Below are 122,017 nucleotides of genomic sequence, written 5' to 3'. Positions count from 1 at the left end.
AATAATTATTAAAATAATAATAAATAAATAAATTAGTTAAATTAGCCTCCCTGCATAAGTGGTACCTAAATTTCCTACTTGACAGATTCAACTGTTTTTTGGGCTGCAAATGTCGACAGCAAGCTAAGCAAACGGCTGGAAGCTCACTCTGACCCGGGCTGGCTTCGAACTCATGACCTCTTCGTCAGTAGTGATTTTAATGTCTGGGTTGTTGTAGGTTTTTTCGGGCTATATGGCCATGTTCTAGAGGCATTTTCTCCTGACGTTTCGCTTTCATCTATGGCAAGCATCCTCAGATGTAATAAGATCTGTTGGAACTAGAAAAATGAGTTTATATATCTGTGGAATGACCAGGGTGGGACAAAGACCTCTTGTCTGTTGGAGCTAGGTGTGAATGTTTCAGCTGACCACTTTGATTAGCATTTGATGGCCTGGCAGTGCCTGGGGCAATCTTTTGATGAGAGGTGATTAGATGTCCCTGATTGTTTCCTCTCTGTTGTTTTGTTGTTGTAATTTTAGAGTTTTTTTTAATACTGGTAGCCAGATTTTGTTCATTTTCATGGTTTCCTCCTTTCTGTTGAAATTGTCCACATACTTGTGTATTTCAATGGCTTCTCTGTGTAGTCTGACATGGTGGTTTTTGGAGTGGTCCAGCATTTCTGTGTTCTCAAATAATATGTTGTGTCCAGGCTGGTTCATCAGGTGCTCTGCTACGGCTGACTTCTCTGGTTGGAGTAGTCTGCAGTGCCTTTCATGTTCCTTGATTCGTATTTGGGCAACGCTGAGTTTGGTGGTCCCTATGTAGACTTGTCCACAGCTGCATGGTATACGGTAGACTCCTGCAGAAGTGAGAGGATCCCTCTTGTCCTTTGCTGACTTTAATGTCGACTATTTTAATGTCATTTGGAATCATGGGGGCTGCCGAAGAATGCTGATGCCTCACCAAACTACAAATCCCAGCATTGCCTAACACTGAGCAATGGCAAATTAGAGATGAGGTCCCTCAAATAGGAGCTCCAGGTGCAGATCCTGAAGAAGCTTCCCCTTTTGCTTTGGTTCAGTACCAAGATGAGTGTATTGTGCAAATCGGAAGGTGCACACTAATTGTGCGAAGGAAATTAAGCAAAAAAAGTGAGCATTAGATTCCAGTAAATCATAGAATCATAGAGTTGGAAGAGACCTCCTGGGCCATCCAGTCCAACCCTCTGCCAAGAAGCAGGAATATTGCATTCAAAGCACCCCTGACAGATGGCCATCCAGCCTCTGTGTAAAAGCTTCCAAAGAAGGAGCCTCCACGACACTCCGGGCAGAGAGTTCCACTGCTGAATGGCTCTCACAGTCAGGAAGTTTATTTATTTACGACATTTATATGCCGCCCTTCTCACCCCGAAGGGGACTCAGAGCGGCTTACAAGTTCTTCCTAATGTTCCTTTCTTGTAGTTTGAAGCCATTGTTCCGCGTCCTAGTCTCCAGGGCAGCAGAAAACAAGCTTGCTCCCTCCTCCCTATAACTTCCTCTCACATATTTATACATGGCTGTCATGTCTCCTCTCAGCCTTCTCTTCTTCATGCCCAGCTCCTTAAGCCGCTCCTCATAGGGCTTGTTTTTCAGACCCTTGATCATTTTAGTTGCACTTTCCAGCTTGTCAATATCTCTCTTCAATTGTGGTGCCCAGAATTGGACACAATATTCCAGGTGTGGTCTAACCAAGGCAGGATAGAGGGGTAGCATGGCTTCCCTGGACCTAGACACTAGACTCCTATTGATGCAGGCCAAAATCCCACTGGGAATATCCTGGCCTATAGAGTCAGTCTGAGTTTCAGTTGCTGCTGTTGGGGCCTTACAGTGTTTTACTCTGCCAGCTTCCAAAATGGAGATTGCGGAAAAACGGCTTGGGTGACGTCAGAATCCAAAATGGCCGACTTCCGTTTGGTTCGGGAAGCAGACGGACCCCACACAAGTCTCTCCTTTTGCCAGGGACTAAAATGGACGCCGAGACGTCGGCGGCTCTTTACGTCACGTGACAGTGCAACACTGCGATCAGCTTGGGAAGAGGCTGGTGTTTACTTGTCAGAAAACAGCATTTGAAGTCAGAAAGGTGAGCCTGAGAGGGAAGGAAGGGGAGGGCGGGCTGGGCACAGAGAAAGAGCAGGCCCCAAAAGAAGAACAGAAAGAAAAGAGGTGGGTTCAGGGGCCTTTTGGGTGTGGGCATCAAGGAACCAGGGCCCCCTGGTTTTGTATGGAAATTAAGTCGGAGTGTTAATGTTAGGGAGGCAGAATGAGGCTGGATTTGGGGGAGACATAAGGACAAGTTGGGGTTTGTGGCAAAGTAACATACTAGAAGATGGGAGGAAGGGCTTAGTGTCAAGATTAAATAGTAGTAGTAGTAAGTGCATACAAGAAGATGTGAGGATTTACAGATCGAACTGCAAAGACTCTGACACAAGCCAGTAAAAGTGGTCCCAGTGGTGATCGGCACATTGGGTGCAGTGCCTAAAGGACTTGGCCTGCACTTAAACACAATCGGTGCTGACAAAATTACCATCTGTCAGCTGCAAAAGGTCATCTTACTGGGATCTGTACGCATTATTTGCTGATACATCACACAGTCCTAGACATTTGGGAAGTGTCCAATAATAAGAATAATAACTAGCCAGTAAAAGTGGTCCCAGTGGTGATCGGCACACTGGGTACAGTGCCTAAAGAACTTGGCCTGCACTTAAACACAATCGGCGCTGACAAAATTACCACCTGCCAGCTGCAAAAGGCCATCTTACTGGAATCTGCAGGCATTATTCGCCAATACATCACACAGTCCTAAACATTTGGGAAGTGTCCAGTAATAAGACTAATAAGAAGAAGAATAACAAGCCAGTCAAGGTGGTCCTAGTGGTGTTTGGCACACTGGGTGCAGTGCCTAAAGACCTTGGCCTGCATTTGAAAACAGTCGGTACTGACAAAACTACCATCTGTCAGCTGCAAAAGGCCACCCTACTCGGATCTGCACACATTATTTGCCAAAACATTACATAGTCCTAGACCAGGGGTCCTCAAACTAAGGCCCAGGGGCCGGATACAGCCCTCCAATGTCATTTACCCGGCCCTCGCTCAGGGTCAACCTAAGTCTGAAACTACTTGAAAGCACACAACAACAATCCTATCTCATGAGCCAAAAGCAGGCCCACACTTCCCACTGAAATACTAATAAGTTTATATTTGTTAAAATTATTCTTCATTTTAATTATTGTATTGTTTTTAAGTGTTTTTTGCACTACAAATAAGATATGTGCAGTGTGCATAGGAATTCATTCATGTTTTCTTTTTTCAAATTCTAATCCAGCCCTCCAACAGTTTGAGGGACTGTGACCTGGCCCTCTGTTTAAAAAAATTGAGGACCCCTGTCCTAGACCCTTGGGAAGTGTCCGATGTGTGATCCAATACAAAAGCCAGCATAGTGATCTTGTTTGCTATGTACCAATCTTGTAGTAGTAGTAAGTACATACAAGAAGATGAGAGGAAGGGCTTAAGGGCTCAAGATCCAAAAGTGTCAAGATTAAATAATAATAATCTATATAAATAAAAATGTAATGTTTGTTTATGGGATTAACATAACTCAAAAATTACTGGACAAATTGACACCAAATTTGGACACAATACACCTATCAGCCAACAAGTGACCATCACTCATAAAATACTGAAAAAACAGTAGAAGAGACTTCAAAAGCCAAAAAATAAAAAATACATTAGAACAAATGCGCAAAACCACACACACACACATATGCGAACATACATATATACATATACACAAATATACACACACACATATATACACACACACAAAACACATATACACAGACTGGGCCACAGCAACGCATGGCAGGGGACGGCTAGTAATAACAACAACCCCTGTACCAACAACAACATACAAAAAGATGAGAGAAAAGTCTTAGGGTTTAAGATCCCAAAATGTCAAGATTAAATAATAATAATAATAATAATAATAATAATAAGCATATACAAGAAGATGAGAGGAAGGGCTTAAGGGTTCAAGATCCAGAAGTGTCAAGATTAAACAACAACAACAACAAAAACAATAATAACAAAAAATACAAAAAGATGAGAGACTTTGGGTTTAAGATCCCGAAGTGTCAAGATTAAATAATAATAATAGTCGTAAGCATATACAAGAAGATGAGAGGAAGAGCTTAGGGGTTCAAGATCCAGAAGCGTCAAGAATAAACAACAACAACAATAACAACAACATACAAAAAGATGAGAGGAAGGGCTTAGGGTTTAAGATCCTGAAGTATCAAGATGAAATAGTGATAGTAATAATAATATAATTTGCCTCTCCTCACAGTTCGAGATGGAGCACAAATATGGTTAAAACACACAGATAAACTATAACACTATCAACATACATATATTAGAATGCACAGAACAAAGACTAAACCACCAATATCAATGAAATATACAGTTAAAAAGCACAGCTTAAAATTGACTGGATAAGTTTGCTTGAAGAGATAGGTATTCTGTTGTGTCTTCAATTCAGAGGGCTCATTCAGCTACCAGGTCTCTTCTGGCAGGTCATTCCTCAGTCTAAAGTTAGGGTGGCGCATGCCTTCATATTCCTCATTTCTGTGCAGGATTGTGGGAGCTGGACAGTGAACCCGAGAGAAAGAAACCCAAGCATTTCATAAGTGACCAACAGCAGAGGGAGGGAAAGGATATTAGGCTCTTACTGGGAACAGATGTGGGCATTGATTGAATCTGAATGGATATGCAAAAGGGTTAGGTATAGCAAGACAATACGCCTTTCTCAGAATCTGGAATTGAACTGAAGAGCCAACTAGGCTTGGTTGATTGGTTTTTCATTGTTGTTATTCCTGTCAAGTTTGCTTTTTTGCTTCTTTTCTCCCTGACATGGTAGCCATCATCCCGGGAAACAAAATCAGACAACTCCTGTGCTCCTGCCCCACCTGAGGGTGCCCCACAAGGCTCCATCATGGCTCAGCAGCGTGGGGTAAACAGCCTGCGCTTCAATCAGGATCAGAGTGAGTGATCTGCTTCTATCCAATCCCAAGTATTCCCCACTGCTTTTTTAAATTCAGGACTTAAGCCTCTTCAAGAAGGGAGACGGTCAAGGTTTTTAAGCAGATACTGTGAGTTCAATATTTCATGACATATTGGGCTGAGTTTTGTAGATCCCTTCAACACTGTATAAAATCCAGATTATCTGATTTGAACTAGATTATATGGCAGTGTAGACTCAGATAATTCAGTTCAAAGCAGATAGTGTAGATTATCTTCCTTGATATTCAAGATTGTATGGCTGTGTCATTCACTGTGAAAACTTGGAAATAAAACCTCATGACCATTCTAAGTAGGGAATTTTGAGAGCTGTAGTTCAGACTAAGTTTTGTAGTTCAGACTAAGTTTTGCAAAGTTTTGCATTGCTTTTCGGTAACATAAAGGTGGAGCTTGTTACCAAAAGGAACAAAACCCATCTGAACAGATTTTAGGTAAAGGTAAAGATTTTCCCTGACATTAAGTCTAGTTGTGTCCAACTCTGGGGGGGTGGTGCTCATCTCTATTTTAGGCTGAAGAGCCAGTGTTGTTCATAGACACCTCCTAGGTCATGTGGCCGGCATGACTGCATGGAACGCCGTTACCTTCCTGCAGAAATGGTACCTATTGATATACTCCCATTTGCATGTTTTTGAACTACAAGGTTGGCAGAAGCTGGGGCTAACAGTGGGAGCTCATTCCGCTCCCTAGATTCCCACCACCAACCTTTTGGTCAGCAGGTCCATCAGCTCAGTGGTTTAACCCACTGTGCCAACAGAGGGCCCAGAATAAATTGCTATTTAAAGAAAATTTACAGGTATTCAAAACACAGATTTTGCAGGTATACAAAAAAACACATGTTGAAGATCTGCATTACTTTGACATAAAATTCAATTTTCCAAGCCCTGTACCAAAGTGATTTGATGGTTTTTGATAGGGATGAGAAACAGGGCCTTCTCAGTGGTGGCCAGAGATATTAGATCAGCCCCCTCCCTCTTGACCTTTCGGAAAAAAGGTGAAAACGTGGCTATTTGAACAAGCCTTCGGAATCTAATGAAATGGTCAAACACGGAATTAGACAAAAGTGAACATTGGAATGGCTCAGTCGATGATTTTTGGACACCTTTGGGTTCGAGAAAGGCAGGATAGGAATACCGTAAATAAATAAATAGTTTGATCTTTACATAATACTAGCTGGCCCCTGCCACACATTGCTGTGGCACAGTCTGTGTATATATGTTTTGTGTGTATATATATCTGTATGAATGTATATATTTGTGTATATATGTGTGTTTGTGTATATATATGTGGTTTGTGCATGTGTTGTAATGTAATTTTTTATTTTTTGGCTTTTTAAGTCTCTTCTGCTGTGTTTTTCAGTGTTTTTATGAGTGATGGTCACTCATTGGCCTGATAGGTGTCTTGTGTTCAAATTTGGTGTCAATTCATCCAGTGGTTTTTGAGTTATGCTAATCCCACAAACAAACATTACATTTTTATTTATATATATTCTACTCCTAGACAGCAATGTGCTGCCACTTATAACTCTTTTTTTTAAGTTTAGTTTCATACCTTTTGGAAACAAACGCCACAAATATATTCTGCAGCAATTCAGATACATACTTTATTCTTTCATCTTGTCTAAAACTGGGCCCTTACATTAATACTAAATTGCTGAGCTTCATCCTGTCTCCAACAAAGCTCTGGGATGCTGTTTTTGGTATTTACTACAAAGTGGACCTATTACCTCTCTTCTGTCACAGGTTGCTTCTGCTGTGCTATGGAGACAGGAGTTCGGATCTATAATGTGGAACCTCTGATGGAGAAGGGGCACCTTGGTAAGAAGCAGAAGAACCTGGAAATGGAATTATGAAACATTATTGATTTTTTTCCTTCACTACAATGTACGCCCTAACTGTCTTCCTCTCTCTTTTTGTCAGACCATGAACAGGTGGGCAGTGTAGCGCTGGTTGAAATGCTACATCGGTCCAATCTTCTAGCCATTGTAGGTGGTGGTGGCAACCCCAAATTTTCAGAGATCTCAGGTGAGTATCACTCATAAAGAAAGAGATGGAGGCAAAGGACTTAGAAAAACAAACTTCCAGTGTAATCCCTGCATTTTCTGCATTCAGTGATATGATTGGTGCATAAAGAAGCAGGTATAATTTACAGTCTTTGAAATTTATCTTAATGCTTCCATTGTAGTCTTGATCTGGGATGATGCCCGTGAAGGGAAGGAAGGCAAAGACAAGCTAGTACTGGAGTTCACCTTCACCAAGCCAGCGCTGGCTGTCCGCATGAGACATGACAAGTATGTATAAGATTCATCCTGTTTCAACTAATCCCAAAGACTGGGTAGAAGCAGCTATGATGAAAACATAGTATTCATAATAGTAGATGGTTTGGGGTCTGTATAGCAGGGTTTTCTAATATCTATCTGAATTTGATGTCCCTCAGGCTTATAGGAGAAATGCCTTTCGAATAGAATGCTTCAGATCCAAATATCAAGGCAACTTGTATATTTAGATTGAGATTTTCTTGGACAGCATGAGTAGGAGAGTGTTGGTAGTGGTACTGACACAGCAGTAGTAGTGGCAGATGTAAAACAGCTATGGATGCAGCAGCAACTGGGAGGAAAGCAGAAAAAAACCATCACTATTAGAAGGGAAGCCTCCCCACTAGTCATGGGCCCAAAATTTGTCCCATTGGTTTGATTCGTGTTTCCATTTTGTTCCATCCATTTGGATGGCACAAAACAGGAAGGTACGAAAATGGACTCGAAACGTAAGGCAGGCGAGAGCAGGTACCGTCTCCAAGTCTGCTTTTCGGATTGATTGCCATGCGGATAGGCCCACCCAACGTGCTGGGGCCTGGCAGGGCCTGAAGCTGAGCAGCGAGTAAGGAGTGCTTCTTACTCGGCTGCAGGCACTCAGGCACTTTGGGCCTACGCACCTCACGACCCCTCATGGGTTCCAGCTCCCAGGTTGAGAATTCCTGCTTTATTGTAACATACAGTGGAAGTCATTCATTCAAATATAGTTCAATAATATCCATGGTTTTCTGTTTACACTGTAAATTCAGGACAATATCCACCATGGATATGGGGATTTCATTGTATATCCAATAATGGCCAAGACAGTCCTCCATTACTGAAGGGAAAAAGAAATATAATGTAAAATATATGTCTCCAAAACTAACTATAACCATTCAAGAACACTCAAATAGATATATGTATGAGAGACAGGTAAACATCCACACACAGAGAGAGTGTGTATTAGGGTGAAGAATCCATTTACTCATTGTATACTCTTTTTGTTGTTCTTCTTCCAGGATAATAATCGTTCTACGGAATCGAATTTATGTCTATTCCTTCCCTGACAATCCTACAAAGCTCTTTGAATTTGACACACGGGACAACCCCAAAGGTATGAGTTGTTACATTTCACTGGGGAGCCCTTGTATCTCATCACTGTCCCAAAATAATTACTTACAAGAATGAGCCCAGCTGTAGTTACTCCCTCTCTGGCTTGTTTTCTTCTACCCAACCTCAGGACTCTGTGATCTCTGTCCCAGCTTGGAGAAGCAACTCCTGGTTTTCCCTGGACATAAATGTGGCAGCTTGCAACTAGTGGTGAGTAGTCTTTGGTAAAGGGGCAGTGGGTAGAAGAAGGCATAGGAGACCAAATAGGCGTCCTTTAGTTGGTTAGGGCCGGCTTATTACTGTGTTTTAATATCTAGCACAGGGATAGAGAATATGTGGCCCTCAAGGCCTTGGTGGACTCCTACCTCCATGATCTCATGCCTCCTTCTGTGCTGGCTAATGCTGCTGACAGTTGCAATCTCAGATCTGAAGAACCATGTATTTCCTACCTCTTTGGCAGTAATGAATACCTTTCTACTTACAACTTTACAATAGACCCCACCAGTAATAATAACAGCAAGCCTATGCAGGTATATGTTGGGTGCCATGATAGGAGAGAGATCAAGGACATTGTCATCATTACCGATTTAGATTATGGTGTCTTTGAAGCAGAGGCCTGCCCTCATCTTTTTTTATTATTATTTTGGAGGTTAGTATTTATTTACAGCATTTGTAGCCCACCTTTCTCAGCTTAGATGTACAGTTGGGGTTGCTTCTTCCTGACTCTATTACTGTGAAGTCCCAGAATAACTGATGGCCAAACTGGATGGGGCTTCTGGGAGCTGAAGTTCCTACCTTCTAGAGAACCAAAGGTTGGGAACCACTGTCCTGGAAAATATAGGGCCTGTTTATACATTTTCTGACTCATAATTTGCCCACTTGTACCAGCTTTTCAAGCTTATGTGTTCTTTCTCCATATATATATATATATATATATATATATATATATATATATATATGTAATGTTCATTTTTGGGATTAACATAACTCAAAAACCACTGGATGAGTTGACACCAAATTTGGATATCATACACCTATCAGGCCAACGAGTGACCATCACTCATAAAAACACCGAAAAACACAGTACAAGAAACCACACACACACACACACACACACACACATATACACACACACACACATACATACACACACACACACACACAAAACGCATATACACAGACTGGGCCACAGCATTGCTTAAGGCACATGTTTGTATTGCAGCTGAGCTGAGCAAACCATGGTTTGCTTCATAGCAGAATTACAAATTCCCTTCAAACCCAGTTTTCTTTTTTTTAATTGAATTTTACCATTGCCATTTTTAACAGAAGGGTTGAGTACAAATATGATAAATAAAAAAATAGACTATATTGGGCTTACACTCAAACTATAGCTTGCTTCCACCCAAAAAACACGTGGTATGCACAGGGGATGAATGGATACCCAAATATGTGGCATGTTCTCAGATTTCATGAACCATAGGAGATGAGCACAGTGCGGCTCATCAAATGTTTTTGGACTGTGGCTGCCATAAGCCCTTGCCATCATAATACATGGAAAGGGAACACTGAGAGTTGTCATTCAGTCATGTGCGTAGCACCACACTTTGCTTGCCCCAGTTTCAGAAGAACAAGTTTGGAATTATGTGTTTAATTTTCTTTTCCCGCATCTTAGGACCTCTCCAGCACGAAGCCTGGGACTTCGTCTGCCCCGTTCACCATCAATGCCCATCAGAGTGAGATCGCCTGCATCTCTCTCAACCAGCAGGGCACTGTGGTGGCCTCTGCCTCTAAGAAAGGGACCCTCATCCGCCTCTTCGACACACAGACCAAGGAGAAGCTGGTGGAGCTCAGGAGAGGAACTGACCCAGCAACATTGTACTGGTAAGAATCCCCCACCTAATTCTCACCCACAGACTGCTCCAAGATATACCATTTCATGTACTGGACAAGTACACTGTGCTGCCATCACCACAACTCTGACCCCATCCCTCCATAGTGTTCCTGGTTATCTTTTAACTTGCCTCTTAGTGCTTAAAGCATCTGCAGGTTTAAGCACAGTAAGGAGCCACGAGCGCCACAACAGAGTATTTGCATTTTTTTCTTGGAAGAGCATAATCCTGTGCTGGAGACACTGTTTGGAAGTTCAGACATGTGGCTACTGTTGTGCAGCTCAAGGGCATCGCAGTGGGGGGGGGGGGGGGGTAGTTCATGGCAACACTAAAACATAATTGGTTTTATCACAGATGAGACTAGCACATTTTAATATAATTATTTATTACATTTCTATACCACCTTTCTATACCATCTATACCACCTGATGAAGGCAGGCTTCATCATTCCTTCAGACAACAAAACCGTGAGATAGGTGAGGCTGAGAGCATGAGAAACTGGTCCAAGGTCATCCTGTTAATTTTGTGGCTCTATGAGGATGGGACCTGGATTTCCCAAGTCCCTATCTCATGTTAGATCAGAGCATTCCAAATATTTCATGTTGGTGTTACATTTTTAAGACATATATCATTTCACAACAAAGTAATTCAGTTTTAATAGCAAACCAGAGATTATGCTACTAGGGATCATAGACTTTAAAATAGACAAAAACTCAGAAAGTTTTTTTTTACCTTACAACAGCTGCTAGAATTATTTTAGCCAGAGTGTGGAGGTCTAATGAAATACCCACAGTGGAGCAATTGATCTTAAAAACAATGGACATTATGAACATGGATATACTCACACAAAATATTTCACAAAATAGTGTAAAACCTCATAGAACCGACTGGAAAGGCTTTTTGACATTCATAAAAAAAGAAAATAAAGAAATTTATATCAGAAATTTATGAACGAAACTTAAAGGACCATCAATAAGAAGCTGACGATTAAAGTAACCAAAGACAAGAGAAATACGACATTTTCCAAACCTAGGTGGTCCTGGAAGTATTTTTAACCACCCCTTCCCCGGTTCCCCCCCCTTTTTTTTCTTCCCTCCTGTCTTTTCCTTCTGTTTATTTCTTTTTTCCTACTTTACTATAATTCATTGTTCCCACTCTTTTTATGTAAACATGATGACAATACAGTAATTCTACTTTTCTTTTGCTGCTCTTACCCTTGAGGAGCAAATTTATTCTAAATAAAAATAACTTTAAAAAATAGCAAACCAGAGATTAAACCAGCCCCTTATAAGAGATACAGACACACACATAAATACAAATAACCGAATGTATGGGGACACACTGTAACTCATGAAAACTTTTCAGTTATATTTTTAAAATATATGTTTTATTGCATATTTCACATAGACTCAGAGGTTTCTCATTATTTATGAGGCTGACCTACACACTGCAGCCAACACACTAACATGTTGCGACACACAATTTGGAAAGCTCTGCTCTAGCTACTGCTTTTCAAATTGAGTGTTTTGAATCATGTCTGATACAAGTCTCTTGTAAAAGTCCCCTGAACCTTCTTTTTTGCTATCGTGAAATCAGAATGCTGAACTGAAGAGGACTATGGTACATTCCTGTAGACGAGGGGTCCTAAAACTTTTTAAACAGAGGGCCAGGTCACAGTCCTTCATATTGTTGGAGGGCCGAATTATAATTTGGAAAAAAAAAACATGAATGAATTCCTATGCACACTGCACATTTCTTATTTGTAGTGCAAATAACACTTAAAACAATGCAATAATTAAAATGAAGAACAATTTTAACTAATATAAACTTATTAGTATTTCAATGGGAAATGTGGGCCTGCTTTTAGCTGATAAGATAGGATTGTTGTTGTTGTTGTTGTTGTTATTGTTGTGTGCTTTCAAGTCATTTCAGACTTAGGTTGACCCTGAGTGAGGGCTAGGTAAATGACCTTGGAGGGCCGTATCCGGTCCCTGGGCCTTAGTTTGGGGACCCCTGCTGTACATCTCATGTGTTTGTGCATTTAGGAAAGGCCAACTCAGCTGATGAAATTGCTCCAGAAACACAAGAGTAGATCTACCAACCTGGCAATGTCTTTTGTGTTGTAGGCTCATGGAGCAATTGATTGGATCCTACAGACCATTGTTAGTACTTGGCTATTGTGATTTGTCAAGGGCGGATGGAAGTTTTGATTTTTATTTTATTTTTTACAATCAGAAGAACTGCATTTGTTATAAATTATTATATCAGATATTCACCTGGTGCATCAGAAGGGAGCTCTACGTTGATGGTATTTTTTCCTCCTCTTCTGTCACCTGTCTGCCATTTGCCATTACATTAATACAGTGTTGTATTAATGTTGGAGGAAAACCTTGAACTGCCATGTCCTCTTTCTCTTCTCCCCACAGCATTAACTTCAGCCATGATTCTTCCTTCCTCTGTGCCTCCAGTGACAAAGGAACCGTCCACATCTTTGCCCTGAAAGATACCCGCTTGAATCGCCGTTCAGCGTAGGTCCTGGGGTCGGCATGTTCGGGGGGAAACATCACTGTCTGTTCTGTTCTGACCCCACTTTTCCTTCTCCGGCAGGTTGGCACGCGTAGGAAAGGTTGGGCCCATGATAGGCCAGTATGTAGATTCTCAATGGAGCCTGGCCAGCTTCACTGTGCCAGCTGAGTCCGCCTGCATCTGTGCATTTGGAAGGAATACTTCGAAGAACGTCAACTCAGTCATTGGTGAGTGGCAGGACTTATTTTGCCCAGTGTTGGCTACTCAAAAGATTACTATGATATGGGGGCAACCATACCCTGTACCAGCTCAGGGAATAAATTTGGCGTAATATTAAAGACCAACAAATTGCAAGTTGTTTTTAGTATAAAACTCTTTACTATCTTGGGAGGTGCCCTTTTGATTTTTTGTTTGTTTTATTTGGCAACCTCAGAATCTCAGTGCTGACACTTGAGGCTCAGGTGCCAGTGGTGGCCAGGAGGGCCTCCGCACAGTTAAAACTTGTGCACCAGTTGCAACTGTATCTTGAAAAACCTGACTTGGCCATGGCGGTCTACGCCTTAGTTACATCCAGAATGGACTACTGCAATGCACTCCATGTGGGGCTGTCTTTGAAGACAGTTCGGAAACTGCAGCTAGTGCAAAGGTCGGCTGCCAGACTACCAACTGGAGCTAGCTACAAGGAACATATCACACCCTTGCTGAAGCAGCTCCACTGGCTTCGAGTTTCCAGGCTCAATTCAAGGTGCAGGTTATTACCTATAAAGCCCTATAAGATTCAGGTCCAACCTATCTTTGAGACCGCGTCTCTTTCTAGAACCTGTGCGGGCTCTGAGATCAACAGGGGAGGCCCTCCTCTCGGTCCTACCACCATCTCAAGTACAGTTGGTGAGGACCAGATAGAGGGCCTTTTCTGTGGTGGCACCCCAGCTCTGGAATACCCTCCTAAAAGAAATTAGATTAGCCCTCACCCTTCAATCCTTCCGTTCCAACCTGAAAACGTGGATATTCAGGCAGACTATTGACCTCGAGTAGACTGAATGAGCCCATATGAAGCTGACACCTGTGAATTGACAGCTACTGTTATTTTAAAATCGTATTGTTTTGATTTTATGCTAACGTGTTAATGGAGGTTGTTGTTATAATTCTATGTGGCTTGTTTTATACTTGTGTACCATTTTTACCGGCTGTATATGTGCACTCTGGAGTGCATTGTAAGCTGCCATGAGTCCCTTCGAGAAGATGGTGGCAGAATATAAATAAAGTATTATTATTAGAAACACAACAAGATGAGTCCACAGCAGACACTCTGCTGGCTGTTAAATTGGATCACACATCGGACACTTCCCAAGTGTCTAGGATTGTATGATGTATCAGCGAATAATGTGTGCAGATCCCAGTAAGGTGGCCTTCTGCAGCTGGCAGATGGTAATTTTGTCAGCGCCGATTGTGTTTAAGTGCAGACCAAGGTCTTTAGGCACTGCACCCAGTGTGCCTATCACCACTGGGACCACCTTTACTGGTTTGTGCCAGAGTCTTTGCAGTGCGATCTTTAAATCTTCATATCGTGTCAGCTTTTCCAGTTGTTTCTCTGCAATCCTGCTGTCATCTGGGATTGCAACATCAACAGTCCATACTTTGTTTTTTAACACGATTGTGAGGTTAGGAGTGTTATGCTCCAAAACTCTGTCTGTCTGAATCCGGAAGTCCCAGAGGAGTTTGGCGTGTTCATTCTCTGTAACTTTTTCCGGCTTGTGATTCCAAAGTATTATTATTATTATTATTATTATTATTATTATTATTACATCTCTTGTTTTGAGTGTTGAGTCTATTTTTATTTGCAATGTCTTCTCCTACAGCTATCTGTGTCGATGGCACTTTTCACAAATACGTCTTCACTCCAGACGGCAACTGCAACCGTGAAGCCTTTGACGTCTACCTGGATATATGTGATGATGATGACTTTTGAGTACAACTCAGCCCATACTGGGCAGGCAGAGTGAACTTATGGGCAGTTTGGAAGTATTGTTTTGACATGTTGAAGGCCTAGGTTGAGAAAGACAAAGACACATTGTTTTTGGATTCTTGTGATGGATTGGAATGGAGAGCGGCCTTATTCATCATTTCTTGCCACCAGGCATTGTGTTTTGACTACTTCCTGTGGTCAACCAGTTTCCACGGGAAGAGTGAAAAATCCCAGAGAATTTGGGGGGTGAGTGTGTCAAAACTCTGTTCAACCAAGAATCAGCTCTCCATGTCACCAGCTCCATCTAGAGCTTCCCACAATTGGAGAGGAGAGACGAAAGGGACAGAACTACGTACATTAAAGTTCAATGCAAATACTTCTGATTTATTTTATTGACAGTTAGGTTTGGTAGTTGTTCCTTGTTGTAAGATTTGAAGGCTGGAACGTTTATCTCCTATAGGACTGACAAATTTCCTTGATTACTGTATGAGGGACGTCTTCAATTTGAGGGATGAAAAGCTTTTCCTTTTGTAGAGCCTGAAGATAATAATAATAATAATAATAATAATAATAATAATAATAATTATTATTATTATTATTATTATTATTTATACCCTGCCACCATCTCCCCAAGGGACTCGGAGCGGCTTACATGAGGCCAAGCCTGACAACACATCAATAAAACAAAAAGCAATAAACAAAAAACAATACAATTAATATAACTCACATATCATAGCAAAAGAATTTCCTGCTTTTTTGAGGTGTGGGCTGTTTATAAACACAGAAATGTGTATAACATTTTAATTTATGAATACGAACAATATGTTACTTTTATATTTTAATTTATGAGTATGAACAATTGTTACTTTTACAGAGAAACACTTAACTTGGGGCTCTTCCACACAGCCATATAACCCAGAATATCAAGGCAAATAATCCACAATATCTGCTTTGAACTGGATTATCAGAATCCACACTGCCATATAACCCAGTTCAAAGCAGGTAATGTGGGATTTTATACAACTGTGTGGAAGGGGACTAAGTGAACGGAAATCAATTTATGTAAACTTACATAAAAATATTCTGCATTATGTTCCAAATTATAATCCCATGGTGATTTTTAATGGAAAAATTCAGAGGAACATTTTGGATAAATTGCACATTTTTCTGACTTGTTTTCAATGGATTGATTGCCATGTTAAAATAGTGGAAAGGATGTCATATTGAGGAGGGGGCAGGCCCCTCTACGGACACAATGGAGCAAATTGCAGGAAAACAATTCTACCATCAGAAATTCCTGATGGCAAGAACTGCTCAGCAGTGGGATATGCTTCTGACTCAGAGTGTGGTGAGCAGGGTCACAAACAGCAGTCTCCCTCTCTCGAGGTTTTTAAACAGAGGCTCGAAGGTTATCTGTTGGGGATGCTTCAATTATGTGTTCCTCCATGGACTGGATTGCCTTTGGGATCCCTTCCAACTCTTTAAAATTCTATTACTTTAGATTTTCTGTGTTACTATGCAATGTGTGACAAGTACATATGCACAGGATTACATTTATACAGCAACCCTACTCAACATCCCACACGTGTGTACTCAAAACATCATACTATTGTTCAGGGGGATTATTCCAATGTGCAAGGATGCATAAATTACCCTCTTACGGGTACTTAACTTGCCCTCTTCTAAATTGTAGCAACTTCTCTTTGGCTTTTGGTGTCTAAGTTCCACTTCTGGAACAGAAGCCAAAATCAGCCATGCTGTCCTGCAGGTGGAAGATTTTGCTGTGTTTCTGAGTGATGGTCACTCGTTGGCCTGATCGGTGTAATGTGTCAAATTTGGTGTCAATTCGCCCAGTGGTTTTTGAATTATGTTAATCCCACAAATGAACATTACACTTTTATTTATATAGATGTATATGTGTGTGTGTATGTGTGTGTATAGTTATATTAGCTAAGTGTGTAGGCTACAAAGGATAAATGTAATAAATATATATGCCTTTTGTTATTACATTGGCTACAAAGCTACAAAGGATAAATGAAATAAATTATGTGTATATATACATATATATACACACACACATATATATACACACACACCTTTTATTATCAAATTGCCTAAGAGTAGGCTACAAAGGATAAATGTAATAAATGAATATATATAGAGGGGATGAGAGTGTAGATTACAAAGGATAATGTAACAAATGAATGTGTGTGTGTGTATATGTTTTGTGTATGTATATATTTGCATATATATATGTGTGTGTGTGTTTGTGTATGTATATGTCTGTGTGTATACGTGTGTATATATTTCTGTATTTCTATGTATATTGTGTATATGTGTGTGTGCTTGTGTATATGCAGATATGTGTGTATGTATTTGTTGTTCATTCCTTCAGTCGTTTCCAGCTCTTCGTGACCTCATGGAGCAGCCCACGCCAGAGCTCCCTGTCGGCTGTCACCACCCCCAGCTCCTTCAAAGTCAGTCCAGTCACTTCAAGGATGCCATCCATCCATCTTGCCCTTGGTCGGCCCCTCTTCCTTTTGCCTTCCACTTTCCCCAGCATCATTGTCTTCTCTAGGCTTTGCTGTCTCCTCATGATGTGTGTATGTATACATATATGTATATGTGTGTAGGTGAATATGCGTGTGTTTATGTGTATACCTGTGTGTGCTTGCGTATATATATGTGTGTGTGTATGTATGTATGTGTGCATGTGTATATGTATATGAATGTATGTGTATATGTATATTGTGTATATGTGTGTGCTTGTGTATATGCAGATATGTGTGTATATGAGTATGTATGTGTATATGTAAATGTGTGTATATGTATATTTGTGTATGCTTCGCATATATATATGTTTGTGTCTGTACGTATGTGTGCATGGGTATATGTATATGAATGTGTATATGTATATATGGTTTGTTTTGGGGGGTTTAAAAGTCCATTCTTCTAGTTTGTTTGTTGGTTTGTTTTTTTGCAGTGAAGCAAAGCTTTTTAGTGACCAATAAGGCTTTCAATTTTGCTGAATATAATGTTTGCCTTTTGGTTATTGCAGTGAGAATCATCACCTTCACCTATTTCTAAAATCCCAGTAACCAAAAGTGAGGACAAAATTAAATACCTCACTCATATTGCTTCATATACATTTATAGCAGGCCTGGGCCAACTTCGGCCCTCCCCTCAAGTGTCCCGGACCTCAATTCCTTCTTCTAGTTTTTTTGGTCACTCATTGGGTTGATAGGCATATTCCGTCCAAATTTGGTGTCAATTCGTCCAGTGGTTTTTGAGTTATGTTAATCCCACAAACAAACATAACATTTTTATTTATATAGATGTATGTGTGTGTATATGTATAGAAGCCCCCGGTGGCACAGTGGGTTAAAGCACTGAGCTGCTGAGCTTGTTGATCGAAAGGTCGCAGGTTCGATTCCGGGGAGCGGCGTGAGCTTCCGCTGTCAGCCCTAGCTTCTGCCAACCTAGTTCGAAAACATGCAAATGTGAGTAGATCAATAGGTACCGCTCCGGCGGGAAGGTAAGGGCGCTCCATGCAGTCATGCCGGCCACATGACCTTGGAGGTGTCTACGGACAATGCTGGCTCTTCGGCTGAGAAATGGAGATGAGCACCACACCCCAGAGTCAGACATGACTGGACTTAATATCGGGACTATCTTTACCTTTATATATGTATATGTGTATATATATGTGTGTGTGTGTATATGTGTGTGTGCATATATGTATGTGTGTGTATATCTTTGTTACCACATTGGCTAAGACTGGGCTACCAAGGGTGAATGCCTGGCTTCCTAAGCCATCCTCCTCAAGAGCCCCCTCAGCCTTCTTCGGGAGAAGGGCGGGAAGGCGCTGCCTGTCTTGGGTGGGACTCCATTTCCCGTCGTTCCCCGCGGCATGCCCCGCTGCTGCTCCTGCTGCCGCCGCTCCCGCTGCATGCTGGGAGTGGGAGTCCCGGGTGGGGTGTGGGGAGCCGAGAAAGATGTCCGAGGTGCGTCTGCCCCCGGTGCGGGCGCTGGAGGACTTCCTGCTGGGCTCCAGCCGCCTGGCCTTCCCGGACGTCCGCGACGGGCAGCGCTGGCACAACCGCGTGGTCAACAACCTCCTCTACTACCAGAGCAACTACCTCCTGGCGCTGGGCGCGGGGCTGGCGCTGGGCGGGTGAGTGAACCAGGCCAGGCTTAGTGCCACGCAGGCAGCGGGGGCGCGGCCCGGCTCTGTAGCCCACAGGCACCGAGCCCGCCTCGCCTGGGAAGCTAAGCAGGGTCCGCCCCGGCTGGCCTTTGGGTGGGAGGGAGGATGGGAGGGAGGCCGGCTAACAAGTCCATTTTCCAGTAGCCTTTGGACCTCTAGAGATTGTTTGGACTCATTTCCCAGAAGTCTCACCGATACATCCGTTTCTCAGGGATTCTGGGAACTGAAGTGCAAAACCCTTGCCATGGTGTTTTAATAAGATAGACCTAACTAGGAAGGAATGGAACCCTTGCTACTGGAAAAGGGTTTGGAAACATCCAGGATTTCAGATGGCAAGAAATCTGGGGGAAATCTGAATCCCTTGACTGGGCTTCACACCAAAGAAGGAATGGTATAGAATAATAATAATAATAATAATAATAATAATAAAGATTGAACTGCAAAGGCTCTGGCACAAGACAGTCTAAGTTGGCACACTGGGTGCAGTGCCTAAAGACCTTGGCCTGCACTTAAACACAATTGGCACTGACAAAATTACCATCTGTCAGCTGCAAAAGGCCACGTTACTGGGTTCTGCACGCATTATTCTCCGATACATCACACAGTCCTAGACACTTGGGAAGTGTCTGACGCGGGATCCAATACAACAGCCAACAGAGTGTCTGCTGTGGACTTACCTTGTTGTGTTTCAAATAATAATAATAATAATAATAATAATAATACACTCAGTCCTAGACACTTCGGAAGCGTTTGACTTGTGATTTTGTGATGCGAAATCCAGCATATAAATCTCATTTGCTGTGACACACTGTGTTTTTGTGTCAGTAAAATAATAATAATAATAATAATTCATCACACAGTCCTAGACGCTTGGGAAGTGTTTGACTTGTGATTTTGTGAAATGAAATCCAGCATATATATCTTGTTTGCTGTGACATACTGTGTTTTTGTGTCAGTAAAATAATAATAATAGTAATAATAATAATAAATCACACAGTTCTAGATGCTTGGGAAGTGTTCGACTTGTGATTTTGTGATACAAATTCCAGCATATATATCTCGTTTGCTGTGACATATTGTGCTTTTGTATCAGTAAAGTAATAATAATACTAATAAATCACACAGTCCTAGATGCTGGGAAGTGTTCGACTTGTGATTTTGTGATGCAAAATCCAGCATATAAATCTCATTTGCTGTGACATATTGTGTTTTTGTGTCAGTAAAATAATAATAATAATAATAATAATAATAATAATAATAATAATTCATCACACAGTCCTAGACGCTTGGGAAGTGTTCGACTTGTGATTTTGTGAAATGAAATCCAGCATATATATCTTGTTTACTGTGACATACTGTGTTTTTGTGTCAGTAAAATAATAATAATAATACATCACACAGTCCTAGACGCTTGGGAAGTGTTCGACTTGTGATTTTGTGATACAAATTCCAGCATATATATCTCGTTTGCTGTGACATACCGTGTTTTTGTATCAATAAAGTAATAATAATAATAATAATAATAACAACAACAACTTTATAATAATAACAACTGCCCTATCTCCACTAGCGGTTTCCACATATGCAAAATAATACAAAAACATACAATATAAAACAAAAACATAGGCATAAACTCTTAACACAACATATATATTAAAATCAATTAACAACCAGTTCCGCTCTCTTCTTCATGCAAGGTAAGCTGGCATATTTCAATAAGGGGAACAGGCTGGGCCAAGGCTAGTGCAAGGAGATGGGGAAAAATGGGGCTGGCTGAATGCTACAGTACAAGGATCGGTCTCAGCAATGGCCTTACTAGGGACCAGGGCCACTCAATTCTAGGGCCAAATAAAGGACTATAAAAAAGGTCTAGTCCAGAACAAAAGGTGCCCTCAGATGACAGGGAACTGGGGAATGGATGGGGTACAAGGCCAAGTCCTAACAATTGGACCAAGGGCTTGAGACTTGAGACTAGTCATTATTGAAGACCTGAAGAAACCACCAAGTCTTCAAGTTCTTACGGAAGGAGGTGAGGGATGGGGCCAGCCTTATCTCTTTGGGGAGAGCATTCCAGAGGCAGGGGGTCACCACTGAGATGACCCTCTTCCTCGTCCCCACCAACCGGGCTTGAGACCGTGGTGATGGCGAGAGGAGGGCCTCCCCAGTGGATCTTAGTGTCCTCGCTGGTTCATAGAGGGAGATGTAATTGCGGAGATAGGTGGGGCCCGAACCAGCTTTATAGGTCATCACCTACACCAGGGGTCCTCAAACTTTTTAAACCGGGGGCCAGTTCACTGTCCCTCAGACCGTTGGAGGGCCGGATTATAGTTTTTTTTAAAAAAAAATCAATAAAAAAACTCCTATGCACATTGCACATATCTTATTTTGCTGTGTGGAATGGCCCTTAGAGGGGGTTCTTTCTAGCCCTCTTTAGGCAGTAATTCCAGGAGCAGAGAATGGGAAATCTTCCTATTTCTAGTCTGAACAAAATCTGGCTACCAATATTAAAAAAAACTCTAAAATTATAACTGTAAATAAAGAACAACACTCAAACACAGGGGAACTCCAGACAAGAAACAATCAGGGCCAGCCAATCACCTCCCAACAAAGGATTCTCCCTAAAAACTGTCAGACTATGAAATGGTATTCAAGCTGGCCAATTGAAACATTCATACCTACCTCCAACAGCCAAGAGTTCTTTCTCCCACCCTGGATCTTCCACAATTTTCCTAGTTAAAGGTTTTCCTCTGACATGAAGTCCAATCCTATCTGACTCGGGTCTGGTGCTCATCTGCATTTCTAAGTCGAAGAGCTGGCGTTGTCCGTAGACACCTCCAAGGTCATGTGGCCGGCATGACTGCATGGAGCGCCGGAGCAGCCTCTCTTGGCTGGCTCACGCTGCCCATCGCGCCCATTGGGTAGCGTGAGCCTGCCAAGGGAGGAGCAGCACCGCGCGGCCTACTTGCGCGTAAAGCACCTTGTGAGGTGCTTTACGTGCGAGTAGGCCACGCGGAGCAGCTGTCCTTGGCTGGCTGATTTGGAAGCTTTTAAACAGAGGCTGGATGGCCATCTGTCAGGGGTGCTTTGAATGTGATTTTCCCTGCTTCTTGGCAGGAAGTTGGACTGGATGGCCCATGAAGTCTTTTCCAACTCTATGATTCTATGATTCCATAGAAATTGTCAAGCTGGAATGTCTTCTTCTGCATGACTTGTCTTTTTTAGCAGCCAGCCATCCTAAACCTGGCAGACCACAGATCAGAACATGACATTTTGATCACCGCCTCTTTCCGGATAAAGAAAAGCATCACCCTGTCACATTTCTATGCCAAATGACTCATGCAGATTTAGGAGCAGTCCCACTGAAGGTAGCAATCCAAATGGGCTAGATCCAGCTAGGATTAATCAGGTTTTTCAGGGCTCATTCCTGGAAGTGGTATTATTTTTATTTGGACGCCAGAGTTCAGCCTGAGGTCATTTCTAAGGTTTTCTATTTATTTATTCTCAGGTTGCTGTGAATTCTCAGCAGCATGTCAAGGCAAGCTTCTTAAGTGGGTGCTTGGCACACGATTGCATTTCCCTGTTGAGCGAAAATGTATTTTAGGAGCCTTGTTAAAGATATAGAAAGACCACAGATTTCAGTCCCATTTATCCTGCGACACTTTGCTACCTGAATGTAGTGGTAAATTTTAAAGTGTAGGTTATCACAGGGAGTCCGAAGTATAAATGGATATGTTGCTTCGAAATAATTTATGGTTGTTCTCATTGCTGATGGGAGCTGTTTTCCCCCCTCTAAAGCCCATTCAAGACCAAGACATCTGCAAACAATAATAATAATAATAATAATAATAATAATAATCTTTATTTATACCCCGCCACCATCTCCCCCAACGGGGACTCGGAGTGGCTTACATAGGGCCAAGCCCGAACAACAAATTACAATACAAAAATACAAATTACAGTAAAATAAACAACATAACAATGAAGTATAAAACATCAAAGCATATAAACAATATACACAAAACATAGAAACACTTGGGATTACAAAAGAGAAAGGCCATAGCAGTTATTGCAGTGCTAAGGAAATTATTTCTCTTTCAACTTATTGTGAAGATTTGGTCTTAGCAGAGAGAGTACAAGGAAATCTGGGGCTCAAGGAGGCAGATGATGGTGTAAGCCCCTGGATCTACTATACCAGCGGTGTCAAAATCATTTTAATTGAAAGCCATGCCAGCTTATGGATGCCCTCAAAGGGCCATTGAATCAGTGGATGGAGAATCTCTGGATATAGAGGGCCAACTATAATTATTTTACATAGTAATCAGTGCTCTAGTTTTTACTTTGTTTGGGTCCCCAGATGTTATTAAACAACAACATAACTTTTGATTATCTGCCATGCGGACTGAGGATAACGGGAATTGAACTATACCTCCGTAGCTGAGCCAGAAGGGCAAACTATTCCTCCCTTCCTATTTTCTTTTACTGTAAAGAGTATGACCCTCTACTGAATACACCCAAATTTGAATACTGGTGGGGTGGGGGGTGGGGATTGATTTTGTCATTTGGGAGTTGCTGGGATTTATCGTTAACCTACAGTCAAAGATCATTGTGAACCCCACCAATGGTTGTAGTTACTGGGATTTATAGTTCACCTACAATCAAAAAGCATTCTGAACCCCACAAACAACAGAATTGGGGCAAACTTCCCACACAGAACCCCCATACTTATGGCCATCCAGTCCAACTCCCTTCACCAGGGCAAGAAAACGTAATCAAAGCCCTCTTGACAAAGAGCCATCCAACCATAGATATAGATAGATAGATAGATAGATAGATAGATAGATATGATTCTCTCTCTCTCTCTTTCACACACACACACACAGATATAGTATCATAGATTTGAAAGGGACCCCTAAAGAAGGACAATTATATGTTGCATGTTCCAGGGTAGGCAAACCAGACAATCTCCACGTCAACACTGACAAAGAAACAGCATGAAATACTGTTTACCCACAAGCAGAAAGACATTACATATATTAGAAACCAGCACTTTCTCATTACTTTATTTTCCAGATCACCAGACTGGGCCACAGCAATGCATGGCAGGGGACGGCTAGTATATATATCTGTTCAGCCTCTATTACCCTGACCACAAACCGCACTCACAAAGAACTGAGGGCTTCCAGACCACAATGTGTGGCTACCCTGTGGAAATGCATTAGCAGCGACACTGTGCTTTTTAGAAATCAATAGTGCCATGCTATGCCTCTTTGCTCGGAAGCAAATCCATCAGTGGCGGAGCCTGGTAATTTTAGACTCTGGACATAATGGTAGGCCATTTTAGAAGTCCATTACTTCACTGAGTTCAAATAATATTGTGGATTGGAGGCTTATACTTTACATGGCACACCCTGCAATATGCTACAAATTGAAAAGCAGAGCACCTATACCCAGACAATATCAGATTAAAAATGGCAAAAGTTATTAATGAGGGACAACAAGGAAGATAGGAAAGGCTGCTTCAGTTTGCTTTTGCTTAGTTTACTGGGAAGGGCAAGTCTGCCTCCTTTATACTCTTTCCTTTTTCTAATGGAAAGCAAACAACTTTTTGACTTTGAACTCAGTTTGTGGCAATTGAAGTAAGTTCAGAACAAAGGGAAAAATGGGAGGAGAAAGAAATTGGGATGTTTTTAAAAAAGCTGGATGACAGGCAATGAATCAGAACTATCCCTTCCAAATTAGGTCAGTTGGAGAGTATGAGATAAGAATAAATATTTCGTCACTCACTTTAAAATGGGAGGGAGTCCCTGCCTTGTATGCATGTTTATGGGAGTGAACCCGGTTTAATAGTATACTGGTTTAATAGTATACTGCTGTCTACTTGGTGAAAACACTGGTTCATATAGCCCTGACTGGCAACAACAACAGGGGCCTTTCCTATCCCTCCTTGCAGATAGGAACCTGTGCCTCTGCTGGGTCAATTATTTTGTCTCTTTAGCCCAGGTACATCTACACTGGAGAATTAATGCAGTTTGACACCTCTTTCACTGCTGTGGCTCAATTCTATGGCATCCTGGGAGTTGTAGTTTGATGAGGTACCAGCATTTTTTGACAGAGAAGGCTAAATACTTTGTAAAAACTACAACTCCCACACTTCCATAGCATTCAGTCAATGTCTGACATGGCATTAAGAAGCAGTTCTTACCCTGCTTAGACCCTAAAATCAGATAAGATTGGGTTTGTTCAGGATGTACTCGTAGCTCACATAGGAATGCACCATGAGTAATGCTTCTGATAATTTAAGGATGGTCTTGTAAAGCAGATTTGGAATGATAGGGGTTGTAGTTCGACTCCCAGCTGTCAGCACTGGGTTAAGCTGGAAAGGGAGTTTTGGGTTGTTTGCTGATTCAACCGCCAAATTACAGGTGTGTTGAACTCTTAACTCTCATCAGTCTACGGCAGATAGGTAATAATAATAATAATAATAATAATAATAATAATAATACAGAAAAGGATAATGGGAATTGGGAACCAGGATAATGGAGTGATGATTCATAATTGGTTTTTAGGATGTCCATTGTAATGCTTAGTTATGTTTTAGTTTTTGTGTCTTAATGGATTGTTTTTATTATTTTTTATTCTGATGCTTAATTCCTTGTTGTAAGTTTTCTATCGTTACTCTTCTTTATTCCGTTTTATTTGATGTGTTTGTACCTATTTTGAGGCATTGAATGTTTGCCTTTTTATGTGTAAACCTCCCTGAGGGGAGATAGGGTAGTCTAGAAATTATTATTGTTATTGTTATTATTATTATTATTATTATTATTATGTTACTGACACAAAAACACAGTATGACACAGCAAATGAGATATATATGTTGGATTTCATATCATAAAATCACAATTTGAACACTTCCCAAGTGTTTAGGACTGCGTGATATATTTTCGAATGATGCGCACAGATCCAAGTAAGGTAGCCTTTTGCATCATCATCATTAGAATGCTAATCTGGAAACCAGGGTTCAATTCCTTGCTCAGCCATGGAAACCTACTAGTCAACTTTGGGCAAGTCACACATTCTCAGCCCCAGAAAACTTGGTAATCAATTCAGTATAGGTTTGGCATAAATTGGAAACAATTTGAAGTCACACAGCAACAGCAATGAGAGTTGCAGTACCTCATCTTCTGGGGGGACCAAATTTATTTTACAGCTTGTGCATTATGAGAAGCAGGATTTGTATCCCTTGCAGGGACTTTTGCTGCTTTGGAAAGATACAATGAAATGGGTCTGGTTTGATTAACCCACACAGTCTAACTGTACCTCTGCAAGGAAAAGAGTTCTCTCTATTGCTGTGATGTTGTACGTGCTTCCTTTGGTTAGCTGGCTTTTTTGGAACTGGAGATCTAATTTTAAATGACATAAAAATGTTATGTTGTGATACATTTTCACAGGAACAAGGAATATACAAGGAATATAAGAAGGCGAAGTGTGTCTTTTTTTCTGAATAAGCTGCTTTTGCACAAAAATCTGTACAGCCATTTGTTCAAAACCTTGCAGCTTTTAAAGATGCATACCTGTTGTTGTTGTTGTTTTCTTTATTTTTTGCCCGCCTTTTCCCCATAGAGACTCAAAGTGGCTAACAGTAACATAAGACAAAGTAGGAAATACACATACATATGGATACAAACAATTAAAAATAATTAAATATTTGTGTCATGGATACAAAGTTTCAAATACAATTAAAATTAGATTTAAAAGCAAAATATCCCCCCAGCCCACAATCCCAACGGTTAACCCTTGCATCTTATTTGTCTGAAATTTGATATGTGTAATCTCCCTTATAAAACTTCTTTACTAGTAAATGTCATTAATTTCTGTCACAGAAAAAAACACCTCTTTGTATATTTCTCATTGCAATCAGCGGGACATGCTATGGATAATGCTATGGAGGCATTATCTGGATTGTTTGAAATATTTCCATTTATATAGATGTGATCTCTTTATATGATAGCTTATCTGTTTGGCTATAACAAGAAATTATTGCATGCCTTTAGACAGGACTGAACATGGATTTTTTCACCCTCCTCATCTCTTTGCAGATATTTTTGCCCTGGGCTGACGCTGTTGAGTGGCACACTTGTCACGCTGATCTTCGTGGGCTTCGTTTGGGCAGCTGAAAACAAGGCTCCTCTCCGACGCTTCCGGAGGAATTACCCTGGCACTTGCTTCTTTGCCGTCCTTGGCTTGGCATACTTCCTGGTGTCTCTCTTGGAAGGCTCTGCCACCTTCTTGGTTTTCATCGCTCTACCCATCATGCGTGAGTTCGTGAACGGGAGCTGGGTTGTTGGGAGAAGGGTATGGCAATTGGTAGAATGCTTTCTCCTTCAATTTACAAGGTGATTGCAGAGATTTTGTACACTTAGTAGTCGGCTTTTACAGATAAAACCCCCAGGCTAAGATTTGGGTAAGTGACATGATGAGCTCCATGGGATGGCCATCTGTCTGAGGGTGCTTTAATTGTGTGTTCCTGTATGGTAGGTGTTGGACTGGATGGCCCTGTGGTCTCATCCAACTATGACTGTAAGATACTGTGTATTTTACTGTAAATCCCTCAAACCTCTGGCAGTGTGCCCAATAACCAAGGCGTCTGAAGGTTGTACAGGCAGCCCCTGAGTTACAAACATCCAACTTACAAATTACTCACAGTTAAGAATGGGGGCCAGACAACAGGAAGTGAGAGCAATCTACCCCTAGGAAGGGAAATTTACTCCTGTAAGTGATATCATAGGGAAAAGGTGTCTCAACTGAAGCTTTCTCTCCAATCGTTGTTTCCACAATAAGCAAAAATGTTCAAAAACAATTGTCACAGGGACAGAAAGTGAGGGGACATCTTCTGAACAGGGGAACAGACAGCAAAAGAAACACCACAGGTTTTTCTATCCAAAGCTTATGTATGTATGTAGGTATGTATATATTTATTTATTTGCTATATTTGTATACTGCCCTTCTCAACCTTCAGGTGACTCAGGGCGGTTTACAGAGGCAATGATTCGATGCCCAAGAACATCATAAAACAATTAATACATAGTATAAAACCAAACAAAAGTAATAAAAACATAAGCCATTTACGTATCCTAATTAAAAACATTATCCATCTTGTTGTCCAGTCGTTCCAAGTTCCTATGTCTTTTACATTGCATTTTAATGAGTATTTATTGAATTATGTTTTATTACAGTGTTATGGTTTTATTGATGTTGACGTTTTATATTGTAATTGTGCTCTTGGTGGCATTGAATTTTGCCTTGTAAACCGCCCCAAGTCGCTGGAAGGCTGAGAGGGGCGGTATACAAATATACGAACTAACTAACTAACTAAATAAATAAATAAATTTTCAAACGCTTGCTTGAACAGCCAGGTCTTGACTCTTTTCCGGAATGTTAAGAAGGAGGGGGCCGATCTAATGTCCCTAGGAAGGGCGTTCCATAGCTGAGGGGCCACCATTGAGAAGGCCCTGTATCTCTTCCCCGCCAAACATATTTGTGACGCAGGCAGGATCGAGAGCAGGGCCTCCCCGGACGATTTTAAAGTCCTAGCAGGTTCATATGTAATAATAATAATAATAATAATAATAATAATAATAATAATAATTTATTTATACCCTGCTCCATCTCCCCCAGGGGGACTCGGTGTGGCTTACATGAGGCCACGCCCATCAATACAGTACACACCATATAACACAAAAACATAGTAGAACCAAAAAAACCCACATAAAATGCAAAACCAATATAATAAGCGACACAACAATATAAAATCAAACATTGAAAACACAGAAGATTTCACTGGGCAGGGCCAAATTCAAGGACAACATTTTAAAACACTGGGAGATAGGACAATGTAAATTATAAGGAGGAGTATCCGGGAACGAGGAAGGATTTAATTGCACAAACCATAAAATAAAGTGCTTCTAAGGACATTTTGTGCAGAGTTTGGTCAGGGAGTATCTTACATTCAATCACTGAAGGCACATTGGAATAACCAGGTTTTCATATTCCTCCTGAAGATTGCTAGCGTGGGGGCTTGTCTAATATGTATATGTATATGTGTGTGTGTGTGTGTGTGTATAAATAAACAAAAATGGCTGGAGTTACACTTATAAAATGTCCCTGTTCCAACTTACATACAAATTCATGCAAACCTATCTTTTTCGTAACTTGGGGGCTGCCTGTAATCCAGAACCATTTTCACAACCCCTAACCTTGGCCGGGGCTGATGGGAGGTGTGGTCTGAAACAACTGGCAAGTGCCAGGTAGCTTATATCTCTGACTCTGGGGGAATATCTCTACAGGAAGGTTTATTTTGAGTGGGGGTGGTTTTTACTCAGTTGCTGAAGAGCCACTCCAGGAAGCCTGTGGGATAATAAAGGCAAACTCTATCCCTGTTTATTTTCTGGAGAAGCAATCTGATCTCTCCTGGGGGAAATCCCTGCAGCGGTTTGGCTCTTCCAGGCCTAGTTATGAGAATATAAATTCTTCTGCAGGAAGGGAGATTGCTGGGGCAGAGGGATGTAATGGCTTTCTATCTCCACGGCGGTCTGTAAACCTCAGCTTCCCCCTCTGTCCCTCCCGCCCCCTTTGCAGTGATCCTCATCCACGCTTCTCTGCGTCTCCGCAACCTCAAGAACAAGATAGAGAACAAAATGGAGAGCATCGGACTCAAGCGAACACCCATGGGGCTGCTCCTGGAAGCTCTTGGGCAGGAACAAGAAGCTGGATCTTAGACCATCACCAGGGTTGCATTACCTACCATCTTTTCCTTCCTTCCAATGGACTGATGACTCTTTCGACCCCAGCTCCTTTGCTTTCCAATTTGCACAACTCTGTTGAAGAGCCTGGCTATGAGCTGATGCAAAAAGACAGTATTTTCTGGACTTGCAACTGGTGGGACTCGCCACCTCCAAGTAGTGATTGTTGAGGACCAATAGAAGAATGAAACAAACAGGGTTGACATCAAGTCAGTATTTCTAACCAATAATGTGTTTTAATTCTTGGGACTGTTTTTCCTGGTTGCACTAAGGGACTCATCACACTAGAGAAAAAATCAATTTAAAATCCAGTTTCTGCCTCCTGGAGAATTCTGGGGTTTGTAGTTTAGGGAGGAGCCGTTAACAGCCTCACTACAATCCCCAGAATTCTGCAGGAGGCAAAAACCAGATTTAAAGTGGATTTTTTCTCCAGTATGATGAAGTCTTTAGAGACATAAGATAGGGTGAGTATGAAGTAAGATCAATGAATTACAACTACATGTTTTTTTTCTAAATCCTGACTGTAAATATTACTCTGTTGAATTTTTAGATGTGTGATTGCAAAAAGAAGGAAATGGAATTGTAGAGAAAAATCAGCAGATGAAAAGGCGGCCTAGTTCTAGTTGTCCAAGGAAGCTTGTCTTGTAGAATAGTACTTCCTTGCATTTCTATTCCACTTTCCAGTACTTTATATGCAGTATTACTGTACTGCTTACAGAAACCTTATCATTTAGATTGTGTCTTGATTTCATATTGCAATGAAAGGCTTGACTTGGTTCAACCAACATAGTCGTGGTAGCGGTAAGACTTAAATGAGGGCTCCATTCTGTTATCTACCGTATATTCCGGGGTACTAGACGACTTATTAGGCATGTAAAACCTTATAAAATTTTATAAAAGTATGCCGGGTATAAAATTAAAATAATAATAAAATTACTTAATATGGCTGCCTTGGCCTCGGGCTCCCCTCCTCCTCCTCCTCCTCGGCTCATGGCGGCCTCCTGGGCAGGCTCCCTGTCCTTCCTCCCTTCCTGGTTGCCTTCCTTGCACAGGCCCAGGCCTCTCCTTTGTTGGCGGCCGGGCCCCCAAGCTGCTTCCTGTGCTGCTCAGGCCGCTCTCCTTCTTCTTGTCCATGCCTTGCGAGAAGTGCCTCTTCTCCCACAAGACAACGTTGTCTCACAGGAGTAGAGGCACTTCGCGCAAAGCCTGGACAGGAAGGAGAGCAGCCCGAGAAGCGCCTGGTTTGGGGAGTCGTCTTAAACGGCGAGTATATCCCAAACTCTCTATTTTGTTTGCTAAAATCGGGGGGTCATCTTATAGCCGTTCTGTACCCCGGAATATACGGAATATACGGTAATACAGTGTGTTCATGTTGTCATCTACAAAGCCCATGGTGTCTCCTGATTTTACAGAGAGGCATGGAACTAAGTCAGAACAAAGTAGATATGATATGAAGGTTGATATTGCAGGGTAGATAGTGATTTCTGAGACTTAAACTAAATCTTAGATTTTATGGAAAAGGCTAGTTGTGTTGGCAGTGGAGAAGAGAATCTCTAGAATCCAGGCAGTAGCCAACGGACATGGCAGATTGTACATTCCATTTCTGAAGAAGAAAACATATTTTGTTATTACCCTTAGGGGACCATTCCAGAGTCAAATCAGACAAAGTTTGAAATGTTAACTTTCACTCCATCACCCATTATCAAACCAGTCTAGTGAGGCAATTAGTGGATACTATTTCAAGGAGATGACAAAAACATTCATGCTTTTAATCTGTGGTCTCTAGGGGCCCTTCCAGACCAGCCATATAACCCAGAATATCAAGGTGGAAAATCCCACAATATCTGCTTTGATCTGAGTCCACATTGCCATATATTCCAGCTCAAAGCAGATAATGTAGGAATTTATTCAGCTATGTGGAAGGGACCTAGGGTGGTAAATTGGTTCTTAATTCATTTCAGCACCCTGGATAGCTCCTTTAAGTCTAGACAATGGATTCACCAACCCCCTGACATGGGAGGCCCTATTGCAGTGGTTCTCAACCTTCGTCCCCGTCCCCCCCAGGTGTTTTGACCTACAACTCCCTGAAATCCCAGCCAGTTTACTAGCTGTTAGGATTTCTGGAAGTTGAAGGCCAAATCATCTGTGGACCCACAGGTTGAGAACCACTAGAATAGAGCATAGTGATAAGTAGCATATGGAATGAGATGTTAGCTAAATCAGGAGTAGGGAACCCACTGAGGCCCCTTCTACACTGCCATATAATCCCTGTTATCAAAGCAGATAATCCACATTATCTGCTTTGAACTGGATTATATGAGTCTACACTGTCATATAATACAGTTCGAAGTAGATAATCTGGATTATATATGGCACTGTAGAAGGGGCCCCAGACATTTTGGATTTCAATTCCCAGAAGTTCCAGCCAGAAAGGTAAGGGTAAGGAATGGTGGGAGTTATCATCTAATTGTGATAGGACTTTTTTTGTAATGATGCTGCTAGAAGCATTGCCAAGAAACACAACTGTCCAAGGAATTTCAATGTCATGCCTGTCCAGTTTTATGTACGAGTTGTTTGTTTTTAAAAAAAGAAATATGTGGTTGACAAAGGACTTGAAAGTTTATTTCTAGTTTATTTTTAAATTGTGTTAGAGAAAAATAGTCCCCTTTGTACCCCTTAGTTTGTGAGGTGTAGGATGCAAAATTGCAATTGTTCATGGTTGACTTTACACAGGAACTATTAATTCCTATGGGTAAGCCTTCCTTGAAGAACCATAAATTCAGAGTAATTCAATCTCCTTCAGCCAATACGATGCATAATTTGTTTACCTGTAGGATCCCAAAGCTTCACCATCAGATCCAAGGCTTGCCTGATTGTGGGGTTTCCCAGCCTTCTCTAACCTTATGCTTCTCTTGATGGTTTGGCTCTTGGTTCACATTAACCCCAGGCACTGTGGCTCTGCATGTTTTGATAGCAGGCAAGTTATTATTATATGGGAGAGATTTATATGGTTCTATAAAATGTTCAACCAATTATTCCCCTTTATTACTTGTTGCCCTCCTGCTAGGGTAGCAGAAATGTTGTAGCACATGTGACTCCCATTTCCTGCAGTGCTGGCAAGCTAAGTCACTTGCAATAGCTTTAGGAAGGAATATATTGAGGTGAAGAAGAATGTTGGATGAATCCCCAAAAACTTAGCTTAATAGAGAGGCCCCGGAAGCTACACTGACCATTTTCCTCAGGAGTAAACATGGGAGAAGGGAGAATTTGCCCTCTCTGTGACTTCAGAGATAATTTCCACTCATTTCAGTTTCATGTTGCATCAGAGGTGGCTCAACATCCTTTTCCTCCTGAGGTTAGTGATCATCCGTAGGGATACCAAGGTGTTTGTTTATAAAGCTATTGTTCTCCCAACCCTGCTATACGCCTGTGAGACATGGACAGTCTACAGATGTCACATGAAACTCCTGGAACGATTCCATCAGCGCTGCCTCCGGAAAATCCTGCAAATCTCTTGGGAAGACAAGCGGACAAATGTCAGCGTGCTGGAAGAAGCAAAGACCACCAGCATTGAAGCAATGATCCTCTGCCATCCACTGGACCGGCCATGTTGTCTGGATGCCCGACCACCGTCTCCCAAAGCAGTTGCTCTACTCCGAACTTAAGAAGGGAAAACAGAATGTTGGAGGACAGGAAAAGAGATTTAAAGATGGGCTCAAAGCCAACCTTATAAACTCTGATATAGACATTGAGAACTGGGAAGCCCTGGCCCTTTAGCGCTCCAGCTGGAGGTCAGCTGTGACCAGCAGTGCTGCAGAATTTGAAGAGGCACGAATGCATAATAATAATGGGAAACTGCAGTGTTTGGAAGTATTTACTTTTTCTCACATACTTTCTTTGCCACTGGGCACAATTGATCTCTAAATGTTGCTCGCTGTATCTCTCAACTGTGCCAACCTTGAGAGTTGACACCTGGCCCATCTGGAGAACCACTCTCATCCCTATTTAATAAACTCATACAAGAGAACGTTGAGATAGAGAACTCCCAATTTTTATGCCAGCCTTTATGCCATACACATTCTCTTCCAAGGAACATGTACCACCTTTGTTTTTTAACATCCCTTTATTTGCAGCTCACCAAAAATGCTGCTTCCTAGCCATTTGTTACAAGCTTGACCAGATGACAAAGTGATTCATGGCCGTGGACCTTTTATAGAACAGCGTTAACTTCTGTGAAGATGTCAATAGTGTTTTATACACAAAAGCATTTTTTCTGTTGGTTGCTGTGAGTTTTCCAGGCTGTATGGCCATGTTCCAGAAGCATTCTCTCCTACGTTTCACCCACATCTATGACAGGCATCCTCAGAGGTAGTGAGGTTGCCTGCCATAGATGTGGGTGAAACGTCAGGAAAGAATGCTTCTGGAATATAGCCATACAGCCTGGAAAATTCACAGCAACCAAGAGATTCCAGCCATGAAAGCCAACAACACATTTTTTCTATCACTTACAATGTCTCTTTAAATGGCTGTTATTCTTAAAATGCCTTCTCATTGCATAATAATAATGGGAAACTGCAGTGTTTGGAAGTATTTACTTTTTCTCACATACTTTCTTTGCCACTGGGCACAATTGGTCTACTAAACTTTGCTCGCTGTATCTCTCAACTGTGCCAACCTTGAGGGTTGACACCTGGGTTATATAGATGGATGTCGACCGAAAATCGCTATACTTGGCGTAATATGAAGTATTTTTCTTTAATGGCAGGATGCCACCTGGTGTTGCATTCATCAACAGAGGAACGTGCATCTATGACACCCAACCCTTCTGGCGGCAATCTAAAGGCACAAGTGCACCATTAAATACTTAAGAGGCTGTCATTTTAAATATATTTATCATAATTACTGGGACGTACCTCCAGCTAAACTTGGCACGGATGTGGGTGCTAAATTTTTGGAAATGTCTGCCAGTTCTTGTATTCAAAATAACTTAAAGAGTGATGTTTGAAATATGGCTGCTGTGGCCCTTCATAGCATTAGATGCGATTATGTTTCCGTGCACATTTGCCATTGCATCATTCGTCTACTCTTCTTTAGAAATCCTAGATTGTCACCTGAAATTCCCTATGTAAAATTGATAAAGAGGCCTGTATTTAGAACTTTGTTTAGCATGGACATTAGGAAGGACTTCCTGACTGCAAGAGCTGTTCAGCAGTGGAACTCTCTGCTCCGGAATGTGGTGGAGGGTCCTTCTTTGAAGGCTTTTAAACAGAGGCTGGATGGCCATCTGTCGGGGGTGCTTTGAAAGCAATTTTCCTGCTTCTTGGCAGGCGGTTGGACTGGATGGCCCAGGAGGTCTCTTCCAACTCTATCATTCTATGTGAGTTTTCGCAATAATAGTTCCATTTGGATGTAATTAGACCAAGGAAGGCATGTACTGTGTCTTTAAAAAATATTAGCTATACCATACAACTTATGTCATCTACTTTTTTTTACATTTCTACATATTTGTAAAAATAAAAGTCTTGTCATCATAGTATTTTGGATATACGTACATTTAAATGTCTGTTTGTCGACAGTGAGTTGTTTCTGCATGTCAGCAGAGACTTGATGATTCAATCATTTCCTTCCAGTAACAGTTGACAATTCCAACACTTGACTGCAGCCCAACCTTTGTCCTCCTAAGTATCCTGATGCCAACACGCTCGATTCAGGAAGGGCAGGGTAGTCCAATGTCTATGGTTTGCCCAGGTCTCTCCTTCTACTGCCAGCTCCTAATATCTTCTGCTTGGGACATCCACCTCATTTTGTTCAATGGCAGGGCCAGCCACACTAAAGGTACTAATTCCCATCTGATCTTGGATGTTAAAAGGGTCAATCCTTGTTAGTACTGAGATGGGAGACCATCAAGGAATCAGTAGGCTATATTTCAAAGGAAGGAACTGGCAAAACACCTGTGTGTAAACCTTGCTTACGAAAACCCATTGGGATTCCTGTAAGTCAACAAACAACTTGAAGGCACACCTTCACACATACAACCACTGCTAAATAGGGTGTATATCTGTGTGAACTTTTGAACTGTGGTGTTGGAGGAAAGTTCTGAGAGTGCCTTGGACTGCAAGAAGATCCAACCAGTCCATCCTCCAGGAAATAAAGCCCGACTGCTCATTGGAGGGAAGGATACTGGAGACAAAGTTGAAGTACTTTGGCCACATCATGAGGAGACAGGAAAGCCTAGAGAAGACAATTATGCTGGGGAAAGTGGAAGGCAAAAGGAAGAGGGGCCGACCAAGGGAAAGATGGATGGATGGCATCTTTGAAGCGACTGGACTGACCTTGAAGGAGCTGGGGGTGGTGACGGCCGACAGGGAGCTCTGGCATGGGCTGGTCCATGAGGTCACGAAGAGTCGGAGACAACTGAACGAATGAACAACAACAACGTGCGTGAACAGTATTCATGAAATGAAGGTATTAGCAATATTTTTCACCAATATCTCACCAAACTAACAGCTATTGCCATCCATTTCACCAGGGGTCCTCAAACGAAAGCCCGGGGGCCGGATACGGCCCTCCAAGGTCATTTACCCAGCCCTTGCTCAGGGTCAACCTAAGTCTGAAACGACTTGGAAGCACACAACAACAACCCTATCTCATCAGCCAAAAGCAGGCCCACACTTCCCATTTGAAATACTAATCTATACACATAATAAAAGTGAAAAATGTTTATGTGTATATGTGGCGGAGGTGTCCGTTAACCCAGACAGCCTCCTGCCTCCACACAACAAACACAGAGGACTTGATCAGCAACTGAACAAACTGTAGGGGTTTGGGGTATTGAGGCCAACTGTAAATACTGGCAGGATTTAGGGGTGACTGCCCTTGGCATATGGGAGTTTTAGTTCACCCTTAACAGGAGAGCACTGAACCCAGCCGATGACAGATCTGGATTCCACATGGCCATACTGTGCATACAGGCCTGGTTTGAGGAGGACTGACCCACAATTCTGGGAATTATGGTTAACCCACATCGTTATGTATTTTCTAATGGGAGCATTCATAAAAAACTAGACTTTTTCCTAATAGTGTTACTAATTAACTAAATGATATTACCTAACATTCCAAAACAAATGATGCCTTTTTCAAATAACCGAGGAACTGCCGGGTACCCAAGCTAGTAAGTTTATATTTGTTAAAATTGTTTTTCATTTTAATTATTGTATTGTTTTAAAGTGTTTTTTTACACTACAAATAAGATATGTGCAGTGTGTATAGGAATTCATGTTTTTTTCAAATTATAATCCGACCCCCCAACAGTTTGAGGGACTGTGACCTGGCCATCTGTTTGAGGACCCCTGGTATAGCAGTTTGGGACAAAACAAAATGAGCAGGTTCCTGATGGTGGGATTTTGGATTCTGCCTGACAGCGAACCCCAAATCACATTCACCCAACAAGCTCCGAGTGAACCCAGTTCTCTCCACTCCTACTCGAGAGCTTTAACAACTGCATCACTCAGGTACCAGGCAACAGCATCATCTTTACAATCTTTATTATAGAAACCTTATGTCATATGCACAGTGCTCCATTTTACATTCAGACCCCATATACAATCTGTAGGTTAATGTATATTAAAAAGACACACGAGACAGTGACTCTGGTGTTCTTGTTCCTTCACGTACACAGGGGAGAGGAAAACGGCGGGCGGGTGGGCAGGTGGGGGAGAGGTCTGGGCTATCTTTCTCTCCTCAATTTGCAGAACCAGAATTTAAACAAAGCAGGCTAATCCTTGCTGGGCAATCGCGAGGGGAAGAAAAAACATTATAGAGATTTTGGAATGCTTTATTGTTATTTTTAAGGGAAAGACATGGGTTTGGGCTTTCAAAAAAAGAGAAGGCAAGACTCGATTGTGGAGGGAAAGGATGCTAAAGAAGGAGTTTGTACCAGTGGACTTTTCATAACTGCGCATGAAGATGCCTGAAAGATACCTTGTTGGAAATAACATGGATTCCCTGCAGCTATTGCAAAAGGGCAGATGCTTAAGCTGGGAGTTCCCTGCGGAAAAGCATCAAAGCCAATAACTTTGCACCCAACGCTAGACAAAAAAGGTCAGGGCATATAAAAACAGCTTGCAGAATGGAGCCAAAGGACTTCCTTAAAATCCGAATAATTCCAAAGAATTTATTTTCCTTATTTCCTTTCAGTGGTAGGAAGGGGCGATAACATTTAAGGAGGAAACTCGTTGTTGGGGTAACAAGAGGTGTGTAGAATATATTCTCTCCCAGTTTATTATTTTTTTACAAGACTGATGTCTATTAGCAAGATGACAGGTCTGTGCTATTTCACATTACACAACATACACACGCACATCGTTCCAATGATACATTCCAGAGTCTTGGGTTTAAACTGCCACACCTTAAACCCACAGCACCAGGGTGAGAGAGAAAGAGAAAAATTGCACCACTCCCCAGCAGTCACCAAGAAGGCGCAATCCACAGGAGCCAAACCCTTTTGTTTAGGTACGGTCAACACACGTCCCACAAATCCCAACTGGGAAAACATTAAATATGTGTAGGAAGACCCGGGGATGCATTCCTGCCTCCCGATTGTATGGTCGAGTGTGACATTCGACAAGATACCCACAAACTCCCTCTCCCTCACATCTGTGCAGGCATTCACATACAGACACACCCTGCCAGCAGGGAGTACTACCCACCCCCCTGAACATGGTGTATAACGCACACAAAAAGAGGCACCAGCGAGGAAATTTTCTTTTTAAAGGAAATAAAACTCCATTTCCCCTTGGGGGAAAAGCGAGGGTCAGACCAAAGTCCCCGGGGTGGGGTGCTCTGTAGAGTCCAAGCTGTAGGGGCCAGCAGAGTCATCCATGTAAAGCAGCTCCCCAAAAGGTCTAAAGAAGGCAGAGCAGAGCAAGGGAAAGGAGGGAAAGAAAGAAAGGGAAAAAAGAATTAGAGAAAGAAGCCGAAAGGAAAAAGGCAGTAGCTCAAGACTGCTCCCTCGCCAGGATACCTGGCTCCCTTTCCTGTCCCAGAAGTCTCGAACCCACCCCACCCCCTCTCAGCCCACTGTCCACAATGTTCGATCTTAAAGCGAATATGTCAACAAAGGCAAGTGCATGACATTGTGTCCCCTCCCCAGCGCAACAGTGCCCTTTCAGAGTGGAGAAAGGAGGGAACAAATGTGAAATAGAACATCAGAAGGGAATGTTTCAGGAAAAAATGGGAATGTAGTATGAGAGAGAGAGGCAGAGAGGGCGGAAACAGAATAGAGATGTGGAGGAAAGGCTGATGGCGTTATCGGGGCAAAGGGTAGAATAGTGCCCCATACCTGCCATAGAGTGGCTGCCCAGCATAGCTCACAGAGTGGGGTAGCCCTCCTGGCCCGCCGTAGTAACCCATCTCCGGATTGGAAGGCGACGGCTCGTAGTAGTTGCGCAGTTGGTGTACAGGCTGAGGAGCCCCCCGCCTCTCTGGTGCCCCTCGCTGGCCGATGCCAGCATTACGCAAGTACCAATCCCTGAGCCCCTCCAGAGCCAGGGCTTTGTGGAAGTTACGTTGAGGGGGCAACGCCGGAGGCGCATAACCAACCTCTCGAGACTGGGGGGGCAAGAGCGGGCCACAGGATTTAGTGCGGGCAGCCGGCCGGGCTCGGCGCTGGAGCGGGCTGTTGGGGTAGACCTCCCACTCTGTCTGGGGAGGCCCATCCCTGCGGGAGAGATGCTCACCGCCACCCGCACTGCTGGCCCCCCAGCATCTGCGCTCGACGTAGTAGTCCACAAGGAGGTCATTGTACGGGGGGCGAGGGTTGCGTCCCGAGACGGAAGGCGCCAGGGCCTCGGCGCTTTTAAAAGGGGGCCCCGCAGGCAACAGAGGGTCCTCCGAAGGGGCCCGTTCAATCAAGGCCTCTGAGCTATTGCTACGACGGGTCCGGGCAGCGAAGAGAGAGGCTCGGTCAGCGCTGGTGTCACGACTTGGGGGGCCAAGCTGGGAATCGTGGCTGCCGGACCACTGGCGGGGATGGAGAGCAGGGACCTCGGACCTGCAGAAGGCAGAAAATGAGAATTAAAACCATCTCAAAAAACGGTGTGCTAGCAAAGAAGTGTTAGTATGTGCCTTAAGAAATCAATGTATTGAAAGGTATAATCCAAATCAGTGGTTCTCAACCTTCCTAATGTCGTGACCCCTTATTTTTGTTGCTACTTCATAACTGTAATGTTGCTAATTATGAATCATAATGTAAATATCTGATATGCAGGATGTATTTCATTCGCCGGACCAAATTTGGCACAAATGCCTGCTACGCCCAAATTTGAATACTGTTGGGGTTGGGGTGGGGATTGAATATGTCATTTGGGAGTTGTAGTTGCTGGGATTTATACTTAATCTACAATGACAGAGCATTCTGAGCTCCACCAACGATGGAACTGAACCAATCTTGGCACACAGAATTCCCATGACCAACAGAGAATACTGGAAGGGTTTGGTGGACACTGACCTTGAGTTTGGGAGTGGTAGTTAGGTCACCTACATCCAGAGAGAACTGTGGACTCAAACCATGATGGATCTGGACCAAACGTGGCACGGATACTCAATATGCCCAAATGTCAACACTGGTGAAGTTTGGAGAAAACATGCCTTGACATTTGGGAATTGTAGTTGTGGGATTTATAGTTCACCTTCAATCAAAGAGCATTCTGAACCCTACCAACTATAGAATTGGGCCAAACTTCCCACACAGAACCCCTTTGACCAACAGAAAATACTGTGTTTTCTGGTGGCTTTTGCCGACCCCTCTGACACCCTCCCCAGGGGTCCCGACCCCCAGGTTGAGAAACACTGACCTAGTGAAAATCTGCATTCACATTCTGAAATGATCTAGCCTTTTTCTTGTTTCTCAGGCTTAAAAATAATACTTATTTTGGATTCCAAGTTTCTGAATCCTGAGTCCAGTATGGCCAATTCTGTTCTTTTCCACCCTTGGCAAAGGGTAGCTCTGATGCAAGACTGTAACTGGAACAATTCAGGACTACCCACATTGTAAGAAGGTGGCTCATTCTCTTTGTGAGTCACTACAGGGCCAGCCTTGTTATTACTCAGAGTGAGGCATCTGCCTCAGGAAAGAAGTTACGGGTGCCGTGAAAACAGAAAGGAATTGTTCCATTCTTTAATTTATTATCATGGGGTTTTCTGTCTCATGTACCCAAATTAATTTAGTTAGCCATGGGCACCTATACTCCTTGACGTAGGTGAATAGGGAACACCATTTGCTGCTCTGGCACAAGCAACACATCCCAGAGTCATTGCTCTAGGCAGATCTCCTTCCAGTCAGGAAACACATCCAGGACAAAAGGTTCACAGAAAAATACTCAAATACTCCTTTCTTTTGTTGTAAGAATGAATTACATTGCTCATTTAAAACACTCTGCTTGATCTGTCAGAAGTTTGCAAAACAGACTGGCACAGGAAGAAAAAGCATTGTGGGATTTTAACCCACAGTTTACAGGATACTCATACTTTCTCCCGGGCCACAACTATTTCTCTCAAATGTCTCTTTGGATTTCCTGTCCACACAATATTGACTTGAAGGCCTATGGCTGAAACTACTTTACAAAATTTGTTATCAAAGTTTATGGTTTATAAAGTCTCCGATATCACAGAATCACTAACAGTCAAAAATATGAAAAGCAAAACTGTAAATGGGTTAGGAACTATTATTTATTTCTTATTTATTTGAAAAAATTATATTCCACCCTTCTCACCCCGAAAGGGACTACAAAGTAGAAACGGCAAACATTCAATATTATACACATACATAAACATTAAAATTATTTATCTCAACATTAAAATCCACCATCTTGATCGTCTTGAGAATAAGCATATTAAGAGCACAAGATGATGGAGAATGGAAAATAGGAGAGAAAAGGAAGATGGTTTTAGAATACAATACAATACAAAACTTTATTACGGTCACTGACCAGCACATGTTTTAGAATCATTTCTTTCTTTCAGACTGACCAAGAGGCCTGTTTCATTCAAAAAGGTACAGAAACTTCTGACTTACATAGGACTCATAGTTAAGAACAGGGGTTTTTTTGTGTATGTCAGGAGCAACTTGAAGAACTGCAAGTCACTTCTGATGTGAGAGAATTGGCTGTCTGCAAGGATGTTGTCCAGAGGACGCCCGGATGTTTTACCATCCTGTGGGAGACTTCTCTCATGTTTCCACATGGGAAGCTGGAGCTGACAGATGGGAGCTTACCCCACTCCCCAGATTTGAACCGCTGACCTTTCAGTCAGCAGTCCTGTCGACACAAGGGTTTAACCCACTGCACCACTGGGCACTCCAAGAACGGGGGTGAGGCAACAGGAAGTGAGAGAAATCTGACCTTGGAAGAGTTATCATGGGAAAAAGGTATCTCCACTGAAGCTTTATCGTAAATCCTTGTTTCAACAACAGGCCAATTTTTTTCAAAACCCAATTCTCAGAGGGATAAAAAATGAGGGAAAATCTTCTAAACAGGGTCAGACAGCAAAAAAATGTCACATGAGTGTTAACCCTCTCCTATGTGTGCGTATGCTCGCTCTCTCTCTCTCTCGCTCTCTCTCTCTATATATATATACACACACATACATACTAGATGTCCCCTGCCACGCCTTGCTGTGTATGTATGTGTATATATATATATATACACACACACACACACACACACACACACTAGATGTCCCCTGCCACGCCCAGTCTGTGTATATGTGTTTTGTGTGTATGTATATGTGTATATATGTGGTTTTGTGCATGTGTTGTAATGTATTTTATATTTTTTGGCTTTTTAAGTCTCTTCCACTGTGATTTTCAGTGTTTTTATGAGTGATGGTCACTCGTTGGCCTGATAGGTGTCTTGTGTCCAAATTTGGGATTAATTCACCCAGTGGTTTTTGAGTTATGTTAATCCCACAAACGAACATTAGATTTTTATTTATATATAGATGTATGTAAGTCTCTCTATCTCTATATATATGTATGTACATAAGTCAGAATAGGTACATTTTTAAGTGTAGCTCCAGGCCTATACAGGCAGTGTCCAAGTTACGAAGAAGGTTCTGTAGGTTTGTTCTCCAGTTGAATGTGTATGGAAGTCATAACAAGTACATTTCTAACTTCAACTCCAGATACATACATACAAATTCAACTTAAGTACAAACCTACAGAATTTATCTTGTCTGTAACTTGAGGACTGCCTGTACAGAGACGTAGTTCAATAAAAAGAAGCCATTGCTATTCCTCATTGGTAAATATATTTTGGACTAAATAAAAGTATTAAACTGATAAAGGCATTAACACTAATACAGATATTTCTACGATAGTTCATACAGCCACCTTTTGTTTCTGTAAATGTATTTTTAATTTGTTTTTATTTTTTATTTTTTTATCTTTTATATTGTTATGTATTCATATGTTTTATGTTCGCATTATCGGTTTGTGTTTTTGGTTTTTCTTTATTGTAATTGTCATTTGGGCTTGGCCCCATGTAAGCCGCTCCGAGTCCCCTTTGGGGAAATGGTGGTGGAGTATAAATAAAGATTATTATTATTATTATTATTATTATTATTATTATTATTAAATGTGAACAAATGCTTCTTCCTCACATATTTCACAAACATGTCCCACGCTTGTCCCATCCCTCAGCAAGATCCAGGTACAAGAATAATAGACTCCCACTCTGCCACCAATCCGATATCACACCTGTTGTGTGACTGGAAAACCACTACTTATCCTAGCACAGTATACTCCAGAGTGTGGTCCTACCTGAACTGGTGGCTTCCACTGCAAGCGTTTCTTGCGAGCACAGGGGTGGCTGGAACGCTCCGGCCCTCAAAGCTGGACACGCTCCGTGGAAGGGTACGGCTTGGGCTGCAAAACAGGCAATAACGTATTTCAAAACAAAAATGCGGAAAGCAGTTCCAGATTTGTATCAGCGAAGAACTCTTCTTCATGTGTGCATATGAGTATGCATAAACACAACATGTTACTTGGTAGGAAGTTCCATGAACCCTATGGGACTCTTTCAAGACAACATGAGCCGCAAGAACTGAGTTGCACATGTTACAAATATCGCCTATATCTGTACGAAATACTGAAGAGATCAGCCCTCTGTGCCTCAGCTGTTTTCAGGCACAGAGAGGTCTTTGATAAACCAGGAAGTAAAGAAGAATTTACTTCTTGGTTAAATAATAGTCCATGCTTCTGGCCTCAAAAACAGTAAAATTTCTTCCGGTACAATGCTTTCAGTTTAAAAGAAAAATGAAAAAGAGTTTAATAGACAAAAGGTAATTTCTGAGGTAGGTTGTTCTTATCTAATCCACTACCTTTCTCAAAGTTTTTTATGCATATGTTTGAGCATAAGCAAGGCATTTTGCTGCATGAGTTGTAAAAAAGGCCTATACCTTTAATAGGTTTAAGATGTCAAATATTAACTCCCTTGCTATGTTCACTGGGTGCCAGAAACAATATCATACGAAAGCTGACTGGCACAACCTGGGGATCACAACCAGATACAGTGAAGACATCTGCCCTTGCGCTGTACTACTCTGCTGCTGAGTATGCATGTGCAGTGTGGAACACATCTCACCACACTAAAACAGTGGATGTGGCTCTGAATGAAACATGCTGCATTATCACGGGGTGTCTGCGCCCTACACCACTGGAGAAATTACACTGCTTAGCCGGTATTGCACCACCTGACATCCGCCGGGAAGTAGCAGGCAATAGTGAAAGGATCAAGGCAGAGACATCTCCAGCTCATCCCCTGTTTGGGTATCAGCCAGCACGTCAACGACTTAAATCTAGAAATAGTTTTCTAAGATCTACAGAGACACTCGCTGGAACACCTCAGCAAGCGAGAGTCCAAAAGTGGCAGGCTCAAACCCAGCACCTCAACCAATGGCTGATACCAAATGAGAGACTCCCTCCTAGGCACACAGAAGACTGGGCAACTTGGAAGGCACTGAACAGACTGCGCTCTGGCACCACGAGATGCAGAGCCAACCTTGAGAAATGGGGCCACAAAGTGGAATCCTCGACATGCAAGTGTGGAGACCACCTGCTGCAATGCACCCTGAGCCCTGCCACTTGCACAATGGAGGACCTTCTTGCAGCAACACCAGAAGTACTCCAAGTGGCCAGATACTGGTCAAAGGACAGTTAACCAACTACCAAACTCACAAGTTTTGTATTTGTCTGTTTGTTTGATTTGTTCTGTTAGAAATGTAATATAATGGACTGGTTACTCTGACACGACAAATAAAATGTTCACTACCAACCAGAACGAGACAATCCCAAAAGGCAAGGTCCTTTGGGCTCTCTCCCCACCTGTCACCTCCAGCCCAACCTCTCTCTGCTCACCTTGTCGGGCTGGCAACCGAGTTCCGACGGTCTTTAGCCTCGCTGTATAGATCTGGCTGAAAAAGCCGCCATCCCGGTCGCCGGTCGGGGCTGCTGGAGATGGCGCGGAGGTGATCTCGGGCCTTGGGGGGTGAAGGGCGATCAGGGAAAGGCCCCTGGTGATTGGAGACTTTCGCAGAATGGAAGCTGTGGGGGTCATCTGAGGACAGAGCACAATGGACAGGATAGAAGCATCCACAAACCCCTACCTCGGCAAAAAAAAAAAAAAAGACAGAATAAAAATGGGTAGCCCCATGCTCTTGAAACCTTGAGACTCATTCCTTCCCTTGAGATCGTGGGTATGAAATGTGTGATCTTTCAGACGTTACTGAAATTCAATTCCCATCAACCCTAGCTGATTTAAACTGGTGTCAATAACTACAGTTGAACCTTCTGGAGAGCCACACTTTCCCCAGCTCTGCATTAAACACATAATTTACATCCCACCTACGTCCCTACCCCTACGTCCCACCTCATGATCTAAGATCATCCGGGGAGGCCCTGCTCTCGCTCCCGTCAACAGCACAGATGCGTCTGGCGGGGACGAGAGACAGGGTCTTCTCGGCTGTAGCCCCCCCGCCTATGGAACACACTCCCAAATGAGTTAAAATCTGCTCCCTCTCTCTTGGTTTTTAGAGAAAAAAAATCATAGTTTTGGGACCAAGCCTTCGGGGAGTAGAAGCAAATGTATGCAGCATTTCGGAAAGACAATGACTGGAACGGCGATTCGACGGATGAGACTGTTTTATTGTTTTAATTATTGTTTTATTGCTTGTGGATGTACTTGTTTTTAACTTGATTTATGTCTAATTGTACTGTATAACTGTAATTGTTTGTATTTTGCCATTACTTACATGTAAACCCGCTTTGAGTCCCCCTCGGGGTGAGAAAAGCGGTATACAAATACTGTAAATACATAAAATATATAAATAATAATAAATCATAATTTAAATAAATTGTTCCTAAATTATATGTACAGTATACAGGCAGTCCCTGAGTTATGAACATCTGATTTATAAACAACTCATACTTAGAAACGGGCCTCTTCTCTCCGTCCCTGCCATGTAATCTTAGTGCTGAGCCAAAGCATGTCTGTATCTCTCCACCTCACTTTCCTTGTTCTTCCTATCGACTCTCATAATCCCTTTCCTCTTTTCTTCCTATCCATATCTCTCCAAATTCCTTTTCTTCCTATCAATCCTTCCAAACTCCTTTTTCCACTTGTTTACAATCAATCTCTCTCCAAACTCCTTTTCCCTTTACTTCCTGTCGATCTCTCCAAACTCCTTTTTCTTCCACTTTAAATCCGATTGCTGCCTTCTGCAGAATTTTGGGGTTGGTAGTTTAGTGAGGCGCAGTGGGTTAAACCACTGAGCTTGCTGAGCTTGTTGACTGAAAGGTCGCAGGTTCGAATTCAGGGAGTGGCGTGAGCTTCCGCTGTCAGCCCCAGTTTCTGCCAACCGATCCGTTCGAAAACTGGATGGCCCAAGAGGTCTCATCCAACTCTATGATTCTACATCAACTAGGGCTAACAATTTCCAGGTAATTTTAGACTTCAGCCTCTGATTTGACATTAAGCCTGTTGCCATGTAAATCTTTAGATGCAGTTGTTTGGGTGTTCTATTAGGGTACGAATACTTGCTCAGACATAGAAACCTACCTCATGACTTTGTGCAAGTCTCTCAAACTCAAAAGAAGGTAAAAACACAACCCCTCTGAATAAATCTTGCCCAGAAAAAATATGATAGACTCATCTTAGGGTCATAATATATTGAAAATAATAATAATAATAATAATAATAATAATAATAAATAACATGACATCAAAGCACACAAAAACAGCACTCAGTTTATATCCATCACCACCATTTTCCCCTCCTTGATCTAGGTAGGAGATCCAGGGACTGTGTAGAACAGACTTACCGTTTTCATGGCTGGCCGATTCTGAGAGGGAGCTGCTCTCGGAATGAAAAGCCTCTTCTATTTTGGGGACAGAGAAACAATGGATAAAAGGGGGATGGATAAGAAGCCAGGATGGGAGGAGTAGCTACATAATGCACCAAAAGGAAAGGGGGTAGGGTATTGTGCCATCTACGCAGTGTTTTGTTTTGAGCAAATGACTGTTAGCTCCCAGAGACTTGAAAAGTTGCTATTCAACACTATTATATCCAAAACAGGCTTCAATTCCCCAGTCAGTAGAGTGTGGTTTGTCAGAAATATTAAATATTAACTGGGTATTTTTGATTACAAAAGTGTGAGTCAAACACTGAAAGAGTTAGTAGGCCAAAGCCTGTTAAGAGTCAGTGGGCCAAAGCTATTGTCATCCTGAGGAGTGTAAGGTAAACCTCTGTGTAAGAGAAGCCTTCGTATCAGAAAGTCAATGAGCCAAAGCTATTGTCATCCTGAGGAGTGTAAGGTAAACCTCTGTGGGAGAGAAGCCTTCGTGTCAGAAAGTCAGTGAGCCAAAGCTATTGTCATCCTGAGGAGTGTAAGGTAAACCTCTGTGGGAGAGAAGCCTTCGTGTCAGAAAGTCAGTGAGCCAAAGCTATTGTCATCCTGAGGAGTGTAAGGTAAACCTCTGTGAGAGAGAAGCCTTCGTGTCAGAAAGCCAGTGAGCCAAAGCTATTGTCATCCTGAGGAGTGTAAGGTAAACCTCTGTGGGAGAGAAGCCTTCGTGTCAGAAAGTCAGTGAGCCAAAGCTATTGTCATCCTGAGGAGTGTAAGGTAAACCTCTGTGTAAGAGAAGCCTTCGTATCAGAAAGTCAGTGAGCCAAAGCTATTGTCATCCTGAGGAGTGTAAGGTAAACCTCTGTGGGAGAGAAGCCTTTGTGTCAGAAAGTCAGTGAGCCAAAGCTATTGTCATCCTGAGGAGTGTAAGGTAAACCTCTGTGGGAGAGAAGCCTTCGTGTCAGAAAGTCAGTGAGCCAAATCTATTGTCATCCTGAGGAGTGTATGGTAAACCTCTGTGAGAGAGAAGCCTCGTGTCAGAAAGCTCCAATGTGAAGGCTGCTGCATGTGTAAAGCTACTACATATGTGTTTATTTGTGTTATGGAAACCTAGTTCTTGTAAATTATTTTGCTATAAAGAAAAGCCTCCTGTGGAAGGGATAACATTGTTCTGTGTGTTTTCGTTCTTTTTATCACTTTGGGCTACTGGTGCTGGGTCACACTGCTGCTAATAAGTTACTCTGCGTGTCAAGGTACCTTGAGACGCCAGACTTGGTCATAGTAGTCTATGCCTTATTTATTTATTTAGAACTTTTATATACCGGTCTTCTCACCTCCCAACGAGGGACTCAGGCCGGTTTACAACAAGGGGTTCATACACAATGATTTAAGAACACCACATCAATAATACACTAATATAAACACATTAAAGTACTATCATATAATTATATAAAGTACAGTCGTTAGCATAAAAATCTCTATTCATCCCCATCCGTCCATGTGGTCAAAAGCCATTGCCTCACTCATCAAATGCCAGATTCCAAAGCCAGGTTTTCACCAACTTTATAAAGGTCAGGAGGGAAGGGGCAGTTCTAATCTCCAATGGGAGAGAGTTCCAGAGCCGAGGGGCCACCACCAAGAAGGCCCTGTCCCTCGTCCCCACCAGACGCGATTGCGAAGATGGTGGGACCGAGAGCAGGGCCCCTCCAGAAGATCTTAACAACCTTGATGGTTCATAGGGGACCATCACAGCCTTAGTCACATCCTGCTTGGACTACTGCAATGCTCTCTATGTGGGGTTGCCTTTGAAGATAGTTCAGAAGCTACAATTAGTTCAGAGATTGGCAGCCAGGTTGCTAGGCTCTGTACAGAGAAAGAACCACCTTCCATGTTGCGGTAGCTCCACTGGCTGCCAGCCTGCTTCCAAGCTAAATACAAAGTGCTGATTATTACCTATAAGGCCTATAAAGAGGGTATTTTGTCAATAAGCCCACTCGCCCAATTTGGTTCATTTTGCGTGGGCGATTCCAGGAACTGCAGTATCGGTTGGGACTGTTGTGACTCAGCTGGAACCACAGACACAGACTGATAGTGTTGTGACTCAGATGGGGTCTCAGAGTGACTCTGACGAGGATGATGGGATTCAGGTTCACAATCAGGTTCAAAATGTTCCTGTTGTAGACAATGAGGAACAGGGTGTGCAAATTCAGTTTCCCACAGCAGGGAATGATGTTTTTGATACTGAAACTAGTCAGGTGCAAATTGACTCAGAAAAGGAGGACAGTTCTCAGCCTGATAGTAGGCAGAAAGGCAACCAGGCTGACACCAACAAGCAGCCTGACCTTTATGAAACAGGAATCTTAGATCGGGCTGACAGTTTGGAATTCAGAGTTCGAAGGAGTGTGAAAATAGCCAACAAGAAGGAGGCCAGAGCCCAAAGAAATGCTTTCATGTATTGCAAAGGGTATTAAACAGTGCGTTTGAAAACAAACCTTTGTCAGAGCAACTTCTTGCTCAACCAAGCAGCTTGTGCTCGTTTTCCTGTGTCCATGGTCTTGGGATTTTGTCATATTTTCATGGGACTTTGTTTTGTTGGTGCCACTTGGAATCCTGCTTTATAGTGCTATGTTTTATTTATCTTTGAAACATTACTTGCTTTTTAAACTTTTTATCTTTTATTTTTTAATAAACTACAAAGACTTCGGTCTGTGTGCAGTTCTGGTGATTTCAGCAAGGTGAATCTATTCTGAGGTGCAACAGGGACTGAGTAAACGCTCCAAGCTTTACAGTTCCGACAGAAGGAAAAGATTCACAGCAATCATCAATGTTAACACCTTGTCACTGGTATACTTTAGGATCACAGGGCCTCCCTATTCTCTGATGCAGCCTCCTCCCTGAAAGGTAGTGCCCTCTGCTCCACCTTGGGAAGTCTGACTTGGCCACAGTGGTCCGCACTCTGGTTACATCCCGTATAGATTACGGCAACGCTCTCTATGTGGGGTTGCCCCTGAAGATTGCCCGGAAGCTGCATTTAGTTTAGCGCTCGGCAGCCAGGCTACTGACAGGAGCTGGGTACAGGGAGGGCACAACTCCCTTGCTGCACCAGCTCCACTGGCTGCCAATTAGCTTCCGAGCACAATTTAAAGTACTGGTTTTAACCTATAAATCCCAATATGGTTCCGGTCCAGTTTACCTGTCCAAATGTATTCTCCCCTATGAACTATCAAGGACATTAAGATCTTCCGGAGAGGCCCTGCTCTCGGTCCCACCACCTTCTCAAGCTTGTTTGGTGGGAACGAGAGACAGGGCCTTCTCTGTGGTGGCCCCATAGCTATGGAACCCTCTCCCGAGTGAGATTAGATCTGCCCCCTCCCTCTTGTCCTTCAGGAGGCTAGCGAAATCCTGGTTACAGAACGAAGTATTCCCAGAATAATGGCTGAGACTGATTACAGGCCAAAGTGAGTGACCACATATGCGGAGTTGAACATGATTCTACCTTGGCAATTTGGTATATATGTATTTTATCTATATGTATTTTAATCTTGTATTGTTGTATGATGTTTTAACTTGTATTAGTAGCATTGAATCCTTGCTGTAAGCCAGTCTGAGTCCCTCTACGGAGGTGAAAAGACCGGGATATAAAAGTTTTAAATAAATAAATCAAGGGAGCATCTTTATTGGATGGCAAAGGGATCCCACTCTTCCTAAAGTTCTTCAAGGGATGACCTTCCATTTGCCGTATTTCATCTCTGGGGCTAACAAGCTTTCTAGTATCATGCATGAAACATCCAAAAAAATAGGGAAAGAGTGCAAGGAGCAAATTGGTGTTTGGAGAAAAAGGGAGTGGGGTTGTTGAAAACAACTCAGAAGATAAATCAAGGAGGAAGGGAAAAATTAAAAGGAGGTCTGCCCCCCCCCCCCCCCCAACTCACCGTGGCTGATCCTCTGAAGCGGCCCTTTGCCTAGCCGCATCCGGCACTCTGCCACCTGAGCCTCGATCTCCCGAAGGCGCTGGGCAGCATCGGCCTGGACCTGCCTCCGGCGGCGACGCTGGTCGGCTGTTAACTCAGGGGCAACAGCGAGGCGTCGGGCGGCTTCAGCCACTTGTTGCTGCAGAGCCAGCTCTCGAGTCAGCTCCTCCAGCGAAGGTGCTTCCTAGAGGACAGGAGAAGGGATGCCTTAGGATCATGACCCTTTCTCACTCCATATACAATAGCCACAGAGGCGGCCCTAGGTAATTTTCAACGATAAACAAACAGTATTTTGCCCCCCCCCCCCCCAACCAATCACTGATATATATTTTCTGTTCGTCGTGGGAGTTGTGTGTGCCATATTTGGTTCAATTCCATCATTGGTGGAGTTCAGAATGCTCTTTGATTGTAGGTGAACTATACATCCCAGTAACTACAACTCGCATATGTCAAGGTCTAGTTTCCCCCAAGACCGCCTCAAGAGCGCCCCTGGGCAAAATCAACTATACTGCAAATGCTTATTTTGCGTAATGGGTTGAGCCGCCCCTGAATAGCCAACAGGATCATCTCCTGAATTTTACTTTAATACTGGCAAGAGAAAGGTGGTCTTTCCTGACATTTAAGAGCAGCGACTCTCAAACCTTTTAGGTTATGGAACCCTTCAGAAGACCCTTTTTCCAGGGGAACCCTAGCTCTATCTCTGATTTTTATGAAGCATTGTGAGCACACTAAGTTCTTTCTTTTAACTGCTCCTATTGCCTGAGTTTCTTTGTATAATGTAGCACACTTGGAAATAAAGAGAAAATACAAGAAAATGTTGGATACAGCCGCGAAACTTTATTTTATATAGGAAAATATTGGATTCACTCCTAATATGAGAAATAAAAATTTTCATTTGTTTGAGGGCCAGGCTTAGCACAGCAGGTTAAACCACCAGCTGCAGTAAATCCTGTCAGTCAAAAGGCTGCCAGTTCAAAGCCCGGGTCAGGGTAAGCTCCTGGCCTTTAGCCAAGCTTCCACCTACTTAGCGGTTCGAAAGGAAATGTGAGTAGATAAATAATTACCACTTATAAAAAGTGGGGAGATATTCTGAGGCACCCATAAGGCAGTTCGATCAAAGGAGGAAAGTTCTTCAGCAGGGAGATGGAGCGACAGAACACCCCCATGGCAAGAACCGAGATGCCGAAGATGGGAAAAGCCAACATATATACACCTCTATCTATGTATAATTTTCTGTTTTGTTTGTGCATAAAACGGCACTGAATATTTTCCAAATATGTATGTTCTATGATCCATCCTGAGTCCCCTTCGGGGTGAGGAAGGCGGAATATAAATACTGTAAATCTATATAAATAAATTATGATTTTGTCATTTGAGAGTTGTAGTTGCTGGGATTTATAGTTCACCTACAATCAAAGAGCATTCTGAACTCCACCAATGATGGAATTGAACCAATCTTGGCATACAGGACTCCCATGACCAACAGAAAACACTAGAAGGGTTTGATGGACATTGACCTTGAGTTTGGGAGTTGTAGTTCACCTACATCCAGAGAGCACTGTGGACTCAAACAATGATGGATCTGGACCAAACTTGGCACAAATACTCCATATGCCCAAATGTGAAATCAGGTGGAGTTTGGGGGAAATAGACCCTGACATTTGGGAGTTGTAGTTACTGGGATTTATAGTTCACCTAACAATCACCTAACAATCAAAGAGCCTTCTGAACCCCACCAACGACAGAATTGGGGCAAACTTCCCACACAGAACCCCCAAGAGCAATAGAAAATACTAAAGGCCATTCAGTCCAACTCCCTTCACCAGGGCAAGAAAACGTAATCAAAGGCCTCCTGACAAGGAACCATCCAGCCATAGATATAGATAGATAGATAGATATGATTCTCGCACACGGAGATATAGTATCATAAATTTGATATTTAGAGCAGGTCTAGTAGCACACAGACAGTCCAAAAGCGGAAATGAGCAGTGGGTTCTGGAATGCCACCCTCCTATGCCACCCAGACAGCCTGCAACTCACTTCATTCTTCAGGACATTGGGGACCCGGTAGGCAAGCCCTGGCCTCCTCCGCACAGGCTGGAGCCTTTCACCTGGTTCTAGTGGATACTCCGGAGGCAACTTTCCCGTCAGTTCCTGGCAAAGAAAAAAAAGAGCAGTTCTTCAGTGTGGTCAAAGAGAAGAGCCCAGAGTAATATGCAGCAAAAAGAAACGGGGAGGGTGGAGTTTATACCATCTATGCTCAAAATTAATTTATACACTTAGAGAAAAGCTGGAGGTGGTGACGGCCAACAGGGAGCTCTGGCATGGGCTGGTCCATGAGGTCACGAAGAGTCGGAAGCAATTGAAGAGTCAGAAGCAAAGAGAAAAGCTGAATTTCATCACCTGAATTTCATCAGCCTCTTCTCCACTGCCATATAAAATCCAGATTAGATGTTTTGAACTCAATTATATGGCAGTGTAGACTCATATAATCCAATTCAAAGCAGATAATGTTGGCTATCTGCTTTGATAATCTGGATTATATGGCAGTGTAGAAGGGATCTTAAAGCTGATCAGGTTTTAAAGTTTGGTTTGTACTGTGGATAGATTTCAAATGGCAGGATTACTTGGTTCATAACAGAATGCCAAAAATCCACAGTTTAGTCATGACTGAATACTGGACTAGAATGAGGAGAAGAGAGTTTGTCTGTTTGATTAAGATGGAAGGATTTGGGGGCGGAGATGGTATGGGGCTTATTTCTATATATTTTTTTCTTTTTCAATTCCTTTGTTGTATTCATGAAAATTTAGTTTTTGTTTTAAAGAATCATACTCTGCTGATCTCATTGTAACTGCTGGTGCAAGTGTTACTCTTACAATTGACAGTTCCTGAGTACCTATGTTTATTCTGATGTTTTGTGTGTGTGTCTGCAATTCTTTCTTCATCATCATAGAATGCATGAGAGTAGAATGAGAAGAGGGAGAAGTTTGAAATGTGTACTGTAGAGATCAAGGTAATTAATTGGTTATATATTAATGGCTGTTGAAGTACTACTGAAACCTCTCACCACATCTCCAAGGAGGATCTAAAAATTCAGGTGATATGTTGTTGTTTTTTTGGTCATATCAGGAGCGACTTGAGAAACTGCAAGTCGCTTCTGGTGTGAGGGAATTGGCCGTCTGCAAGGACGTTGCCCAGGCAATGCCCAGATATTTTATCATCCTGTGGGAGGCTTTTCTCATGTTCCCACATGGGAAGCTGGTGCTGACAGATGGGAACTCACCCCGCTCACCAGATTCAAACCGCCGACCTTTTGGTCAGCAAACCTGCGGGCACAAGGGTTTAACCCATTGCACCACCAGGGCTCATTCATTCTGATGATCTTAGTGTTGAACTATTATTCCAACATCTCTTGGGAAGTGGCAGTGCTTGAAAGAGCTGATGGGAGCTGTAGCATCAGAGGAACCACACTTCCCATCTCCCTGGCTTACGCAGAGATAAAGTAGCAGTAGCTCTACTCCATGGGCCCACCCCAGTTGCTGTTCTGGTCTCACCCAGCTCCTTCTAGCCTCCTTTTCCAACGATTACTCACAGCTTCCTGGAGGCAAACCCGGCGCAACTCCTTCAGACGAAGGCTGAGCACCTGCTGAAGGGCCCGCTGCTTCTCCAGGAGTTCTTGCACCCGCTCTAGCCGAATTCGGGGGCAGAAATCTCGCTGTAAGGCCTCTGTGGGGGGAGACAAGAAAGCAGAGCAGAAGATGACCAATCAGGGGATTCCCGAGAAAAAGTATTCCTTTTACCCAAGGGCTGAGAAAAGCAGTATACAAATATAGTAAATAAATACCGAACAGAGAGGTATGAGAAGAATGGAAAATGCTAGTCAAGTGAGAAGAAAAATACAGCTGTCCCTCCACATCTGTCATTTTGACTTTTGCTGTGTGTCACAACAAACTGTTTCGACTGCAATGTGTAGGTGTGTTGTGCAAGCATAACGGAAAATGACAAAAATCTTGCAAATGTTTGCTATTATTCTGTTGTTGTTCATTCGTTCAGTCGTCTCCGACTCTTCGTGACCTCATGGACCAGCCCACGCCAGAGCTCCCTGTCGGCCGTCACCACCCCCAGCTCCTTCAAGGTCAGTCCAGTCACTTCAAGGATGCCATCCATCCATCTTGCCCTTGGTCGGCCCCTCTTCCTTTTACCTTCCACTTTCCCCAGCATAATTGTCTTCTCCAGGCTTTGCTGTCTCCTCATGATGTGGCCAAAGTACTTCATCTTTGTCTGTAGTATCCTTCCCTCCAGTGAGTAGTCGGGCTTTATTTCCTGGAGGATGGACTGGTTGGATCTTCTCGCAGTCCAAGGCACTCTCAGCACTTTCCTCCAACACCACAGCTCAAAAGCATCGATCTTCCTTCGCTCAGCCTTCCCTAAGGTCCAGCTCTCACATCCGTAGGTTACTACAGGGAATACCATGGCTTTGACTAGGCGGATCTTTGTTGCCAGTGTGATGTCTCTACTCTTTATGATTTTATTGAGACTGGACATTGCTCTCCTCCCAAGAAGTAAGCATCTTCTGATTTCCTGGCCACAGTCTGCATCTGCAGTAATCTTTGCACCTAGAAATACAAAGTCTGCCATTGCCTTCCCCAGGGATCACGCTTGGTCCGACCTCTCTGCCACGACCGTCCCGTCTTGGGTGGCCCTTCACAGTTTCGCTCATGGCATCATTGAGGTGCTCAAGGTCCTGCGCCACGACACGGCGGTGATCCTTTGCTGGAGGCTATTATTCTACAAATCATATATTTTTAAATATATGTTTCATGAGGTATGTTGTGTCCCCATACATGTCGCTATTACAATTGATGCACGTGCCTGTATCTTTTATAAGGGGTTGGTTTAACCTCTGGTTTGCTAGTAAAACCGAATCACTGTGTCGTGAAATGACACCTGTCTAAAAAGTGTGTCATCAATATGAAATGTTTGGAAAGCTCTGTTCTAGCTCTGTTCTATGCCAGGCCAAGGAAAGGTGACCACGGAGTAATGCTGGAAGATCTAGACCAGGGATCCTCAAACTAAGGCCCGCGGGCCGGTTATGGCCCTCCAAGGTCATTTACCCGGCCCTCGCTCAGGGTGAACCTAAGTCTGAAATGACTTGAAAACAAACAAACAACAACAACAACAACAACAATCCTATCTCATCAGCCAAAGGCAGGCCCAGACTTCCCATTGAAATACGAATAAGTTTATATTTGTTAAAACTGTTCTTCATTTTAATTATTTTATTGTTTTAAGTGGTTTTTGCACTGCAAATAAGATATTTGGAGTGTGAATAGAATTTCATTCATGTTTTTTCAAATTATAATCCAGCCTTCCAACAGTTTGAAGGACTGTGACCTGGCCCTCTGTTTAAAAAGTTTGAGGACTCCTGATCTAGACATTGTTTTAAAAGTGTTATATTGGAAAACCCCAGATATACCTCCTTTAGAAGAATGGGAAAAATATATTATAGGTATGTTGATAATGGACAAAATAACTGTATTATTAAGAGGAGAAATACTAGACAACTTCGTTAATGAATGGCAACCAATGATTCAACACCTTAATGTAAAGTTAAATTAAAAATGTATATAGATGATCCTATAAGACTGTAGACAAGGAAGAAGTGGATGTAAAGTAAGAATCTATGATATCTTTTTATGTAATATTTAGATAGTAGACTGTGATCCCTTAATAGAAATATATTATGAGATAAAGGATTATAGAACATTAATAGATAGAAAGTATTGCACTATATGCAACAAACACTTGCAAATGTATGTTTACTTAAATAAAATAAAAATAAAATTCAAAAAAAAGTGTTATCTCACTTCCCCCACCCCCCAAAAAGTCATTTCTTTTTCACTTCCACGTGGGTCCTGTGCCCCTAATGCCAGAGAAGGTGGACAGCTGGCTGTAGGAGGATATGAGGAAGACAAGAGCAGTGCAAACCATTCTGCTGCCTAAAGCAAAGGGCAACCAGTGTAATTCTCCACCTGGCAACTGTATCTCCAGGGTTGGTGGCTGAATTTTTATTTCAGCTGTGGTGATTAGGCAACATCCTCTATAATGAGGGCCATAGGTTAAGTGAGAAGGTACGTGGCATGAGCAAGGCTGTACGTTCCATGCCACTCGGTAGTAGTAGTAATTTTATTGATTAGCCCTTAGGCCATATCACAATAAGAAACAGAACAACAAGGCCTGACAAGACCTGATCACACTCCACATAGAAAGTTAAAATAAGACACTTATAATAATACAGTAAATACATATGATAAGACATGATAAAACTGATAAACTGATCAAGCTGAGTATATACATCATATTTCATTATCACCCCTACAATTTACCCCAATCAGCCCTACATATGTGGTTCTCAGACGTATTGTTTTGCTTAAGTACAGAGCTGTTTTATACGTTATTTTTGGGTCTTGGCCACACATAAAATATGTTGTTCTGAGAATCCCAATACATTGTCCGTTTGATATATGGACCAAGGTGGAAGTCTCTCACCTTTTGATACAATTTGCAATCAAACAATATGTGTGCTATATCCTCAATTTCAGGTGCCCCGCAGACACCATGCCACTCGGCGTCTTTTACCCAAGTCAGCTGCCTTACTTTCCCATCACTAGAACTGGTTTTGGCTGGCAGACAGGAAGTTACCTGAAGAACTGTAGCTGGATGAGTTGATCAGTTGCCCTTTCACCTCCATGTCTGGGAAAGGCGGGTTGGGGTCCTGCTTCCAAGGGCAATTACTTGGGTCCAAGGGCCATCGGGAAGTCCCAGATGGAAGGCCTCACTTGGTTACTGTCACAGAGAGACAAGAGAAGAGTCAGAAAAGTGTGTGCATGCCCAGGTGAGATTGTGTGTGTGTGTTTGTGCAGATCCAGGCAGGTGAGTCATCAGCAGAGGGCATGAATCAAAGCAGAAGAGATCTTTCCTGAACGTAACACAGGGTACACAATGCCGCCAGCAGAAATAAAAAGGCAGGAGCAAGCCGAAATACTCAGCGCAGCAAAGAAAGTTAATGTACCAAGAAAGGTCACTGGGTGGGTTTCCAATCTAAGAGGGTGTAAGGGGAAATAAATCCACTTAAGGTCAAAAAAGAGGAAACTCACTGCTCCTCTGGATAACTGATTTCTGTTTACCAGAGGTGGAAAATGTGTTTCCCCCAACTCACCATTCTTTAACATAGCAACTTCCATCCTTCCTCACCATTGGTTATACCAGGGGTCTTCAAACTAAGGCCCGCGGGTCAGATATGGCCCTTCAAGGTCATTTACCCGGCCCTGACTCAGGGTCAACCTAAGTCTGAAATAACTTGAAAGCACACAAAAACAAAAACAATCCTATCTCATCAGCCAAAAGCAGGCCCACACTTCTCATTGAAATACTCATCTTCTATATATATATAAATGCTCTGTGCATAATGAGTACCTTAAAAACAAAAGAACCCATGAATGAAATCACACCAAATTTGGCAGCAAAATGTCTCACAACACAAGGAGTGACCATCACTCAAAAATTATGATCTTGTCATTTGAGAGTTGTAGTTGCTGGGATTTATAGTTCACCCACAATCAAAAGAGCATTCTGAACTCCATTAATGATGGAATTGAACCAAACTTGGCACACAGAACTCTCATGACCAACAGAAAATACTGGAAGGGTTTTGGTGGGAATTGACCTTGAGTTTGGGAGTTGTAGTTCACCTACATCCAGAGAGCACTGTGGACTCAAACAATAATGGATCTGGACCAAACTTGGCACAAGCACACAATACGCCCAAATATGAACACAGATGGAGTTTTGGGGAAATAGACCTTGACATTTAGGAGTTGTAGTCACTATGATTCACAGTTCACCTACAATCAAAGAGCATTCTGAACCCCACAAATGACAGAATCGGGGCAAACTTCCCACACTGAACCCCCATGACTAACAGAAAATACTTAAGGCCATCCAATCCAACTCCCTTCACCAGGGCAAGAAAACATAATCAAAGTCCTCCTGACAAAGAGCCATCCAGCCATACAGATAGATAGATAGATATGATTCACACACACACAGAGATAGTATCATAGATTTGAAAGGGACCCTTAAAGAAGGACAATGATATCTTCCATGTTCTAGGGTGGGCAAACCAGACGCTCTCCACATCAACACTGATAAAGAAACAGCAAGAAATACTGTTTATCCACAAGCAGAAAGACATTACATATATTTGAAACCAACACTTTCTCATTACTTTATTTTCCAGATCAACAGACTGGGCCACAGCAACACGTGGCAGGGGAAAGCTAGTAAGTTTATATTTGTTAAAATTGTTCTTCATTTTAATTATTGGATTGTTTTAAAGTGTTTTTGTACTACAAATAAGACATGTGCAGTATGCATAGGAATTCATTCATGTTTTTTCAAATTATAATCCAGCCCTCCAACAGTTTGAAGGACTGTGACCTGGTCTTCTGTTTAAAAAGTTTGAGGACCCCTGGGTTATACTGACTGTGACTGCTAGATCTGCAGCCCAACACTGGGTGTACACATGCTTCCTGTCCCTAATCTAGAGTTTCATCTATCCAAGAGGACTCAATTTTCTCACTCTGGCTCCATTTCGATTCCAGAGGTTGGCCGCTGATTATTTCAGCTCATAGGAAGTGATTTTTCAATGCTCATCCAAACTGCAGAGTCAAAGGCTAAAAGAGTGCTGAGGAAAACAATCCTGTAGAGCAGAGGTTCTCAACCTGCGGGTCCCCAGATGTTTTGGCCTTCAACTCCCAGAAATCCCAACTGGCTGAGATGCCTGGGAGTTGTAGACCAAAACACTGGGGACCCACAGGTTGAGAACCAATGCTGTAGAGCACCACTTCCCTCACACACTTTATAGCTCTTATATCAGCTTTAACAACCTTGGTGTCCTCCAGGTGCACTGTCCTAATGGGAATCTTCCCAACCAGCATAGCTATGGATGATGGGGACTGTAATCATACACACCCGTAAGGCTGCATTATAAATTCCTGGCAAAGAGAACCCAGCAGTAGGGCGTTTGAGAACTTGGAGTGATACTAGTTCCTCCATGAATGGAATGCAAAAGCTGTCCGGCATAGCTATCAGGGCCATCTAGTCTAACCCCTTCTGCCATGACGGAACACACAATCAAAGCACTTTTAATAGTTGGCCATCCAGCCCCTATTTGACCTCCAAAGAAGACTACACCACACATTGAAGAAGCATAATAATAATAATAATAATAATAATAATCTTTATTTGTACCCCGCTACCATCTCCCCAAGGGACTCGGTGCAGCTTACATGAGGCCAAGCCCAAGATACATCAAACAAACATCAATAAACACAAAATCAATAAACGATCAATAAAATACAAATCATATAAATCACATAAACAAAACATAAGGAACTGTATTAAGGGGTCACAGCATTAGGAAGGTTGAGAACCACTGTCCTAGGACGTTCCTTTTTTGGGCCATTTTAAGAACATGCTGGCAGACCAGAACAGCTTTTCCCAACTTAAGGTTCAGGATGCATTTCCCATCCTTTCCAACCACTGACAATGATGACTGGGTCTTATAGAAATTGTACTCCACAGCTTCTCGATAGAACTAGGCTTTGGAAGGCTCTATTACGGTAGCCCACAAATAGACACTGTCCACTCTGTTCCCATCCTTTAGTAATCATGAGGATGCTGCCTCTTGGGTATTACATTTTTGTCCCCATTTCAGCTTCCTTCTAATTGACTAAATATGCTTCTTAATGTACGGTTTTCCTACTACCAAGCTTTCACAGCAGTGCTCTTTGAAAAAATAAGCATTTACGTGCATTACGTTGATTGATATGATTATGTCGACTAACATAATTTAAGGTTTCCTTGACAGACGCCCACCCTAGTTATTACGGGAGAGCTCAAGCTGAAGGCAATCAACTTCTCTTCTGAAGATGCCAGGCACAGATGCAGGCGAAACGTCAAGCGAAAATGCTGCGAGAACTCAACCATACAGCTTGGAAACCACACAACACTCCAGGCCATGAAAGCCTTTGACAATACAATCTAGTAGTTGTATCCTACCTGCCGAAATGTGCACAACTGCTTTTCTTTCCTACCTGTGGCTGGCTCAAAGTCAACCCAAAGGCCAAAAGGCTTACTCCCAGCTGTGCCCCATTCCCTTCATCCCCTCCTTCATTGGGCCAGCGAGCCAGACTGCAGACATGCACACAGTGGGAAGTCCGGGGGCAGCAAGACAGCTGGCTGCTGGCAACATTTCTGGGCGCAGGCCAAATCCCACAGCTGCTTCCCCATGAGACCAGATCAATGCCAAGCCCAGCCGACTCCAGGGAACAACATAACTAGGAAAACCTTCCTCTGTTACGCAACTAATCCAGCCAAAGCAGAGCCCAGCACAACTCTCGGCATGAATCAGCCCCAAAAAACAACATCCGTGTCAGGTAGAACAGCCTCAGGAAGCTGCTTCCCTCACATGTTCTCTGGATTGTGGTCTGGCCGGTGCTGCCTTTGTACCAAAGGTTCATCCCGCTTGCCCCGTGACATAAACACGCATACTCCCCAACACACACATGGTACAGAGCATAGCAAAATGTGAATGGAGACAGCTGAACTTTTGTCTCAGTGTGTCTCTAACATAATGAAGCCAAATGCAGATTTGCATTCCCTCTCTATCTCTCTCAAACAACAACAACAACAGTTTGGATTATTGATGTCACCATACCGGGTGACAGCCGCATTGAGGAAAAACAACAGGAAAAGCTCAGCCATTATCAAGACCTCAAAATCGAACTGCAAAGGCTCTGGCATAAACCAGTACAGGTGGTCCCAGTGGTCATTGGCACACTAGGTGCCGTGCCAAAAGATCTCAGCCAGCATTTGGAAACAATAGAAATCGACAAAATCATGATCTGTCAACTGCAAAAGGCCACCTTACTTGGATCTGCGCGCATCATTCGAAAATACATCACACAGTCCTAGACGCTTGGGAAGTGTTCGACTTGATACGAAATCCAACATATATATCTTGTTTGCTGTGACATACTGTGTTTTTGTGTCAGCAAATTAATAATAATAATAATAATAATAATAATAATAATAATAATAAATCACACAGTCCTAGACACTTGGGAAGTGTTCGACTTGTGATTTTGTGATGTGAAATCCAGCATATATATCCCGCTTGCTGTGACATACGGTGTTTTTGTGTCAGTAAACTATAATAACTTTATTTTTATACCCCGCCACCATCTCCCCAAAGGGACTTGGGGTAGCTTACATGGGACCAAATGTCCATAAGACAATAAACAAACAATCCATCAAACAAAAACACAATTAAAATAAGAACATAATCCAATGGAGCATTTGTCCGTACACACAATGCAGCAAAATTACAACTTGGGCACATCAAATTCCTTCATCCCTTTCTTCCTTCTTTCTTTTCCCCGTTTCTCTCTCTTACCCACCTGCTTGCTTTCCCCCTCTCAAGGTGCAACCTGGGTTCAAACACTCAAACCTGACTCTCTCACAAATGTGAATTCATATTATCTCTCTCTTATATATTCATTCTTTCTCACGCACAACAAAATGGAAAACTAGACATACAATATTCTTCCTTTTTTGTACCTTTCTGCCTTCCTCTCCCCCACACCCACAGTCTAGCTAAATGTGAATTCAAAGCCAAACCGGTTTTTCACTCACACACAAAATAATCGAATGTGCAATCAAATACCTTATATTTCCTCCTTCGTTCTCTCTCTCTCTCTCTCTCTCTCTCTCTCTCTCTCTCAAAGGAACATACACCCCCACTGCTGTGTATCTCTGTGAGCCTATCAGTCCCACCATGTCAAACCACAGTGGAAGGGGAAAGGGTAAGAAGGGACTGCCCTGGCCACATTTTTCCTGGCCGGTGCCCCCACCCCACCCTCGGCTCCTGAAACCACGGCGGCCAATTCCTTTCCCATGACTCTTTAGTGTCAACACCTTCCTCGCTGCTGCCGTTCCCAGCCACTGCTGGCTGTCTCTTCGAGAGGAGTGGATAAGTAAGGTGACTTCTTGAGGAAAGGCAGAAGACAAAAAAACAAAACAACAACAAACCTCGCCTAGGAAACCAAAGTGGAACAGAGCACTGGCAAGACTCAAACTGACTGAGCCAATTACCACCGATCTCATAACTTTGTACAAGTTGCTCTCCTGTTTAAAATGGTCAGGGATGGAAGTGGATGGGTTTGAGGATTCAAGGCGCAACCTTGTCATGATCCAGATCCAGACTTTGGGATAGGAACTCTTGAACCAGACAGAGAAGAAATACAACGTGAGAATAAGGAGCCCCTGGTGACGCAATGGGTTAAACCAGTGGTTCTGGGCCCTGGTGACGCAAGATGCAGATCAAGAATAGGGCTCCACGTGCCCACTGCCTGTACACTGACTGTGGAAGGCAATCCTACTCGGACAACCAGTAAGTAAGCACCCTGAGTACAATCAACACTGACACTGAAATACAACACCGCCTGAGCTCTGCAAGTGCAGCATTTTTCTGAATGAAGCAGAGAGTGTTTGAAGACCGAGACATCCGTAGGGATACCAAGGTGCTTGTTTATAAAGCTACTAGCTGTCCCCTGCCACACGTTGCTGTGGCCCAGTCTGGTGATCTGGAAAATAAAGTAATGAGAAAGTGTTGGTTTCTAATATATGTAATTTCTTTATGGTTGTAGGTAAACAGTATGTCTTGCTGTTTCTTTGTCAATGTTGATGTGGAGATTGTCTGATTTGCCTACTCTGGAACATGCAACATATAATAGTCCTTCTTTAGGGGTCCCTTTCAAATCTATGATACTATATCTGTGTGTGTGTGAATCATATATGTTTATCTATATCTATGGCTGGATGGCTCTTTGTCGGGAAGGCTTTGATTACTTTTCTTGCCCTGGTGAAGGGAGTTGGACTGGATGGCCCTAAGTATTTTCTGTTGGTCATGAGGGTTCTGTGTGGGAAGTTTGTTCCAAATTCTGTTGTTCGTGGGGTCCAGAATGCTCTTTGATTGTAGGTGAACTGCGAATTCCAGTGACTACAACTCCCAAATGTTAAGCCTATTTCCCCCCAAACTCCATCTGTGTTCATATTTGGGTGTATTGAGTGCTTGTGCCAAGTTTCGTCCAGATCCATCATTGTTTGAGTCCACAGTGCTCTCTGGATGTAGGTGAACTACAACTCCCAAACTCAAGGTCAATGCCCACCAAACCATTCCAGTATTTTTTGTTGGGCATGGGTGTCCTGTGTGCCAAGTTTGGTTCAATTCCATTGTTGATGGAGTTCAGAATGCTCTTTGATTGTAGGTGAATTATACATCCCAGCAACTACAACTCCCAAATGACAAAATCATAATTTTTTGAGTGATGGTCACTCCTTGTGTTGTGAGACATTTTTTTGCCAAATTTGGTGTGATTTCATTCATTGGTTCTTTTGTTTTTAAGGTACTTGTTATGCACAGAGCATTTTTATATATATAGATTGTCCTCCCAACCCTGCTATATGCCTGCGAAACATGGACAGTCTACAGACATGCAACTCCTGGAACGATTCCATCAGCGCTGCCTTCAGAAAATCCTGCAAATCTCTTGGGAAGACAAGTGGACAAACGTCAGGGTGCTGGAAGGAGCAAAGACCACCAGTATTGAAGCCATAGTCCTCTGCCAACAACTCCTCTGGACTGGCCATGCTGTCCGGATGCCCAACCAACATCTCCCAAAGCAGTTGCTCTACTCGGAACTCAAGAACGGAAAAGGGAATGTTGGTGGGCAGGAAAAGAGATTTAAAGATGGGCTCAAAGCCGACATTAAAAACTCTGGCATAGGCACTGAGAACTGGGAAGCCCTGGCCCTTGAGCACTCCAGCTGGAGGTCAGCTGTGACCAGCAGTGCTGCAGAATTTGAAGAGGCATGAATGGAGGGCAAAAGAGAGAAACGTGCCAAGAGGAAGGCACGTTAAGCCAACTGGGACTGCCTTCCACCTGGAAACCGATGCCCTCACTGTGGGAGAAGATGCAGATTAAGAATAGGGCTCCACAGTCACATACGGACCCACTGCCAGGATACTGCACTTGGAGGACCATCATCTTCAGACTACGACGGATCGCCTAAGTAAGTATACGTACTCTTCGACTCAGGGCCATGGGCATTCCATCCTTGCCCTATTAAGTTAAAATGGCAGGACTCTGAACTTCATATATATATATATATATATATATATATATATATATTAGGAACATCAGAACACTTTGCTTGTATGACAGGAGCACACAGAATGCAATCGTCGGCTACCAGCCATGCTACAAGGAACTCAGGAGGTGTGTAATTTGTCAAAAGAGCTTTTCTCACTCTGTTGACTATATATAGGATTTTGTACCCAACATACCCTGTATTATTGTCCCATAAAATGTCGTGTTGCTGTTGTGAAGCCTGAACCAAACTATTTTTACTACATTCCAATCCCAAACAAAAATGAGACTCATTAGCAAAGCCTATGGGGTGAAGGAATCTCGTTTTGGATAAGTATATGGCTTTAAACTGTTGTTTAAAATTTTTTTATATGTTTTACCCTGTTTTAAATTGCTTGGATTTAATGTATTGTCAAAGGCTTTCATGGCCGGAATCACTGAGTTGTTGTAGGATTTTTCGGGCTACACGGCCATGCTCTAGAACAGGGGTCCACAAACTTTGTAAACAAAGGGCCAGGTCACAATCTCTCAAACTGTTGGAGGGCTGAATTGAATGAATTTCTATGCACACTGCACATATCTTATTTGTAGTGCAAAAAAAAAAACAACACTTTAAAACAATACAATAATTAAAATGAAGAACATTTTTTACAAATATAAACTTATTTGTATTTCAATAGGAAGTGTGGGGCTGCTTTTGGCTGATGAGATAGAATTGTTGTTGTTGTTGTGTGCTTTCAAGTCGTTTCAGACTTAGGTTGACCCTGAGCGAGGGCCGGGTAAATGACCTTGGAGGGCCGTATCCGGCCCCCAGGCCATAGTTTGGGGACCCCTGCTCTAGAATATGGCCATATAGCCCGAAAAAACCTACAACAACCCGTTGCTTGGATTTGTTTGGCTCCCTTGAAGCTTATACAGAGCTGCAATCAAATAGTTACATAAATATTCTTCTCATTATCACATATACTGCTAACATATGAAACCAGATTGGAGCTTTTGTTGTTGATGTTTGCTTTCTAACTTATGACAACCCTAAGGAGACTCTATGAGATGGGCCACTTTCACACAGCTGAATAAAATCCCACATTATATGCTTTGAACTGGGATAGATGGCAGTGTGGACTCAGAGCCCTACAACACAGCCCTATATCCCAGAATCTTAAGGCAGAAAAACCCACCATATCTGCTTTAAATTGCGTTATCTGAGTCCACAATGTCATATATTCCAGTTCAAAGCAAATAGTGTGGGATTTTCTCCCTTGATATTCTGGGTTATAGGCTTGTGTGGAAGAGCCCTATGACTGAGTTGTCTTAGGGTCCTTCCACACAGACCTATTATTATTATTATTATTATTATTATTATTATTATTATCTTTATTTGTACCCCGCTAGCATTTCCCAAAGGACTCGGTGCGGCTTACAAAGGCCAAGGCCTCAACAAACAGTAACATAAATTACAACAGCAAAACAACAGAGGGGAAACAAACAGGCACATAAAATCACTCTCAACAAAAGATTCCCCCCAGGCACTTCCAAGCCATTGAATGCTAATCAAGGTGATCAGCTGAAACATTCACACCTAGCCCTAGCAGACAAAAGTCCTTTGTCTCACCCTGGTCATTCCACAGATATATAAACCCATTTTTCCTACTTCCAACAGACCTCACTACCTCTGAGGATGCTTGCCATAGATGCAGGCGAAACGTCAGGAGAAAAATTGCCTCCAGAACATGGCCATATAGCCCGGAAAAACCTACAACAACCCAGTGATTCCGGCCATGAAAGCCTTCGACAATACAAAGTAACATAACAAATACAATACAAAGCAAATCAAAACATTAAAGCAATAACAGTAAAACAACATAACACAATAAAAATAAAAACAGACCTAGGTAAAGGTATAGGTTGTCCCCTGACATTAAGACCAGTCATGTCTGACTTTGGGGTGTGGTGCTCATCTCCATTTCTAAGCCGAAGAGCCGGCGTTGTCCATAGACACCTACAAGGTCATGTGGCCGGCACGACTCCATGGAGTGCCCTTACCTTCCTGCCGGAGCGGTACCTATTGATCTACTCGCATTTGCATGTTTTCGAACTGCTAGGTTGGCAGAAGCTGGGGCTGACAGCGGAAGCTCACGCCGCTCCCCGGAATCGAACCTGTGACTTTTCGGTCAACAAGCTCAGCAGCTCAGCGCTTTAACCCACTGCGCTGCCGGGGGCTCCAACAGCCCTATATGCCAGAATATCAAGGCAGAAAATTCCACAATATCTGCTTTGAACTGGGTTATCTGAGTCCACACCCAGATAATGTGAAATTCCCTGCCTTGATATCCTGGGATATTGAGCTGTGTGGAAGGACCCTTAGCAAGATTTGTTCAGAAGTGTTTGTCTTTGCCTTAGTCTGAGGGGGACGATGGGTTTTTGTGGCTGGGATTTGAGCCCAGATCTCCAGAAACTACTACACTCCACTACAAAACACCGCACTGGCTCTCATGACGACATGTTTATTATTGCAGAAACACTTTAAGGATCAATACTGGGAGAAAAGAATTGGGATAAGTGTTGAGTTGGAGCTAGCAGGGTATAGTGTTTGAGCGTTGAATGACTCTGGAGACAAGGGTTCAAATCCCTGCTTGGCCATGAAACCCACTGGGTGACTATGGACAGGTCACACACTCTCAGCCTTAGAACAAGGCAATGGTTGACCTCTTCTTTTATCAAGAAAACCTTGTGATAGGTTCACCATAGGGTCATCATTCATTGGAAATGGCTTGAAGGCACACAACAACTACAAAAGTGTTGAGCAAAGCTTAAAAGAGAAGCAGGAGGAGAAAGAGAGGAAGAAGTGGCTAGAGTGACAGAGACAGCGTTTTAAGATTGCAAAGTTCAACAGGTGGAGCCTTTCCCCGGAAATCCTTGCGACACCTGGGTAACGTCATCTTGGCTGGCGGCCTAAGGCAAAGGTTCACCTAATCCCAGACGAAAGTCAGATCGGGCAGGACAAAACATATCCTCCCAGAGTCAGCAACATAGCAATTTCCTGCAAAGCTCTCCACCCACCCGACTCTCCTCTGTCCTGCCTTTGCAACCACAAATTTCTAGACTCGGAATCATCTTTCCAAGAAGAACTCATAGTCCAGGAACTAGGCTTCATGTGAGCCTAGGCTTGGCTCCAGATCCCCTTCTCAAGTCCCAGGGTCACCCCTAGAAGTAAGGAGCAGAATATGAAAATAGTGCCTCTGAGCATGTACAAATCTATAGCCAGGAAAACAGGATGTTAGCTTTGGTTACTTCCAAAAGCCATGTATCGAACCTAAGTGATGCCAGTTCAGGAGAACAGGGACAGATTATAATTTGGGGCTCTCCAGACCAGCTTTCCTAACTGTGTGTCATGACATATTAGTGTTGCACAAACATGACTGATCTATCTATATAAATAAAAATGTAATGTTCGTTTGTGGGATTAACATAACTCAAAAACTAGTGGACGAAATTGATACCAAATTTGGACACAAGACAACTATAAGGACAACGAGTGACCATCACTCATAAAAACACCGAAGAGACTGAAAAGCCAAAGAGCAAAGGAAGGGAGGAAAGAAACAAGTAGAGAAGGAAGGAAGAAGAAGGGAAAGGAAAAAAAGGGAAGAAAAGAGGGAGGGAAGGAAGGAGAGAAAGAAAGGAGAGAAAGAGGGAGGGAAGATTGGCCACAGCAATGCGTGGCAGGTACAGCTAGTGTGAAATAAGAAATAAATTACATTTTTTTAAAAACCAGTGAAAGGCTTTTGTGAGATATCTTTCATTATTACCATTTATGCATGTGTCTGTATCTCTTGTTTGCTAGTAAAACTGAATTACTATGCCACAAAGCGATGCACGTCTAAAAAGCGTGTCACCAACACAAAATGTTTGGAAAGCCCTGTTCCAGACAGATGCTGGATCGCAAATCCTGGCAATCTTATCAGCAATGATAATGAGTTGAACTGCAGCCCAACAACATTTGGGGGCCACAAATTGCCTATCCCCAGAGCAAACAGAGGTCATGTCCCTCCTCTTTAAGCCATGAACTCACTGACGGGGCCCAGAATAATAGGATTGTTCTTGCTTTTGGATTCCTCGTTTGTAAAGCGGCAAGACTTCCTCTGCTGTTTCACAGCGTTTTAAAAGAGAATGCAGAACCATGTATCTTTCACACCAAAATTTCCTTAAGTAGTTTGTGGGGATTCAAAACACTTGTGACCCTTGTCCATCACTGGTGCGTGACATCTCTGCTTGGGAACAACACTATGACAGCAGTCTCATTATCTCTTCTGTTGCAAATGGATGGAAGAGGAACAAAGTGGAGAGAATTGCGGTTGACTGCGGTGTGGCCAAAAGATTCAAAGGAATCACAGTCTCTCGACCTGCTAAATCACACCAGATATATACATAAAATTGAAGTCAGCTTGTTTGAGTGTCGGACTACGACTCTAAAGCTCTGGACTACAACTCTAGACTACAGGGTTTGAATCCCTATGTAAAACATCTGGGTGGCTTTTGGGACAAGTCGCACACTCAGAAAACTTGGCAATATTGTCTTCTTAGAGTCAGAAATAAATTCAAGGCTCAGAAACACCACAAATGCATTAATATACAAAATTGATGTAACGAAAGCGTGAAATGCTAGTAGCACCAGCCCTACATTTTAAACACCGGTCCCTGGAAAGACCCAGTGGTAGTTTGGTAAGTCACCAGTGCTTTTTGGTAGAGAAGGCCAAAGACTATAGCTCTGATGATGTTGATGATAATAATAATAATAACAATCTATATAAATAAAAATGTAATGTTTGTTTGTGGGATTAACATAACTCAAAACCACTGGCCGAACTGACATGAAATGTGGACACTATACCCCTAACAGACCAACAAATGACCATCATTCATAAAACCTCCCAAAAAACAGTGGAAATGACTTTAAAACTCCAAAAGCTAAATGACAAAAAGCTAAATGATGATACAGAAAAAAAAGGAAGGAAGATGGAGGGAAGGAAGGAAGGGGAGAAAGAAAAAGGGAAAGAGAGAAGGAAAGAGAGAAGCAAAGTATGAAAGAAGGAAGGAAAGAGGTAGAGAAGGAAGGAAGGAGAGAAAGGGGAATGAAAAGAACAAGGGGGAAGGAAGGAAAGCGGTAACGAAGGAAGGAAGGAAGGAAGGAAGGAAGGAAGGAAGGAAGGAAGGAGAGAAGGAAAGAAAAAGGGAGGGAAGGAAAGAGGGAGCAAAAACAGGAAAGGGAGGGAAGGAAAGCGAGAAGGAAGGATGGAAGCAAAAAGCGAAGGAAGGAAGGAAAGAGATAGAGAAGGAAGAAAGGAGAGAAAGGAGAAGAGAAAGAAAAAGGGGGGAAGGAAAGAGAGAAGGAAAGAAGAAAAGGGAAGGAAGGAAGGAGCGAAAGAAGGAGAAAAAGAGGGCGGGGAGGTTGGCCACAGCAACGCGTGGCGGGTACAAGTAGTAGTAGTAGTAGTTGTTGTTGTTGTTATTATTATTATTATTATTATTATTATTATTATTATCATCTACCTCTCCTTATGGCTCAAGGCGAACACAACATAGTAAAAATATATCTATAAAAGTACATATTATTATTATTTATTTATTTACTATATTTATATACCACCCTTCTCAATCCGAAGGCGACTCGAGGCGGTTTACATTCATAGAATCATAGAATCAAAGAGTTGGAAGAGACCTCATGGGCCATCCAGTCCAACCCCCTGCCAAGAAGCAGGAATATTGCATTCAAAGCACCCCTGACAGATGGCCATCCAGCCTCTATTTAAAAGCTTCCAAAGAAGGAGCCTCCACCACACTCTGGGGCAGAGAGTTCCACTGCTGAACAGCTCTCACAGTCAGGAAGTTCTTCCTCATGTTCAGATGGAATCTCCTCTCTTGTAGTTTGAAGCCATTGTTCCGCGTCCTCGTCTCCAGGGAAGCAGAAAACAAGCTTGCTCCCTCCTCCCTGTGGCTTCCTCTCACATATTTATACATGGCTATCATATCCCCTCTCAGCCTTCTCTTCTTCAGGCTAAACATGCCCAGCTCCTTAAGCCGCTCCTCATAGGGCTTGTTCTCCAGACCCTTTATCATTTTAGTCGCTCTCCTCTGGACACATTCCAGCTTGTCAATATCTCTCTTGAATTGTGGTGCCCAGAATTGGACACAATATTCCAGGTGTGGTCTAACCAAAGCAGAATAGAGGGGGAGCATGACTTCCCTAGATCTAGACACTAGACTCCTATTGATGCAGGCCAAAATCCCATTGGCTTTTTTGCTGCCACATCACATTGTTGGCTCATGTTTAACTTGTTGTCCGATCTTTTTCACACGTACTGCTCTCGAGCCAGGCATTGTCCCCCATTCTGTATCTTTGCATTTCGTTTTTCCTGCCAAAGTGGAGTATCTTGCATTTGTCACTGTTGAACTTCATTTTGTTAGTTTTGGCCCATCTCTCTAATCTGTCAAGATCGTTCTGAATCCTGCTCCTGTCTTCTGGAGTATTGGCTATCCCAATATTCGGCAGTCAATGCCCCCAAAAACATAAAATATAATTAAAACACTACATATAATATAGATCATATAAAAGCAATATAACAATAAAACCATAAAACACAAGTCCTCAGCGCCTCATCACTAAAATCCATATTAATTAAAACATCCCCAATGATTACATAGCAATGAGCCTTGGCTGTTCAATGGTGTCAAACTGGATGAATTCTACAGTCCAGATCAGGAGTCCTCAAACTTTTTAAACAGAGGGCCAGGTCACAGTCCCTCAAAGTGTTGGAGGGCCGGGTTATAATTTGAAAAAAATAATGAATGAATTCCTATGCCCACTGCACATATCTTATATGTAGCGCAAAAACACTTTAAAACAATACAATAATTAAAAGAACAATTTTAACAAATATAAACTTATTAGTATTTCAATAGGAAGTGTGGGCATGCTTTTGGCTGATGAGATAGGATTGTTGTTGTGTGCTTTCAAGTCGTTTCCAACTTAGATTGACCCTGAGCGAGGGCCAGGTAAATGACCTTGGAGTGCCGTATCCGGCCCCCAGGCCTTAGTTTGAAGACCCCTGGTCTAGATGAAACCCGAGTCTCAGCTCTCTCACCTTCCCCCATTTAGATTTCCAGTCTGAATGTATATTGAATATAATCCCTCTCCAATCTTTCTCACTGCTTCACCCCATACTCTTATCTCTCTGTTACACACACACATATATTATTCCCATTCTCTTCATGACTATATAAAGGAATCCTCCTCCAATCTCTCTCATTGCTTCACACAAAGGCCCTATATTGTAGGATCTGATCCCAGGTTTTCTGTTTATCTCAGATTATCTGGCAATGCGGACTCATATAACCCAGTTTAAAGAAGATCAGATCCTGGAATATAAGGCCTGTCTGAAAGGGCCCTATATCTTCTTGTTATATATACACATAAGGTAAAGGTAAATATTTTCCTCTGACATTAAATCTAGTTGTGTCCAACTCTGGAGGTTGGTGCTCATCTCCATTTCTAAGCCAAAGAGCCGGCGTTGTCTGTAGACACCCCCAAGGTGATGTAGCCAGCATGACTGAATGGAGTGTCATTACCTTCCCACCAAAGTGGTACTTATTGATCTACTCGTATGTTTTTGAACTGCTAGGTTGGCAGAAGCTGGGGCTAACAGCGGGAGCTCAACCCACTCCCCAGATTCAAACTGCCAACCTTGTGGTCAGCAAGTTCAGCAGCTCAGCAGTTTAACCCGCTGTGCCACTATATAGTCTGCTATAAAACAGAGGTGGAAACAGTCCAATCTTCTGCCAAGAAGCAGGAAAATCACATTCAAAGCACCCCTCTCCCTCAACAGATGGCCACCCAGCCTCTGTTTAAAAGCCTCCAAAGAAAGAGCCTCCACCACACTCCGAGGCAGAGAGTTCCACTGCTGTACAGCTCTCACTTTTCCCTTGAGAAACGCAACCTGCTCCTCCTCTCAACTGAGTGAATTTTTAAAAATTTTCCTTGCAAGTGCATCTTTAGGAAGAATATCAAGTCTCCAGAGTTTTGTTTATGCAGCCCTTGCTCACAAAAGTTGGGCGTGGGAAAACCAGCCAGGCAGAGGAGAAAGGGGACTGACCTTACTGTGCCCTGTGTCCACACACACACTCTTCGGAAAGTGACTTTGGAGACCTATGAGGAATCTACACTGTAGAATTAAGGTGGATTGATACCACTTTAACTGCCATGGCTCAATGCTTTGGAATCAAAGTGTCCTTCCACACAGCCATATAACCCAGAATGTCAAGGCAGAAAATCCTACATCTGCTTTGAAGTGGGTTATCTGAGTCCACACTACCATATAATAATAATAATAATAATAATAATAATAATAATAATAATAATATATTCCAGTTCAAAGCAGATATTGTGGGATTTTCTGCCTTGGTATTCTGGGACATAGGGCTGTGTGGAAGGGCCCCCACACAGGCCTTATATCCCAGGATCTGATCCCAGGTTTTCTGTTTATCCCACATTATCTGGCAGTGTGGACTCATATAATCCAGTTTAAAGCAGAAACCCGTGATCAGATCCTCAGATACAAAGCCTGTCTGGGAGCCCTTCCAAACAGCTGTATAAAATCCACATAAAACTGGATTATATGGCAGTGTGGGGTCAGATAATCCAATTCAAAGCAGATATTGTGGAAGGTCCCTATGGTAGTTTTGTAAGTCGCCAGCACTTTTTGATAGAGAAGGCCAAAGACTACAGCTCTGATGATGATGAAAATAATAATAATAATATATTATTATTATTATTATTATTATTATTATGCCTCTGGTGGCGCAGAGGGTTAAACCGCTGACCTGCTGAACTTGTTGATTGAAAGATTGCAGTTCAAATCAGGGGAGCAGGGGGAGTTCCCACTGTTAGCTTCAGCTTCCGCCAAACTAGCAGTTCAAAAACATGCAAAATTTGAGTAGATCAATAGGTACCGCTTCGGCAGGAAGGTAACCACGCCATGACGTCATGCTGGCTACATGACCTTGGAGGTGTCTACGGACAACGCCGGCTCTTTGGCTTAGAAATGGAGATGAACACCAACACCCAGAGTCAGACACAACTAGACTTAATGTCAAGGGGAAAACCTTTACCTTTACCTATTATTATTATTATTATTATTATTATTATTATTATTATGACCAACCTTCCCTCCCTCTTTCTCTCCTTTCCCTCCTTTCTTCGCTCCCTCTTTCCTTTCTTTCTTCCTTCCTTCCTTTTATTTCTTTTCTTCTCTGCTTCCTTCTCTACCTCGTTCCTCCCTTCCTCCCTTTTCTTTTCCTTCCTTCTCTACCTCTTTCCTTCCTTCCCCCTTTTTATCCTCTTCTTTCTTCCTTCTCTACCTCTTTCCTTTCTTCCTTTGCTTTCTGCTTCTTTCCTTCCTTCTCTTTCCTTCCCTCCCTCTTTTTGTCCTTCTTTCCTTCCCTCCTTCGCTCAATCTTTCCTTCCTTCCCTTTTTTCTTTCCTTCTTCCTTCTCTACCTCTTTCCTTCCTCCATTTTTTCCTTCCCTTTCTCTCCTTTCTTCCTTCTCTACCTCTTGCCTTCCTCCATTTTTTTCCTTCCCTTTCTCTCCTTTCTTCCTTCTCTACCTCTTTCCTTCCTTCCTTCACTCTTTGCTTCCATGCTTATTTCTCTCTTTCATTCTTTCCTTCCTTCCCTCCTTCCTTCACTCTTTGCTTCTATGCTTATTTCTCTCTCTCTTTCTGTCTGTCTCTCTTTCTTTCTGTCTGTCTGCCTTTCTTTCTTTCTCCCCTTCCTTCCCTTTTTCCCCTGTATCATCATTTAGCTTTCTTGGGTTTTTAAGTCCTTTCTGCTGTTTTTTTTTTTTTTTGTGGCGGCTGTGGGGGGGGGGGGGGGCGTTTATGAGTGATGGTCACTTGTTGGTCTGTTAGGGGTATAGTGTCCAAATTTCGTGTCAATTCATCCAGTGGTTTTTGAGTTATGTTAATCCCACAAACGAACATTACATTTTTATTTATATAGATTATTTGAAACAGAACAAGATGAGTCCACAGCAGACACTCTGCTGGGTTGTATTGAATCACACATCAGACACTTCCCAAATGGCTAGGACTGTGTGCTGTATCGGCAAATACCAGTAAGGTGGCCTTTTGCAGCTGGCAGATGGTAATTTTGTCAGTGCCGATTGTGTTTAAGTGCAGGCCAAGGTCTTTAGGCACTGCACCCAGTGTGCCGATCACTACTGAGACCACCTTGACAACCTACCTCTCCTTATGGCTTAAGGCAGGACACAAGATAGTTAAAATACATCTATAAAAGTACATAGTAGTTTAAACATCCCTTACGATTCCATAGCTGTTCAAGTGGTATCAAACTGCATTAATTCTACAGTGTGGATGAACCCTGAGTCTCAGCTCCCCCACCTTCCCCCTTATTCAAACAAAGTGTGGCTTGAATACCAGGAAACAAAGCACAGAGGCCAAAAGAGAGAGAGAGAGGAAGGAAAGAAAGAAGGAAGTAAAGTTACTCTGAGAAGCAGGGAAAGCATTCCACTAAGGAATTCTGATCCATATGAATAATAGTCATCGTCATTATTATCATCATCCTGCCATTAGTGATCCCACAAAGCAGGACCTTTCCTCCAGTTTTGGGGGTGGCGGTGCAAGCTCCCCCACACGACCACCCACGGACTCGAGTGGGGTTCCCACACACCAAGGGAAGCCAAACTCACCCCTGGCTTTGCTGAGACCGGGATCAAAGCGTAGTGGTTACGAAGGTGGCGTAGATCCAGAGCAACAATCGAAAGAGAGAGAGAGAGAGAGAGAAACCCAGAGGTTGGAAGGGGAGGGGCCGCACCTTTTAACCCTCGCCTGGCCACCAAAGGAAGGAAGGAAGGAAGGAAGGGGGTTGAGAAAGAGAGGCTTGCATGGGCATTACAGATCTACATTGTTTGATCCCACCTGAACTGCCTATGGAATAATAAAACATAAAGTTTGGCAGAGAAGGCTTGTAAAACTACAACTCCAGAATCCTACAGCATTCTGCCATGGAAGTTAAAGTGGGGACAAGCTGTATTAATTCCCCAGTATAGATGCACCCTGAGTCAGCATGCGGGAAGAAGCAAAGACCACCAGCATTGAAGCGATGGTCCTCCACCGTCAACTCCACGTTGTCCAGATGCCCAACCACCATCTCCCAAAGCAGTTGCTCTACTCCGAACTCAAAGACCACCAGCATTGAAGCGATGGTCCTCCACCATCAACTCCACGTTGTCCGGATGCCCGACCACCGTCTCCCAAAGTGGTTGCTCTACTCCGAACTCAAGAGCGGAAAGCCAAAACCAAGGTTACAACATCTGTTATAGAACTCCAGTATGCTGATGACAATGTCGCCTATGCACATTCAGAAGAAGACCTAAAGCCACTCTAAACACCTTTGCAGAATCATAGAATTGAAGAGTTGGAAAAGACCTCATGGGCCATCCAGTCCAACCCCCTGCCAAGAAGCAGGAATATTGCATTCAAATCACCCCTGACAGATGGCCATCCAGCCTCTGTTTAAAAGCCTCCAAAGAAGGAGCCTCCACCACACTCCAGGACAGAGAGTTCTACTGCTGAAGCATACAGGAAGCTTGGCTTGTCATTGAACATCGAGAAAACCAAAGTGCTCTTCCAGTAGTAACCAGCCAATCCCTCTCCAATGCCAGAGATACAGCTTAATGGTGTAACATTAGAAAATGTTGATCATTTCCGCTACCTTGGCAAACACCTCTCCACAAAAGTCAACATTGAAACTGAAATACAACACCACCTGAGGTCAGCGAGTGCAGCATTTTTCCAAATAAAGCAGAGAGTGTTGTCATCAGCATACTGGAGTTCTATAACAGATGTTGTAACCTTGGTTTTGGCTTTCCGCTCTTGAGTTTGGAGTAGACCAACTGCTTTGGGAGACGGTGGTCAGGCATCCGTAGGGATACCAAAGTGCTTGTTTATAAAGCTATTGTCCTCCCAACCCTGCTATACGCCTGCGAGACGTGGACTGTCTACAAACGTCACATGCAACTCCTGGAACAATTCAATCAGCGCTGCCTTCGGAAAATCCTGCAAATCTCTTGGGAAGACAAGCGGACAAATGTCAGTGTGCTGGAAGAAGCAAAGACCACCAGCATTGAGGCGATGGTCCTCCGCCATCAACTCCGCTGGACCGGCCACGTTGTCCGGATGCCTGACCACCATCTCCCAAAGCAGTTGCTCTACTCTGAATTCAAGAAAGGAAAACGGAATGTTGGTGGACAGGAAAAGAGATTTAAAGATGGGCTCAAAGCCAACCTTAAAAACTCCGGCATAGACACTGAGAACTGGAAAGCCCTGGCCCTTGAGTGCTCCAGCTGGAGATCAGCTGTGACCAGCAGTGCTGCAGAATTTGAAGAGGCACGAATGGAGGACGAAAGAGAGAAATGTGCCAAGAGGAAGGTGCATCAAGTCAACCCCGACCGGGACTGCCTGCCACCTGGAAACCAATGCTCTCACTGCGGGTGAACATGCAGATGAAGAATAGGGCTCCACAGTCACCTATGGACCCACCGCCAGTACACCAATCTTGGAAGACAATCCTACTTGGGCAATGAGGGATCGCCTAAGTAAATGAATAAACACCCTGAGTACAATCAAGGCACTTCCAACTTTATTGTTTGTGGCATCCCCAGTTCTGAGTCTAAAGCAGTGGTTCCCAACCTTTTTTTGACCAGGGACCACTGTGACCAGGGACCACTCTCCAACATTAGTACCAAAAGGGTTAAAGAAAAGGTAAAGGTTTTCCTCTGACATTGTTTCCTTTCCTGTCGTTTGAAGCCATTATTCTGCATCCTAGTCTCCAGGGCAGCAGAATACAAGCCTGCTCCCTCTTTCTTATGACACCCTTTCACATATTTTTACGTGGCTTCCATGTCTCCTCTCCTCTCAACCTTCTCTTCTAAAGGCTAAACATACCCAGTCCTCTAAGACACTCCTCAGAAGGATTCACGGTCTCCAGACCTTTGATCATTTGAGTCGCCCACCTTCCAGCTTGTCAACATCTTTTTTGAACTGTGGTGTCCAGAATTGGACACAGTATTCCAGGTGAGGTCTAACCAAAGCAGAAGACAAAGGCACCATGACTTCCTTTGATCTAGACGAGTTGGTTCTCAACCTGTGGGTCTCCAGGTATTTTGGCTTACAGCTTTCAGAAATCCTAGCCAGTTTACCAGCTGTTAAGATTTCTGGGAGCTGAATTCCAAAACATCTGGGGACCCACAGGTTGAGAACCACTGATATAATGATAATAAAGACACTATACTCTTTTTTTGAAGCAGCCCAAAATCCCATTGGCTGTTTTTAGCTGCTGCATCACACTGTTGGCTCATGTTCAACTTCTTGTCCATGAACACTCCAAGACCTTTCTCACATGGACGGTTGTCGAGCCAGGCATCAGCCATCCTGTATTTTTGCATTTCATTTTTTCTGCCGAAGTGTCATATCTTGCATTGGTCCTTCTTGAAATTCATTTTGGGAGTTTTGACCAATCAGCTCTCTCATCTGTTGAGATCATTTTGAATTCTGATCCTATCCTTTGGAGTATTAGCTATCCCTCCTAATTTGGTGTCATCTGCAAATTTGATGATCATGCCATCTAAACCTTCATCTAAGTCATTAATAAAGATGTTGAACAGAACTGGACCCAGAACCGAACTCTGTGCACCGTGTATTTAGTAGGGTTGCATGGGTTTTTAGTGGTTAGGATGGTTTTTCTAGATAGAGTTTGTTAGTTGTTTTAGTTTAGTGGTTTATTGGGGGGGGGGGGGGGAATATTGCCCTATTGTTTTGTGTAATTTGTCTTTCTGTTTATGTCTTTGTTGGATTGTAGGTTTGTTTCTTTGATTAAAAATATATAACAAAATTGGGGAATCTACTCCAGTGGTTGATCTACTCCAGAAACTTTGTTTTTGTGGCTGCCACAAACGATGTGGAATTGGTTGAGACTCGATGAGATATTTATGGAAAAACTAGAGCAAAATGCACTATAGGATGTCCCATGAAAACAAAGTTTTTGCAGTTTAATAAACTTTCCCCATGCTTTTATGATAGAACCAATTAGGAAATGACATTTATAACCCAGGAATAAAAATTGTGTTACATTAAAAAAGAATAATCCACAGCCAAAACGGAATTGAGTGTGGTTGAAGGGGCATCACTAGGCCCACTAGTAGTAGCCCCCATTGGCGCAAAGGGCTAAACTCTTGTACCAGCAGGACTGAAAGACTGATAGGTTGCAAGTTCAAATCCGGGGAAAGAGCGGATAAGCTCCCTCTGTCAGCTCCAGCTTCCCATGCGGAGACATGAGGCAAACCTCCCACAAGGATGATAAAACATCAAAATATCCGGGCGTCCTCTGGGCAACATTCTTGCAGACAGCCAGTTCTCTCACTCCAGAAGCAACTTGCAGTTTCTCAAGTCGCTCCTGACACGGAAAAAAAGGCCCACCAGTCAGGTAAGGGGTCCCCATGTGCCCTGTTGCCTTTTGCTGGGTTTCCCCATGATCTGCCCACACTCACAGTCCAACTCAAGAGAGATGGACCTTCCCTTTTCAGAGGGAACAAAATGTGTTGGCATACGATGGACGAACAGCCACTGGATGCACAAGCAAGCAACTTTCAGTGTTACGACACCTGTGTGAACAAAAGCCACCCATGAAGCTGCCACCCATGGAGCCATGAGATCTTCCACGTTACAAACACACAAATCTGAATGCAAATCCAGGTCACGCACACACAGTACCCATGTATTACCAGGTGGGCAATGCCAGAATACAAAGACGCACACGTGCAATTATATTCCAACTCAAATCGCAAATGGTTTAGCTAGATAATTTACACCACTGCTTCGTAAACTGTGGGTCCCCAATGAGGCCCCTTCGCTCTATGTTGGGTTCTTGAAAAATCTGGCTACAGCAAAAGGTTTCTGGGCACATACCCATTTACACAAATTGTGTAACTGTTCACAGTGGACTCTGCAGAAATCACTTCAGCTGTACTTCATAAAAAGGAAAATCAGCCTGTTTAGCAAGCCTTGCCAATGCTGATTTGTTGTCAGTATACGCTTGATTTTAACACCTATTTTATACAGCGATGTCACCTAGGGTCACGCAAAAAATTTTCTAGTGGAAACAGGTCAGGAGTGGAAAAAGGTTAAGCAGCACCGATCTACATCAAGTTCACCCATTGGGTTTTACATACAGTTCTATTAGGAAATGTTGACCTTGGCAGCCACCTCTCCACCAAAGTCAACATTGACACCGAAATACAACACCACCTGAGCTCTGCGAGTGCAGCATTTTTCCGAATGAAACAGAGAGTGTTTGAGGACCGGGACATCCGTAGGGATACCAAGGTGCGTGTTTATAAAGCTATTGTCCTCCCAACCCTGCTATATGCCTTTGAAACGTGGACTGTCTACAGACGTCACATGCAACTCCTGGAACGATTCCATCAGCGCTGCCTCCGGAAAATCCTGCAAATCTCTTGGGAAGACAGGAAGACAAACGTCATGGGGAAACCCAGCAAAGGACAACAGGGCACATGGGGACCCCTTCCCTGGCTGGTGGGCCTGGTGATGCCCCTTCAACCACTCTCAATGCTGGAAGAAGCAAAGACCACCAACATTGAAGCGATGGTCCTCCGCCATCAACTCCGCTAGACCGGCCACGTTGTCCGGATGCACGACCACTGTCTCCCAAAGCAGTTGCTCTACTCCGAACTCAAGAACGGAAAATGGAATGTTGGAGGGCAGGAAAGGATATTTAAAGATGGGCTCAAAGCCAACCTTAAAAACTCTGGCATAGACGCTGAGAAATGGGGAGCCCCGGCCCTTGAGCGCTCCAGCTGGAGGTCAGCTGTGACCAGCAGTGCTTCAGAATTTGAAGAGGCATGAATGGAGGGTGAAAGAGAGAAATGTGCCAATAGGAAGGCGCGTCAAGCCAACCTTGACTGAGACCACCTTCCACCTGGAAACCAATGCCCTCACTGCGGGAGAAGATGCAGGTCAAGAATAGTGCTCCACACTCACCTACGGATCCACAAGAATACTGAACCTGGAAGACTATCCTACTCGTCCAACGAGGGATCACGCAAGTAAAGTACAGTTCTATGTAGAGATGATCCTGCAACAGTTAAACTGAGAACAGAAGGGAAGTAAACAGACCGTAGGATTCTGGACTGTACCACATGACTATAGGGAGAGGTGGTATATTTTTGCACAAAAATATACCACCCAGAGCTAGCGAAGTTGGCTGAGCCATATCAGGATGCAAGAAGTCCATCAGTGCATTACAAAAAGGCAGAAGAAAAAGGAAGAACGTTTCCAGTCTTGACACTGCGTGCTTATTTACTGTGTCATGTACAAGATGATCTTTCCTCCACTTGCATATTGGGACACATTCAAAAGCTTTTTCTCAAATACTAGGTGGTTTTAACGCCTCCTTGTGATGCAGGGATAGCCCAGGCCCCATAGAAAGAGGGTAGTATAAAACATATTCAGAGTGATGGGAAACCACAAACCCCACGGCGAACCCTGCTTATCCGGGTCACATCTAGAATCGGAGAGCTGTACTCAAAAAACATTAACCATTCCAAAGATACAACACTGCAGAATTGGAAAACCACCAAGTCCCTCGATGCAGATTGAGAAGTGAACAAAAGACCTATTATGCCTCACAGATCACGTACAAACATTAAAAAAAATAGTGAAGGAGTATAGATTTCAAAGTTTCTGAGTAAAGTTTGGAAGTTCCTGTGCCAAGTGAAAATGGATTCCCTCCCCTTCACGTTCGGCTTTCCCCTTTTTTTCTTGTTCTATGTTCAATTTCCTCCTGCTCTTCAAAATACATTGTGAGAAAAGGCAGATCCTTCCACATCTAAGTGACAGCTACAAATTACTTAAAAGGCAAGATGACATGAAAGGAGGCATGAATGAAAGCTTATTATTTCATGCCATGAGCAGGGGTTCAAATCCTGGTCTGTCAGAACCATAGTCTGGCTCTTCTATGATACCTGGCCCAATTTTATGTCCTTAAGCATCCTTTGTAACAATATATTGTGATTTTTTTTCCAGCAACGTAGGCATGGAACCTCCAGTGGCACAGTGGGTTAAAGCGCTGAGCTGCTGAACTTGCTGACCAAAAGGTTGGCGGTTCGAATCTGGGGAGTAGGGTGAGCTTCCAATGTTAGCCCCAACTTCTGCCAATCTAGCAGTTCGAACATATGCAAATGTGAGTAGATCAACGGGTACCGTTCTGGCAGGAAGGTAACAACACTTCATGCAGTCACCTTGGAGGTGTCTACAGATCTACAAGCCACTCTGAACACCTTTGCAGAGGCATACGAGAAGCTCGGCCTGTCATTGAACATCAAGAAAACCAAAGTGCTGTTCCAACAGTCACCAGCCAATCCCTTTCCAATGCCAGAGATACAGCTTAATGGTGTAACATTAGAAAATGTTGACCATTTCTGCTACCTTGGCAGCCACCTCTCCACAAAAGTCAACATCAACACCGAAATACAATGCTGCCTGAGCTCTGCGAGCGCAGCATTTTTCCGAATGAAACAGAGAGTGTTTGAGGACATCCATAGGTATCCATAGGGATACCAAGGTGCTTGTTTATAAAGCTATTGTCCTCCCAACCCTGCTATATGCCTGCAAAACGTGGACTGTCTACAGACGTCACATGCAACTCCTGGAAAGATTCCATCAGCGCTGCCTCTGGAAAATCCTGCAAATCTCTTGGGAAGACAGGCGGACAAACATCAGCATGCTGGAAGAAGCAAAGACCACCAGCGATGGTCCTCTGCCATCAACTTCGCTGGACCCGCCAAATTGTCCGGATGCCCGACTAGCGTCTCCCAAAGCAGTTGCTCTACTCTGAACTCAAGAACAGAAAACAGAATGTTGATGAACAGGAAAAGAGATTTAAAGATGGGCTCAAAGCCAACTTTAAAAACTCTGGCATAGATGCTGAGAACTGGGAAGCCCTGGCCCTTGAGCGCTCCAGCTGGAGGTCAGCTGTGACCAGCAGTGCTGCAGAATTTGAAGAGGCACGAATGGAGGGTGAAAGAGATAAACATGCCAAGAGGAAGGCACATCAAGCCAACTTCAACCGGGACCGCCTTCCACCTGGAAACCAATGCCCTCGCTGCGGAAGAAGATGCAGATCAAGAATAGGGCTCCACAGCCACCTACAGACTCGCAAGAATTCTGATTCTGGAAGACTATCCTACAAGTAAAAGTAACTACGGACAACACTGGTTCTTTGGGTTACAAATGGATATGAGCACCATCACCCTGTCGGACACCACTAGACTTAATGTCAGGGGAAAACCTTTACCTTTACCCAGGCATGTTTCCTTAATCAAACAAACAAACACAACCAAAGAATTTTTTCGGGCTATATGGTCATGTTCTAGAGGCATTCTCTCCTGATGTTTCGCCTGCATCTATGGCAAGCATCCTCAGAGGTAGTGAGGCCTTTTTGCTTTCCCAGGGGCTCTCCAGCAAGGCAGAGGCTAATCCATTTCTGCCTCAACACAAGCTCCCTGACAGCACCCCTTTGCCCCAAAAGAATGGTATGGCCCAGCTTTAAGGCACTGCTGTTTGTCTTAGGCTCTGATGAGATCAGATGCCATGCATTCCTGGCTCCTTGCCCTGCAGGTAGAAACAAGGGGAGCACAAAACTTGCAGAGAACCAGCCCCACAGCTTCCAAGAGAGACTGTCATTATGCTACTCCTTCAGCCCCATCTAGTGGCTATCGTTCAAAGAAGAAACATTGAACATCCCTGGGGTGGTTGGTTTGGTTTTTTAAGTTGAAGATATAACAAGGGCCATACAGATGTTACTAATCCAGAAGAAGCAGCAGTAGCCTTCAGGCTCTTCCTCTTAAGCTCTTAAGTCAGCCCTCCATAAACAAAGGTCTGCATCCCTAGATTCAACCAACTATGGCTCAATGGGTTGTTGTAGGCTTTTTCGGGCTATATGGCCATGGTCTAGAGGCATTCTCTCCTGACGTTTTGCCTGCATCTATGGCAAGCAAGAAGATGCTTGCCATAGATGCAGGCGAAACGTCAGGAGAGAATGCCTCTAGACCATGGCTATATAGCCCGAAAAAACCTACAACAACCCAGTGATTCCGGCCATGAAAGCCTTCGACATATGGCTCAATGTTTCAATTTTTTTTAAATCCAAAAAAGCAAACCCTGATTTTACAACATCCTTGTAAATATCCATGGATGTTGGTGTCCATAGAAGGTCCTGGACTCAAACATCAGTGCCCACTGTATTCCTTGTGAGGATATTTTGACACATGGCTTAGAAACCTAATTTTTCAAGTTAATTTATCCAACCACCTCTTGCTTCACCACTTGCTATTAATATTTACTTAGCAAATTGCTATGTTAGTCATTATGTTGCTCATTTTCCATTATCATCAAAGAGCAAACACATTTTGGGACGGATGAGAGAATGGCAGGCAATTTGGAAACTTCTCCATGTAATGACTCTGAAAATTCCTCAAAAAATGAACTTAAAAAAATAACTGGAGAAGGACAGCTGTTGCATCCAAAAAAAAAAATCAGTTCCAAAGCTTATTATTATTATTATTATTATTATTATTATTATTTGAAACACAAGAAGATGAGTCCACAGCAGATACAGGTGAAAACTTGGCTATGGAAACGGGCATTTGACGAATGAGTCAAGATCCTGTGATATGGATGGATGATGACGAACAATGATTTTAGGATGACGACTGACCACTGTAATTATGACTGTACTTTGTTATTTTAATGTTTTAGTGTAATTTGAATTATGATGTTTTCATGATTGTTTGTAATATTGTTTGTTGGAAACCGGCCTGAGTCCCTCGATGGAGGTGAGAAGACCGGTATACAAAACTGCTAAATAAATAAATAAAATAATAAATCTGCTGGCTGTTGAATTGGATCACACGTCGGACACTTCCCAAGTGTCTAGGACTATGTGATGTATCGGTGAATGATGCGTGCAGATCCTAGTAAGGTGGCCTTTTGCAGCTGGTAATCTTGTCAGCACAGATTGTGCTTAAGTGCAGGCCAAGGTCTTTAGGCACTGCACCCAGTGTGCCAATCACCACTGGGACCACCTTTACTGGTTTGTGCCAGAGTCTTTGCAGTTCAATCTTTAAATCCTCATATCGTGTCAGGTTTACCAGTTGTTTCTCTGTAATCCTGCTGTCACCTGGGATTGTGACATCGATGATCCATACTTTGTTTTTTAACACGATTGTGAGGTCAGGAGTATTGAATCTGGAAGTCCCAGAGGAGTTTGACGTGTTCCAGAGGAGTTTGACGCTGATTAATTGGTATAACTATATAGTTAATATGTTAAATGTGGAAATAACAAATGGAATAATATAGATAAAATTGAAAAGGTTACAATAACTAAGAGGATGTGGGAACCAGTTAGGAATTATTTAGAGAATGTGTTAAGATGTGGAGTAGAAAAATTAAGACTGAGACTGATATTTCAAATGTAACTTCTGTAGTTTGATGTATAAATGGCATGTACAAGGAGGGGAGGGTGGGAGTGGGAAACGGTGTTGTGCCTCTGCTTGTAGTCTGTCTGCGCGATCTTCTTGCAGCAGCTGAGGATGTGATCTATTGTTTCATCTGCTTCCTTGCAGAGTCTACACTTGGGATCTGTCATCAACTTTTCAATTCTGGCGTTAATGGCATTGGTTCTAATGGCTTGTTCTTGGGCTGACAGAATCAGGTCCTTCTTTGTCTCCTTTCTCAAAGTTCCATTTGTGAGCCACAGCCATGTTTTTCTTTGTCAGTTTGGCTCTCAGTTTTTCCCAGGAACTGTCCATGGAGTGCCTTCTTTTGCCAGTTTTCTCTTCTGCTCTGGATTGTGTTTTTACGGTATTCACTCTTTGTCTTTTGAACTTGAAGCAGTTTACTACTATTGCCTTCCCTCAATGTTAGTTCTTGACTGCCTTTCATATTATTATTATTATTAATATTATTATTATTATTATTATTATTATTTGGAAACGTAACACTTTGGAGATTAATTGGCTTTCACACTATTTGGAATAATCATAACCCTTTTGTAAAGTATGATCTTCCTGAGAAGAGTTTAATACTCGTTTGAGCGAATCTTCTCCTTAGTGGTAAATATCCACTAGTATACATGCAAGGCAAACGAGGCTTCTCAGTTGTTAGACTGATATACCTGGTCGTCTCTCTGAACTGTTAGGAACAAAGATATGCCAATACACAAAATATATAGCAGATTTTCAGAAGTGTTATTTCAGCTGCCCAAAAAAAATCGACTCTCCCATAAAATATATTGCTTTTTAAATCATGCCAAAAATAGGTAGTCTTCGTTAAAAGTAACATAGTTGATTTACTTACAAACTTTGTGTATTCAGAATACAAGCACATTTCTTATCGGTTGAGAGTTTAAAAAGTACGTTCTCTAAAGCATTCTGTTTCTGTCTCTTCTTTGTTGCACACTAACACTCTCTTCGATCTAATACATTAGTTAATATTGACTCAACACAGACTGATTACACACTACAGCATACTGACACTATTGACTTCTAACCTGTACTGTACTGTTTTTGAGACAAAACTGACTTTTAAAATGGAGTCTCTGTTTGAATAGGCCCAGACCTGGTCTGTAGTCCCTCCCACATCCTCAAACAACATAGAATTAAGGGGAAACTGCATATCAAAATATACATACAATATAGTAAGCAATCTGAATTATATACATAACAAATAACTAGTATAGGAGGTATTATAAGGTTGCTATTTCCAACAATTTTTGAAATATAGAATAATAGAATCATAGAATGAAAGAGTTGGAAGAGACCTCGTGGGCCATCCAGTCCAACCCCTTGCCAAGAAGCAGGAATACTGCATTCAAATCACCCCTGACAGATGGCCATCCAGCCTCTGTTTAAAAGCTTCCAAAGAAGGAGCCTCCACCACACTCCGGGGCAGAGAGTTCCACTGCTGAACGGCTCTCACAGTCAGGAAGTTCTTCCTCATGTTCAGATGGAATCTCCTTCCTTGTAGTTTGAAGCCATTGTTTCGCGTCCTAGTATCCAGGGAAGCAGAAAACAAGCTTGCTCCCTCCTCCCTGTGGCTTCTTCTCACATATTTATACATGGCTATCATATCTCCTCTCATCCTTGTCTTCTTCAGGCTAAACATGCCCATCTCGAGCTCTGAGGATTACCTGGGAAGGAATACCACTTGAGCGCTGCAGCACACGCAAATACCTGGGAGTTACTCTGGACCGTGATCCGACTTACAAGAAGCACTGCTTGAATATCAAACAAAAAGTGGGTGCTAGAAATAATATATGAAAGCTGACTGGCACAACCTGGGGATCACAACCAGACACAGTGAAGACATCTGCCCTTGTGCTTTGCTACTCTGCTGATGAGTACAAATGCCCAGTGTGGAATCCATCTGACCATGTTAAAACAGTGGATGTGGCTCTTAACGGGACATGCCATATTATCACAGGATATCTATGCCCTATACCGCTGGAGAAATTTTACTGTTTAGCTGGTATTGCTCCACCTGACATCCATTGGGAAGAAGCAGCCTGTAATGAAAGGACCAAGGCATTGACAGCTCTGGCCCATCCTCTGTTCGGATATCAGCCAGCAAGCTAATGCCTTAAATCAAGAAATAGCTTCCTAAGATCTACAGAGATATTCACAGAAATACCTCAACAAGTGAGAGTCCAAAAGTGGCAGGTTAAAACCCAGAACCTCAATCAATGGCTGATACCAGATGTGGGCACACAGATGAGTGGGCGACTTGGAAGGTCCTGAACGGACTGTGTTCTGACACCATGAGATGCAGAGACAATCTTAAGAAATCGGGCTACAAAGTTGAGTCCACAACACGCGAATGTGGAGAAGAGCAAACCACAGACCACTTACTACAATGCAGCCTGGGCCCTTTCACGTACACAATGGAGGACCATCTTACAGTGACACCAGAGGCACTCCAAGTGGCCAGCTTCTGGTCAAAGGAAATTTAGTATACTGCCAAGTTTTTAACTTTGTTTGTGGTTTTTCTATGCAATATAACTGTTCTCAATTCACTTCTGACACAATAGATAGATAGATAGATAGATAGATAGATAGATAGATAGATCTGCAAATTGTTTTGTGAGGTTTTCTAGCTCCAGGATGGGATAATGACTGCTTGAAATAAAAGAATTAATAAATATATGTTGTTTGGCAGGACAAGGAACCATCATTCGGCACAGTTCCATATTGCTCCTTCTACCTTCTACCTACTTTCCAATTTTCAATCTGACATTAATTAATAATAAACACTCTATTATTACATATTTCTACAGCATGAGTCAAGGATGCAAATTGCTTCCTAGACATCACCATAGCATTTATTAGGGCTGAGGCCCAAGTGAAAATACACTTTTATTGATTGAGTATTTGAGTGTTATAGTCAATTAATTCCAACCTTATACTTAACATACTGCCAGATGGCCAGCCAAAAGCATGGGCTGGCAATGCAAAGATGCATCTCGGCAGCTCCAATAGCCCACTGCATTTCTATGATGGTGGGGAGGAAGAGGATTTATGTGTCCTCTGTGGACAATATAGAAACAGAGCTGACAGGAGGAGGAGCACTAATACATCATAATGATTACTAACCTAGTACGGAGCTAGTATCCTGTGCTTCCATGTTTCTAGCAGCGGGCTTGTAAATCCTTCATCAACTGAATTGTATATAGAGAGTAAGAAACAACAGAGTTGTAGTAAGAAACTTCCTTGCTTTTTTCTATGTATGTTTCAACAGTTATGGTAAGAGCCATTCCCTCTTAAAATTTAAGATACAACAGATTTTAAGATACAACCGAAGACTTCTCTCTTCCGGCAGGCCTATCTAGTCAATCTCTAAATGTGAATTTCAAATTGACATGCTGTTACTCTTGTATTTGAATCTTTGTTTCATGTATTTTAATGCGTATATTTTATAGAAATATGTTTTAATATATGCATTTGTGATTTGTTTATTTATCGTGTCAGGAGTTAACCAAGAGTACAGTTGTGATGTATTTAAAACACAAAGTTTAAAAACTTGGCATCATATTAAATGTCCTTTGACCAGTATCTGGCCACTTGGAGTGCTTCTGGTGTTGCTCTAAGAAGGTCCTCCATTGTGCATGTGGCAGGGCTCAGGTTGCATTGTAATAGGTGGTCTGTGGTTTGCTTTTCTCCACACTCGCATGTCGTGGCCTCCACTTTGTGGCCCCATTTGATACGGTTGGCTCTGCATCTCGTGGTGCCAGAGCGCAGTCTGTTCAGCGCCTTCCCAGTCACCCAGTTTTCTGTGTGCCCAGGAGGGAGCCTCTCATCTGGGATCAGCCATGGGTTGAGGTTCAGGGTTTTAGCCTGCCACTTTTGGACTCTCGCTTACTGAGGTGTTCCTACGAGTATCTCTGTAGATCTTAGGAAGCTATTTCTTGATTTAAGGTGTTGGCGTGCTGGCTGATATCCGAATAGAGGATGGGTGATGTCACTGCCTTGGTCCTTTCGTTATTAGCTGCTACTTCTCGGTGGATGTCAGGTGGAGCAATACCAGCTAAACAGTGTAATTTCTCTAGTGGTGTAGGGCGCAGACCTCCTGGGATAATGTGGCATGTCTCATTAAGAGCCACATCCACTGTTTTGGCATGGTGAGATAGGTTTATGATTATATATTTACCGCTTTGAGTCCCCCCAGGGGTGAGAAAGGTGGTATATAAATACTGTAAATAAAATAAATAAAATAAATATTTGAACTGTGTTGTGACCTGCCTCAAGTTGTGAAGAGAGTTACAAATAAATTATTTTGACAGTTATTATTATAATTAGAAAGCAGGGTCTCTTATAACTTGCCACTACTATTATTTAAAATATATAAAAATACAGAACATACCTGCAGGGGAAACATTTCATGAATATTTGAAATTGTGGTCAGAAACCCTATACAGGCAGTCCCTAAGTTATGAACAAGATAGGTTCTGTATATTTGTTCTTAAGGTGAATTTGTATGTAAGTCAAAACAGGTACATTTTTAAAGTATAATATGATTATGGGCCGGGCTTTAGCACAGAAGGTTAACCGCCAGCTGCAGTAATACATCTTGCCAATCAAAGGATGATAGTTTGAAGCCCGGGTCAGGGTGAGCTTGTTGTGGTACAGCGTGATAGTAACGTTACTACTACCGGTAGAAGGGAGAAGAGGGCTGTGCAGGTGTTGGAGGAGGAGCAGCAGCGAAAGTGGATTAGAGACATATTCATGGCTCCAACTGATTCTGAATCCTTCGAGGGTTTCTCAGACTGTGAAATGGGGGAAGGAGAGGAAAGCAGGGGAGTTAAGCAGGCTACTCGCGAGCAAGAATCTGATGAGGAGCTCCAAAGGAAGCGTATCCGTGATATACTTAGCGCTCCAACAGAAGATGAAGATTTTATGGGTTTTGAAAGGAGTGATGGGACTGGCAGTGACATTGAGGAGGAAGGTGATTTGGACTGGACCCGTGTACAGGAAATGAGGGATATCTGTACTCAGCCTACCTCCAGTGATGACTTTGAGGGGTGGCAATCGGGGAACACTTGGGAGGACCTAAGTCTTGACAGACGCTGGCAAAGGTGGAGAGATGGGAGGCAGTGTTCAGCTGCAGGGAATGGGGCAGCTGAAAGTGATGATGAAAGGGTGGGGAGCAGTTCATCCTCTGATGAGGAGCTTTAGGATATAAATTGGTTTGGTTTCAATGGGTCTTTGCAGAAGGCAAAGTGTCTTTTTGGGTGTGTATCTTTGTTCCTACCATTACTCTCAAGCTTGGGTCCTTGGACTACAGATCTTCGTGTTTCCGTGACTTCTGGCTGATACTTCGTTAGTGCTGACTACAACTCTCCTTGTTTGACTCCGGACCGTGTTTTGACAACGACTACGCTTTTTGGACCGCTTCTTCTTACTTTGGATGTGCCTGGACTACGGACTGCCTTTGGACTCTGATTTTGCTTGCTCCCACATTGTTTTTTTGTGCCTTTTGGACATTTTGAATTACAAGCAGATTGCTGTATATTTTTGTTATCCCAGATTATACTCCGGGATAATCCGGATTATATTCAAGTTGATTTTTTTATGTAGTGGTTGCTATAGACTTTTAGTTTGTGCTAGAGACACTGAAGCAAGTGTCTCTAAAGCCTTTTTGTGTTCAATAAACCTGTGTTTGGACCTTTTATATTGTGTTTGGCGTTCTTGAGGCTTCTGGGTCTTGACAGAGCTCCTGATCTTATTTATTTATTATTTATTTACTGTATTGATTTACCGCCCCTCTCAGCCTTCCGGCCACTCGAGGCGGTTTACAAGGAAAAATTCAATGCCATTAAAAACACAATTACAATATCACAACATTAACATCAATAAAAACATAACAGCTGTAATAAAAAATAATTCAATAAATACTCATTAAAACAATGTCCAATCCATCTTGTAGTTGTTTCGTTCTTATCTCTGTTACTCAGTATTCCCAAATGCCTCCTCGAATAACCATGTCTAGAGTTTTTTCCGAAATGCTAAAAGCGAAGAAACCGATCTAATCTCCATAGGAAAGGTGTTCCATAGCCAAGGGCCACCACTGAGAAGGCCCTGTCTCTCATTCCCACCAGCCATGCTTGTGATGATGGCGGGACTGAGAGCAGGGCCTCCCCAGACGACCTTAAAATCCCTGCAGGTTCATAAGGGGAGATGCGTTCAGACAGGTAAGTTGGGCCAGAACCGTTTAGGGCTTTATAGGCCAAAGCCAGCACTTTGAATTGTGCCCAGTAGCAAACTGGCAGCCAGTGAAGCTGGCGCAACAGGGGGGTTGTATGCTCCCTGAGAGCCGCTCCTGTTAGCAACCTGGCTACCATCTGTTGGACCAGTTGAAGCTTCCAGACAGTCATCAAAAGCAACACGTAGAGAGCGTTGTAGTAGTCTATATGGGATGTAACAAGAGCGTGGACTATCGTGGCCAAGTCAGATTTGCCCAGCTTCTGCCTAACTACCAGATCGAAAACAGCAATAGGTACCGCTTTAAGCAGGGAGGTATTTAAAAGCACACATAAGGAAATGCCAGAAAAATGCCGGCAATTTGATCAAGGAGGAAGTTTACGAACAAAAACTCTGTGGCAGGGAAGATGGAGCAACAGCGCTCTCCTGTGGCCAGACGGAGCATAGCCTCCAAGATGCCGAAGATTTGAAAGCCTATATATATATATATGTCTGTCTATGTACAGTTGTCTGTCTTGTCCTTGTATAACAGCACTGAATGTTTGCTGTATATGTGTTCTGTGATCCACCCTGAGTTCCCTTCGGGGTGAGAAGGCTGAATATAAATACTGTGAATAAATAAATAAATAAGTTTTGGATAGCATACAGGTGATAGGACTTGAAGCCTATCATGGATAGTTAAGTTGTACTGTAGTAAATATAAGATACTTTTTTAAAAGAAGTGTATGCTCAACCAACCCGTGGGAAACTTTTTAGTAAACCGAGGTTTCTTTTTAAGTGAATTAAAAGCTGATATAAGCAAGGATTTAAGCATCGCATCCCTAATTATGACAGCAGCCTTGTAAGAGTAGGTCAGGGATGTTGCCTCCTCCGTTTTCGAAGGAACTGCTGGAGCTGAGGGAATAGTGTCTTTCCTAATGCCTCCTATTAAATTCATGCCTGAGGTGGAATCTGAAACAAGGATGTCCCTGTTCACAATCGCTTCATTTTTAAAAGACACATTACAGGTGTTCTTCTTCTTTTCAAATGCAGTTGCAACATAGGTCTCTTTTCCTTGCAAAGCCTTCCCTGCAGAGACAACTCAGACAAGATAAGAGAAGTCAATGGGGCCCATGCAAGTCAAGAGGCACAACACACAAAACCCAAACATGCTATTTAGGTGAATCACACAGGGTATGCCGTAAATATCTCTCCTACTCTCTGGCTATATGAATACAATGAGACGTCTAATCTATATAAATAAAAATGTAATATATAAGGAGAGGAAACAACCAGGCACATCTTAACACCTCTCAACAAAAGATTTTCCCAGGCTCAGCCAGGCCTTCAAATGCTAATGAAGGTGGTCAGTTGAAACCTAGCTCCAGCAGGGAAGAGCTCTTTGCCCCACCGCAGCCATTCCACAGATATATAAACCCATTGTTCTAATTCCAACAGACCTCACAACCTCTGAGGATGCTTGCCATAGATGCAGGCGAAACGTCAGGAGAAATGCCTCTAGAACATGGCCCTATAGCCCGAAAAAACCCACAAGAACCTAGTGATTCCAGCCATGAAAGCCTTTGACAATACATTAAAAATGTAATGTTCGTTTGTGGGATTAATGTAACTCAAAAACCACTGGATGAATTGACACCACATTTGGACACAAGACACCTATCAGACCAACGAGTGACCATCACTCATAAAAACACTGAAATACACAGCAGACGGGACTTTAAAAGCCAAAAAAATTAAAAATACATTGCAATGCATGCGCAAAACCACATATACACATAGACACATACATACACACACAAAACACATATACACAGACTGGGCCACAGCAACGCGTGGACAGGGGACAGCTAGTCTATATAAATAAAAATGTAATCTTCGTTTGTGGGATTAACAGAACTCAAAAACCACTGAGGGAATTGACACCAAATTTGGATAGCACACACTTAACAACCCAATGTACGTCCTTCATTAAAAAAATAATTGCTTTTGTCATTTGGGAGTTGTAGTTGCTGGAATTTATAGTTCAGCTACAGTCAAAGAGCATTTTGAATTCCACCAATGATGGAATTGAGCCAATCTTGGCAGATGGGACTCCCATGACCAACATAAAACACTAGAAGGGTTTGGTGGGCATTGACCTTGAGTTTGGGAGTTGTAGTTGACAACTGGGAAATAGAGGGAGAAAACGTGGAGGCCGTGACAGACTTTGTATTTTTAGGTGCAAAGATTACTGCAGCCAGGAAATCAGGAGACGCTTACTTCTTGGGAGGAGAGAAATGACAAATCTTGATAAAATAGTGAAGAGTAGAGACACTAAAGAAGATCCGCATAATTAAAGCAGTGGTATTCCCCATAGTCGCCTACGGATGTGAGAGCTGGACCTTAGGGAAGGCTGAGTGAAGGAAGATAGATGCTTTTGAACTGTGGTGATGGAGGAAAGTGCTGAGAGTGCCTTGGACCGCCAGAAGATCCAACCAGTCCATAATTCAGGAAATAAAGCCTGACTGCTCGTTGGAGGGAAGGATAGTAGAGGCAAATATGAAGAAATAAAGGGAAAATGGATCTATAGGCAACTGTGTATTGTTATGAGCATGCAAAGTGTCTGGGGGCTGGTTTTGAATAAAAAGTTAAGAGCCATTGACCTTACAAAAGACCAGAAAACAGATAAAAATTATCTTTAGATATGGATCTTTGGTCTCTCTCTTTTTCTCCAAACGAAGCTGAAAGATGTGTTCTTTTCCTCGGGATTGGGGAGTAACCTGTGGGAGTGCATGGATGGTTTGCAACTAAATTCCACTACAGCCCTGCAAAATACCCTTGTACGTAGGTTTGTTTATTTTCCCATCTCTCCATGAGTTCTTCCTACAATTAGTTTTACCCCTTTATCTCACCCGGGGTTTTTAAATCATTTTATGTACATGCGGCCCGCTCTTTGTCATTATGTTTGGGTTCTATGTTCTGTGTATATTGTTTATATGCTTTGATGTTTTATACTTTAATGTTATGTTGTTTATTTTATTGTAATTCTGTATTTTTTTTGCATTGCAATTTGTTGTTTGGGCTTGGTCCCATTATGGATCAACATATCGCTTATAATAAAATAATAATAAACTTTATTTATACCCCGCCACCATCTCCCCCAACGGGGACTCGGAGAGGCTTACATGGGGCCAAGCCTGAACAACAAATTACAATACAATACAATACTATATATATATATATATATATACACACACACAATTACAATAAAATAAACAACATAACATTAAAGTGTAAAACATCAAAGCATATATGGATCAACATATCACCTGGAGCCCCCGGTAGTGCAGTGGGTTAAACCCCTGTGCCAGCAGGACTGAAGACCGACAGGTCACAGGTTCAAATCTGGGGAGAGGCGGATGAGCTCCCTCTATCAGCTCCAGCTCCTCATGCGGGGACATTTATTTATTTATTTATTTCGAGGTTTTATATACCGACCCTCTCACCTTCAAAGAGGGATTCGGACCGGTTCACAACGTGTGTTAACATACAAAAAATATACAATAACAACACAATGCCACTTCATTACACGATTAAAATATCAGCACCATACACATTAAAACATTATCATCCCAGTTAAAAGAGCCAAATCGTCTGACACCATCACAATCCCATTCATCCTCCTCCTTTCATGTGGGCAAAGAATTAAATCAGTTGTCAAATGCTGCGTTCCACAACCAGGTCTTTGTTAGTTTCCTGAACGTCATGAGGGAGGGGGCAGTTCTGATCTCTAATGGCAGGGAGTTCCAAAGTCGAGGGGCCACCATCGAGAAGGCCCTGTCCCTCGTCCCCACCAGCCGTGCTTGTGCAGGCGGAGGGTCCGAGAGCAGGGCCCCTCCAGACGATCTTAGTGGTCTTGATGGTTCGTAGGGGAGAATACGTTCGGAGAGGTAAACAGGGCCGGAGTCGTCGACATGAGAGAAGCCTCCAAGAATGATAAAAACATCAAATCATCCGGGCGTCCCCTGGGCAACATCCTTGCAGACGGCCAATTCTCTCACACCAGAAGCGACTTGCAGTTTCTCAAGTCGCTCCTGACACGACCAAAAAAAACAACACATATCACCTGAATTTTTAGATCCTCCTTGGAGATATGGTGAGAGGTTTCAGTAGCACTTCAACAGCCATTAATATATAACCAATTAATTACCTTGATCTCTACAGTACACATTTCAAACTTCTCCCTCCTCTCATTCTACTCTCATGCATTCTATGATGATGAAGAAAGGATTGCAGAATGGAAAAAAATCATTTCCATTTGGGGGAAAGGGCTGGTGCTTCTCTAAAGAGGAAACAGAAGAAGAAAGAAAGCCCCATTGTCTGCAGGTTTAATGAAATCCATTTCCTGGAATGTACATGATTCTTCTCTCCCTGCAAAATTATGCATCCTAAGGGTGGTTCTGGATATGGAGCACCAGGGAGATATTAGATAGGAAAACATCTGTGATTCTTGCTGCATTGCACATTCCACATGCCATCGCACTGCCTATTTTGCAGGGCTGTAGTGGAATTTAGTTGCAAGCCATCCATGCACTCCCACAGGTTACTCCCCAATCCCGAGGAAAAGAACACATCTTTCAGCTTGGTTTGGAGAAAAAGAGAGAGAGAGAGAGACCAAAGAACAGCAAAAGACAAGCCGGTTTCTTGCTATCTGTCTCTGAAAGACATCCCTCTGGTATCTTTCAAGGCTGCAGAATAATGCCTTTTTAAATAATGGGTGTTAGATGCTTTCAGTATGGGGAAAAAAAGCTTCTGATTTACGCAGAACTCTTTCTTAAGCAGGATGGTAACAAAGCAATCCTATATTTTAAATTCGTCATGGGAGTTGCGTGAAAATATACTGCCGCTATGTCTGCGGGAAGGCCACTGTACACAAACATGCTGAGACAAAAACAGAAAAGGAAGAACACACAACACAGAATGTGCAAAGACAGAATTAAAAGGGAATAGGGCTAGGGAAAGACATTTTGCTAACGGAGGAAGACAAAAAATCTCCGACAGCAAAGGCCTTCCCTTATGGTCAAGTCAAAGGTCCCATCTACATTGCCATACAACTATACTGAAGACCAGGCATGGGCAAACTTCGGCCCTCCAGGTGTTTTGGACTCCAACTCCCACAATTCCTAACAGCCTACCAGCTGTTAGGAATTGTGGGAGTTAGAGTCCAAAACACCTGGAGGGCCGAAGTTTGCCCAAGCCTATTGTAGACTCATATAATGCAGCCATTTTGCTAGTCATTTTATTCAGTTCCTTGTTGTTGTTCATTCGTTCAGTCGTTTCTGACACTTCGTGACCTCGTGGACCAGCCCACGCCAGAGCTCCCTGTTGGCCGTCACCACCCCCAGCTTCTTCAAGGTCAATCCAGTCACTTCAAAGATGCCATCCATCCATCTTGCCCTTGGTTGGCCCCTCTTCCTTTTTCCTTCCATTTCCCCCAGCAATTGTCTTCTCTAAGCTTTCCTGTCTTCTCATGACTCCACAAAAATTGTGTCTTCTGAGTTATATTGTGTCTAAAGTCATTCCCAACTTCTGATAACCCTATGGGCAGTGGTTTTCAACCTTCCTAATGCCGCAACCCCTTAATACAGTTCCTCATGTTGTTTTCCATTCTTGAGTTCGGAGTAGAGCAGCTGCTTTGGGAGACGGTGGTTGGGCATCCGGACAATGTGGCCGGTCCAGCGGAGTTGATGGCGGAGGACCATCGCTTCAATGCTTTGTTTCTTCCAGCACACTGACATTTGTCCGTTTGTCTTCTTCTTGGCACATTTCTCTCTTTTGCCCTCCATTTGTGCCTCTTCAAATTCTGCAGCACTGCTGGTCACAGCTGACCTCCAGCTGGAGCGCTCAAGGGCCAGGGCTTCCCAGTTCTCAGTGTCTATGCCAGAGTTTTTAAGGTTGGCTTTAAGCCCATCTTTAAATCTCTTTTCCTGTCCTCCAACATTCTGTTTTCCCTTCTTGAGTTCGGATTAGAGCAACTGCTTTGGGAGATGGTGGTTGGGCATCCGGACAACGTGGCTGGTCCAGCGGAGTTGATGGCGGAGGACCATCGCTTCAATGCTGGTGGTCTTTGCTTCTTCCAGCACACTGACATTTGTCTGCTTGTCTTCCCAAGAGATATGCAGGATTTTTCGGAGGCAGCGCTAATGGAATCGTTCCAGGAGTTGCATGTGACGTCTGTAGACTATCACGTCTCATAGGCGTATAGCAGGGTTGGGAGGACAATAGCTTTATAAACAAGCACCTTGGTATGCCTACAGATGTCTTGGTCCTCAAACACTGTATTTCTGGCATTGGAGAGGGTTTAGCTGGTGACTGCTGGAAGAGCACTTTGGTTTTCTCGATGTTTAATGACAGGCTGCACTTCTCATATGCTTCTGCAAAGGTGTTTAGAGTGGCTTGTAGGTCTTCTTCTGAATGCGCACAGACAACGTTGTCATCAGCATACTAGAGTTCTATAACAGATGCTGTTGTAACCTTGGTTTTGGCTTTCAGTCTGCTGAGGTTAAATAGCTGAGTTACTAATCCAACGTGGACTCAAGTCCTGGTATGGCCAACCTTTGTACACAAGCATGCCTAAAGCAACCTTTTGGAATACAGTTCAGTGCAAATAATATTGTTTTATTTTCTGCCCTATGCACCATGACGTTATGCATCCCAGACTGAATTGCTTCTCTGCATGGCTATTATCACGTATGCTCTGTTCATCAGAGTTAAAATGATGACGCATGTGTAGCCTTGCAAATGTTGCTGGACTGCAACACCATCAGGTCCAGCCAGTATAGCCGATGATGGGGGGTGAAAGGAGTCTGAATTCAACGATGTCTGTAGAGGCACAGAGGCTGCATCCCTGTCTCAGCTATCGAAAGGGAGGAGGCAGAGGCCACAGAAGGAAATCAAGGAGAAGGAACAATGAAAGTGCCTGTTCATCAGAGGACACAGCAAGGGGCCGATATTATCAAGGAGGCAGAGAAGATTGGCTGCTTAGTCATGCCAAGCCCGCAGGACGGGCAGGTGCCGAAAATACCCATTAACTCACAATGATCTTGTGATTGAATTACAAAAACATTAATAGTCTCTTGCCTTCAGAGTCAGAGCTTGTTAGTAGGAGCAAGAAGCAGGAGCCTCCTAGGCTTACAACCTGTCTCATTGTGTGTTTCAGAAGCATCGCACTTTTTGAATACATCAGATTTCCCTGGCAAAAATAAATCACCACCCTGTGAAAATGAAGCAAGGACTGTAAGAGATGACAACTGGTCGAACTTCGGCAAATGAGGTACAGGCACTGTCACGAAGATAAGATATGGATAAGAATCAAATATGGCTCCTTAATAATAGAACAAGCATTTATTTACCATGGTCCCGGTAGCAGACACCATTGCACAAATCAACCAGAAGTTCCCAGAAGACATCACAGCTCTGTTTCACCATTGCCTCACCACCAGCTACTTTCAGTGGGACAATGAATTCTATGAACTGAAAGATGGAGTAGCTATGGGGAGCCCTCTCAGCCCGGTCATAGCAGTTTTCTACATGGAACACTTTGAAAAACAAGCCCTGGAAACAGCAACAAAAAAAAGCCCACTATATGGTTCAGATCCTTGAAGTGACTGGATTGACCTTGAAGGAGTTGGGGGTGGTGATGACTGACAGGGAGCTCTGACGTGGGCTGGTCCATGAAGTCACGAAGGGTTGGAAACGACCGAACGAATGAACAACAACATGGTTCAGATATGTGGATGACACCTTCACCATTTGGAGCCATGGAGAAGAAGAACTCAGCAGGTTCCTGGACCATCTTAACAGCATCCACCCAAACATCCAGTTCACCATGGAAAAAGAAAATGAAGGAAAACTGCCTTTTCTAGATGTCCTAGTCATCCGCAAACCAGATCAACACTTGGGTCACACAGTTTACAGAAAACCCACACACACACAGACAGATATCTATATAAAAACTCCAACCATTACCCAAGTAAAAAAAGAAGCACCATTAAAGCTTTGGCAGGCTGTGCAAAAAGAATCTGCGAACCCCACCTCCTCCAAGATGAACTGAACCACCTCAACTGGGCTTTACAGGCCAATGGATATTCCACCTCAGACATCAGAAGAGCTGCAAGACCGAGAACAAGCCACGAGAATAAAGACAAAGATCCACCCAGAGGAAAAGTGTTCTTGCCATACATCAAGGGAACCACTGACCGCATAGGGAAGCTGATGAGGAAACACAATATAAAAACCATCTACAGACCCACCAAGAAAATCCAAGAAATGCTACGTTCAGCAAAGGACAAGAGGGATCCTCTCACTTCTGCAGGAGTCTACCGTATACCATGCTGTGGACAAGTCTACATAGGGACCACCAAACGCAGCATTGCCCAAACACAAATCAAGGAACATGAAAGGCACTGCAAACTACTTCAACCATAGCAGAGCACCTGATGAACCAACCTGGACACAGCATATTATTTGAGAACACAGAAATACTGGACCACTCAAACAACCACCATGTCAGACCACACAGAGAAGCCACTGAAATCCATAAGCATGTGGACAATTTTAGCAGAAAGGAGGAAACCATGAAAATGAACAAAATCTGGTTACCAGTATTAAAAAAACTCTAAAATTACAACAGCACAACAACAGAGAGGAAACAATCAGGGACAGCTAATCACCTCTCAACAAAAGATTGCCCCAGGCACTGCTAGGCCATCAAATGCCAATCAAGGTGGTCAGTTGAAACATTCACACCTAGCTCCAACAGACAAGAGTTCTTTGTCCCACCCTGATCATTCCACAGATATAGTAAAAAGGGTAAAGGTAGTCCCCTGACATTAAGTCCAGTAATGTCTGACTCTGGGGTGTGGTGCTCATCTCCATTTCTAAGCCGAAGAGCCAGCGTTGTCCGTAGACACCTCCAAGGTCATGTGGCCGGCATGACTGCATGGATATATAAATCCATTTTTCCTAATTCCAACAGACCTCACTACCTCTGAGGATGCTTGCCGTAGACGCAGGCGAAACGTCAGGAGAGAATGCCTCTAGAACATGGCCATATAGCCCGAAAAAACCTACAACAACCCGGTGATTCCGGCCAGGAAAGCCTTCGACAATACATAGAACGAGCATTGCTTGATCTCTGTAGCTGATAGAAAAATACAGGTGATAAACCGTTTATATGCCCCCTTTCCACTTTTATCTGACTCAACGTGAAAAAATAAGACAAAACACAACAAAAAACGGAATCTCAGCATTTTTGCTAATTGCCACCCTAGAGGTCTCTAACATTACTAAAAGTGATTTCTTTTATTGGGGCTATTAAGAGTATCTCAGCGGTTGAAAGTTGGATAGCAAAGAAGGCTGGCAGGAGAAGAATCAACTCATCTGAACTGTATTGCTAGAGAAGGGTTCTAGAGATACCACAGCCCGCCAGGAAGACGAAGAATGCTGAAAGGAAGCTATTTTACCTGTTTGCACATTTATCTTGTTTATTCTTGTTGATCATAGATTTTAAAGAAGCAAATTGCAACATCAAAAGATTTGTCCCAAGGCTCCCAATACTATGGTTGTTCTCATATAGTCATCAGGTGCTCTGCTATGGCTGACCAAACACGAATCAAGGAACATGAAAGGCACGGCAGACTACTTCAGCCAGAGAAGTCAGCCATAGCAGAGCATCTGATGAACCAACCTGGGCACAACATATTATCTGAAAACATAGAAATGCTGGACCACTCTGACAACCAGCATGTCAGACTACACAGAGAAGCCATTGAAATTCACAAGCATGTGGACAGTTTCAACAGAAAGGAGAAAGCCATGAAAATGAACAAAATCTGGCTACCAGTATTAAAAAACTCTAAAATTACAACAGCAAAACAACAGAGAGGAAACAATCAAGGACATCTAATCACTCCTCAGGAAGCAGCCAGGCTTTGAAGCTGCAAGGCCATTCAATGCTAATCAAGGTGGCCAGTTGCAACATTCACACTTGACTCAAGCAGACAATAATTCTTTCTCCCACCCTGGACATTGCTCAGATATATAAACCTCACTTGTCTAGTTTCCAACAGACCTCGCAACCTTTGAGGATGCCTGTCATAGATGTGGGCGAAATGTCAGGAGCGAATGCTTCTAGAACATGGCCATACAACCCAGAAATTAACAGCAACCCAGTGATTCCTGCCATGAAAGCCTTCAACAACACATTTTCATCTCACTTTCTATTCCTGTGAGAATTGGACTTTGAAAATTTGGCTCGTTGTGGAAGCAACTATTTGTGAGAAACCTTCAGTAGAAATGCCCGTTTCTCATGATAACTCTTTCGGGAGTGAATGTCCCTTCCGAGGGGTAGATTTCTTTTACTTCTTGTGACCACAGAGTTTTGTTGAAGGAATTAAGAGATTCAGTGCCATCTCTCGGGGGTGCTTTGAATGTAATTTTCCTGCTTCTTGACAAGGGGTTGGACTGGATGGCCCATGAGGTCTCTTCCAACTCTATGATTCTATGATTCTTCCTGTGCTCCAACTAATTCAAAATCTGGCTTTGCTTTGCTGTTAACATCAGCTAAACCAAGCCCTGCAAAAACAGTGAGATCTTGTCAGTTTTATGTCTTTTAACATATAATTTTAACACAGAATTAACAGGACAGATCGTTTATCTATGCTGACGATCATGCCATCACCGCTCAAGCAGGGAGCTTTCAAATGGTTGAGCAGAAGCTCTCAGAAGCTTTAGGTGCTCTTACTGCCTATTACAGGGGAAAACAGTTGATTCCTAATCCATGTAAAATGCAGATGCGTGCTTTTAATCTTAAGAACAGAAAAGCATCTTGAGCTCTGAGGATGACCTGGGAAGGAATCGCACTAGATCGTTGCAGCACACCCAAATACCTGAGAGTCACTTTGACTTATAAGAAGCATTGCTTAAATATCAAGCAAAAAGTGGGTGCTAGAAATAATATTGTATGAAAGCTGACTGGCACAACCTGAGGATCACAACCAGACACAGTGAAGACACCTGCCATTGAGCTTTGCTACCCTGCTGCTGAGTACGCATGCCCAGTGTGGAATACATATCACTATGTTAAAACAGTGGATATGGCTCTTAATGAGACATGCTGCATTATCACAGAATTTCTATGCTCTACACCACTGGAGAAATGATACTGTTTAGCCAGTATGGCAACACCTGACATCAGTCGGAAAGCAACCATCTGTAATGAAAGGGTCAAGGCATTGACATCTCTGGCCCGTCCTCTGTTCGGATATCAGCCAGCAAGTCAACGCCTTAAATTAAGAACTAGCTTCCTAAGATCTACAGAGTTACTCATAGAAACGCCTCAGCAAGTGAGAGTCCAAAAGTGGCAGACTAAAACCCGGAGCTTCATCCAGTGGCTGATATCCAATGAGAAACTCCCTCGTGGGCACATTGAAGACTGGGTGACTTGGAAGGAACCGAACAGGCCGTGGTCTTATACCACGAGATGCAGAGCCAATCTTCGGAAATGGGGATACAAAGTGGAGTCCATGACATACGAGTGTGGAGAAGAGCAAACCACTGACCACATACTACAATGTAGCCTTAGCCCTGCCACACGCACAATGGAGGACCTTCTTACAGCCACGCTAGAGGCACTCCAAGTGGCCAGTGTCTGGCCAAGTTTTTAACTTTGTTTGTAGTTTTTCTATACATTATAGCTGTAATTTCCATTCGCTTTTGACACAATTAATAAATAAACAAACACAGAATCATAAAACAAAACCTTAATACATAGCCAGAGAAGGCTACTTTTTCTTATTTATCTGGTGCGTAGAAATAAGCAAATGAAAGCTTTTTATAAAAAAGACAAAGATGGGGTGGGGTGGAAAACCTGTGTGAAACCAGTCTTTCCTGGCTAATTCTCTTCCTAGTACACTGCAGTGTTTGGGGTTTCCTGCTACAGGAAACTCGCTTAGCTGGCTGCAGGCAAAGAAACAAAAGGATGGCAAATCTTCCCACACAGCCTTCTTCCTTCTTGGTCAATAATGGGAAAACTGGTGTTCCCTAACTCTCTGGACTCATGAGGCAGTGCAGTACCCAGAGAGAGCACCAATACACAGGTCATCTTCTCTTGGCCTCAGAGGTCACTGCATAAATCATAAGCCACAACCCAACAACAGTCTGTGTCCCCCTTCTGGGATGTGCATCCAGGGTGTATCCACAACATTGGAAGTCAGCTGTGACCAGCAGTGCTGTAGAATTTGAAGAGGCACAAATGGAGGGTGAAGGAGAGAAATGTGCCAAGAGGAAGGTGCTTCAAGCCAACCCGGACCAGGACCGTCTTTGGTCTGGAAACCGATGCCCTCACTGCAAGAGAACATGCAGGTCAACAATAGGGCTCCACAGTCACCTACGTACCCACCGCCAGTACACCGAACTTGGAAGACAATCTTACTCAGTCAATGAGGGATCACCTAAGTAAGTAAGTAAGTAATCCACAACAATATTCCCCTGGTCATTCCACAGATATATAAACCCATTTTCCTACTTCCAACAGACCTCACTACCTCTGAGGACGCTTGCCATAGATGCAGGCGAAACGTCAGGAGAAAATGCCTCTAGAACATGGCCATATAGCCCGGAAAAACCGACAACAACCCAGTGATTCTGGCCATGAAAGCCTTCGACCATACAAACTGTTGTCTACTAGGTATTTTGGACTTCAATCCCTGATCATTGACCAGCTAAAGCTTCTGGAAGTTGAAGTTCAAAAGACCTGAAGACTAGAATCTGTGAATCACTGATTTACGCTGTAGACTTAATGCAGTTTGACACCACGTTAACCACCATATCTCAATGCTATTGAATTCTTAGATTTATAGTACAGTGAGGCACCATCACTCTTTGACAGAGGAAGCTATAGATCTTGTAAAACCACAACTTCCAGAATTCCAGAACATTGAGCCATGGCCGTTCAAGTATCAAACTGCATTAATACTATAGTGTTGATGCACTCCCAGTGGCAATATGAGGGTGCTTGTAGCCATGTATTCATGCAACTGTGATTCACATCCATGTGAGCAAGCAGATACAATGGTGATGGCACCTGCAGTCCAACAATTTTTGGAGACACATGTCACCGGGCCTGAGCCTCCGGCTATAGCAAGGGAGACACATATTCCAATCCCTGTCCCATTAAGTGATACTGAAACAATGAATTTCTCAGGCTCCATCTACACTGCCATACAATCCAAGTTGATTTGCATTATATATAAACATATAAATCCCTATACGGTTCCAGCCCAGTTTACCTGACCAAACGTATTCTCCCCTATGAACCATCAAGGATGTTAAGATCTTCCGGAGAGGCCCTGCTCTCGGTCCCACCACCTTCGCAAGCGCGTTTGGTGGGAATGAGAGACAGAGCCTTCTCTGTGGTGGCCCCTCAGCTATGGAACTCTCTCTTGAGCATGATTAGATCTGCCCCCTTCCTCTTGTCCTTCAGGAGGCTAGTGAAATCCTGGTTATGGAACGAAGCATTCCCAGAATAATGGCTGAGACTGGTTACAGACCAAAGTGAGTGACCACATATGCGGACCGAGTTGAACATGATTTTACCTTGACGATTTGGTATATATGTATTTTATCTATATGTATTTTAATCTTGTATTGTTGTATGATGTTTTAAATTGTATTAGTAGCATTGAATCCTTGCTGTAAGCCGGTCTGAGTCCCTCTGCGGAGGTGAGAAAATCGGGATATAAATTTTTTAAATAAATAAATAAATAATGGTCAGTGTATAGTTATATAATGCAGACTGAATTGCAGTGAACTGGATTATATGAGTCTACACTGCCATATAATCCAGTTAATCTGCAAACTAAATTATATGGCATTATAGATGGGACCTCAATCACTTCCCAAGAGAGATGCTGGGGATGGAGGGAGGGAGGGAATACGGACACAGCCCTGAGTTCACTGCAGAGGAAGAGAAAAATACATTATTCTTAACATCCCTAATCTGTGAGCAGACCCATTAGGCGAGGAATTATTACATAAACATCTGTCTCTGTTCCAGAAGCAGCTGCCACTCAGCAGTTCTGAATGCGTGCCTTTAGATTATTTTCAACTTATAGTGACCCTAAAGCAACCCTATTGCCCACCACCTCCTTTTCTATTATTTATTTACTACATTATATACCGTTTTTCTCTCTCTGAAGGAACTCAAAGTGGTTTCCAACATTATAAAGGCAAAATTCAATGCGGTACATACATGTGAAAACCAAAACATAATAGCTAGACAATAACATAAAATGGAAGGAAAAAGGAAGAAGGGCCAACCAAGGGCAAGATGGATGTATGGCATCCTTGAAGTGACTGGATTGACCTTGAAGGAGCTGGGGGTGGTGACGACCGACAGGGAGCTCTGGCGTGGCCTGGTCCATGAGGTCACGAAGAGTCGGAAATGGCTGAATGAATGAACAACACCAACAACAACAACAAGACAATAACATATAACTAACCTAACCAAATGAAAATATAAACATAAAATGACATTTAGACATCTATATACATAAAAATGTAATGTTCGTTTGTGGGATTAACATAACTGAAAAACAACTGGACAAATTGACACCAAATTTGGACACTACACCTCTAACAGACCAACAAGTGACCATCACTCATAACCCCCCCCCCCCCAAAAAAAAAGCAGTGGAAAGGAAAACAAACAGCCACCCCAGATCTCCTTTGCCCATGCCTGTGCTACAGTCACATCAGAAGGTTGCGGTCCTCGACAACGGTGGCATTTAGAAGGAGCGAGGAGGAAACCTGTGGGCAATGTGAGGGCACTAACCATGGAGCCCTTGCTCTGCAGAGAGCAGGAATGCGCCTTTCTCACACGCTGTCTTTGAGCCTATGTCTAGAGGGAAGGAAGGAGGGAGGGAAATGAGGAAGGGAAGGAAGGAAAGAAAGAAGGTAAGATGGAACCAAAGAGCAAAGGAAGGAATGAAAGAGATAGAGAAGGAAGAAAGGAGGGAAAGGAAAAGGGAAAGAAAAAGGGGGAAGGAAGGAAAGAGGGAGGGAAGGAAGGAGAGAAGAAAAGAAGGAGAGAAAGAGCGAGGGAAGGAAGGAAAAAAAGGAGGAAGGATGGAACCAAAGAGCAAAGGAAGGAAGGAAAGATATAGAGAAGAAAGAAAGGAGAGAAATGGGAAGGGCAAGGGGGGAAGGAAGAAAAGAGGGAGGGAAGGAAGGAGGGAAGAAAAGAAGGAGAGAAAGAGGGGGAGGGAAGGAAAAAAAGAAGGATGAAACCAAAGAGCAAAGGAAGGAAGGAAGGAAGGAAGGAAGGAAGGAAGGAAGGAAGGAAGGAAGGAAGGAGGTAGAGAAGGAAGGAAGAAAAGAGAAAGAAAAAGGGGGAAGGAAGGAAAGAGGGAGGAAAGGAAGGAGAGAAGAAAAAAGGAGAGAAAGAGGGAGGGAGGGAGGGAAAGAAGGAGCAAAGGAAGGAAGGAAAGAGATAGAGAAGGAAGAGAAAAGGAAAGGGAAAGAAAAGGGGAAAGGAAAGAGGGAGGGAAGGAAGGAAGGAGAGAAAGAGGGAGGGAGGGAAGGAAGGAAAGAGGAAGAGAATGAAGAAGAAAGGAGAGAAAAGGAAAGACAAAGGGGGAAGGAAGGAAAGAGGGAGGGAATAAATGAGAGAAAAAAGAAGAAAAAGAGGGAGGGAGGGAGGGAGGAACCAAAGAGCAAAGGAAGGAAGGAAGAAAAGAGGCAGAGAAGGAAGAAAGGAGAGAAAGGGGAAGGGAAAGAAAAAGGGGGAAGGAAAGAGGGAGGGAAGGAAGGAGAGAGAAAAAAGGAGAGAAAGAAGGAGGGAAGGTTGGCCACAGCAACGTGTGGCGGATACAGCTAGAAAAGCATAAAAATTAAACATTTATATCAAAAGCCACCCAAAAACAACACGATTTAAAAACAGTTCTGCAACAATTCTAAGGTAGAGTAAGAAGGAAGACTGTTGAGAAATGGTAGAACAGAAGGTTGTACCATTACTCCTGCAATAAAATCTATCCTGGAACTTTTATCTGTGAGCCCAGGCCCTCAAACATCACTACCGCTCTGAATACCGGATATTCTGTTTCAGAATAACAACAATAACAACTAACGAATTCAGCTCTTTTGAGTACTGTAAATGCTACCAGCAGGCTTCATGTATCTAATGCTTACCCGTTGATCTAGCCAGCGACAATCAGCCTTTTGAGTCCAATTTCGCTCTATGGAATTGTCAGTCAAGACATCCATCTAAAGATAGTAATAGTATATGGGTTTCCCCAGGCTCTCCTGCCACTGTGAGAATAAAAATGATCCTAACACCAAACTACATCCCGTGATCTGCCCCACAGCCCTGAGCTAATCCCCTTTGCAAATTGACCATTGGATGCCAATGGCCTGCCTACATATCTTCTGTTATTCAAGTCTTGTGTCAACAAATACAATCAGGAGGTCTTTGTAGAAATGCAAATATAGCTGCGGATAATTAATTGGAAGGTCTGAAAGGTTACACCTCCTTGTAAGTAGGAAATGTAGTTAATTAAGACTTGTGTTTCATCCCTGTCCAAAGACATGTGTCCACCATGGAAAAGGAATTAGCGGCAGAGACAAATCTTCTATGGGTGCGTTTAGCCGGACTAATCTGACTTGAGTGTTGTTGGATTTCACAGAACATCTTATAATCAAGTACAATAATACACATGTGCTTATTAGTTACACTTCCCCTTTAAATTTCCCCGCCTATGTCCAAGATATTCCCAAAAACATTTCCAAATTGTATACACAATAATACCAATATAAATTTGACTAGGTATATGGGTTCAAAAAACAACAACATCTATTTCAGTTTTATTGACTATTCTAAAGCCTTTGGCTGTGTGGATCATAATAAATTGTGGCAAGTTCCTGGTGGTATGGGCATATCAAATCACCTTGTCTCTCTCCTGAGGAATCTGTATAAGGACCAAGTAGCAACAGTAAGAACTGACCACGGGACAACAGACTGGTTCAAGTCTGGGAAAGGCGTACGACAGACTTGTATACTCTCCCCCAACCTATTCAACTTGTATGCAGAACACATCATGCGATGTGCGTGGCTTGACGAATGCAAGGCTGGGATGAAAATTGCTGGAAGAAACATTAAAAACCTTAGATATGCAGATGACACCACTTTGATGGCCGAAAGCGAGGAGAAGCTGAGGAGCCTTCTAATCAAGGTGAAAGAAGAAAGCGCAAAAGCTGGGTTGCAGCTAAACATAAAAAAAACAAAGATTATGGCAACAAGAATGATTGACAACTGGGAAATAGAGGGAATAAACGTGGAGGCAGTGACAGACTTTGTATTTCTAGGTGCAAAGATTATTGCAGACGCAGACTGCAGCCAGGAAATCAGGAGACGCTTACTTCTTGGGAGGAGAGCAATGACCAATCTCGATAAAATAGTGAAGAGTAGAGACATCACACTGGCAATGAAGATCCGCATAGTTAAAGCAATGGTATTCCCCATAGTCTCCTACGGATGTGAGAGCTGGACCATAGAGAGCTGAGCGAAGGAAGATAGATGCTTTTGAACTTTGGTGCTTGAGGAAAGTGCTGAGAGTGCCTTGGACTGCGAGAAGATCCAACCAGTCCATACTTCAGGAAATAAAGCCTGACTGCTCATTGGAGGGAAGGATAGTAGAGGCCAAGATGAAGTATTCTGGCAACATCATGAGAAGACAGGAAAGCTTGGAGAAGATTATGATGCTGGGGAAAATAGAAGGAAAAAGGAAGATGGGCTGACCAAGGGCAAGATGGATTTTTTTTTGTCATGCTCAGGAGTCGCTCCTGTTGTGAGAGAATTGGCCGTCTGCAAGGACATTGCCCAGGGGACACCCAGATGATTTGATGTTTTATCATCCCTGTGGGAGGCTTCTCTCATGTCCCTGCATGAGGAGCTGGAGCTGATAGGGGGAGCTCATCCGCCTCTCCCCGGATTCGAACCTGCGACCTGTCGGTCTTTAATCCTGCTGGCACAGGGCTTTAACTCACTGTGCCACCGGGGGGATCCGGCAAGATAGATGGATTGACTGGATTGACCTTGAAGGAGCTCGGGATGGTGACAGCCGACAGGGAGCTATGGTGTGGGCTGGTCTATGAGGTCACGAAGAGTCGGAAATGACTGAACAAATGAACAACAACAACATATGGTTTCAAAGTGATGAGAGTACTATATTTTAAAATGTTCACTAGGGGTGTATCTACACTGCAGAATTAATGCAGTTTAATATCACTTTAACTGCCATGGAGCTATATTCCAAACCTCTATTAGTGTTGTTGGTACTGTTGAGACTAAAGAGTAAGATTGGTTTTCCTGCCATTTTAGGCAAGATGGATAATGATCAGACACGCCACCGTCTCAACAAAGATATTTCGTTTCCAGAATCCCCTCCTTAGAAAGGCTCACCTGATGCTGACCTTGCAATCTTTTTTGATGCCAGGCAAACCCTTTCTTTTCTTTTTGTCTCCCAAGCTTTCAAAGTTCTGAGTTTTTAAGCTGTTTTAATCTCCTGATTGCTGATTATCACTGTGATTATTCACGCTTGCTGTTATCTGGATTTCACTGTTATTTTAATGAGCTGGAAACTGTCCTGGGAGCTGTTCAGTGAAACACCACCAAACAAAGGACAAAAAGAAAAAATAAATAAAGTAATGCTTATTGGACATGGGTCCTGTTGAAGAATGACAGATGAAAAGAACCACCTCCAGTGGTTCTCAACCTGGGGTCCCCAGATGTTTTTGGCCTTCAACTCCCAGAAATCCTAACAGCTGGTAAACTGGCTGGGATTTCTGGGAGTTGTAGGCCAAAAACATCTGGGGACCCCAAGTTGAGAACCACTGACTAACCTGATGCAAGAAGAATGGCCAATTAGCTGTCTGCAGAGACATTGCCCAGGAGATACTTGAATGCATTACCATCCTATGGGAGGCTTCTTTCATGTCCCTGCATGGGAAGGTGGAGCTGACAGACGGGAGCTCACCCCGTCTCGTGTATTTGAACTGCCAACATTCAGGTCAGCAGTTCAGCTGGCACAAGGATTTAACCCATTGTGCCATCGCTGCTCCCTTATAACTAGAAGATACAGTTAACAACTATATCTAAAGTTGTTAATGGTCACAATCAAATTCATTCCATTAGAATAAGGCCTAGAAATTTATTGGGTGGTGACAGATTGTGTTATTTCAATTTTCTTTCAGTCCTACCATGCCTGGTCAAAGGTGAAGTATGACAGGAGTTGTAGTTCATCAAAATATAGAGAAGTGGTTCCCAACTTTTTTTTTTTGCCCAAGGACCACTTGACCAGGGACCACTCTCCAACATCTATATAAATAAAAATATAATGTTCGTTTGTGGGATTAACTTAACTCAAAAACCACTGGACAAATTGCCACCCAATTTGGCCACAAGACACCTACTAACCCAAGGAATGACCATCACTCAAAAATATGATTAGTCATTTGGGAGTTGTAGTTGCTGGGATTTATAGTTTACTTACAATCAATGAGTATTCTGAACACCACCAATGATGGAATTGAACCAAATGTGGCACACAGGACTCCCATGACCAACAGAAAACACTAGAAGGGTTTGGTGGGCATTGACCTTGAGTTTGGGAGTTGTAGCTCACCTACATCCAGAAAGCACTCTGGATTCAAACAATAATGGATCTCCACGGGAATCTTAGATCGGGCTGACCGTTTGGAATTCAGAGTTCAAAGGAGTGTGAGAATAGCCAACAAGAAGGAGGCCGGAGGCCAAAGAAATGCTTTCATGTATTGCAAAGCACTGCATTTGAAAACAAACCTTTGTCAGAGCAACTTCTCACTCAACCAAGCAGCTTGTGCTTGTTTTCCTGTGTCCATGGTCTTGGGATTTTGTCATGTTCTCATGGGACTTTGTGTCATTGGTGCCATTTGGAATTCTGCTTTCCAGTGCTACGTTTTATTGAGCTTTGGAACACTATTTGCTTTTTAAACTTTTCATCTTTTACTTTTTAATAAACTACAAAGACTTCAGTCTGTGTGCAGTTCTGGTGATTTCAGCAAGGTGAATTTAGTCTGAGGTGCAACACTTAAAGCCAACCTTTAAAACTGTGGCATAGACACTGAGAACTGGGAAGCCTTGGCCCTCAAGTGTTCTAACTGGAGGTCAGCTGTGACCAGCAGTGCTGCAGAATTCAAAGAGGCACGAATGAAGAGCGAAAGGGAGAAACGTGCCAAGAGGAAGGTGTGTCAAGCCAACCCCGACTGGGACCGCCTTCCACCTGAAAAACGATGCCCTCACTGCGGGAGAATAAGAATAGGGCTCCACAGCCACCTACGAACCCACCGCCAAGACACTACACTTGAAAGACCATCATCCTCGGACTACGAGGGATCCCCTAACAGCCTAACAGCAGTGGGGTAAGAAAAAGGAACACAATGAAAAACAATGGGGCTGGCCAAGGGTTGCTAGACTACCTGAGTCATAGGCTGCAAGAGCTCAAGGGTAAAGCCTGTCAAGAGCAGGCTGCCAAGCTTGACCACAAAATTGATTTTTTCAAAAATTATTATTATTGGTAAAGAGATCTGGAGCCTTTCCTTTTAACTGCTCTATAGCACAGGATGATTGCCCTTGTGAGGATATATGCGTTATGCCTGTGTTGGTATTTGCCTATTAGTAATTATCTCCCATAGGAAGGGGGAAGGCGCGGAGACTAAAAGGCAATGCCGGAAAAAAGGGGATGACTTCAACTTCTGTCTAGGGAAGAAAGGCTAAGGAAAATAAAACCCTCTCCGCCAGTTTTTATCACCAGGTAGGGAGCTGTCCTTTAGCAATGATGTAATGAGAGTACTTCCAATCAAGCACACCAAACACGAGAGGAAGAAACCTGGTTGCCGTCAGAAAATCTCAGGCTGGTCCTTAGTGGGCTCCTGCGAGAGAATGTTTCATACTGCTACTAAGAGGGGAATGGGGATTAGATGGTTAAGTGGTTTCTGCGGTTCCTGATCATCTGTCTGCCTCCCACTCATTCCCTTCCCATTGAAGTTGGGATTAGAAAGTTTGCGGAGAAGAAGCCATCACCTGACTTCAAATCAGCTTAGAAAGGAGAAGCCAGGGAGCGAGTCTATACGAATAATTCAATAATTCGCCTTGCTCCTTCCAAGTAATTCCCTTTCCCTTTCCCTCACTAGTCAAGGGAGGCCCTGCGATGCTCATGGCTGATGTGTCTGGAAGGATTAACTCTTTAAATCTGTTCATATGCTGTCACACACGCAACACGGAGCAGAAGTCAAGGAAGGGGGAACCTCTTTCCCATTCTTACTCACCACAATTTATTTATTTACACCATTTCTACCCCGCCCTTCTCACCCTCGAGGGGGGACTCAGGGCGGCTAACACAGGCAGCAATTCGATGCCACAATATCAGTAACACAATGTAAAATCGTAATACATAGATTAAAAACAGTAACATTAATTATAATCACATAGTCATATAATCACATAGTCACAAAAGCACATAGCCGTTTCCAATTGTCGTAACAGTCCTGTGGTCCGAGTTCAACGTCTAAAGTACTGCTGTGCCCACTATCCAAAGGCCTGTCTCCAAAACCACGATTTTAGATTTTTCCTAAAAGAAAGGAGGGAGGACGCCGATCTGATCTCGCTGGGGAGCAAATTCCACAAGAGGGGGCCACCACTGAGAAGGCCCTGTCCCTTATCCTCACCAGACGCGTTTGCAAAGCCAGTGGGACCGAGAGCAGGCCTTCTCCAGTAGATCTTAATTACGAGGTGGACCGTAGATGGAGATACGTTCGGACAAGTAAGCTGGCCTGGAGCAGTATAGGGTTTTATAGGCCAGGACCAGCACTTTGAATTGTGCTCGGAGGTGGACCGGCAGCCAGTGGAGCTGACATAACAGGGGGGTGGTGTGCTCCCTGTATGGCGCTCCAGTGAGTAATCTGGCTGCTGCTCGTTGGACTAGTTGGTGTCTCCGAACAGTCTTCAAAGGCAACCCCATGTAGAGTGCGTCGCAGAAATCTATTCAGAATGTAACCAGGGTAATATCCCCTTTCCAAGCATTAATAAGAAGAGACAAGATTCCTGGTTCTCAGAAACACCTGTTCTCAAACCCAGGAGACCTTGAGAAAGGGAAAGAAGAGAGAGGAAACGTGCATTCTGACCACAGGCATCCAACGAACAAGAAAAGTCAGGTGTAAGATGAACACCCACAGCAAACGGCATCTTGAAAGCGCAGCCTTCCAATTTTTGACTTCTGTGACACTGACATATTTACCAGATGTAGGGCATACAAAGCCATCACTGTGGGATATCCATCATAGAGTCATAGACTGAAGAGAGCACAAGGACCATCCAGTCCAACCCCTTTTGCCATGCAGGGACATACAATCAAGACACCCCTGACAGATTTCTGCTTTCCAGCCTCTACTTCAAAACCTCCAGAAGAAGATAGATACTCCACCACACATCTAAGAGGCAGCATAACCCACAGCCGAACAGCTCTTACCGTCAGGAAGTTCTTCCTAATGCTAAGGTGGAACCTTTTTTTCCTGCAATTTGAACCCAGTGCTCCATGTCATAGTGTCAGGAGCTGCAGAAACAAACTTGCCCCATTCCTCAGTGTGACATCCTTTCAAATATTTCTACATAGCAATCATATCTCTTCTCAACCTTCTCTTCTGCAGGCTAAACATACCCAGATCTTTAAGCCTATCCTCATAGGGATTAATGGTCTCCAGACCTTTGATCATTTTAGTTGCCCTTCTCTGGATCCGTTTAGCTTATCAACATCCCTCTTGAATTGTGGGGACCAGATATAGTACTCCAGATGAGATCTGATCAAAGCAGAATAAAGTGGGACTATGAGTCCCTTTGATCTCGACATCATACTGTTTTGGATGCAACCTAGAATCCAATCCAATTTGGGCTATATGGCCATGTTCTAGAGGCATTCTCTCCTGACGTTTCGCCTGCATCTATGGCAAGCATCCTCAGAGGTAGTGAGGTCTGTTGGAACCAGAAAAACGGATTTATATATCTGTGGAAAGATCAGGGTGGGACAAAGGACTCTTGTCTGCTGGAGCTAGGTGTGAATGTTTCAACTGACCACCTTGATTAGCATTTGATAGCTTGGAAGTGCCTGGAGCAATCTTTTGTTGAGAGGTGATTAGATGTCCCTGATTGTTTTCCCTTTGCTGTTTTGCTGTTTTAATTTTAGAGTTTTTTAATACTGGTAGCCAAGTCAAGGTGGTCAGTTGAAACAATCACACCTAGCCCCAGCAGACAAGAGTCCTTTGTCCCACCCTGGTCTTTTCAAAGATATATAAACCAATTTTTCTAGTTCCAACAGATCTCACTACCTCTGAGGATGCTTGCCATAGATGCAAGCAAAACGTCAGGAGAGAATGCCTCTAGAACATGGCCATATAGCCCGAAAAAACCTACAACAACCCAATAATAGTAGTAGTAGTAATAATAATAATAATAATAATAATAATAATAATAAACTTTATTTGTATCCCGCCACCATCTCCCCAGCGGGGACTTGAGGTGGCATACATGGGGCCAAGCCCAACAACACAGCAACAAAATAAAATCAAAACATAAACAACAACATAATCAATTACATAAAACATACACTATAAGAATATTACAACCAATAATGTAAAATAAAACCATTCAAGACACAAAACACTATCAGTTGGAAGGCAAGAACTAAGTGTTTCCTTTCCCCCTCATTTCCAAGGAGGAAGCAGACAGCTCTCCAAGGCCTGGGGGAACCAAACTGTTTTGGAATAATTTGGAGCCTCTGTGCTAAAATCAATTCAATACCACTGATGTTCAGAAACCCAGGACTGGGCTATATCCCTATTCTAAAAATACAACACTTGTTGGAAACTATCCAGGCTTCCTCTGGCACTCTCTTGACTTAAACCCGGACTCCTGGCCACCGACTCTAATTTATTTGTTCATATCTTTTTAGTTTCCAACTGGCATCGTCCAGCGGAAAGGGTAAGCCAAATAAAAACAACGAAGAATCCAGCAGCACCTTGAAGACGGATATAGTTATTATGACATTTTGTGGACCTACTTCAACAGATGGAAGGCTTAAGCTGTGAAAACATCTTTTTGGTCTTGACGGTGCCACTGAGATGCCTTGTTGTTTCTGATAGATCAGAATAAGATGGGCTCCCCTCTAGCTTGTGCCTCCCAGTTCTACGAAAATCTCATCCATTTTTCGACTGGTTAACAGGGTGGGAGAGAGGAGTGGGTGGGATTCACCACCAGCCCCGTAAATTAAACTAGGTCAGCCTGCCGCAGAGCTGCTCCCAGTCTCCCTGCGCTAGGTCAGCTCCTGCTTCATCAGGAGAAGCAGATACTCAGAAGTTTGAGTTTCCAACAGCTATGGGCAACCATCATTTTGGCCCACTGTCACTTCCAAATCTGAAAAAATAAGTTGTCCACCAGGGCCTTTGCCCCGCAGCTGGGTAAGCTTCCCCTTTAATTCTACTTTCCGCCCTGTTTCCCACATTCAATATTTAATCGGTCCCTGTGGCTAAGTCACAATGTGATATCAAAGGGAATATCCATGTGGGGAAGGAGGGGAGAGCCAATTGGTGCCTGCACAGGGCACAGTTTTAGACTGGGTATCAAGGTTTATTCCCAAGGTGTCCCACAAATATAGCCCGATACACAAGGAGTGTATGTGTGTGTGTGTGTGTGTATAAAGGTTAAGGGTTAGGGTTTGGGGGAAAATATACTTTCAATTTTTTTAATGTCAGGGGCAACTTGAGAAACTGCAACTCGCTTCTAGTGTGAGAGAATCGCCTTCCATTGGGCTTTGATCTGGTGGGCATCAGGGACAAGGGATGTGATCTGGTCAATAGACAAGGTGTCCCACAAATATAGCCCGAAATACAAGGTGTGTAAGTGTGTGTGTGTGTGTGTGTGTGTGTGTGTATCAAGGTTAATTCCCAAGTTTGGGGGAAATATACTTTCAATTTTTTTTCATGTCAGGAGCAACTTGAGAAACTGCAAGTCGCTTCTAGTGTGAGAGAATCACCTTCCACTGGGCTTTGATCTGAAGGAGAAGAAAAGGCAGGCTGGGGACAACAACACATCACACATGCTCAGAGGCGCTCTCGTCCTTGGTGGCATCATGAACAAGGGAAGTGATCTGGCCAATAGACAAGGTGTCCCACAAATATAGCCCGATACACAAGGTGTTTATGTGTATGTATATGTGTGTGTGTGTATATATATATATAGTTTGGGGGGAAATATACTTTCAATTTTTTTCATGTCAGGAGCAACTTGAGAAACTGCAAGTTGCTTCTAGTGTGAGAGAATTGGCTGTATGCAAGGACGTCACCCAGGGAATGCCCAGAAAGGAGTCTAATTAAATTAATCTGTAGACATACCTCTAACAAAGCAAGCCTTCCAAATTGTAGAAAAGTGATGTACTTGTGCCTTAGTTGTAGGTTTGCTCATGGACCTTTCCCCTACGGACCACAGAGCTACCCAAAGCTGGGGGATTTGTGCCCTTGTATTCCACCTTTTTTCCCCCTTCCTTTTTCGTGTCAGGAGCGACTTGAGAAACTGCAAGTCGCTTCTGGTGTAAGAGAATAGCCCGTCTGCAAGGACATTGCCCAGGGAATGCCTGGATGTTTTACCATCATGTGGGAGGCTTCTCTCATATCCTTGCATGTGAATCTGGAGCTGACAGATGGGAGCTCACCCTGCTCCCCGGATTTAAACCACAACCTTTCGGTCAGCAGTCCTGCCGGCACAAGGGTTTAACCCATTACTTTACCGGGGGCTCCTACTTTCAAATAAAACTGAACCTTCATACTTGCTTTGCCAAATGGTTGTTTTTTATGTTGTTAGATTTTATTTCTATCCTGCCTTTCTCCCCATGAGGTGTTCGAAGTGTTCACAATATGACACAAGCCAAAGAATTCAAAACAAGCAAATACAAAAATAATTAATATCAATTATATAGATAGACGAAGATATAAATACAATTACAATTACACTGAAAGCTCCCCACACCTTCCAAAATCTCACCCATAACCTCCCCAACAGCAGAACCCCCCAACTGTCCCCATCCCTGAGATCAAGACTGTTGTTTATTTGAGAGATTCGTTTATGGTGTGATGGTGGCTGAAGAGATGTTTACGCAAAAGATCCTTCACTAGGGATGTAAATAACTCCTTGCACAAGCGCCGTGTGTGCCAGGGAGGTATTAGCCCAAACCAAGTCGGAATTGTTTCTTTCCCAAGGAGATGGAGGAGGAGGAGGAAAGGTTATAGCCCAGCCAGACAGAGATCACTCAAATGTCATCTGTCCATCTACAGACCTTTGTTATGACTCAAAGGGGGAAATCGTTCTTCTTTCTGTGACACCTTGCTGCACAATGCAGCTGAGAATGCACTCACCACAATCTCACCCAGTTTATTGTGGGGAGTGGTCTGGGAAGGCCTCTGTGTGCGTGCCAATGTTTTGGACACAACTCCACAGAGGCTGCAAAGGGGAAAGGCGTTTCTAGGGTTTTCCTGCGACCTGCTGTCACCGCCTGTCCCTATGCTTTGCAATGGGGTTGTTGCTCGCGGCTACGACACGGCGGTGGCCCTTGGGACAAAGCGACCGGTCACAGATCCTACTAGCCCTGCCATGGCTCATTTATCATCCGTAAAATGGGAGCAAAGCTGATAGCAAGTCATAGTCTTGCATGTGAGGAAAGAGAGGAACAAGGGTCCCTTGTCACATATATGGCAGTGTGGACTCAGATAACCCAGTACAAAGCAGATATTCTGGGATTTTCTGTCTTGCTATTCTGGGTTACAGTATATGGCTGTGTTGAAGGCCCTCAGATAACCCAGTTCAAAGCAGATACTGTCTGCCTTGGTATTCTGCGTTTAGGGCTGTGTGGAAGGGCCCTCAGATAACCCTGTTCAAAGCAGATATTGTGGGATTTTCTGCCTTGGTATTCTGGGTTATAGGGCCGTGTGGAAGGCGCCCCAGATAACCCAGTTCAAAGCAGATATTCTGGGATTTTCTGCCTTGGTATTGTGGATTATATGGCTGTGTGGAAGGAGCCCCAGATAACCCAGTTCAAAGCAGAGATTGTGGGATTGTTTGCCTTGCTATTCTGGGTTATAGGGCTGTGTGGAAGGGCCCACAGACAACAAAGTTCAAAGCAGATATTATGGGATTGTCTGCCTTGAAATTCTGGGTTATAGGGCTGTGTGGAAGGGCCCACAGATAACCCTGTTGAAAGCAGATATTATGGGATTGTCTGCCTTGAAATTCCGGGTTATAGGGCTGTGTGGAAGGGCCCACAAATAACCCTGTTGAAAGCAGATATTGTGGGATTGTCTGCCTTGAAATTCTGGGTTATAGGGCTGTGTGGAAGAGCAAGTTCAAAGCAGACGTGGGATTTTCTGCCTTGATATACTGGAATATAGGGCTGTGTGGAAGGGGCCCCAGATAACCCAGTTCAAAACAGATATTGTGGGATTGTCTCCCTTTAAATTCTGGGTTATAGGGCTGTGTGGAAAAGCGAGTTCAAAACAGATGTTATGGGATTTCCTTCCTTAATATTTTGGGATATATGGCTGTGTGGAAGGGCCCACAGATAACCCAGTTCAAAGCAGATGTTGTGGATTTTTCTGCCTTGGTATTCTGATTTATTGGGCTGTGTGGAAGGGGTCTCGGGTAACTCAATTAAAAGCAGATATTATGGGATTGTCTGCCTTGAAATTCTGGGTTATAGGGCTGTGTGGAAAAGCAAGTTCAAAGCAGATGTTATGGGATTTCCTTCCTTAATATTTTGGGATATATGGCTATGTGGAAGGGCCCACAGATAACCCAGTTCAAAGCAGATATTCTGGGATATTCTGCCTTGGTATTGTGGATTATATAGCTGTGTGGAAGGGCCCACAGATAACCCAATTCAAAGCAGATATTGTGGATTTTTCTGCCTTGGTGTTCTGGGTTATTGGGCTGTGTGGAAGGTGTCTCAGATAACCCAGTTCAAAGCAGATATTGTGGGATTGTCTGCCTGGATATTTTGGGTTATAGGGCTGTGTGGAAGAGCGAATTCAAAGCAGATGTTATGGGATTTCCTCCCTTAATATTCTGGGATATAGGGCTGTGTGGAAGGGCCCACAGATAACCCAGTTCAAAGCAGATATTCTAGGATTGTCTGCCTTGGTATTGTGGATTATATGGCTGTGTGGAAGGGCCCAGAGACACAAATGGGTGGTCTTGCATGAGAATAAGGGCAAGGGTGGTCTTACAGCCCTAAACCAGCCCCCCTTCCCCCAGCAGAGAGATACACAAAGCCAGCACATTCCAACACACATGCTGCCTGCCCCCTTTGTGTAGTTGTCCTCTCCTCCTCCTCCAAAATAGGACCACTGCCCCCCTCCCCATCCTTTGAGAAAGCCATAGAGGGATGCCTTCCCCTCTCCTCCCTACTCCCACCCCATATAAACTTTTAGGGTGCCTCAATAGGAGACATTGTATACACACACAGACAGACATACAAATCTTACCATGTTCTCCCTCCGGAGACAACAATGCTGCTTCCTTCTTGGGAGGATGATCCGAATCGAGGCTTTTTCGCTGTGCAGACGAGCCCGATCTGGTGTGGAGAGGCGGGGATCGACATGGGCTGGGGAGGGGGATCTTCCCTTGTCAGCACCCAGCCCATCTCCAGCGATCTGCTTGCTTCGACCCCATTTCTCAGAGGGTCTTTTGGGGGGATCTCTTCCCGGCCTTTGGGAAAGGGAGAAAAGGGACCCTGGTGGGGAGGGGGCTGTTTATTGTTTGTTTACCTCCTCGCCTGTTTACCCCCGATGGGTCATCTTCCCCGCCTACACGTCTCCCGCGTTTACACACACACGCACACGCAAAAAACAGGGGCTGGACGTAGTGTGAGTGTGAATCTGTGTGTCTTCTCTTTCCTCGCTCGCTGCCTCCTTTAACCCTTGGAGGGGAGGATGCTTTTATGAAGGATGGGGGGGGGGGGGGGGGTCCACAGGAATAGCTTGCCCTACCCCGATCCCCACGTTTTTGGGGGGCACACCAGGCTCAGCCCTCCTCCCCCATGTTCCCCCTTACCTGCAAGACTCCGCCGCCTTCCATTGGGCTTTGATCTGAAGGAGAAGAAAAGGCAGGCTGGGGACAACAACACATCACACATGCTCAGAGGCACTCTCGTCCTTGGGGGGGGGGGGGGCGTCAGGGACAAGGGACATGATCTGGCCAATAGACAAGGTGTCCCACAAATATAGCCCGATACACAAGGTGTGCATATATATATATACACACACATATACAGATATACAAGGTATATTCCTCTCTCTCTCTCTCTCTCTCTCTATATATATATACACCCAACTAGAAACATAGGCTGATACACAAGGTATATTCCCATATATATGTGTGTGAGCGTGTGCATATACACAAATATAGGCCAATACACAAGATATATTCCCAT

General features: G+C 43.2%; 3 protein-coding genes across 6 annotated transcripts; 2 read left to right on the top strand and 1 right to left on the bottom strand.

Annotated features, from left to right (window-relative positions):
• Positions 1-1,959: 1,959 nt before the first annotated feature.
• Positions 1,960-15,245, top strand: WDR45 (WD repeat domain 45). The gene is made up of 11 exons (XM_060763127.2): positions 1,960-2,098; positions 4,931-5,054; positions 6,831-6,905; positions 7,008-7,112; positions 7,273-7,378; positions 8,398-8,492; positions 8,619-8,698; positions 10,161-10,369; positions 12,804-12,905; positions 12,985-13,130; positions 14,763-15,245. The coding sequence occupies exons 2-11, from the start codon at positions 5,006-5,008 to the stop codon at positions 14,870-14,872; spliced, it is 1,077 nt and encodes a 358-aa protein (XP_060619110.1). The 5' UTR covers positions 1,960-2,098; positions 4,931-5,005; the 3' UTR covers positions 14,873-15,245.
• A 3,572-nt stretch (positions 15,246-18,817) lies between these two features.
• PRAF2 (PRA1 domain family member 2) lies at positions 18,818-32,486 on the top strand. Its single transcript, XM_060763128.2, has 3 exons — positions 18,818-19,043; positions 27,173-27,390; positions 29,712-32,486. Exons 1-3 carry the CDS (start codon positions 18,865-18,867, stop codon positions 29,849-29,851), a joined length of 537 nt encoding a protein of 178 aa, XP_060619111.1. The 5' UTR covers positions 18,818-18,864; the 3' UTR covers positions 29,852-32,486.
• A 4,916-nt stretch (positions 32,487-37,402) lies between these two features.
• CCDC120 (coiled-coil domain containing 120) lies at positions 37,403-121,711 on the bottom strand. 4 transcript variants are annotated; one of them, XM_060763129.2, is made up of 11 exons: positions 121,639-121,711; positions 121,071-121,293; positions 57,947-58,090; positions 54,837-54,970; positions 53,284-53,397; positions 51,205-51,427; positions 47,249-47,305; positions 45,288-45,531; positions 43,692-43,796; positions 39,216-39,926; positions 37,403-38,778 (listed from the first exon to the last, which is right to left on the bottom strand). In XM_060763129.2, the coding sequence occupies exons 3-11, from the start codon at positions 57,993-57,995 to the stop codon at positions 38,688-38,690; spliced, it is 1,728 nt and encodes a 575-aa protein (XP_060619112.2). In that variant the 5' UTR covers positions 57,996-58,090; positions 121,071-121,293; positions 121,639-121,711; the 3' UTR covers positions 37,403-38,687. The 4 variants fall into 4 exon arrangements, with proteins under 4 accessions (XP_060619112.2, XP_067320307.1, XP_067320306.1 ...); XM_067464206.1 differs by lacking the exon at positions 121,639-121,711 and having other exon boundaries at positions 45,288-45,486; positions 121,071-121,517; XM_067464205.1 differs by lacking the exons at positions 121,071-121,293; positions 121,639-121,711 and adding an exon at positions 81,649-81,737.
• Between the last annotated feature and the right edge of the window lie 306 nt (positions 121,712-122,017).

Source organism: Anolis sagrei, chromosome 2 (genome assembly GCF_037176765.1).
Source record: "Anolis sagrei isolate rAnoSag1 chromosome 2, rAnoSag1.mat, whole genome shotgun sequence".
NCBI lineage: Eukaryota > Metazoa > Chordata > Lepidosauria > Squamata > Dactyloidae > Anolis > Anolis sagrei.
The sequence above is the reverse complement of the archived record's forward strand: the minus strand, read 5'-3'. Positions and strand labels throughout refer to the sequence as shown.

Bases quoted from the DNA above. Each gene is read 5' to 3' on its own strand.
- WDR45 (XM_060763127.2), top strand. From the start codon at position 5,006: ATGGCTCAGCAGCGTGGGGTAAACAGCCTGCGCTTCAATCAGGATCAG. The intron at 6,906-7,007 runs GTAAGAAGCAGA...TCTTTTTGTCAG, and splicing joins GATGGAGAAGGGGCACCTTG to ACCATGAACAGGTGGGCAGT. The intron at 8,699-10,160 runs GTGAGTAGTCTT...CCCGCATCTTAG, and splicing joins GTGGCAGCTTGCAACTAGTG to GACCTCTCCAGCACGAAGCC.
- PRAF2 (XM_060763128.2), top strand. From the start codon at position 18,865: ATGTCCGAGGTGCGTCTGCCCCCGGTGCGGGCGCTGGAGGACTTCCTG. The intron at 19,044-27,172 runs GTGAGTGAACCA...ATCTCTTTGCAG, and splicing joins GCGGGGCTGGCGCTGGGCGG to ATATTTTTGCCCTGGGCTGA. The intron at 27,391-29,711 runs GTGAGTTCGTGA...CCCCCTTTGCAG, and splicing joins CATCGCTCTACCCATCATGC to TGATCCTCATCCACGCTTCT.
- CCDC120 (XM_060763129.2), bottom strand. From the start codon at position 57,995: ATGGAGGTGAAAGGGCAACTGATCAACTCATCCAGCTACAGTTCTTCA. The intron at 51,428-53,283 runs GTGAGTTGCAGG...CCTGTCCTCTAG, and splicing joins CCAATGTCCTGAAGAATGAA to GAAGCACCTTCGCTGGAGGA. The intron at 47,306-51,204 runs GTGAGTTGGGGG...TCCCCAAAATAG, and splicing joins GCTTCAGAGGATCAGCCACG to AAGAGGCTTTTCATTCCGAG.